The sequence below is a fragment of the Ahaetulla prasina genome, chromosome 1 (genome assembly GCF_028640845.1).
Source record: "Ahaetulla prasina isolate Xishuangbanna chromosome 1, ASM2864084v1, whole genome shotgun sequence".
Lineage (NCBI taxonomy): Eukaryota > Metazoa > Chordata > Lepidosauria > Squamata > Colubridae > Ahaetulla > Ahaetulla prasina.
The window spans coordinates 104,632,305-104,776,483 of record NC_080539.1 but is presented as its reverse complement, the minus strand read 5'-3'; the positions used below and the strand labels follow the sequence as shown (position 1 = coordinate 104,776,483).

General features: G+C 37.9%; 3 protein-coding genes across 5 annotated transcripts; 1 reads left to right on the top strand and 2 right to left on the bottom strand.

Annotated features, from left to right (window-relative positions):
- Nucleotides 1-67,360: 67,360 nt before the first annotated feature.
- Nucleotides 67,361-78,259, bottom strand: ALDH8A1 (aldehyde dehydrogenase 8 family member A1). The gene is made up of 7 exons (XM_058171443.1): nucleotides 77,366-78,259; nucleotides 74,814-74,961; nucleotides 73,496-73,651; nucleotides 72,066-72,215; nucleotides 71,030-71,286; nucleotides 69,439-69,600; nucleotides 67,361-68,503 (listed from the first exon to the last, which is right to left on the bottom strand). Exons 1-7 carry the CDS (start codon nucleotides 77,501-77,503, stop codon nucleotides 68,039-68,041), a joined length of 1,476 nt encoding a protein of 491 aa, XP_058027426.1. The 5' UTR covers nucleotides 77,504-78,259; the 3' UTR covers nucleotides 67,361-68,038.
- A 137-nt stretch (nucleotides 78,260-78,396) lies between these two features.
- HBS1L (HBS1 like translational GTPase) lies at nucleotides 78,397-130,379 on the bottom strand. Of its 3 annotated transcripts, none has more exons than XM_058171412.1 (19): nucleotides 130,176-130,379; nucleotides 127,742-127,807; nucleotides 126,219-126,347; nucleotides 122,211-122,405; nucleotides 121,126-121,563; nucleotides 101,563-101,671; nucleotides 96,866-97,125; nucleotides 96,610-96,775; nucleotides 95,859-95,976; nucleotides 95,348-95,494; nucleotides 94,586-94,660; nucleotides 92,589-92,706; nucleotides 92,403-92,471; nucleotides 89,942-90,046; nucleotides 88,340-88,430; nucleotides 85,735-85,843; nucleotides 80,670-80,770; nucleotides 79,865-80,009; nucleotides 78,397-79,028 (listed from the first exon to the last, which is right to left on the bottom strand). In XM_058171412.1, exons 1-19 carry the CDS (start codon nucleotides 130,216-130,218, stop codon nucleotides 79,017-79,019), a joined length of 2,496 nt encoding a protein of 831 aa, XP_058027395.1. In that variant the 5' UTR covers nucleotides 130,219-130,379; the 3' UTR covers nucleotides 78,397-79,016. The 3 variants fall into 3 exon arrangements, with proteins under 3 accessions (XP_058027395.1, XP_058027403.1, XP_058027413.1); XM_058171420.1 differs by having other exon boundaries at nucleotides 121,126-121,548; XM_058171430.1 differs by lacking the exon at nucleotides 121,126-121,563 and having other exon boundaries at nucleotides 130,176-130,376.
- A 1,204-nt stretch (nucleotides 130,380-131,583) lies between these two features.
- Nucleotides 131,584-136,514, top strand: LOC131193132 (trafficking protein particle complex subunit 2-like). The gene is given in 4 exon segments (XM_058173055.1): nucleotides 131,584-131,643; nucleotides 135,860-135,997; nucleotides 136,330-136,396; nucleotides 136,399-136,514. Coding segments are annotated over 4 exon segments (381 nt in total).
- The last annotated feature ends 7,665 nt before the right edge of the window (nucleotides 136,515-144,179 follow it).

Below are 144,179 nucleotides of genomic sequence, written 5' to 3'. Positions count from 1 at the left end.
TTTTACTGAGGGCCACATCAGGGTTATGTCTGACCTTGGGGGAAGGGCTGGGGGGGGCTTGGCCAGGTCGATGTCACTCGTGTTGGGGCGCTTGTGGTAGCCCAAGCATTCTGCCAGCAAAAACAGGCTCCCAAGCTCCGTTTTCAGATGCAACAGCCTGCTTCAACCCTCTGCCAGTGAAAACTGCCTGTGACCCTTATGAGCTACATTTTCGCTGGCAGAGGCACTGTGGGCCAGTCCTTCACTGTTTCCAGGACAGCCCCACAGACCAGATCTAAGCACCCCGGGTCTTTAGTTTAACACCCCTGTTCTAGTGGAACTGATTACCTAGTCTGGTCTACGTAGTAGGGCTGGCAGATCTGGAATATTCAGCAGACCTACAATCAAAGTCTCTTTAGTGGAGTTTTGGGCCACAAGAACCATGTACAAATTTCATGTTGGCTTACCCGGAGTTAAAAAGTCTCCAGTCTTTTCCAGAATGTCATTATCAGCAATAATATGAAACTAGACTCCATGTTATAATACAGTTAAGGAGAGAAACTGGACCTTTTCAAATTGGATTTATGCTGATGTTATGGAAAGATTTTCTTAAGTGTCCCACTAAGTCCCAGCTGGTGAGAGTCAGAGCCAACAAGTGCAACAAAATCCTTGTGCTGAAATCATTAGAGGGTCAAAAGGACTGCCACAGCAGGAGACCTTCAGGCTGAGCAAAGAGGAAAAGATGTTGATGTAAACAGAGTTACATAAGAATTACATCAGTCCTCCAACAGGTTGACATTTTCTGTGACTTAGCAATACTGTGCAACTGGAAAGGCAATTCTTGTAAAGAGTCTGACTATTCCTTCAGGTAACTTTGGATGGTCTTCTTTGAGTGGCATCATCCTGGCAATTTCAAAAAGTGATTTTCTCAGCTGAGATCATTTTGAGAAAGGAAAAAAGGATGGAAGGCTAGATAGATTATTTGGATAAATAAGGCAAGCAAAATATTTCTTTGTTGTTTAGCCATATATCACTGTCCAATGAGGTATCTTAGCATTTTACAGTTCGTCCTAATTTAACAACAATTGAGACTACCAATACCATTGCTAAGCAATGTGGTCATTAAGGAAGAGATCGCATGACTTGTGATTTTACTGCGAGCTTATCCATTGACTCTCCTTGTTAAAAGGCAGTTGTGAAGTATGCAAATGGCAATCAAATGACTGTGGGATGCTGCAACAGTTGTCAAGTCATAAAGTTATTTTTTCAGTGCTATTGTAATTTTGAAATGTTACTAAACTGGCCAGTCATTAAGGAAAGGTTACCAAAAACTAATATTAAGACCAGTAATATTAAAAGCAGTTGAAACCAACAGTTCAATGTTTGGAAAGGTGTGCTTTTGTGGATCTTGTAGAAGATTTATTTTTTTATTTTTTTATTTATTTGTCACAACAGTATATATAAGCATAAACATGAAATAACTATACGATATATAAGCATATATATAAGCATAAGCATGCAATAACTATACGAATTGGATACAATCAAAGGAAACATTAGGACAGGAACAGTAGGCACGCTGGTGCTCTTATGCATGCCCCTTACAGACCTCTTAGGAATGGGGTGAGGTCAATAGTAGATAGTCTTTGGTTAAAGCTTGGTTAAACCAAGAGGTTAGCTCTCTTCATCTCGGCAGTACGTGCATGTCAAAGATCTGAGCAGCTAGTGAGGTAGATGAATTCTGAGTTGCCACTAGATAACTTTGTGGCCCTTGTTGACAAATCTCAGAAGAACTCAGTGAATCAGGGAAGAGGAACAAATATAGAAAGCTGGTCTTTCGGTATTTTGCCTAGAAACGGCTTTGCAATGTTTTTAGCACAAGTAATTTGGGGTTTCCTTGTGTTCTGAAAGAGCCTAATCTACTTTTTGAGGTCCGTACCAAAGGCAGCTCCATCCAGAATATATGACAATAGTCTGGAAGTTGAGTCATGGCAACTGGACTTCTTTTCCTTTGGTTTGAAATATCTCACTGCTTATCCAAGTAACTTCTTCAGTCTTCCTAGTCAAGATTGCAGTTAACCAACCCCAGGAGTTTTCTTCCAAATGGACCAGACTAATTTGGATGATTTTTTAAAAAATTTAATTAGTTAGTTATTGAGTAGCAAGATAGTGTTAGTAAAATAATGCCCTTGAACATGTGGAGGATAAAATGTTATGAATTAGAAAGAGAATGCATTTTGCCATATTTGTGGATGATGATGGTCAATTATTAATTCCAAAGAACCAGGTAACTATCTAAAGTTTATATCTCAGATCCATATGTAGGCAAGGTGTCAAAAATGGTTTTGATTCTGTACTTATGTGAGTGCTACAAGTAAATATTACCTGCTCTCTGCTATCAACAATACATTTCCCCCTTTTTAAGCATACAACTGATGCTAAACAAATGTGAAGTAAATATGATTCTCTTGTTCTCAAACCCAGGTCAGTATCTTGTGGCACTTTCAAGACAACAAACTGTGCTATGCCATAAGAATTGTGAACCATCCCAGCAGATTTTAACCCATCAAGAAATATGTCATATTGTCATGTTGTGGAAGGATTTTCTGAAGCCACAATCTATGTTTTCAAATTAGAATATTCAGGTTTAATTTTTTTTCTATACTTATCTATCACATATCTTTGAGGATGCTGATTATTTCAGAAGTAACGGGAATCTTTGAGCTGAGCAAAGCTATAAACTTTACAGAGTTAGTGTACTCTGTCTAGTTTGAATAAACAGTTTCAACTAATCTTACCAATGTTGATAAAAGCCTTCCAGACAAACTCCATGTATTTGGTTTGAATGACATGTAAATAAGCATTGCATAAGCTACATACTCCTGTCTAAGTATTATCTGTCTCTTAGCAATTCCTCAACTTCTTTTCTTTAATGTGATAAAGCAAAATGGTTTGGAACTGGGGCTGCTTTTTAAGCACATCTATGGCTTTTACTTAATAAACAATTAATTGGCCTTTTTTGCAGCCTGGATCTAGTGATCTAGAAAGAACCAGACCTGCCTAAGCCAATGCTCACATGATATTTGACATTCCTCTGTAGTTTTTTATTAATCTGATAGTATGTTCCTGTTTTTTCTTCAACCTTCCCTTTCAGATCTAAGTGATAGTTGGTCCCTAATATTCTACTTTTTTGTTTCTTTGTTCCATCTTAGTTTGATCTTATGAATCAAAGAGCTCTGTTTTGATTTAATATGTTTTATTTCCTGCAATTTTATCTTGCTACAGAAAGCTTATTTGGCACTTTGCAGATTATAGGGCAGAGATATTATATTTTACAATAACATTTTGTATTGATTATATTATAATAGTGTATATTCATAAACTGATGACTACATGTGTATTTTCTCTTTTTTAAATCTTTGACGCTTTTTTTTTAATTTTGGTTTTTTAAATTTCCATTATTTTTAAAGGTTTTTTTCTACAAGTTTAAAGCTGGTGTTAATTGTGTGTATTAAAATGTAAAATAATTTTAAAAAATTCTAAATCTTAAAAAGATATTGCAGATTACCTGTGGGTGGATGAAAATAAAATTATTGTTGTTCTGGTTGCCATCATAATAATTACAATGTGACATGGACACATGGAATTGACATGGAATTCTATTTTTAAAAAAGTGACATGGAATTCTATTTCTGTCTAGGATTCTAAACCTTTGGAAATGATTCAGCCAAAGCTTAGATATTCTATATTTGGGACTGTGGAAGCCAGAGGGGAAAAAAACAGAGCCTGCTTTGTAAGCATCTCTTTATTTTCAGAGGTCCAAACAGTACTACCCTTTATGACTTCAGCCTGATTCATTATTGCAAGAGAGTTATACCAATGCAGATACTAGAAAGATGCTGAAATTGACTAGCACCTACTGGCACTAGCCCACCACATGAAGCCTAGAATGGTTTGAGATGTCAGCCTATAAAATGATCCACATTTTTTAAAATTAACTCAGGATATTGTGTTGCTCAGCCATAGTGCCCAACAGCCTCAGTTGGGCAGTTATAAGGAATCTGGAAAGCATCTGTTGAACATTCTAAGGTGGGATCCCCAATCCCTGGGCCGTGAACTGGCATTGATCTGTGGCCCAGCAGGAACTGGGCCACATGGGCAACCAAAGCCCCATCCATGCAGATGCAGGATCCAAGTAGGGAACTAAACCTCACACCACACAGTCCACAAAAAACCCACCTTCTGAGAAATTGGTCCCTGGCATGATTGGGGGCCACTGCCCTAAGGCGATTCACAATTTTGCTATACCTGAACATAAATCAATAACATTATGGTTATGATCAGTGTCTTAAAATTGTGCCAGCCACCAACCAAATCAGTCTAAAAGCAAAAGCATCCAAGAAAGTATATGCAGCAAAGGCTTACATGACTTATTTTTCAACAATCTGTTCCTTGGCATAATATTTTGTTCAATTGGGCTTAGACACTGGAACCAACTGGCCAGAAAAGTTTGTACAGTGATTTCTACCATAGCAGTAAATCTCCATCCTATGTATCTCTCGTCAGGACATACAATCAGGAAACCAGATCAGTACATTTGGGAAACAATTTATGGCTATTTGCTAGAAGACTAACTCTCACCTGCAACAGCTTAGATAATAAAGCAGTTCATCACCTTTCTGCCATAAAATGTCCTGAAGCAAGATAAGCATTCATTTCAGTGAGAGCTTCATCCTAAGAAACTGAACATTATCCTTTCTTGTACTATTTATTTCATCACTTGTTTAAATTTTGGGGGACCATGTGTAATTATTATTTCTGATTAAGTGTAGTTTAATTCTTCCTGCTCGTGCGGGGTAACACAATGGAATTGGATCTGAGACATCTCATTTGGTATCAACTTAAGCACAGTTGCATGTGAGGCTCCAGTGCTGTTTAGCAAATAAATAATCATGTTCCTATTTGCTTTGGCTGGGTTTTGGAAGGAAGTGTTCTAGCAGCCTAGCTTTCGTAACAATCCAAAGCAAATAAAAACCAGAAGATGACAGAAAAGGCTGTGGTGTGAATAAGGAACAAACAATGAGACATGGAAGAAGGTGGCTACAAAAGGTCACTGATATTGATGGTTTTGTTCATCTAGTTGACTATGAAGGGAGGGTCCATAACTGATTAACAGCCAAGGCATACGTCTCCTGAAGGCTGATTTTGGTTCAAACACTGGCAATTTTAAAAAGAAACAGATAGCTATTAAATGCCTTGAAAGTCCCTCTGCCTTAGTCTCTGGAATATCACTGCCATGTGAAGCCCAGCAAACATGTGAGCTAAGTTGGACCAATTGATTGGCTCCACCAGGGACATCTTGTTATATGAAAATCTCTGCTAGAATTTCCTGACAGTACTGTAGTAAACTACTATAGCCACTCTTTGCCTTCAGACGCTACTAAAGTCAGCAAGAAATGTGAAACAAATATGACTAAGTACAGTACATATTTAGTGGGGGTTCCAATTATATGATAGAATAGAATAGAATTTTTTATTGGCCAAGTGTGACTGGACACACAAGGAATTTGTCTTGGTGCATATGCTCTCAGTGTACATAAAAGAAAAGATACGTTCATCAAGGTACAACATTTACAACACAAATGATGGTGAATATGTCAATATAAATCATAAGGATTGCCAGCAACAAAGTTACACAAAGGCCGATTTCCAAAGGTTACTGAATGACAGCTAAGCTTCAGCAGAGATGCAGATAAGAATAAATGTGAGAGAGGGCAAAATATGATGAAATATGAGAAACCCTGCTCAAATTTCCAATCCTTTACCAGACTCTATATAGATAATAATCATGAAAAATTATAACCTCTCTCTCATTTTTCTTTCCATTCTGTTTTCTTCTTTAAAACTTCTGAGTTCTAATTGTCAGGTCACCCAGTTCTTTGCTGGTCCCTAAATGCCATTCTCATGTAATCAGCCTGTGAAGGAATGGAACATCAAACCAAAATTTCATGCAAAGACAGGGTAAACACAATACCTGTACTTGCTTATTCAGAAATAAATCTCCTAGTTCTTTCTGGACCAAACTCTAGGTCAATATGCTTGTAATTGCAGTGTGGATTAAAATCTGTGCACGAGGAAATATCTTTCGAATAGAATTCAGCAGATGATTCAGAATTTGACATTCAATTTAATCAAATGTCTTTCCTATTTTAAGTCAAGCTTCCAATGTTTTAATGCCAAGAAAGATTTCTCAGTTTATATCTATTGGAATATAAAATGGGGGAAGAACAAGTGAAGGAAACTATGGTAATATGGGCCCAAAATTTTGGTTATAATATTGATAATTGGCAGGATCTATGGGAGAGAAACAGGAAGCCACTGCGTACAAAGAAAAATTTATATAAAATGTTGTACAAATGGCATCTCCCACCCACAAGATTAGTGAAAATGAACAGGAACTTATCGCCACTATGTTGAAAATGCAATTTAGTGTCAGGATCTTTCTACCACATATGGTGGTTATCTAAAAAAGCCAGGGAGTTTTGGTGCCAGATTAAGACCTGAAACCAGAATTATTCCTATTAGGAATCACAAAAGAGAAATATTGCAGAGAATTGATATACCTAATGTGCATGTGATAACAGCAGCAAGGTTGGTTTATGCGCAATACTGAAAAAAGGAACACACACACACCCGGAAGAAGAAATAATAAAGAAAATCTTGACATGTGCAGAAATGGACAGCCTGGCATTAGAACTCAAAAACAAAGATGAGACAGAATACTATAAAATCTGGAATAAAGTGTATCAGTGGTTGGAAAGGAGAAAAGGAATTGGAACAAAAAAGATTTAGGGTTTGTAGAATTAATACTGGATAATATTTAGACAAATATGTAAATGAGGACAAGGGATATGTATATAAGAATAAAGTAGCAATGTATGTTAAATAGTAATTATATTTGTTGTTATGTTAAAATTATGTATGGATATGACAAGACCAGGATGGTCACACTGTGTCCAATGTTGTTAATGTTTATTTAATAAAAAACTTTTTAAATTAAAAAAAAAGAAAAAAAGAAATTTCTCAGCTTAGAGACCACACAGTGATGGTTATCTGTCAGAAGGCCACTTGAAATATAGTTTTGTGCAATTTAAGGAGTAAAATTAAGGGGTGGGAGGTTTTGCAAATCTGAAGACAATGTGCACATTTCCTTTTAAAATTTCCTTAGTGTCTCTGAAACTTTTGAAAAATTCTTGTATACAAGGTGGGGTGAGTGGGAACTTGGGGATCAGAGATGTTTTGCAGAAATAAGGCATTGGACCATAGACTGGAGAAATCCAGGTTCAAGTCTTCTTTCAGCCTGGGTGACTTCTTCTTCTCACTGAGTGACTTTGGGCAGTCACTCACTTTGAGGCCAATCTTCTTCACAGGTTTGTAGTTGTGGCGAAAAATGGAGGAGGGTGTGCTGCAGATACCACTTGGAGTTTTTGAGAACAGAGTATACATCTACCAGCAAATGGAGTCCTGGGAGCCTATGGGGGGATAAGAGAATGGCCTTGAGGAACAGGAGGAAAATCCGCTGCCAAGGGAACAGTCAGATACAAGAGTGCTGATTGCAGGCTAAGAAAGTAACCTGGGAAACATCTGAGACCCTCCCTAGTTCACATACAGATACAGGGAGGGAAGAGAAAGAACTACAAATCTTGCAATATTTTGTTGCTATTACTTTACAATCAAAGCAGTACTGTTCTGTGTAGCATTGGTTTCCTTGTCTAATCTACCTTGAAGGGCTGACAGAGCCCGTATGCAATTTGCAAGCTCACGTTGTCCATTTTGATTTAATGGCTGAAAGCAAAGATAATTAAAAGCAAGGGGTAAAGGGAAATGTTATGTGTTTATTAATGATTGAGAACTTCTCCTTTCTGCACTTATCATCTCCAAAATGCCATTTCTTTACTTTCTAAGTCCTTTCTTAAAATTCTCATTCACCTTCTTTCTAAATACGTCAAACTATATGCCACCACACGTGACAGCTCTTTGTCCTAATTTTAACTCTATAGATTTTATTCATGGCTATTCGTTCGGCAACGTAATGGAAACCATAACAGCATCGATTTCCCCCATTCCTATGCAAGTTTATCCCAGATTTGCTTTAGGGGTTGGGGATTACCCAGAGCCCATTGGATACAGAGAGAAGGAAGGCTTCCTTTAAGACCTGTGAGTAGAGATGTTTACTATGTAACTGTGCAGTGTGGTTCAATATCTATCATACTAACTCTGATGATGAAACAGGAGAGTCAGGGACATTGGAAATGCAAACCCATAGTACAGCAGTGCCTAAGCACAGCACCCCTGACAGATGGCTCTCCAGCTTCTGTTTGAAGGCATCCATTGAAATGGACTTCCAGGACTTCCCTAGGTAACTCTAGGGCAGCCCTTAATCTGACAAGGCAATGTGTGTTTGTCTTATGGCATTCACATAGGGACAATGAGTTTGCTTACAGAATATTAAGTGAATGGGAGGAATCTAAAGGCTTCTCTGTCATTTGCAAATCAATTTTTTTTTTCACCGTAGGGCTCTAAGAATACAAATTACCACAACAGGGTGAAAACAGCAGGGTACAGCATTTACATAGGAGAATCGGTATGGTGTAAATATAAATTGCATCGCTCACATCCATCGTATATCTCTCTTACTTACACCCATTCATTTACGCATGTGTAAGAACATACTGTACACTTGCAGTTTAAAAGTACAACAAACATAGAAGCATGTCCCATCTCTCACTGTACATTTATATTTTATTTTATAAGCTTATATTACCTCTGGTTCCCACAAAGAAACCCGAAAGCAAGAGTCACTATCTACCCTCATTTAATTTAATAGAATCGTATTTACATTTTACATTTCTGTCACTTCTTAGCAGGGAAGATCTCATTTCCAGAAGGGAAAGTATATTTTCAAGAATACTGTGAAATGAAATCAAAAGCAAAAACCCAATCAAATCAATCTTAAATTGAGTCATAATGGGATATGTATAATATACTCTATGTAGAGATGGATGAATGGTTGAGATAGATAGATAGATAGATAGATAGATAGATAGATAGATAGATAGATAGATAGATAGATAGATATACAGAATGATTCCTGCTTTTGTCATGTCAGAATAGTGGAATAGTTCAGTAGTGGGTTTCACTTACCTTTACTACCGGTTCGCTTGCACATGCACAGAGCATATTTCATGATGTATGGGTGGGGTGGGCGGAGCCTTCCACCACTGCTGCTACTGGTTCCCCCGAACCGGGGTGAACCGGTAGCAACCCACCACGAGAATAGTTGGTTTTCAATAAACCCATTTACACAGTTAGAATATTAAGTGAACAGAGTGATGGAAGATAATCTGTAAGCAACTACAGGACCTATTGTTCAGCCTAATGACAATAGTTTCATTCAAATGTTGGAATTTGCTTAGGAGCTGTTCACATAGTAATTTATAGCAACCCCCTTTTGAGAAACAGATGGAGAAAGATCAATAGCAGCAATTTCTGGTGACCTCTTCCTTTGCAGCTGGGTTGTAATCTTCTTCAATTGTTAGTAAAATCCAGGAATAAATTAATGTATCCATCATCAGAAGAGAGAAAAGGAAATAACCTGCATATCCAGGAACAACAAATGGAAGTATAACTTATGAGCACCTAGGTATAATGGTAGGAGCCATTGACTTGGTTATGAATTCATATGCTTTGTTGGCTGAGGGACTCTGGGAGTTGAAGTCCACAAGTCTTAAAGGGACCAAGGTTGGAGACCCCTGCTCCAAAGGGAAATGCTCACCCTTTGGGGGATTTTATATGAATAGTGATCCCAAGGGGCAAAAAGGGAAGGAAGTAACCACATTGTGGCATCTTCAACCAGATGATAGAAAATACATACATGCAATCAGATCACATGACCCAATTACATTATTAAGCCATTTGTGCCATGAAATCTTGAGGTCCATATCATCATTTTACACCACTGAGGCTTGATGTAGATAGCTATGTTTATGTGCTGAGGGCTACTTTTTTGAAACTGAGGAAGATGAGTGAAATGGGAGAGATTGGGACCAAATTAGAATGTTATTCCATGTTATGTATATGATAAAAAATCCATTAAATGAAAATTCTATTAATACGACCCTTCTTTCACATTAGTGAGTGGCAGCATCTAACTAGCATTGGCTGATATAGGAAAATTTAGCAGTTTACCTTAGCAGTTAGATGAGAGACTTTCAGGAAACCTCAGGGCTGCCATTCTGAGGTACTGAAGATTGAGAAGTTTTTAAAAAAAAAAAAAATAAGTAGGAGAAGCTGGTGGTAAACAATTCCTGTGCCTGGAGGTGTCACCAGGAGTTTAACTCCATTTGAGAGTGATATTATCTCTACTTCTGCCATGTTAAACATTACAGCACATTTTTTGAAATAGTTCTAAGAGCCACAGGTTGAGCTTTAATGAAAAAGTCTGAAGTACATCAGCAACATCTCTCTCTTTTTCTAAAAACGAAAAACAAAACAATCAAGGTCTTTCATGGAATAGATTAGAATCTTCCAAGTATGTACCAGAAAGATTAAGTGGGGGCCTATAGAGGAGTCCGATGGAATCCAGGAAAGTACCAGACAATGCACAGCTTTTGAAAACTTTTGAAATGAAGCACATATTTCAATATTATTTTCTCAGAGTTCAAGAGATCTCATCATGCATAAAACTTGCTAGATCGTGCCTAGTGAGATATAGGGATCGTGTTGTTTTGTCATCAAAGGTGTTCAGTAGTTTAAAATTAGCTGGTTTGGAATGTCTGGTTATGCACGTTCGGGTTGTGCTAAAAAGGAAGTGTTGTTTACTCTGCTTATTCCATGATCATAAAGAAAGGAAGGAAGGAAGAAAGGAGGGAGGGAGGGAAGGAGGGATGGAGGAAGGAAGGAAGGAAGGAAAATTATGATAACATATAACTCTTCTGCAGCTTCCTAACATGTTCTACGAAAATGGGGAAAGGCCAGAAACTATTCTCAAGTATTTCCAAGAATGTATGTTTCCCTTCCAAATGTGCTATTGATGCAAATAACCAATATTGTTCTTTGCTTCCAGGCATTGATGAAAATGTAGAAACATACCTTGAATACATTTTCAGATCATGCATTATGTAAAAGCAAAATAAACATTAAAGCTACACAAGCCACTTGTTAGCATATAGGTCAGCCTGAATTAATGTAGTGGAACAGAATTGAATGAAAGTATAGAATATAACATAGGTAAGTAGGAAGAATATAGTAAATAACATAACAAATATTTCCAGCCCCTCATCTTTCTAGTGGGAAAAGATAATTCCTGTAATTCCTGGAGAGAAGAAAATGATGAATATCATTCAGGCAGATTATCCATCATTCCCTTTTTGCAGCCTTTAGAGTCCTTTAGGAACCCTGATTCTTAAAAACTGAAGACATATTTTCTCACCATTTTAAAACAGGAACAAAGAAAAATTCTAAAATACTGTAGGTATGTCACAAGATAAAAAGAACAAGCTCTCAAGTTTTAAATGCACAAGTAGTACCCACCTACCCAATTTATAGTCCTCACCTTTCCCACACCCCATAACCCTTGACGAAAACATAGCCTGTTTTATTCCCATTATAAATTCCATTTCTTTTCAGAGACGATAAACAAAGTCTTTTTCCCTAGTACAATATTTCTGCAAACATCCCATATTTTCCGAAGGGTAATTAATTTGTGCCATACGGTTTTTAAACAGAAAACTGATTCACATCTTTGTTATGTTTAGATTTAATTAAAGTACTAGCACTGCATGTGGGCTTGCCCTCAGAATGTGCTGCTGCTGTTTTGCTATCCATCTCTGTGGCTTCTTACAAAGTACCTTAAGGAGGGGGAGAAAATGAAGGCTGACCTTTCTCTTCTGGCAACTTTCTTCACAAGAAACAAAGCTGTAATAGGAGGTGGGGGGGGAAGGTGACTACAATATATTGGGAGACAAAGATTAAAGGTATTGGGCTAAGCCAAAGACAAGCAAATTTCAAGTTCCACAGTGTCAACTCTGCTGAAATGTCAGGCGGTTTCATTATGTTCACTTTGTATGATTTTAATATTTAAAAAAACTGCAGTTGGGGGATTCTGCCAGAGGTGGGATTCACTTACCTTCCCTACAAGTTCGCAAAAATGAGCACCATCTCTGCACAGGTGCACGGCTTTCTGTGCAGGTGCAGTACTTGTGCATTACATCCGGGTGGATGGGCGGAGCCTCCTATAATCACCGCTACCAGTTCGTGTGATCCGGAGAAAACCGGCTGAATCCCACCACTGGATTCTACAGGTGACATGAGGCAAAAGCTATCTTGTCACCTATGTAGATTTTGTGTCTAGCTCCTTGTGTGAAAGTCAGATGAGCAGTCAGACAAGGAGACTTGAACTCACTGCAATGAACAAGGCCACACAATCAATTTTGCAGCTATTAAGATTGTTGGACGAACAGGCACAAAAAACAGCCAGGGAAGTGATTGAAGGCCTGGGAAACAGGCCCCTCGTAATTCAGGGGTGCTGCATTACAGCCAGTCTATCAAGTACTTAGAAGACAAGGGCTGGGCAGCACAAGCAAATGACAGCTAATGACTTAAAAGCCAGCCATCAACACACTCCAATCAACATCTAAAAAGCCACTTACAATAGGCACTATAAATACCATACACAGAGCAGCACACACTTTGCTAGAGAGAAGATTCCTGAAGATGGGCTCCAGCACAAGACTGAAAGCTTGGAAGACAAAACTTCTGGTCCCAGTGACTGAGCCAGATTGGATCCTGCAACATTATCCTGGGACATGTATATTCACCTCTATCTGTAAAGTGGGAGATCCAAGAAAGATCATGGATAGAAATAGTCATTCTTGTAGAGAATGAATAGCCCAAATTATAATTGGCCTTGATGAAAGTCTTCTTTTATAGACAACTCTTTGATAGAGTCTTCTATCTCCTGAAAAGTTAGGAATGATACAACCAAGACCCAAGGCCCATGTGCAGTGCCCCCCCCCACACTGCAGTTTTCTGGGAAAAGTTACGTTCTCTGAGAAATACAGAAGTTTCTAACAGATCACTTCTCAAAGGTTATGTTCTATAAGAAACTTCTTTTACGAGAGTTCTTTCTTTTAATTTTTTTTAAACAAAACAAATATAAAATGTTAAGTTCGGGAAGTAACGAGGCTGGAGACCAGGGTAGTGACAACAGCTCTTTAATATATGGTGAACCCAGCAACAGGCTGGGGGAAAAACCTCTCCTTTTATACAGTTCTGCTGGAGGCTTCGTCCAATCAGCAACGTGCTGATTTCCCGCTCAAATATTTAAAGGCACAACTGTTAATACATAACACTCCTCCCCTCCCAGAAAACACTTGGTCTTATTTACATATTTATTTACATGTTATTTTTCGACGTAGTCACGCAAATAACCTGGGCGTCTCCTAGTTCTTTCTGACCTGCGCGGTTCAGTTCTGGGTGGTGTTTCGAGCTGGTCGGAGGGGCTGTTTTCTCCTCCCAGCTCTTTCTCTGGGCCATCGGGCTCTGGATTATTGGCCGACTCTTTTTCTTGGCCATCCGGCCTTGGATTAATTTTGGAATTTTCCTTGCTGCTTCCCTCGGGGACCTGATGGCGTCGCTGGAACTCTGGGACCTCAGCTAAGTCTTGCGCCTCCCCCGGGTCATTGTCAGCTGTGGATTCAAAGTGGTCTTGGTCATTACCTGTCTCTGTTGGTTTGGTTTGGCCAGTTATTCGTTTCCTTAACTGATCTATGTGGCGCCGCCACATTCGGTTGTCTGGTAGCTCTACCACGTACGATTTTGGCCCTGTTACTTTTGTTACTTGTCCGGCGACCCAACTCGGGCCGTCCCCATAGTTTCGGGCCCACCCTCGGTCGCCTATGCTCATTTCCCTTGTTTTTTCTAGCTCCCCCTTGTAACCCTCGGGTGTGTAATGGGGGTTCAAACGGTCAAGTGGGCACCGGAGTTTTCGTCCCATTAGCAATTCGGCTGGGCTTTTCCCAGTGGCTGTGCTTGGGGTTCTGTGCTGGACGGCTAGGAAAAGTCTATTTTGTTTGCCAGTCACCTGGCTTGAGCCTGGACAATGCCTCCTTAGCGCCCGGACGGAACGCTCTGCAAGGCCATTCGACGCAGGGTGGAAAGGTGCAGAGAGGGCATGTCGGATGCCTTCCTCTGCCAGGTACTCTTCAAACTGGGCTGCCGTGAATTGGGGCCCATTGTCGGACACCAGAGTGTCCGGCAACCCGTGGGTTGCGAATAGGTGGCGGAGGGTTGCGATTACTGCTTCGGCTGTGGTGGACTTCATAAGTATGATCTCTAACCATTTGGAAAATGCGTCCACCACCACTAGGAACGTTTGGCCGTGAAAGGGGCCAGCAAAGTCAATGTGGATTCTTGACCAAGGCCCTTGGGGCTTTTCCCATTCTCTGACTGGGGCTGTTGGGGGTAGCGGTCTGGACTCTTGGCAAGCTTGGCATTTCCCTACCCTCTCAGCAATCTCTGCGTCCATGAGTGGCCACCATACATAGCTTCTAGCTAACCCTTCATCCTTACGATGCCTGGGTGACCTCGTGGAGGAGGTCCAATACCTTGCCCTTAACTTAACAGGAATTATTACACGATCACCCCATAACAGGCACCCCTTGAGCCGAGAGCTCATCACGTTTCTTAACAAATTCTTTGAACCGTTCGCCCGGCGCAGCGGCCACCCTCTGTACCCAACCGAGTACAGTCCTTAACACAATGTCGGTATGATGCCGAGCCACTTCCTTTGATGTGACTGGGCCAGAGTCCAACGAGTCAATAAGGAGGATGGGTGTCCCGGAGTGGGGTCTTCGGTCGCCCCTGGCAGTGGGCATCGGCTCAATGCGTCTGCATGCCCCACTTCTTTCCTGGTCGATGCTGCAGCTTGTATGAGTAAGCGGCTAAAAATATAGTCCATCGAGTCAAGCGTGGCGAAAGTGCCACAGGCGTTGGCGGTCGCCAGCCAGTAATCCCAGTAACGGTCTGTGGTCAGTCACGATTTCAAAATTCCGCCCAAAGACATACTCATGGAATTTTTGACCCTGATACAATGGCTAATGCTTCTTTGTCTAATTGGCTGTAGTTCCTCTCTGGGAGGACATCGTTCTAGAGTAGAACGCTATAGGGGCTTCTGTGCCGCTTTGAAGTCTATGGCTGAGTACAGCCCCACCCCATAAGGGGACGATCGCAAACCAGCACTAGGGGTAGTGAGTCGTGATATTGGATGAGCAGGCTATCACTTGAGAGCAGGTTCTTTACTGCTTCAAAAGCCCTATTTTCTGACTTTCCCAAGACCAAACAGTATTTTTCCCTAAGAGCCTATGCAGCGGTTCCAAGAACGGTTGCTTTGTTCTTCAAAAGACCGCGTAAAATTAACCAATCCCAGGAATGCCTGCAGCTCTGCTTTGTTTTTGGGCGCTGGAGCCTTCCTAATTGCCTTAACTTTGCTCTCAGTAGGGTGAATTCCTTTCTTGTCTATCCGTAGCCCAAGAAATCGACCGATTCGACCCCTATCTGACATTTATTTGTCTTGACTTTTAATCCGCTGTCCGGAAAATGCTCAAGACCTTTCTTAACCGCCTCCCCAATTCCTCCATGTTTTCCCTGAAATTAGGACATCATCAAGTAGGAACTACCCTGGGAGCCCTTGCAGTAGTCGTTCCATCAGGTTTTGGAACAGCCCTGGTGCCACACTAACCCCAAATTGCAATCGGTGCACTTGAATGCCCCCTGTGCGTCACAATCGTTTGGGCTTCGCTGTGCGGGCGTCTACTGGCAGTTGTTGGTAGGCTTGGGCCAAGTCTAACTTTGCAAAGACTTGCCCTTGCCCCAAGGAGTGCAATAAATGTTGCACCACGGAACCGGCACGCTTTTCTGTAAGGCTTTGTTAAGCGTCGCCTTGTAGTCAGCGCAAATTCTAATTGACCCGTCCGATTTGATGGGGTGACGATTGGCGTCTCCCACTTTGCGTGATCGACTGGCACCAAAACCCCTGATTTATGAGCTTGTCCAGCTCCTTATCAATTTTGGTTTTAGGGCAAAGGACTCTCCTCGCCTTAAGCCTAATGGGGGCTACCTGGGGTCTAAGTTGAAGGAAATAGGGGTCCCTTGTACTTGCCCAGGCAGTCCTTGAAGACATCTTGAACTCGTTAAAGAGAATGTCTTTCAAATTGCAGTCACTTCTGTAGATGCCAGTCACTCCCATGCCCAGGGCACGAAACCAGTCTAGTCCCAACAGACTGGGCAGAGTTCCTTCGACGATCGTGATGGGCAGGGTCTTTTGTGAGGGCCGACTCGACTCGGACGGAGGTGGTCCTCGAACAGGGATGCGATTCCCTGGTAGTCGTGGCACTCGTAGCCGCTGTGCTTGCAGATGGCGCCGCGACGGACGGCAGCGACTTCGCCAGGGTGTCCCAGGACATGATGGTGATCGCTGATCCCGTGTCCACTTCAAGCCTGCACCGTACTCCCTCGATCTTGGGCTTTGTGAAAATCTTCTTTTCCACTTTGGTTGAGGCGCGCCTATAATGACAGTCGTTTGGTTAGACTTCGCCTTTCTTGTTTGAACCAATCGCGGGCCGCCTTTCCGGTTCCGCTTTGATTGGCCGATTTGAATTTTCGGCGGAAGGTTGGGCCGCTCTGCAAACCTGAGCTAAGTGTCCTTTCTTCCCACACCGCCGGCATGTTGCGTCTTTAAACCTGCAGCGTTGGCGCTGATGCTGCCCTCCGCAGCTTCCGCACTCGTCACGGTCCTCAGTGTCGCGTTTCTCGGTCCGGCAGACCCTTCCTCATCCTCGCCTCACCTTCGGATTCGGACTGAATCTCCTCCTGGTGTACTGGCGTTGGCTTTGCGCCGCCTTGGATTGAAGAGGCTTTTGCAGAGTCTCTGCTGCTTTAGTAGACATTTCGTGTGCTCTGGCCTCGTCCAGAGCGGTGGCTAGTGTCAGGTTGCTCCTGGCTAGCAGTCGTCGCCGTAGGCGGATGTCCTTGACCCCTCGGATGAGTTGCTCGAGTAGCACTTCGTCTAAGTCTCGGTATCCGCAGTCCTTGGACGCCCTTCTTAAAGCGGCCATGTAGTCACCGATGGACTCGCCCTCCATCTGTCTACGTTCTCCGAATTCAAACCGCTGCACGTATTTGGACGGCGTCGGTGCGAAATGGTTCTTCAGCAAAGTCTGCAGAGTCGGCCACGATACCGATTGTATCGGCGTTGGCTCTGCCAGGGCTTCCGCAATCTCGATTACCTCCGGCCCGCAATGGCTTAGGAAGTAAGCCCGCTTGCGGTTATCAGGGATCCCCTGTAGTTCGTTGGCTTCTAGAAAGCTTTCGAAACGGGTCATATATGTTCCCCATTTCTCCTTGCCCGGGTTGTACGGTGCGGGTGGCGTGTTTGCCATTTCCGCGTTTCTGCCCTGAGTTTGCTGGGTTCGGGACTAGCGTGCTTCAGCTCGGTTCTGGTTCTCCTTAGCCTCGAGATCCCATCCTCGTCGCCAATGTTAAGTTCGGGAAGTAACGAGGCTGGAGACCAGGGTAGTGACAACAGCTCTTTAATATAGGGTGAACCCAGCAACAGGCTGGGGCAAAAACCTCTCCTTTTATACAGTTCTGCTGGAGGCTTCGTCCAATCAGCAACGTGCTGATTTCCCGCTCAAATATTTAAAGGCACAACTGTTAATACATAACATAAAACATTCCATCTTTCCTTGTGCAGTGTGTCGTCTGGGTACATACATCTCTGTGCTACATCGTTCATCATTTATCACATCTTTTACGTTCACATTAACATTACGTTTATAATATGTTATAATACGTTAATTTAACATATTATAATTTTATATTTTTTATAATATATTTTATAATATGTAATGTTATAATATATGTTATAATATGTAATGTTTAAATACAACATTTAAATAATGTTCAATAATAATACCCTGTTAACATCAACTATCATTATTCTCTTCATACATATATTAACACTTTTCATCTTATCTATAACTCTTTCTTAATACATTTTCTGCTTATTTTTGGTCTCCTTCATTTCCAAACTCCATTTTTATTCTCCAACCATTGATGAAATATTTCCCATATCATATAATATTCAGCTTGCTCTTTCTCTTTAATTGCTGACGTTAATCTATTCATTTCTGCACATTCTAATATTTTCCTTATCACCTTCTCTTCAATAGAAATCTCTCCACTTTTCCAATGTTGTGCAAATACAATTCATGTATTAACTTTTATGAGAGTTCTGTGAGACAGAAGAAAAATTTTCTACCTTTCTGTACAGTTATTCATAGATGACATAGTAGCTTCCTTTCTTAGAAATGGTTAGCTTTTAACTGCACTTAGCCAAGGGTTATCAGATCTGAGCCACAGAACTCTATCCGAGTACCAGATTTCTTTGTCATCTAACGGTTGTTCAGATTTTTGCAAGCCAGAAATTATTGCCTTATTTCTGACAGAAAGGATACCCATTTATTTGTCCAGATCTTATGAGATTTTCAAAAGCCAGTCGAAACTGTAGGCTAGAAAGCAGAATTGGCAACTTTCTGACAAGAACTGAAAGAATAAGCATGGGAAGTTCAATTCAGAGGTACTATTCGGCAGGTTCTGACCAGTTCTGGAGAACCGGTAGCAGAAATTTTGAGTAGTTTGGAGAACTGGTAAATACCACCTCTGACTGACCCTGCCCCATCTATTCTCTACCTCCCGAGTCCCAGCTGATCGGGAGGAAATGAGGATTTTGCAGTAGCCTTCCCCTGGAATGGGGAGGGAATGGAGATTTTACAGTATCCTTCCCCTACCATGCCCACCAAGACACACCCACCAAGTCACGCCCACAGAACCAGTAGTAAACAATTTTGAAACCCACCACTGGTTCAATTCTTATATCTACCAAGAGGCAGCATTTTAGATCTTCACCCTATCCCCATAGTCAGAGCTCTGTACCACATACATAGCAATAGCACTTAAGACTTATATGCCGCTTCATAATGCTTTACAGCCCTCTCTAAGCAGTTTACAAAGTCAGCATATTGCACCCAACAATCTGGGTCCTCATTTTACCGGCCTTCAAAGAATGGAAGCTTGAGTCAACCTTGAGTCAGTCAGGATCGAACTGCTGGCAGTCAGCAGAGTTAGCCTGCAATACTGCATTCTAACCACTGCACCACCAGAGCAAAAGTAGAGGGAGTTGTGATGCCAGCTCAGACCTTTTCTCTTTTCATTCATTACTGGCTATTACATACAGTATAGCAATATCAAGATTCTAGAATCTCAAGAAAAATTTCCATAGAAAGAATTCTCCTCTGCAGGCAGAGGAAAAGAGAAAAAAAGGAAAGGAAAAAGAAGGTTGGTAGGTCCACAAACTCATCCAACCCTGTTCTTCCTCCTTGGAAGTGAAGCTTATCTACAAAAAGATAGATAGAGCTTTTGCCTTGTGGTCTCTTCTACATCTGAAAGCACAAGACCTCTCCTTCCTTAACTTCTTCCATTTTTAAAGAAAGAGACTAAGCATAGTGAGGATTCCAAAAACAATTTGCTTCATTGCTAATATAAAGAAGGCTTTTAAAATAACAACAACAAAACTATTGGTAGTAGTTCGGGCAGCTCTAATTCAAGAGGAATTTCACAGCTGAAATCTTACAGAATGCCCCTATTCATTTATTTTCAATAAGCATACAACACATACAGCTGGAAAATAATTTAAATTACAGCATTCTTTGTTCAAAGGAAACAAGCTTTAGAATGACAATTTTCCTAAAGCTATTTGTGTAGCATGTGGAGTCCATCATAGACTGTGTACAGACTACAGGGTTGTTGTTGTTTTCAGAGACTTCAAGGCCCGCTCTTTCTTTCTTTCTTTCTTTCTTTCTTTCTTTCTTTCTTTCTTTCTTTCTTTCTCTCTCCCATTAAACCTCCAGTTAAATATGTTATCTCTGGTTAACTAGATTGTGGAAACTAATGAAAGTGGGGAGAACACATTTTATCCCTTTCCTGTGGGGTTCTTTCCTATAGCTTTTCTCTTAGAGATCTTTTCCATTACTGTGATTCCAATATTTCTATGTCTGAGTTCAAAATGTTTGGAGAAGAAGATTGTAGGAAAATAAACTTGGCAGAAGAAAATGTTGAGCAATATTGGTGTGCCCATTTTGTTTTCAAATTTTGAAATTTTCACCTTCTCCCTTTACTTTCAAAATGATTAGGATAATCACTATGTTTGAAAACAATTCTGGTAATCATTGCATATGTTTTTCTTTCATGATTAACCTAACCTTAGCAACCAACTACGTATCAGCAACTTTATCTCTTAAAGACAATTGAAACAATCTGTTTGCTTGGGGTTGTATAAATAAAGTACATATGTTATGAAATGTTTTAATGCTCATTAGAAGAGGGTGAGTTTCTCTGCCTGTCTGCTTCTTTCTTTCTTTCTTTCTTTCTTTCTTTCCTTTCTTTCCTTTCTTCCTTCCTTCTCTCTCTCTCTCTCTCAGAGAGAAGAGGGAGGGGGAGAGAATGAGTGAGTGAGAGAGAGAGAGAGAGAGAGAGAAAGAAGAATTGCAAAAGGATTCTGTAGCATTCCTACAGTGCAATATCCTACATGGCATATGCTTGATATCAAACAGCATCAGTAGGCTGCTGGATTATATTTATTTATTTTATTTATTTCATTAAGCATGTATTTTATGACAAATACAAGTGTAAACATAATTATAAATACATGTAAAAGATATGAATAAAAGAAAACATTAGGAAAGGGATGGTAGACACACTGGTGCTCTTATGCAGGCCCCTTACAGACCTCTTAGGAATTGGGTGAGGTCTATAGTAGACAGTCTAAGATTAAAGTTTTGGGGATTTGGGGAAGAAACCATAGAGTCAGGTAGGGCATTCCAGGCGTTGACAACTCTGTTACTGAAGTCGTATTTTCTGCAGTCTAGTTTGGATCAGTTTACCATGAGCTTGTAACTATTATGTGTACTTGTATTGTTTTGGTTGAAGCTGAAGTATTCATTGGCTGGTAGGACATTGTAGCAGATGATTTTATGTAATATGCTTAGGTCAGACTGAAGACGGCAAAGTTCTAAGTTGTCTAAGCCCAAAATTTCAAGTCTGGAGGCTGTATGTACTGTATGAGTGTAAGAGAATATATGTTGTGGCTCCAGCCCCACCGGGCCTGGCCCCCTGCCAGAGAGTGACACAGCGAGTGAGGTGGAAGGGCCATCAGGGCTCCCCTCCTCAGCTCCAGGAGCCAGAGGCAGGCCAGGGGGAGGAGGTGATGAGGCCTCTGTCTCCTGTATCTTCCCCCGCCCAGGCAATGCTTCCAGACCCAGCTGTGGACAATCAGTCCTGGTTAGATCCCAGGTTTCGTAGACAAGAGAGGCGGAAACAACAAAAGAGGGAGTGGGGCAGGCCTAGAGAGTGCTGAGTCACGGAGCCACACCCCACAGGGTATAAAAGCAGGAGGGACTGCTCTACTACTTCGTGACGGACAAAACAAACTGACTGGTGGAAACTTGAACTGAACTATTTGACTGAGCATTTGGCCTGAATTGCTGTTTCTTCCTGACTTCCTGATTGGTCCAGAAACGAGCTTCTGTGACGCCGGCATCAGGGGAGATACAGAAAACCTTGGCAGACGATCGCTGGTTTTCTGCCAGAGCTGATAGCTGCCGTCGACTACATTGCTGGCTAATTGAGTCAGTTCGTGTGTTTCCTGGACTGAGGTGGGGGTGGGGACAGAACAATATGCCTTAGAAGGAATTGGGTGTTGAAAATTTAGTTTTTAACCAGTGCCCCATCCACTTCAGTGGTGGGTTGCTCCCGGTTCGGTTCGGTTCGGTTCTATAGAACCGTAATAAAACTGGTGGGAGGCTCCGCCCACCTGCCATGATGTCATCATGGGTGACCTGCACATGTGCAGAAGCTTCCCATTGTGAAGCTTCTGTAGTAGTAAAGGTTTTACTTTACTTTAGTAAAGGTAAGTAGAACCCACCCCTGATCCACTTCACTTCTTTTGAACCTCTCTGCAAGACTGTAGGCTGAGAAATCCAGGTTGAAATCAATAATTCTGAAATCTGTTCCAAGTGGATCAGTTGTGTAAGGATGTTCTCTGTCTAAAGCTCCTTTGCTTTTTTCCTCCTCCCACTCTTGGTGATATTTTTCCACTGACCCACTTCTTTTCATTCAGTAAATCTACTTGCTCCATCATGTGAATGAGAAGGCTTAGTGTATATAAATCCAGTAACAGATCTGGGGACAGCATAGGAAAAGGTGTCTTGCATAGAGTGCGTTTGTATGGCTTAACCTTCCAGAAAAGGAAACTGGAATACAAAGCCATATTGGATATTTTTATCTCTAAGGTAGTAGTAAAGGACACTTAGAGCTCACAGACAGCCTGTTCTATGTTCATGACTCCACTTCTGTTGCACCCAGCAGCTTCAGCAGGGGGAAATAGAGGGGAGGTGCATAGATTGATGACAACAGCATTGTAGCAGCGTAATGGATGCCTCACCCTTCCTGCTCATGTGCTGTGACATCAAATGCATGCATAAAAGGGTGCAGAATTTGCAGGACAGCACCCCAATGCTGCTTTTTGTCATTCTGAGAAAAGCACAATCTGTTACAGACAACATTGCTTGTGTCCTGAATTCATAAAACAAGCACATACATTATCCTCCCCATGTATGTTTGCCACCTTGATTTACCTGTAAAGTAAGGTGGGATAAAAATCAAATAAAGAAAAATAAATGTTCCTGTCTCACACATCCACTACTACAGTACATTTGTAAACTAAGAGCTTAAACGATATTGAGCTTTCCTAGGGACTCCAAATAAATATTCCCCATTGCTTTCATTCATCTATTCCTGTTCTGTCCAGAAAGGTATGGTGAGCCTGTTCTTTCTACTTCCCTTGTCCCAAAGGGGGCTTTTTAGAATAGAATAGAATAGAATAGAATAGAATAGAATAGAATAGAATAGAATAGAATAGAATAGAATAGAATAGAAGAATTGAATAGAATTTTTTATTGGCCAAGTGTGATTGGACACACAAGGAATTTTTCTTGGTACATATGCTCTCAGTGTACATAAAAGAAAAGATAAGTTCATCAAGAATTCTAAGGTACAACACTTAATGATAGCCATAGGGTACAAAAAAGCAATTTTCAAGAGGCAACTGGACTTTCTGGTTTTTCTTTGAAGATGTTTCACTTCTCACAACATCATCTATCCCTAGTCTACGACACAGTCCTTTCAACAGTTCCAAGAAGGCTCCACACCCATTTGCACCACTCAGGTAACCCTGATGACACAGATAAGCCCCCTGGGTGGCCTAAATGAATTGTTAAAACAATGCAAATGACCAGCTGTCTGCAAGGAGTATAAATCCTTCCATTCTCCACCATTCAACCGGAGCTGAAGAAGCTTCTTGGATGAGAAGCGAAACGTCTTCAAAGAAAAAATAGAAAGTCCAGTTGCCTCTTGAAAAAGCACCTTTGGGACAACCATGACCTGGATGACTGAGAATCTCATAAACATTCTACTTCCCTTGATGAACATCAGGCTGCTCCCCCCCCCTTGACTTTAATTTCTTTCATTAAAAAATAATGAAATGGAAAGAAGATGTGCTATTAGAAAGCTGAATAGCTGCCTCTAGTGCCTTCAAGAACACCTCTAGGTCCCCAGGGATTCTTTTGTGACAGTGGGTAGCTGCCCAGTGATTTGTTTGAAGCTGCCTAGGAAAAGCTAATTGAATTGGAGGGGGGACGTGAGTGCTTTGGGAAGTAGTCGAACCACCTATCATTGTAAAAATTTAGAATGAAGATCCTACATATTTAGGAAACCTGGAAAATTCACAGAGAATGGAGTATATATGTATATATAGGCAGTGGGTGAGGAACTGGTACAAGAAGAATCAAAATCTGTTCCATTGTAGCTGCCATAGTTATGAAAAAAGTTAGGAATGAAGCAAGTTGCTTTCTGTCTTAACAGTATTTTGTTGTGCTAAATACATGATCATAATCTCTGGGAGGTGGGGGGAGAAACCTGGCTGCCTGAGAAAAGGTGTGGAGATCACCTGACTTATTACAAACCCGGTAATGAATCAAAGTAATGGGTTATAACAGACTGCCAACATTTAGAGCTACATTTTGTCTTGTAATTGAAGCTCCAGATGTTACACATGGGTATGCTAGTGTGCTTTTGGCTTCTGTCTTTGGTGCCCATAAGATATTGTGGCCTGTTTGATTTCTTTAAAAAAAATATTTCATCTTTTTAAAATGAGAAAATGCAAAGCAAAGTTCCATCCCCAACATCAACTGTATTGCTATGGATGTTTCTAAGCCCCAAATAGGCCCCATATGCTTTTTTAGCAAATCAAAAAAGGGTATCAGAGGACTGCTTCAAAGTGTTCTAACCTACCCATGAAAAGGACAACTATAAGCATGGTTAGCACACATGCCACAGGTGGCACGCAGAGCTCTCTCTGCGGGGACGCGAGCCGTCGCTCCAGCTCAGCTCTGCCACACATGCGTGTGCACCTCCCGCTGGCCAGCTGGTTTTCGGGTCTCCGCTGCACATGCATGGGGGGTCATGCGTGTATGCGTGAGGGGGTGGGCCGCACACAGTGGTCACGCACGCATGCATGGAGGGCGGGGCACACGCAGGGGGGCATACATGCATGCACAGGAGGGGGCGTGGGGAGGTGTCGCACACACTTTCAGCACTTGGTGCCAAAAAGGTTAGCCATCACTGGCATAGAGCCTTCAGTGGGGACAAAGGGGCATAAATATGCGAGCAGAGACTTCATTTCTAATTCCCAGCTAGTAACCATTATGTGAATGATTAAGCCCTTGTCAATCATTTCATAAGCACATAGACAACATGTCTTCTGCACCCCAAATGAACCACTAGCCGTTCCTTACAAAATTATTATCCTCAAATTTAGTTTGTAAATGAAGATGCTTTTCAAAGGGTACAGGGAATAATGGATTATGTAGTGAACCAAATATTAGTTTGTTTGATATCTGTGGGATGTTACCGTAGATTAGAACCTCACTGTATGCCCCCCTGCGTGTGTCCCGCCCTCCATGCATGCGTGCGTGACCACTGTGTGCGGCCCACCCCCTCACGTATACACGCGTGACCCCCCATGCGTGTGCACCTCCCGCTGGCCAGCTGGTTTTCAGGTCTCCGCTGCACATGCATGGGGGGTCACGCGTGTATGCGTGAGGGGGAGGGCCACACACAGTGGTCATGCACGCATGCATGGAGGGCGGGGCGCACGCAGGGGGGCATACATGCATGCACGGGAGGGGGCGCGGGGGGGTGTCGCACACACTTTCAGCACTTGGTGCCAAAAAGGTTAGCCATCACTGGCATAGAGCCTTCAGTGGGGACAAAGGGGCATAAATATGCGAGCAGAGACTTCATTTCTAATTCCCAGTTAGTAACCATTATGTGAATGATTAAGCCCTTGTCAATCATTTCACAAGCACATAGACAACATGTTTTCTGCACCCCAAATGAACCACTAGCCGTTCCTTACAAAATTATTATCCTCAAATTTAATTTTTAAATGAAGATGCTTTTCAAAGGGTACAGGGAATAATGGATTATGTAGTGAACCAAATATTAGTTTGTTTGATATCTGTGGGATGTTACCGTAGATTAGAACCTCACTGTATGCCCCCCTGCGTGTGTCCCGCCCTCCATGCATGCGTGCATGACCACTGTGTGCGGCCCACCCCCTCACGCATACACGCGTGACCCCCCATGCATGTGCAGCGGAGACCCAAAAACCAGCTGGCCAGTGGGAGGTGCACACGCATGCGTTGCAGAGCTGAGCTGGAGCGACGGCTCGCGTCCCCGCAGAGAGAGCTCTGCGTGCCACCTGTGGCATGTGTGCTAACCATGCTTATAGTTGTCCTTTTCATGGGTAGGTTAGAACACTTTGAAGCAGTCCTCTGATACCCATTTTTGATTTGCTAAGAAAGCCTATGAGGCCTATCTGGGGCTTAGAAACATCCATACCAATACAGTTGATGTTGGGGATGGAACTTTGCTTTGCATTTTCTCATTTTAAAAAGATGAAATATTTTTTTAAAGAAATCAAACAGGCCACAATATCTTATGGGCACCAAAGACAGAAGCCAAAAGCACACTAGCATACCCATGTGTAACATCTGGAGCTTCAATTATAAGACAAAATGTAGCTCTAAATGTTGGCAGTCTGTTATAACCCATTTGAAAGGAAGAATTCTGGTTTCATCTTTATCTCTGTTTTCAAAATTTTCTGTATTAAAATATAAAGCATATTCCAATTTTTTTCTTTTGCTTTATCACATGATCAACTAGATAGTAAAAAGTCCCTTCTTTACTTTTACACTTCCAACATTCATTTGACATGCTTTTATACATCTTAGATAGCTTATCCGGTGTTAAATACCAATGATACATCATCTTCCTTTTGCGTCTAATGGAAAAAGACCTGGAGAAAAAATTTGGAACTTTGTTATCATATATGTTGACAGCAGCAAGACTACTGTATGCACAAAAATGGAAGGACACTCGATTCGTAACATAGACAAATAGTTGCAGAAGCTGATGGAGTTGGCTGAAATGGCAAAATTGACTGTTTTGATAAAAGAATATAAGTACTTTTATTTCCACATGGAGACCGCTTCTGAACTTTGTGCTTGAAGTGGAAAAGAATGAAACTTTGAGTTTGGGTTTTACCGAGTAGATGGATAGATCTATACTATCAATGGCTGGTTCATATTATTATGAAAAAGCAAAAAGTTGTGATTTGATGTTAATGCCTTATTTTACTGCAACAGAGAGAGTCGAAGTCAATGTTTCTTTTTCTTTTTTTTCTTATCCTCCCTCACTTCCCCCTCTTTCTCCCCACTGTTTTCTTATTTACTTTCATATTTTGTATCGTATTTTATTTTATAACCCAATAAAAAATGTTAAACATAGAACCTCACTGTTTTAACGAGAGCTATATGTAGCCAATGAATATAGCACTTTTAAATGTGTAGCCATGCTCATAACACTACGAAAGGAGTTTATTCTAAACAGATGAATGGAAAATGGTGATGGATAAAACTTTGGTTCAAATTAGATATAATAATTCATCCCAAAATGTTTTTTCAATTATTTTACTTGACAAACGTTACAGATTTGCCTTGTTTGAGCTGTGGATAAAAGTGGGATGAGGACAACGGAAAATTAACATCAGTAATTGTTTTAAAATGTGCTGAATAATGTAGAAGTGTTCCTTTTTTTTAAAGTGACTTTTGTTTCCTTCAGTTTTCCACTTGGTTTCAGTGTTATTCATTAGAAGGCATGCAGTTTTCCACTTTAATACTTAGTAACATTAGGACAAACATTTATGGTTACCAAATAGCCCAGATTATTTTTAAGGATGATATTGCATATCCTTTCCAGGACATATGCTGGAAACCAGAAAATGTACTCACCCACATAACATATTTCCAGATGCAATTAAATGAGGATAACTTCTAATCCATATTAGATCAGATTCCTGTTTGCTCACTGGTCTGCATTTCCTTTCTGCCAATTGGTAGTCTGCCCACATGAATGGCTCTACAGAAGAATGTGAGACGGCTGATGGCATAGTCATCCATATTTGGTTTCAAGTTAACTCCGACATGGTGCTATGAATTGAAAAGGGAAAGTCAGTGGTGAAATTCTATTTTTTTTACTACCGGTTCTATCAGCGTGGTGTGGCTTGGTGGGCATGGCAGGGGAAGGATACTGCAAAATCTCCATTCCCACCCCATTCCAGGGGAAGGATATTGCAAAATCCCCATTCCCTCCCAACTCCTGGGGGAAGGATATTGCAAAATCTCCATTCCTACTCCAATCTGGGGCCAGCTAGAGGTGGTATTTGCCAGTTCTCTGAACTACTCAAAATTTCTGCTACCGGTTTTCCAGAACCTGTCAGAACCTGCTGGATTTCAGCCCTGGTTAAAGTAGCTGTGCTTCTTCCCCCACTTCCTTTTATAGAAGTGAGGTTCAGTGATGGGATTCAAAATTTTTATATTATCAGTTCTGTGGACGTGGCTAGGTGGACATGGCAGGGGAAGGTTACTGCAAAATCTCCATTTCCTCCCAATCAGCTGGAACTCAGGAGGCAGAGAATAGATGGGGGCGGGGTCAGTCAGAGGTGGTATTTACCTGTTCTCTGAACTACTCAAAATTTCCACTACAGGTTCTTCAGAACTGGTCAGAACCTGTTGCATTCCACCTCTGGTGAGATTTGTGTGTTCCTCTTGGAGGGGAAGAAACCACAAAAGAATATGTGAAGTCTACCAGGGATTAAATAAATAATTCGCACAGTTTATTCTCAAAATTCAGAAGCAAATCGAAGCCATCAGCAACCATAGAGCCTAAAGCAAAATGGCACATTCTTACTTGGAGTGTAGCAAAAATATGCTAGCTGAAACTTATCTTGGTATTTTGTTCGATGGTTGCCCCCCTGTGCTCTGTCCTTATTGGAAACAACAGGCCGTGTGTCAGCTTTCTACCTTGCTGAATAAGAATGTGTCTCTGTGTGTGAAGGGCTGGTTTCCTGGGTATATTGACATCTATGATGACCATTTTTTTTCAGCTGTTATAATATTTATTTTTGTATTATATTGTAATCATTTTTAATTAATTTTGTGGCTATTCACTGTCCAGAGCCACTTGCTTGAAGATGGGCGGCTATACAAAGTAAATAAATAAATATGCTATAATATAGTTCTATGCTTTTATCGCCTAAAGAAATGTATAAATGGGGCACAGAGAGCTACTTTTATTTATCTTATCTTATCTTTATTTATTTATTTATAAATAAATAATTTTATTTATTAAATTTATATGCTACCCATCTCGCTTTTCCAAGAGATTCTCATCCCACTTTTTTACACGCATAAAAGTATGTCAGGGTCCTATTAATTACTTCTTACATCACAGATGCAAAGCCCGCAGGCTCCAAATGGCCCCTCTCCAACTTTTGAACCCTTCCCCAAAGCAGATCCATACCTGTCTTGCAATGTAAGAGTGGAGAGGGAGAGTGGAGAAAAATGGGTGCCTTATATCTTGCAGAGGCTTTAGGCATCCATTTCATCCTTTGAAACCTTCTTCCCTCAGGCAGGACCAACGTTTCTTATCCAGCAATCTATGGGTGCCTTGATTCTCTGAAATATTTTCCATATAATAAATATTAGTCTCACCTATACTAATGATATCATAGCATCACTAGCTACATCTCCCTCCTAGGAGATTTTATTTTTTAAAAAAGTTTAGTCTCAACTGCAAGAAAGTTGCATCCTAAGGATGACGTTTTCCACAACTCTAATAAAAGGCAAATACAAATCATATAATTTTATAGAAGCCAAATTTGATGCATTGATCATTTGATTCAGTAAGCCCATCTTATAGAGAGAAGAAGATCCATTTTTCAGATATCCTTACAGGCCAAGCACATCACTGAGCAACTGCTCCTATGTCTACATCATATAAACTTCCCCTCTGGAGTAAACTTTTTTTTTCCGACTTTAAGTCCAGTATTTTCATCATGCAACTTCCAACCTTCCCTATCTTGGCATCTTCAAGATGCATAGGCTCTGCCCTCTTGGAGAGGAGCAGGCTGACAAAAACATGACACAAAACAGGGTGCAGACGGAAGCAAAACTGATATTAATAATGTTGATGAAAGATAGAAGAATCACACACTGTTTAGTGATGTGTGCTGAACTTCCATTATTCCGCCAGTTCGGGGACAGCTTTTCTCATAATAGTTGCCAAACCCCATTTACATCAAATTCTCTATATTTCAGAGACCTGTTAAGTTAGGTATCCTCAGCTATCCTTAGGTTCACTTTGACAAGAATAGGCAACTTTTAGAGCAAAAAAAAAAGTTATTAATATATACACTCTTCCAAAATGGCCATCATAAAGACAGTTTGCTCATTCACAATTCTGTGGTAGGTGGATCAGTAATAAAATACACATTTGCTAAAAAGAAAACTGATAACATTATCACCATCCAAAAATGTTCTCTCTTACTCTGTCTTTTCTTTGCCTTCTTTTTGGGCATATTTTCAAGTAATGCATCAAAAATGTAGTAACCCTTTTAAAAAAAAAATTATTCATTTTTAATAAAATGACATAAAAAATATCATTGGAAATGAGAAAAAAGACATGATTACAAAATCATCAGTGTCACTGACAAGCCTTTATTTATCTGAAAGAACATCTAAGGGGTTTTTTTCTACACTCTAAAAGCTGAAATCAAGATTAGTGTGAGAATTGGCTTTACAATCGAAAGTAATAAAATGAAACTTTATGTTCACAAATAAACTTGTATTGATTTGCCTTTTGGTTATTTGTATTTTGTCATCTACATGCCAGTTTTTATACTTGTACAGAAGCTCATTCCATATCTATCCATTTTTGAATTATCAGTGCATTGGCCACTTTCCAGTTTCTCACTCTCTCCAACCTTGTACTACCAATAAAAAAAACCTTCATTATTATGAAAATACATTTAACTTTTTTAATGACAGAGAGAAATAATAAAACTCTACCAAAGGAACCATCTAATGAGTGATTTCTGGTTTCAGAAGATGATACATTTCACCCAGAATTCTTGAATTGTAGGACAACCAAATCATATAGGAAAAATCATTCCTAAGAGGACCATAGGGGGCGTGCATAAGAGCACAAACGTGCCTACCGTTCCTGTCCTATTGTTTTTTTTTCTTTTTTTCTTTTTTCTTCTTCTTATATATATATATGCTTATACCTCCTCATATTTCTTCATATATATGTTTATATACTATATAATCTTTTTTTGTGTGATGCTTATGTATATTGTTATGACAAAATCAATCAATCAATCAATCAATCTTTAAGATGCTTTCTTTAATATGGCATGATAACTGGAAAAACAGGTAATGGTTCAGTATAATTTTATATGCAGATTTCCTTTCCAGACCCATAGTTCATAGTTACAGCATATCCGGTAACATCAACTATAAATATATTTTTGAGACCCAGACTTTAGTGAACTCACATGTCCCTACAAAGACTTTCATAAGTCTTTGTAGGGACATTTCATCTGCAAGAACTTGGTATGCCTAGTTTAATGAAAAGAAGGACTAAGGGAGACATGAAGGCAGTGTTCCAATATCTGAGGGGTTGCCACAAAGAAGAGGGAGTCAAACTATTCTCCAAACCACCTGAGGGTAGAACAAGAAGCAATGGGTGGAAACTAATCAAGGAGAGAAGCAACTTAGAACTAAGGAGAAATTTCCTGACAGTTAGAACAATTAATCAGTGGAACAACTTCCCTCCAGAAGTTGTGAATGCTCCAACACTGGAAATTTTTAAGAAAATGTTGGATAACCATTTGTCTGAAATGGTGTAGGGTTTCCTGCCTGGGCAGGGGGTTGGACTAGAAGTCCTCCAAGGTCCCTTCCAACTCTGTTGTTATTATTATTATAAGTTATTATGGAGTTTGGCATTTCCTTTGGAAGTCTTATCATATTAGGATTAGCCCCCAAATCTATACAATTTTGGAATAAAAGTATAAAATAGGTACAGTTCAGGATTTTCTATGCTATAGGCTGAAAGAGGCTTAACAAGTAACACCCCAAATGAACACCAGGGTGATTCAGGCTAAGAATCTCTAAAAGGGGATCATGCTAAACGACATTTCTCAAGATTCTTAGAAGTGTAGGTGTATTTTGCAAAACTGAAAAGGAACATGGAGCAGTGGTTAGAGTGTAGCACTGCAGGCTACTTGTGCTGACTGCTGATTGCCAGCAGTTTGGCAGTTCAAGTCCCACCGGCTCAAGGTTGACTCATCCTTCTGAGGTCGGTAAAATGGGGATCCAAATTGTTGGGGGCAATATGCTGAGTCTGAAAACCGCTTAGAGAGGACTGTAAAGCACTGTGAAGCGGCATATAAGTCTATGTGCTACTGCTATTGATATTAGTGTTTACTAAAATATCTAAAATAAACTTACTTCCATAGAAACACATAGGAGGTCATTAAGGACACTACGTCTAATCTCTTTGCTCAATTATGCAGGCAGAAGGTTTCTGGTGCTAACAACTGTGTTATACAACAGATGGGCTTGGAGCAATTTCTTCATTCCCTTCCCAACCCTGACAACCAGCCTCCTAATTTTGTTTTCAGGATCCGTTTACATGATGTATGTCCATGCCTTGGGCTGTATGTGAAAAGTTCTCATATTTTTCAGTAAATGTCATACCATGTTTTGGAAATACAAACTGAGTTCAGCAACCAACCAGAACTCTAAAGCACATTTTCATATTATGATATCTGTCCTGAAAGCAATGGTGTCATCAAGGCAGAAGTCCAGGGCCTAACTCACTGAATGAATGGGTGATTCATCAAACCTAAGAAGGCTAGTTTATCACCTTTTGGAAAAATGAACTCACATTTTCTGGAGCGCCCCCTCCCTATAAACCCAAAGCGTAATGTTGTTGAACTGTTCCACTGACTAAAAGTATTTTGCCACTTACTATATGGACAATTTTAAACAACTCCTATATTATGTAGTACAATACATTTAAGAATTATGCCATGCAGTTAATGGAGTTAAATGTTCTGTAAATACAGCCATCAGCTTGCACATTGGATCTAATCTGGGTCCTCTCTTTCTCCACAATAGCCTTAATTCTGCTGAAAGTGTGACTTCAATACCACAACTCTACAATCTACTGGCCACAAAAGCGTAGAAAGAGAATGAGGTATTTATTCTGTGCCCCCTCTTTGTTTTCCAGTCTACTTACTCTTTCACAAGCTCCTTAGCATCTGCTTAAAACCAGAAGTAATTATTTTCTAAGCATGATTCTCCCAGAGTTTCTTTAGCAAGATTTACAAAGAAGGAAAAGGTGGGATTATCAGAATTCAAGCAACTGACTCATTTCCCATCTATAACTAATATATAAAGGTAAAGGTAAAGGTTCCCCTTGCACATATGTGCTAGTCGTTCCCGACTCTAGGGGGCGGTGCTCATCTCTGTTTCAAAGCCGAAGAGCCAGCGCTGTCCAAAGATGTTTCCATGGTCATGTGGCAGGCATGACTAAACATCAAAGGTGCATGGAATGCTGTTACGTTCCCACCAAAAGTGGTCCCTATTTTTCTACTTGCCTTTTTTACATGCTTTCGAACTGTTTGGTTGGCAGAAGCTGGGGCAAGTAACGGGAACTCACTCCGTTATGTGGCACTGGGGATTCGAACCGCTGAACTGCTGACCTTTCAATTAACGAGCTCAGCATTTTAGCCCCTGAGCCACCACATCTCTTTTAACTAATATATACCAAAGTACATGAGGTTAGAGGTTTTTCTCATTTTTTATTGCTTTTCTGTGAGCTGAGGAACTGGCAAGTCTCTTCATTGATAAGGAAGGCAAGTGGTTATTTATTTATAAAACTGTGTCCTGAATCCTTATCAGTCTGAGGACTGACCATTACCCTGTTTGTCCATGAGACTGCTAATTGTAATGTCTACTTTCTGTCTTTGTACAATAAGCATGGGCTTGTTGCTTGCTGATTCATCTCATGATAAGATGTAGCTAGTTAGCTCTGCATTTGCCTATTTGTTCCACGTATCTTTTTTTTTAAATCCTTTATGTAAATGTTTTAAGTTGAAACCTTTTTGACTAATCCTTGTCCAGGCTATATATTTCCATTCTCGGAAACATTACTATAGAAACACAGATAGTTCTCTCTCTCAAAAAAAACAAAAAAAACAAAACCCCACAACCCTGAATTTACACAGAGTGCAACAACAAATTCACAATTTCACAAAATCCATTTGGCTCTTGAAAAAAAAAGTGTTTCCTCCCTAAACCCCCAAAACTTTAACCTTAGCCTGTTCACCACCCTGAGTCCTTCGGGAGAAGGGCGGTATACAAATTAAATTATTATTATTATTATTATTATTATTATTATTATTATTATTATTATTATTATTATTGTTATTATTGTTATTATTAGACTTTCTACTGTTGACCTCACCCCATTCCTAAGGGGTTTGTAAGGAGAATGTATCAGCGCACCAGCGCCTACCGTCCCTGTCCTAATGTCCCTTTTTATTCATATCCATTTCATGTATTCAAAATCATGTTTATACTTTTATCTGTTATCTTATATATGCTTGAAAAATAAAATAAATAAATAAAATAAATGACTGAGAATCTCGATAGACAAATTCACAATGTCTAATTTGATCTAGGATATTGCATCTCATGGAGGTGCAAAATCAACATATAAGTATTCAATTCAACACAATGCAGGCATTGCTTGACTCAAAAACAGACTCTGGATGGCTCAGAATAAAAGCAAACAAGATTTTTTAAAAGTACAATAAAAATAAACAGGGCACAATATGACAACTCTGGCCAAAAGCATCCACGTATGCAACATGGAACATAGTCAATTAAAAGAACATGAGTTGGACTATTTGTTAAGGGAAGAGGACACCTTAAGACATATACGCAATCAAGCTCTTCAAATTGACATTTCTAGCCTATTATTTTCAAATCTCGGAATATTTCTCTATTCTGTAACTTTTTCTCTTCTATACTCAGGGACATTTGCAAGAAATGGCAATGAAGCCAAAATGACAATATGTACACAATGGATATCAACATGCAAATATCACCCAGGCCCCAATTTAACAAAATATGCAAATGACAGTATTTGCAAGATGATATCACATTCATATTTCCCTATTAGAGATTCTTTTGACTCCCGTTGGTGCTCAAGCAGGCCCCACCATCATGTTCTGTTCTCCAAAGGACAGCTGAGTACATTATAGCTGAAATAAATAAATAAATGGATCTCGTGGCACCATAAATGTTAACTAATTACTTATGGTATAAATGTTAACAGACTACAATCCAATTCCATCATGCTCGGAATAATAGTGGAAAGAACATTATGTATGACATTTCTCCTTCATATTTTCTTCTTGCTTTGGCTGCAATTACCTCAGTCTGAAAGCTGTTTATGACAAAGAATGAAGCTTTTTTGGAGAGCAAGGAGGAGCATCACTTAATAAAAGTTTCTATTTTAGGCTGGCAACAAAAAGAATGTTCCAATAATAAATTAATTCAGCTGTGTTTCATAAGTACGTAAGTGCTGCCTACAGGGATAATGAATCACTTTTTAATAAGTTGCATTATAATCAATTTGAAGGCAGTCGATTAAACAATAAGAAAAAATCTTTACAGTATAACATTTATACTATATAGTAATCTAACAAAAACTATAGTCACTAAAGCAGCCCCAATCATTAAATATGTTCTGATGCTAACAAAATGGCCAGCAAGATAATCCAATTATAATACTAAATCCAAAAAATCAACAATAAGGATTGTTTTATGAACTTAGCATATGAATTGAATCTTGTGTGCCTTGCTAAAGGACCTGAGTTTGCCATATGGCTCAAGTGTTAGATGGCTTCTTCTATTCCATTTGGGATTGAAATAAACATGCTTTCAAACCACATCAAGAAGTTAAGGGAGAAGATACGGTATCTGTGCAGCAGGTCAAATCCACCAAGGATGAGGATGCCAAAAATAAAGAGAACATGAGATAAAAGATTGCCAGTCTATGAACCATTGTTGCTGAAACCGGGATACAATTATTCAGGCTGGTGGGGGGGAGGGGCATAGAGAATGGAAGAAAGGTGTTAAAGGCCGTAAACCATATCATGAGTAAACTGGACCACAGATATAACCTGTTTCACTTTTGCAAATGCTATAAATAAGAAGCTTACTGAAGCCCCATGTCAACTTAGAAAAAGTCACTCTGAGAATGACTAACTTGTGCCATTGAGGCAACATACTATTTCGGAGATCTACTGATAATAGGCGGACTATGATATACTTGATATTCAATTTAGAGTGTCTTTCCTGAGTCATTTATGAAATAATACACCATCTACCTCTTAAACAAGAAGAAACAAAAGGGTTTGCAGTTGTCAGGCTACGATCAAATCGTTTGCAATTAAATATTGAATGGCCAATCTGCAGCTGATTCTGAGCCAATAAGATAATTACAAGAGGAGATTTTAAAAATAGATGAGAGAGAGAGAGAGAGATTCATCCAAGCTAGAAAGATTCCACAGGATGGGGGGAAAACTATTGTGTTTTAGGACTGCAGTAAAATGGACTCATCTCACCTATAACTTGGCTCTTCCACTCAAATATAAAACCAGTTTTATCTAATGGTTAAGCGCCAGGCTAAAAAAACAGGAGGCCATGAGTTCAAGTACGGTTTTTGCCATGAAAGGCAGCTGGGTAACTTAGGCCAGTCACGCTATCTCAGCCCAATCTACCTCACAGGGTTGTTGTTGTGAGGAAAATAGGAGGAGGAAGGTGTGTTGAGTTCACTGCCTTGAGTTACTTGCAAAAATAATAAAGGTGGGATACAAACAAAGAAACAAACAAACAAACAAATACTGTGGGAGAGACTTCTGTGATAAATCCAGTATTGCAAATTGAAATTCTTCACATACCTTGCCCCTCCCATATTATTTGTTCATTTCATGCTACACAGCTCTGCTAGATACAACCAGTGGTGAGATTTAGCCACTTCGCACTATTTCGGGAGAACCGGTTGTTAACTTTCTGAGCAGTTGGCAAACTGGTTGTTGGAAGAAATCATTAGGGCAGAGAACTGGTTTTTAAATTACTTGAATCCCACCACTGGATATAACCACATTGAGGAACTAATCCTGCTAGTCCAATAATTCTAATAAAAATGAACTTCAGAAATTAAGCCAGGAATAGTGGCTCTCATTGGTCACACTAGTTATTTTCATCTTCTTCAGTCTGGGGTCCTCTGATTTAGCAACTCATATGAGGGGTCCTCGATGCACTCTGAATTTGGTTGTTTTCTTGCAGACATTTCATTACCCAAACTAGATAACATCGAATGAAACACCTGCCTTTTGTTCTGGTCTAAAACTATAATTAATTGTTGTTGTTGTTGAAATACCTGCCAGAAAACAACCAAGTTCGGGGGCACACAGGACCCCTCATTTCAAACCTCAAGCTACAAATATTCTCCTTTACTGATTGACTATCTGGAACAGGGTTCACCAACCTTTTGGAACTTAGGGACCACTAAATTCATAATTTAAAATCCCACGGACCACTAATAGGACCTGCCTAATGACCAGCTGGGTGGGCGTGGCTAGGTGGTCATGTGACTGGGTGGGCATGGCCAACTCAAAATCACTCATGTTGAGGGGCGCCTCGTCTGCCTCTACTCACCCCTCCCCTCCCAGCCACTCCTCGCCTGCCCGCTCGGGCTCCTTAGGGTCCCAACAGGAAGTAGTTGTTGGAACTAACCAGCCACTATGTGAAAGAGTTGGCAAACAGCTTGCTCAGTTCAAATTGGATCTGATTGAGAAGGAGGCTCAGCAGAAGCACCTCACTAAGGACTACAAGCAGAGGTTTTCCAAGCAGAGGAAAGACCTGCAGAAGTGCAATACCAGGTACCGGCGCCTGGAGGCTCAGCAGGCTGAGATGGTCAGCCAGTTCCAGGCCATGATGCAGTCTCATTGGAACAAGGCCCTCCAGCTCTTTGCCACCAGCAGCGCTTCCCTCCAGCCTTCACCCAAAGCCCCACATCAAGAGGCTGAAGCAGATCCCAAGCCGGAATTTCTGCCCCAGTCTGACCCGCACAAAAAGACCCCAAAGGGGGAGACTCTCTGCAGCAACACAAACATCAATTGCATGTATCTGTCCCAGGGGCTGTAGTTTGAGGATCCCTAATTTAGTGCAATATAAAAAATGCAAACAATTTTTCTGCAGACCACCAAAATTTTCTCACGGGCCACCAGTGGTCCATGGGCCACCAGTTGGTGACCACTGATCTAGAAGACAGCAGATTGGGGAAGGATGGCATCACCACTGATCAAAAAAATGGATGAAAAGGCACACTTGATTTTTGTTTGCAGGATAAGATTTGACCATTTGTTCAATGTATCTAAAACAATGAGGTTCCTTCTTTCATAATGTGGAAGTGGTCAAGGAAGAAAAAAATTAACATAAAAATAGGGGGGGAAATCACAAGTGTAATGAAATGGCAAAAAGATTTAAATGCAAAAGCAGGAAATAATATAGGGAATGAAATTAACTTAACTGCCAAATAAAATAATATATAGAGAGATTAATAACTCATTCAAACCAACTGAATGATTGCAGCAGATTCTCACAAAATATTGATTTGATAAACTATCACTTTCCTACACTTTCATGCCAGTTGTGAATTGCTGGAACCTAGTTTACTGGAGACCTTGCTTTTTTAATATCAGTAGTGAAAAAATCAATAGAGACCAGTTATACATTAGCGAAGAAAGGACAAGACATGTAAATATTCTACAGAAATGTCCTTGTGATTTTAAATGATTTCTTTCCATTATTCTTTATATCACATTGATCAGAAATCATAATTTTCCCTGCTCTGCTTTACATGTGCCGTTCGGTTTTCACATTTTCTTTAAAACTGTTGAGATAAAAGAGGGATTTCTTTTCGCTAAATATAGATTTGATAGACACTGAGCTTTTAATTGCAACTAGCAAATGTGAGGCTTAGATTGACAGTTTAAATGTGTGTGTGTGTGTGTGTGTGTGTGTGTGTGTGAGAGAGAGAGAGAGAGAGAGAGAGAGAGAGAGAGAGAGAGAGAAATTAAAGAGTATTTATTTATATTCAAAACACACTGAAATCTCATCCACTTAAATTATGGGGAGGGGAAAATGTTTTATTCTGATTGGATGATGTTAAGGGATGGAACAATCATTTGTACTGATAGGCAAGTTGTGGTATGGTTTGATTTTAATATGCCCCACATTAAACTAGCTTTCTGGTTTCATTCTGAACCGATGCTTACCTAACTGTACTGTATTTTAACATTGCATGATTTTTGCTCATTTCATTTCAGCTTGTTTTTCTTGGTGAACAAACTCAGTTATTTCCCAGAATTAAGTTTTACTTTGAAGAATGGCTGACTCAGAAGCAATTTCATAGAAATAGTACTTTGTTAACAGCGTAACCTGTTTTTCTTTCATTCCACCCAGGAGCAAGTGGTTCAACCACTGCTTAACATGGACCAGCACATACCTTGTTATTTTTTTACTTTGTTAACTAAAGTCTGGAAATAATTGTTCCCACACACACATGTAAAATTTGTTTTGCTAAAAAAGAAGAAGAAGAAGAAGAAGCAGCAACCAGTCTGAAGGATAAGGTGTTCTGAGGAGTTAGTCATTTAGTACTTTAAAACATATGTCATAATGCTAATACCAGTAAAGATCATATTGCAGGATCATTGACTGGAAATGGTTATCTGTATTATTCACCCTCTAATGGTGATAACATAAAGGCTGTTTGTGCAACTGAGTCAAAAGGAGACTCTCTCTCTCTCTCTCTCTCTCTCATGTTTGTGTGTTGTCAGAATACTAACTGAGTAATTATGCTTGAATAGACCCTAGTTTTCCTCTGCTACAAGGAAATTTTGTTCCGATTTCACATGTGCAAATGTATTAAACAAAGCAGAATTTTGGAAAAAAAAATGTAAATATTCATTCTGCTAAACAGGAAATGGCATGTCTAGCCTTTCAAATTTGGCCAATTCTGTACAGGCCTTCTAAGCAGCTGTTCAGGCTTGTTGTAGTGGCAGCCTTTAGAAGAAGGCTAAACTTTCGTTCTTTGGCAAGGCAAAACAAGAGAACATGAGTCAGGCTGCCCTTCAGAGCTAAGAGAAGTCAACCTCTAGGCATGATATATATGGTTTGGTGATTCAGCTTCCTTCAGGATTCCATTTAGTCCCATTCAGTTCTCTTCCTGATGGGGCAAACCTTCACCTATCAAGAGGAAGGGTGCACCACAAAACACCAGACTTCAAATGTCAAACCCCACTCCTTACATGTTGCAATCCTGTGATTAGTAGATGATTTCCTTCCAGCTAAGGATGTCCAGAGACAGGAAGACAAGCAAAATTAGACAATTTATCCAACTGGTTTAACACATCTTGACATAAGGCCTGATGGACCCTGAGAGGTTCCAGACGGAGCTTGGGCCGTTTCCTGAGGATCTTGCCCACGGCACGACCGAAGAACTAGTTGCGGCCTGGGAACAGGCCGTGGCTGGGGCTTTGGACCGTGTCGTGCCTTTGTGGCCTCTGACCCGGCGCAGATCTCAATTAGCTCCTTGGTTCTCTGAGGAGCTGAGAGAGATGAAACGCCGGAGAAGACGCCTAGAGAGCGTTTGGAGGTCCAGCCGTTCCAAAGCTGTCAGACACTAGTTAGGTCGTTTTCAAAGACCTACCTAGTGGCACTGAGGGTGGCGAGGCGCTCCTACGCTTCCTCCCCCATTGCGTCGGCAGATAACCGCCCGGCCGCCCTGTTTCGGGTAACCCGTTCCCTCCTTCACCAGGGGGAGCGGGATGACCCCTTACAGGGACGTGCCGAGGAGTTTAACGGTTATCTATATGATAAAATCGCTCAGCTCCGGGATAGCTTGGACCAAGATTGCGATGATCCGGATGAGATGACTGAGGCGCGTCTTGTTGATACCGTTTGGGATGAGTTCGATTCTGTGACTCCCGAGGACGTGGACAGGCTGCTGGGGAGGCTGCATGCCACTACATGTTTACTGGACCCCTGCCCCTCCTGGCTGGTGCTGGCCACTCAGGAGGTGACACAAGGCTGGCTCCAGGGGATTATAAATGCTTCTTTGATGGAGGGGATCTTCCCCGCCACCTTGAAAGAGGCGGTGGTGAGACCCCTCCTCAAGAAGCCTTCCCTGGACCCAGCTATTTTGGGTAATTACCGTCCAGTCTCCAACCTTCGCTTTATCGCGAAGGTTGTAGAGAGTGTGGTGGTGTGGCAGTTTCCTCAGTACCTGGAGGAAGCTGTCTATCTAGACCTGTTCCAGTCCGGCTTCCGGCCCGAGCATAGCATGGAGACAGCTTTGGTCGCGTTGGTGGATGACCTCTGGAGGGCCAGGGACAGGGGTTGCTCCTCTGCCTTGGTCCTGTTAGATCTCTCATCGGCTTTTGATACCATCAACCATGGTATCTTGCTGCGCCGGTTGGAGGGGTTGGGAGTGGGAGGCACCATTTATCGGTGGTTCTCCTCCTACCTCTCTGACCGGTCGCAGACGGTGTTGACAGGAGGGCAGAGATCGACCGCAAGGCACCTCACTTGTGGGGTGCCGCAGGGGTCGATTCTCTCGCCTCTCCTGTTCAACATCTATATGAAGCCGTTGGGCGAGGTCATCAGTGGCTTTGGGGTGAGCTATCATCTGTACGCTGATGATACTCAGCTGTACTTCTCCACCCCAGGCCACCCCAGCGAAGCTGTCGAAGTGCTGTCCCGTTGTCTGGAGGCCGTACGGGTCTGGATGGGGAGAAACAGACTCAGACTCAATCCATCCAAGACGGAGTGGCTGTGGATGCCGGCATCTCGGTACAGTCAGCTGCAACCGCAGCTGACTGTTGGGGGTGAGTCATTGGCCCCGACGGAAAGGGTGCGCAACTTGGGCGTTCTCCTGGATGGACGGCTGTCGTTTGAAGACCATGTGGCGGCCGTCTCCAGGAGAGCTTTTTACCAGGTCCGCCTGGTTTGCCAGTTGCGCCCCTTTCTGGACCGGGATGCCTTATGCACGGCCACTCATGCTGTCGTCACTTCGCCTGGATTATTGCAATGCTCTCTACATGGGGCTACCCTGAGGTGCACCGGAGACTTCAGCTAGTCCAGAATGCAGCTGCGGGTGATTGAGGAGCACCACGTTGCTCCCGGTAACACCACTCCTGCGCAGTCTGCACTGGCTACCTGTGGTCTTCGGTGCGCTTCAAGGTTCTGGTTACCACCTTTAAAGCGCTCCATGGCTTAGGGCCCGGGTACTTACGGGACCGCCTGCTGTTACCTTATGCCTCCCATCGACCCGTACGCTCTCACAGAGAGGGTCTTCTCAGGGTGCCGTCCACCAAGCAATGCCGGCTGGCGGCCCCCAGGGGAAGGGCCTTCTCTGTTGGAGCACCTACTCTCTGGAACGACCTTCCCCCCGGTTTGCGCCAAATATCTGACCTTTGGACCTTTCGTCGGGAATTAAAAACTCATTTATTCATTCAAGTGGGACTGGACTGATTTTTTAGATTTTTTAAATTTCTAAATTTTAAATGTTAAATTTTTAAATCTTCTGTAATTTTATATGGGGTATTTTAGGTTGGTCAATTTGACGGTTTTAATTCGGCCACTATTGAATAGGTATTTTAAATTGATTTTTAACTTTGTATACTTATTGCTTTTTATCTTGGCTGTACACCGCCCTGAGTCCTTCGGGAGAAGGGCGGTATAAAAGTTTAATTAAAAAATAAATAAAATAATAAGGAAAATCGAAACACGATCGATTGATAGTAAACCAAAACTGTAGAAATAAAGGTAGGATGGAGACCAGTAATGGGAGTCAATTGTGCTTCCTTGTTGCCAGATATATATAGAACTGAACTTTTAGTCTCTCCATCCAGCCATGGGAATTGCAGTCTAATTTTGTTGGGAAACAAACAAGGCATATAATCCACATTTCTCTTTCTGCTAATTTTTCCTTAATTTATTGGGGCAAAATAATTACAATACTGTTTCAGTTTTCATAACTTCACATGCTATTTCTGCTGCTACTTATTTTGGAAGAACTTTTTTTTTAAAAAAAGAGTTGATACGTTATAAATATTGATTTGAGGTTTTGAGTTATACTGCCCAATATGGTTTTGATTTGACGCACAAACATTTTTTGTAGTCCTAGACATTGTGCAGCTTTGCAATCTTCCCTACACATGGGTCCTTCCTGAGTTCCCTCCTTTTGTGAGAAGGCTCTGCTTCTCACCTTGCTTTAATTTTTGACTCATTGTGGTTTTGGGGGGAACTGAACCAAGCATGAGCTTAGTAGCCTTATCCCAGCTGGAGGCTAGCCACATATTTTGGGAGCGCAGGAAGAATTATTGAGATATTTGGCTAGCAGCAAGCTGGTCCAGACTGCTTTACAGTGGGGATTAGACTCAACAGAGAAAAACAGGCAGCACTGCCAAACCACCATGGCTGTCCTTGACTTTTTTAACAGACTTTCTTTTCTAGCTTTCCTTTTAAGACAACCTTTAATGAGGAAGCTGCTCCTACAAGCAGAGAATGTAACACCACCACAGCCGTCTTTTTTTTTTTTAATTTGCATTTATATCCCGCCCTTCTCCGAAGACTCAGGGTGGCTTACACTATGTCAAGCAATAGTCTTCATCCATTTGTATATTATATACAAAGTCAACTTATTGCCCCCAACAATCTGGGTCCTCTTTTTACCTACCTTATAAAGGATGGAAGGCTGAGTCAACCTTGGGCCTGGTGGGACTTGAACCTGCAGTAATTGCAAGCAGCTGCTGTTAATAACAGACTGTCTTCAGTTTTCCAACAGTTTCTAATCACGGGTGGGCTTCAAAAATGTTAGCAAGGGGTTCTATGCCTGGTTGCTAAGTGGGCGTGGCCATGGTGGGCATGGCCTAGTTGGCCTCGTGCACCATGGCGGGGGGGAGGCGTTTTTGCCCCCCTCGGGCTCCAGAAGCTTTCCTTGAGCCTACGGGAGGGCAAAAACTGCCTCCCCAGGCTCTGGAGGCCCTCTGGAGGCCTTACCGAACTTCTGGTAGGCTCGTTTTTTGCCCTCCCCGAGCCTCCGTGCGCACCCTGCACTTACCTGCATCCAAAACGGGCCATGTGGGGACTCCTGGAGGGGAGGGGAGGGGTGGGCAGGGCCAGCCAGGAGTGGGATTTGGGAGTTCTCCGAACTGCACAGAATCTTAGCTAGAGGTTCTCCCGAACTCCTGCAAACCCCCAGCAGCCCACCCCTGTTTCTAATGATGCTGTATTTCTTCAATCCTTCGTTTTCTTCTTGCTTTCTGAACTCTAGAAAAGGAAGAGGTTGATTCCTTGCAGTTTTAGCCTGTGGTGTTAGAGCAAATTGAATTTAAACCTGTCATATTACTCAGCTGCCTCTTCTCAATTACCGAGGAGAGGGGAAACTAATTTTCCTTGTGCCACTACTGTGGGAGCTGCAAGATAAGCTTCATAACACTCTATCATTCTTTTCAGCATATCTCTATTTAAAAACCAGGGAGGTGTATTATTGCAGCATTCAACTGATAGGACATATTTTTAGTATTTCCTTCAGGTGACAGAGATACCATTCCTATTGACAAAATTAAAATGGCACCTCCCCACAGTTCACAAGAAAACTCAGTGCAGGTTGTACTGCTTCTGGCTAGATAAAGAGAAATAGCAATAAATCCATTCTAACAACTAGCTTGCTCTTCAGTCCTTTATTTCTTTCCTACACTGAAATGTCTTGAAGGGTACATGGTATACAGATAAGCAATAACTATTCATTCTCTCTGGAGCTAACATAAATCCTTGTGCTTCCTGTGTAGATAGAATTTTCTGATCCAAACCCAAAGCAGTCCTGAGCCCACCTTTCCCTTTGAATTATGACATATCAAGATAAAGGAAGAAGGAGAAAAAGGGAGAGTTTTCATATAGACAATGTTTAGCATTTTCTTCGTGGCCCTCATAGGGCACTAATATTCTTTGCCTGTCAATCTCTTATCTGAGTTATATAAAGATGCAAACAATCCAACTGGAAGCTTTTATGCCTGTCCATGATGGCTAACAAATCAGAGATCGTATCGTTACATCAGGGTGGTCTTCCAGAAGTGACTGGGTTATACCTTCCTTTATTCTTGATCACTATCTACTGCGCTGTTTCTCAATCTTGGCAACTTTAAGATGTGTGGATTTCAACACCCAAAATTCCCCAACCAGCCATGCTTAGTCCAGACACCAAAGGTAGTAGAGATCACCACTGCTTCCAAAACTAAAGGTAACTATGGTACGCTTCCACTACTACCAGTATTAAACTACCCAGTGTCATTTACAGAAACCATAAAACTCCTGGTGGAACCTTAATATTTTGATGCTGGCAATGAAGCAGCATTCTCTGCTGCATCTGAAGAGAGTTAGCAATAAGGAGTATGTACCTCTATCCTCCACTGTAGGGAAATATATCTCTATATCCCCATTGGAAAAAGTTGGCTCATTTTGTTTAATAGTGTTATGGTTTCTGCTGATCTCTAGATTGACAGCTTATATTTTCTGAAGCTAGATATTGAAGGTGCCTATGGATCATTTTCCTACTTAAATGTTCAGACAGGTATCAACTAGTTCAAAACAAACAAAATAAAAATGAGCATACCTGATTTGGAGTTTTGATTTTGTTCCTGCTAGATATATTTTGTTATCTTTTAACAGCAATTAATAGAACACTAACCATTTTGCGCACCTCATGTGATTTCTTCCAAGGCTATTGTAACTAACAGAAACGCAGGCTTTATGTCTACAAACCAGCAAGCCGAAGATGAAAAACAAGTGTAAATAAATATTCTCTAAGCAATGAATGAGGTTGCAAAAATGCTTCATTTGATCTGGGCTTCAGCCATTAGTACTGAATGACTGCCAATATCCCATTTGTAATCGCCTTACACAATAATGCAAACTCATGAAGATTATTTGCCTTGCAGGAGCTAATCTCTGAGCAGATGACATGTGAAGGAGAAAAAAGCATCTGGAAACTGAAAGTCTGCCAGCTCTGGGGATTACCGCAGCTGGACTACTAAATAAACTTATCTGTGGTTGTTCCAAATTCATCAGGGCAGGACAATATGTTGCTGACAAAGGTTTAATTGACCTGCAGCAATTTGTTCCTTTCCTTGGTTTGTTCAAAACAACCCTACAAATATCTTTGGAATGCCATCTCAGCAAGGTCTAAGTAAGGCTTAAGATTTTTCTACTGCAAAGATCCAGCTCTAGAATTTACAAAACAATAATAAAGATTAAGTGTCTCTGGTTCAACGTTATCATGAATTCTTTTTTCAACAACATTATTTCCTCTCATTTAGATGAAGAAATCTTACTGTATATAACCAATACCACCATAGGTCAGATTTCAACTTTCACTACTTTATTCTCATTAATATACTCAGTTTTTATTTGACTGTTTGACTAGATGATTGTTGACTGCCACAGATTTGTCCACTTTTTCCCTCAATTTTTTTTTTATATTCCTGCAAATATATTTTTTTTTGTAAACATCCTTTCTACTTCAGTACGAATAATACCATTTTAGCTACATAAATACTAGGAAATTGGTTAACTGGAGTCTTTATATGTATCTGGGTAAAATTCTTTCATTTCTGTAATGATATTTTATTTTTTAAAAAAATTAATTACATTTTATATACTTTCTAGCAGATACCGTAGTTTTCTTTTTCCTCCCTATGCTTTCATTGTCAGAAAAAAGATTCTACAAGTATGTGGAGGTGAACTTTTGGTTACTCCACCAAGGCTTATATTATGATATATATGAAACAAATGGAGCCATTCGCCCAGTGGTGGGATTCAGCCAGTTCGCACCACTTCGGAGAACCAGTTGTTAACGTTCTGAGCAGTTTGATGAACTGGTGGTTGGAAGAAATCATTAGGGCAGAGAACCAGTTGTTAAATTATTTGAATCCCACCACTGCACTCGCCTCCTTTTTATTATATAAATGTATGCAATACCACTCAGGCCATCTATAAGTAAATCCCCAAAAATCAAAACGGTGACATGATTGGCTGATCAAAGCCTTGCTTCTTTTTTTACAGAAGGGTCTCTATTCAAGTTACAGATTCATAGAAATTTTAGAAGGGTCAGTTCAGGCCCTTGATTCCAACCTGCTTTTTTACCCAGAAATCCAAATCCAACATTCCAGTGAGGAGAAACCCACCAGCTCCCCAAGTAATCAGTTCCATTATCAAATTACTCTTATTTATGACTATACTACGTATTACTATACCATGTACTTCTTAGTGTCTATCGGAAATCTGCTTTCCTGTAATTTAAGACTTTTAATGGATAATGCCAACCTCTATGGTGATAATCATCATTGCCTGATTAAATCCTGCTGGATGGTAAGTGAGAAATGGGATGTATAATCAGGGGTCAATATCTTTAAACTAGAGAAAGAATAAAATAGAATAGAATTTTTATTGGCCAAGTGTGATTGGACACACAAGGAATTTGTCTTGGTGCATATGCTCTCAGTGTACATAAAAGAAAAGATACGTTCATCAAGGTACAACATTTACAACACAATTGGTGGTCAGTATATCAATATAAATCATAAGGATTGCCAGCAACAAAGTTACAGTCATAAGTGGAAAGAGATTGGTGATGGGAACTATGAGAAAATTAATAGTAGTGCAGATTTAGTAAATAGTTTGTCAGTGTTGAGGGAATTATTTGTTTAGCAGAGTGATGGCCTTCGGGAAAAAACTGTTCTTGTGTCTAGTTGTTCTGGTGTACAGTGCTCTATAGCGTCGTTTTGAGGGTAGGAGTTGAAACAGTTTATGTCCTGAATGTGAGGATCTGTAAATATTTTCACGGCCCTCTTCTTGATTCGTGCAGTATACAGGTCCTCAATGGAAGGCAGGTTGGTAGCAATTATTTTTTCTGCAGTTCTAATTATTCTCTGAAGTCTGTGTCTTTCTTGTTGGGTTGCAGAACCGAACCAGACAGTTATAGAGGTGCAAATGATAGTTATAGAGGTGCAAAGAAGACCCCAAGTGGATCTCACACTGGATTTATACTCTGCTTTGGCCTATGTTCACTTTGATTTACCACTGGCAAGCTGTTCAGAAAAAGATGCATGGAAAAGAGTCTCTCATCGTAGTCATGAACCTAAGCAGGCCCAATGCCAGGCTACTGTTAAGAGCTCTTCTGAATTTCATCCAACTCTTTTTCATCATGCAACCAGTGGGAGTTTCAAGGGGTGTGCTGGGCATAAGCCAATCTGATGCAGAAGGTTGCTGATAAAACCGAAGGACATGACCAAGCTAATATCAGGCCAAGGTTCTATTATGATAATGATGGCAGTTCAGTAAATCAGGTCAATGCACTTAAAGGTAGTACTACCACCACTCGAGCCAAAACCAATAGCATCGCTTTGTTAAAATCCAAAAGCAATGTAAATTTCAATTTCTACTTTAATGCAAATTAGATTGAAAATTCTGAATCACTGAGGCTATAGACCATAATGGCTTGCACTGAGGGGCTTCAACACTGCCGACATTGACAGTGTGTTTGAGTGGAGACAACCTAAATAACATCTAGTAGAATAAGCATAGTAGGGGTGATAGAGTTGAAGGAGTTCTATGAGTTCAAGGAAGCTAAATATAGTCTTTGCCGCAGGCTATGGGCAGAGATCTCTCAGAAAAAAAAGAAGAGAAGGAATCTCAAAGTTACGAAGTCAGCATAACTCTCCAAAAACAATCAACATAAAGATGTAACTTTAGAAAAGAACAAGTAGGCTTGTTCTGCGGCTCGGGGGGGGGGGGGGCGCAGACACAACATAGGCCATGTAGCCAAAATTTCCAGTATGGACTGGAATGTACTCCTTTTGATATTTTCAGCCAACCAGCTAGCTACGCTCCTTTTCACAATAATCAAAGGGAATTTTCATGCCGACATCACCCATCTCCAATCCCAACAATGCAGATTGAAGTTGATCTGCATTCACTGCGTGTAGGCAGCAATATAGATTTTCTAAAAAAAAAAAATATGTCAAATTCTCCAAATCCCAAAAGGCTAAAAAAAAAAAACATGCAAGAATACAATGAGCCAATCAATGTGCATATCCAGCTGTATCAGGAGGAAATGGCACCCAATTACTCTTGCACCTACTAAGTTACTGCAAATCCTGGAGCAACAGAAACCACCTTACTTCTGCTCTACACAAAACATAAATAAAGTGAATTGATAGTGGTTCTCCATCTACATTTTAGTTCCCATTAAGTGCATACAGCTGCCAAAAGTAGCAATCTGAGTGCTTAAGAGAAAAAACACCTTTCAAACTTCATAGCTGGCTTCCCCCACCCCACCCCACATATCCCATCCTCCTTCATGCTCTGAAAGTGAAAGGAAACTACTTTGTGCAGTCAAGTGCTTTTCCTATACTTATAAACATTTCTACCTGCTACTATAGCTCTGAAGCAAGGAAAGGGATGCATTCTAATACCACTAATAGGAAGCAGAAACAAAATCCTGCAGCTCAGAGGGAGGATGTGGTGTATAGAGGAAAAGGGAATTTTTTCAAGGGTTCTTTCGTAAATTCTACATTTCAAATCCTACTCATTCCAGCTCTTCTGGAAAGGACATTAGCATAGTCAAGAGCACTACGGTCACTGCCAAAGCCTCTGGCTGTTTTCCAAAGCTTAAAGGAAAATGGAAAGTCATATTTATAAAGAGCTTCTTTCCTGAAATATGCCAAATGATTTGCATGTCCCCTTCACTCACTTCATTTCAATACCCTGCCCCAAATGTTTATCTTGAAAGCTTGTGAATTGGAGAATGGGGAAGAAGTAGTACTAATTATTTGTATACAGTTTACCGTTCAGTTATCTGAGTTCTTTCATGAATGCACAGTTTGACATAATGCTAGGGTGGACTCTTTAAGACCCAAGCCTCTATATAGCTTCAGGTTTTCTTTTTGAGGCCTCTAACCACATGTGTAAAATTGAGATTGTATGGATTCCTAACATTCTGAATCAGGAAACATCTGAATGGTGTTAAGATGTAAGTTGTTCTCAGAAAGGCAGAAAATCTAAGGTACTCCTTAAATCTCTGGCAGAAATAAATAAAAACCCACAATTCCATTTCTGGCAATCCTTGACTCCTGAGAAGTGTTGTTGATTATGGCACCCATAATTCAAAAGATTGTTTGCCATTTGTGTAAAAGATGGGCTGATTGCATAGATTCTCTCTGCCTTTCCATAATTAATAACTATCTAGTCCAACCTTCATTCGTCCATTCTGTTGGAAGAAAAATCCATCTGGTTCAGTTCCAAGTGGGGAGAAAGACATTGGAAACATAGAGGTTGATTGGAAAGAAGGTTTATTGGTAAACAGGACCACTTAGGTTTTAGGTCCTGGGCAGCTGAGCATATGGAGTAGAGAGAACAGGTTATTTATACCCTCTCTTGGGCCTTGCCCTTGAGCTTCCTGTTCCTGTGCAGGAAATGTATTTTATTGGCTGCTGTCAGACTCCCATGGGGCTATGCAGAGGTCATAGCTAACTTTGTAGGCATTCTTGAGTCCCAGGCTTGGTTGAAGCTTGCTGATACAATAGCTATTGTGGCTGAGTGGCTTTGCCCTGAAGGATAATCCAATCATCCTGGAGCTGAAGGTCTTTTGTCTTGTAGATAGGCTGGCCCAGTCTTTTGCCTTGTAGATAGGCTGGCACCAAAATATCTGCTCGGGGCAGTGAGCTGGGGCTGAGTTTCTGTTTCTCTTAAGATTTCTATTTCTCCTTTTAGGGGAAATTTTCTGTCTTTTTAATATTTCCTAAAATATTTCATTCTTCTAGGAGAGGGGTGAGCGCTAACTTTCTACAATTCACTATAGGCATTTCTCAATTCTTATGTCATTTTACTGAGTTGACAACACAGTTCAATGGGCAAAATCTCATCTATAAAAATACACCTATCACAACTAAGTATACACCTATCACATTGTGTATACACCTATCACAAAGCCTAAGTATTTCACTATGGAAAATACTGGGTTGGGGCCATTGAATTGGCTTAAGACAATTTGTGGAACTGGTACACAGCCCTAATATTTCTTCTGATGTTCAATCAAGCCAACATGTTATATAATAAACAGACTTATAAAAAGAAAATTAGAAGCAAGGGAGACAATTTAGTACCGTTTAATAAGATTCCCAATCTCTGATCTCGGTTTTTCAGTTCCTTTCATCTTGCTTCACTTTTTTTCCTTGAAGGAAAAGAGATGCCTAAAATAGCGAAAAAGATGCCTTTAGGATTTCCTGCCACTGCTGCTGCCAAGAGATAGTATGAAAAAAATATGCATTACATAATATTTTATAAGCATCTTAGCTATTCAGGAAATTTAATCTGTAAAGACACGCTGTACTTTGGGACTTCCTTAATGCCAAGGTTATCTATTAAAGGAATAAAGCCTATTGATTTCACTTCCAAAAAATTTCACTTCAATTTTTTTTTAGTACAAATGTGACTAAAAGTAATGAACAGCAAGATTTTTGAAGTTCTCAAAGGCAGCATAACTAATCTACTCCAGTTTTTATATAGCTTTATTGTACAGTATATATTGTATACTGTATAGTATTATAAACAGGTGGTTTTAAGCAAACCTTAAGCAAATCTTATTTTAGAGCAACTGTGTTTGGGACTGCATTGTAAACTCGGCCAATAAAGAATTCTATTCTATTCTATTCTATTCTATTCTATTCTATTCTATTCTATTCTATTCTAAGAAGCCAAATGGCAAGACTTTTGGGACATAACAAAAAAAATGGCTAAATGATCAAAATAATCCCAAATTTATGCACAGATATATTTGGATTAAATTTAACAAAGAGTCAATCCATTTCTATATTTAGCATGGAATCTGCTAGCATAAGCTCCCACAATTAAAGTTTTTTTTGTTTTTTGTAATATTTCTTTAATTTAAAATAAAAGTGGAAGCTGATATATTGTAAAGCAAAGAATCCAAAAGTAATATCATTTTTATTTACAGGAATGTTTCAAACCCAAACCAAGGTCCCAAAGTGTTCTTAGAAAATAGAAAATGTCAATATAAATGTATTCAAATGCTTTGTTTGGATGCGTACCCACCTACCCTGAAAAATAAGACAAAATAACTGAGACTATAGATAACATCCAAGGATAACAAAACAAAACATGATCTATTTTTCTCTGGGAATTGGCTGATATGTAACTGGCCATACCTACCATGAAAAATGTAGGTATTTTGTAAGAGGAGACATGAAAAATGTAGGTATTTTGTAAGAGGAGACACGTTATACTCTACATATTCCAAATGTGTTAATTCCACCCCCAAAATATATTCTACAGATGGATTAACTGAATATTAGGATCTATGATTTTGAAGTAGACCAGGAATTTAATATATTTGTTTGCTGCCTAGGCTTTTGACACTGAGTTAATTTACCCCATATGCCAACCACTTTTTTAAAAAATATTCTCTCTCTGGACCTAGATATGGGCAAAATGGCAGGCAAAGAGTTTACTCATTCCACCTAAATCTATCTAAGCTGATGGGAATGGTAGCAGGCGCCGCCCTTAGAAGAGACTGAATTCCAGTTTGCAAAACATCAAGTGGGCAGATAGGACTTTTCTCTCAGCCTCAGTTCTATTTCTAAAGACTAGCACAGAAATAACATTAAAGACTTAGTTAACATTAATGTGCTCAAGTTATTTGAACAGATGGTGTATTAATAACATGGTTATTTATTGCCTGTTTGGTTACTTCTCTCCCGACTAAATCTTTCAAACGATTGAGAATTGTGGTTAATCTATTACACTTTATTTGGATATATTGTTGAGGAAAGTACTGCAAACCAAAGCAAGCAGGTCTGATGCTTCTGTCATTCCAGTTCAGAGAGCGGCCTCTTTGCTGACAGCTTTTCATAGTCCAACCTGCAATTAGTCCATTAAAAAAGGAACTGCAGGCTCTCTAATACTGCAGAGCCATCTAGTGTCTTTTTCCAGCAAGTAGATAATTACACTTTAGCCATTTCTGCTGAAACGTGTTAATTAAAGTAATCAGACACTGATTTATTTATTTATTTATTTATTTATTTATCAAACTTCTATACCGCCCTTCTCCCGAAGGACTCAGGGCGGTGTACAGCCTTCATTTAAAACAATAAATATACATATTAAAATAACCATTAAAAAGCTTATTCAATGAAAGGCCAGATTAAAACCGTCGATTGACCATAAAAATACCCAATAAAATTCTATTCTATTCTATTCTATTCTATTCTATTCTATTCTATTCTATTCTATTCTAAGAAGCCAAATGGCAAGACTTTTGGGACATAACAAAAAAAATGGCTAAATGATCAAAATAATCCCAAATTTATGCACAGATATATTTGGATTAAATTTAACAAAGAGTCAATCCATTTCTATATTTAGCATGGAATCTGCTAGCATAAGCTCCCACAATTAAAGTTTTTTGTTTTTTGTAATATTTCTTTAATTTAAAATAAAAGTGGAAGCTGATATATTGTAAAGCAAAGAATCCAAAAGTAATATCATTTTTATTTACAGGAATGTTTCAAACCCAAACCAAGGTCCCAAAGTGTTCTTAGAAAATAGAAAATGTCAATATAAATGTATTCAAATGCTTTGTTTGGATGCGTACCCACCTACCCTGAAAAATAAGACAAAATAACTGAGACTATAGATAACATCCAAGGATAACAAAACAAAACATGATCTATTTTTCTCTGGGAATTGGCTGATATGTAACTGGCCATACCTACCATGAAAAATGTAGGTATTTTGTAAGAGGAGACATGAAAAATGTAGGTATTTTGTAAGAGGAGACACGTTATACTCTACATATTCCAAATGTTTTAATTCCCACCCCCCAAAATATATTCTACAGATGGATTAACTGAATATTAGGATCTATGATTTTGAAGTAGACCAGGAATTTAATATATTTGTTTGCTGCCTAGGCTTTTGACACTGAGTTAATTTACCCCATATGCCAACCACTTTTTTAAAAAATATTCTCTCTCTGGACCTAGATATGGGCAAAATGGCAGGCAAAGAGTTTACTCATTCCACCTAAATCTATCTAAGCTGGTGGGAATGGTAGCAGGCGCCGCCCTTAGAAGAGACTGAATTCCAGTTTGCAAAACATCAAGTGGGCAGATAGGACTTTTCTCTCAGCCTCAGTTCTATTTCTAAAGACTAGCACAGAAATAACATTAAAGACTTAGTTAACATTAATGTGCTCAAGTTATTTGAACAGATGGTGTATTAATAACATGGTTATTTATTGCCTGTTTGGTTACTTCTCTCCCGACTAAATCTTTCAAACGATTGAGAATTGTGGTTAATCTATTACACTTTATTTGGATATATTGTTGAGGAAAGTACTGCAAACCAAAGCAAGCAGATCTGATGCTTCTGTCATTCCAGTTCAGAGAGCGGCCTCTTTGCTGACAGCTTTTCATAGTCCAACCTGCAATTAGTCCATTAAAAAAGGAACTGCAGGCTCTCTAATACTGCAGAGCCATCTAGTGACTTTTTCCAGCAAGTAGATAATTACACTTTAGCCATTTCTGCTGAAACGTGTTGATTAAAGTAATCAGACACTGATATTGTCTTTCTGATTACATAGTGTTCTTTCCTAAATTATTGGAAGTGCCAGGATTGAAAGTAAAAATTAGGTGGACCAACCTTTTTACTAGAGTACTTGAAGCCAGGCAAACACTGGATAGCCATCAGTTGGAGATGATCTAATTCTTCTGAACCAAACAGATTGCAGGCTAGACTAGTTATCATTCCTCTTCCTCCAACTAAATGATTCAATTTATTTATCAACATCAAAGACCACGTTTTGTGACTATGATTCACAGCCATTTGGAAATCATGAAAACAATCAGTGAGCTAATAATCCATTTTGTACAATAGGCCTGATTTTTCCTGCCTGATATTAGAGGGTAGAATAGAGAACATGCAATACACATAAAAAGTGGGGTTTTAATCATACAGTCATGGCTGCCACTGACCACATCCTGGAGACACCTTTGGCCAAATGGGAAAAAACAGAGTCCAGTCCTACTTTTGAACCCTCCCACTCTTGGCAGATGTAGCAGAAATCCTATCCTGGTTTAATAACATTCTTTTTTAGTGCTACCATATTTGGGGGAAATTATGTGCCTGATAATATGAGATATATATTTTACTCCTAATTATTTATATACTGTATATAAAGAATTTTAAAGTATGAGTATCTATTAAATCAAGATATATTTGTGACCAAAAAAGTATTACACTAATGTCAGTGGAAATTTTTATTTATTTTATTTTTATTTATTTATTAAATTTGTTTGCCACCCATCTTGCCACATGCAGAAATACTCATATGTGGTGAAAAACAAACAGCTGAAGAGAGTATCTTCTATCTAAATATTTCTATTCAGGTATTATATAGGAAGTAAAACAAGTGTATGAGGTCCCAAAGCTGCAGTTGCCCTTCAAAAGTCTTAGATGCAACCCCACTGTCTACTACGTGTTGATATCAAGGTATCATTCTTTTTGTGTGAGAAGATTGGAAAGGGTGGCCCACAGCACAAGATGCAAAGCTGAAATGAGTCCTCAGCCCCCCCCCCCCATCAAGTTGTGTATTCCCACCTAGGAGGATATGTTGAGTACCCCTTCTTCATGATATGACAGCGAGAATACAGAAATCTAAGGGAGAAAGAAGCTCACTGTTACAGGTACACACACACACCATCACAATATGATGTGATTTTGCCTTTTTTCTAATGTGTATGCTTCTTGCAGTATTATTTTAAAGTGGGATGAGATAAAGAATGCTTTAGTACATGCCTCCAGTTTTCTCCTTGCCCCTGTAGTGTTAATAAAGTATAGTATGATTTAGCAAAGTGTGCTAAACTGAAGTATATTGTTGTTCATTTAATTACTGGGAAACAAGCTTGAGCCCGAGGACTGAATTAAGAGATCTGAGTTCAAATACCAATTCAGCTTTGCAGCTTCTGAGTGTATTTGATATCTTGTTTCATGTACAGAAGGTAATAACGCTGGGGAATAAATATACTACAAAATGAAGTCCTAGGCTTACATCTAGGTCATCGGTATCAAACTTGCAGTGCACGGACCAAATGCACCACGCGCTGGCTAAGCCCACCCCTAGTTTAGCAAAGGGGGGAAAAGTTGCGATACATCACATGATGACAACATGTCATCGTAAGTTTGACACCCCTGCTCTAGGTAGAAATGATAATTTGAATAACTGCAGTCTGATGAATAGAATAGAATAGAATAGAATAGAATTCTTTATTGGTCAAGTGTGATTGGACACACAAGGAATTTGTCTTGGTGCATACGCTCTCGGTGTACATAAAAGAAAAGATACGTTCATCAAGAATCATAAGGTAACTTCCGGTGGCACTGTAGGCGTTGAAGACGGTCCTTTGGATCATCAACCCCGTGATCGCGTTAAAAGCCATCTAGACAGCGTAAATCAGCTGTCTGGTGGTTTGGAAACCTCTCCCTCGGGAGAAGAGAGAAAGGCGAGCAGTCGGGTGTAGGTAGAGCTCCCCGAAAGCTCCAGGAAAAAAGAATCATAAGGTGAGCTAAAAACACACTTATTTATTCAAGCGGGACTGGCATAATAGTTTTACTATTTTAAATTGGGTTTTTACTATTTTACTATTTTAGGGTTTTTAAATTTTTAAACTTTTAATGTCGGCCTTTTTTCTGTAATTTGCTTTGTTTTAACTTCTGGTTTTAATTGTATATATATTGAGTTTTATTCTTGGCTGTACACCGCCCTGAGTCCTTCGGGAGAAGGGCGGTATAAAAATCTAATAAATAATAATAATAATAATAATAATAATAATAATAATAATAATAATAATAATAATAATAATAATAATAATAATAATAATAATAATAGTCGTCATAGGGAACAAATAAGCAATCAAATCATATTAGGAAACAGTCAATATAAATCTTAAGGATACCAACACCAAGGTTACAGTCATACAGTCATAAGTGGGAGGAGATGGGTGATAGGAACGATGAGAAGATTAATGGTAATGCAGATTTACTAACTTGTTTAGTTATGTCTATCCAACCCATCCAAACTTCCAAAGTGAGCTAATAGCAATACATAAGCACTTAGACTTCTACACCGCTTCAAAGTCCTCTACAGCCCTCTCTAAGCAGTTAACAGAGTCAGCATATTGCCCCCAACAATCTGGGTCCTCATTTGACCAAGCTCGAAAAGATGGAAGGCTGAGTCAACCTTGAGCCTGCACCACCATGGCTCTAATGTAGTAAGCAACTGGGATGGAGAGGGGTCTAAAGGGAAAAAAGACAGGGATCAGTCTCATTGCTTGCCTTTTTAGAAATGGATGTTTTAGGACTGCTTCTCTTATGGTGGGCATTTGTGAATGGACAGGTCCTCTCCATGGCAGCCTTTTTGTGAGAAATGTGACAGAAAGTCAGATTACAGGGGGAAATTGGAATGGAATAATTTGAATTAGGGATTGATTGGTAAATCCTTGCACTGGAACAATTCTGAACTTTTAACATTTTCTTCTCTTTCAGTCAACACTTTTTATGTGCTATGCAAAAATTCCACTGGTGGAGGTTAAAAAGCTATATCTAGAGTGTCAAAAAAGAAATGCAGTTAAAAAAAATACTGTGCTGTGTGCACTACTGTTTATCATAAAGCAAAGGATGGACACGAAATTCCACAGCTTGTCTTTGCCCTCTACTGATCAATCATCAGTGAAATTTAAGCCACCCTTCTGAAGTGCTATATTTAGAGCCTCATAAAGAATTCCTAAAATAGCCAATTTCACACCTGATAATTTTCAAGGAAACCAATGTGCTATTCAGAGGATGATATAAATAATCCTGCAGTTGTACAATACAATTCCACATCCGGTTGTTTAAAATAGGGGAAGCAAAGATCTGATGAATTTGAGAGCAGCTAATTTTCCCTGGGAAGTCATCTTTACTTGAGTCATTCTTTTTCTGACTTCCAAGTTCAACCCTATATTCTCTCCTATTGCAAACCTAGTTTTTTCAAAATATTGCATACATTCACTCAACAGTAGACTTTGGAACCATTTAGCAATGAAGAAATTGAGGGCTCATCCACCTGCTTTTTTTTTTTTTTTGCCATTTCCTCCATCTCAAAACAATCCTAAACTTTAATGCGCATCTTATCTACCTTCAAGGCACATCTGGGGGGGAGGTGTCATTCTATGCTGCTGATCCTACACAACAGCTGTATTCCACAACATCAGGGCATTGATTTTCTGCACAGAATGTTTTCTATACCAGGGATCAGCCACCACTGCTTTTGAATAACATCAAATCATAGAGCTGGAAGGGATCTTGGGAGGTCTTCTAGTCTAACCCCTGCCCAAGTTAGGAGTCCTTATAACAACCTGACAAATGGTTGTCCAATCTTTTCTTGAACATTTCCAGTGATGGAGCACACAGAACTCTAGGAGGTAAGCTATTCCATTAATTAAACGTTCTTACTGTCAGGAAATTCCTCATTTCTAGATTGAATTTCTCTCTGACAAGCTTCCATCCATTGCTTCTTGTCCTGCCCCCAGGTGCTATGGAGAAGAAATAAATACCCTCCTCTCTGTGACAGCCCTTCAAGTATTGGAAGACCGCTATCTTGTCTCTCCTGAACCTTCTCTTCATTAGGCTGAACATACCCAGTTACTTTAGCCATTCATCATAGGGTTTAGCCTCCAGACTCCTTATCATCTTTGTCGCTCTTTTCTGCACTCAGCATCTTTTTTGAATATGATGACTAGAACTGAATGCAGAATTCCAAGTGTGGTCTCACCAGTGCAGTGTAAAGCGGTATTATCACTTCCTGTGATTTTGATGCTATTCTTCTATTCATGCAGCCTAGAACTGTATTGGCTTTTCTGGCAGCTGCAGCACATTGCTAACTCATACTTAAGTGGTGATCCACCAGGACGCCTAGACTTCTCTCACAGTTACTATTGTTGAACCATGTACCTCTTATTCTATACCTGTGTATTTGGTTTTTCTTGCCTAAGTGTAAAACCTTACTTTTACCTTTTGCCACCTTCTGACAAGCAATGGGAAGCAAAGATCTGATGAATTTGAGAGCAGCTAATTTTCCCTGGGAAGTCATCTTTACTTGAATCATTCTTTTTCTGACTTCCAAGTTCAACCCTATATTCTCTCCTATTGCAAACCTAGTTTTTTCAAAATATTGCATACATTCACTCAACAGTAGACTTTGGAACCATTTAGCAATGAAGAAATTGAGGGCTCATCCACCTGCTTTTTTTTCCTTTTTTTTTTTGCTATTTCCTCCATCTCAAAGCAATCCTAAACTTTGATGCACATCTTATCTACCTTCAAGGCACATCTGGGGGAGGGGGGAGGTGTCATTCTATGCTGCTGATCCTACACAACAGCTGTATTCCACAATATCAGGGCATTGATTTTCTGCACAGAATGTTTTCTACACCAGGGATCAGCCACCACTGCTTTTGAATAACATCGAATCATAGAGCTGGAAGGGATCTTGGGAGGTCCCTGCCCAAGTTAGAAGTCCTTATAACAACCTGACAAATGATTGTCCAATCTTTTCTTGAACATGTCCAGTGATGGAGCACACAGAACTCTAGGAGGTAAGCTATTCCATTAATTAAACGTTCTTACTGTCAGGAAATTCCTCATTTCTAGATTGAATTTCTCTCTGACAAGCTTCCATCCATTGCTTCTTGTCCTGCCCCCAGGTGCTATGGAGAAGAAATAAATAAAATAAATAAAATAAATAAAATAAATAAAATAAATAAAATAATATATAAATATGAAGCACGACGAAGGACCAGAAGCCAGACCGCAGCTGCTACATTAGCCATTTCAAACCCCTCCAATCCATTCATGCAGCAGACTGACACCCACTATGAAGATGTAGCACGACCACAAAGCCAAACAACAGCTATGCAGCTCACCAGCTCAAATCCCCTGCAGCACAGACTAGAACTGAATGCAGAATTCCAAGTGTGGTCTCACCAGTGCAGTGTAAAGTGGTATTATCACTTCCTGTGATTTTGATGCTATTCTTCTATTCATGCAGCCTAGAACTGTATTGGCTTTTCTGGCAGCTGCAGCACATTGCTAACTCATACTTAAGTGGTGATCCACCAGGACGCCTAGACTTCTCTCATAATTACTATTGTTGAACCATGTACCTCTTATTCTATACTTGTGTATTTGGTTTTTCTTGCCTAAGTGTAAAACCTTACTTTTACCTTTTGCCACCTTCTGACAAGCAATGGGGAAGCCAGATTCACTTAACAACTATGTTGCTAATTTAACAACTGCAGCGATTCACTTAACAACTGTGGCAAAAGTCATAAAATGCAGCAAAACTCACTTAACAATTGTCTCACTTAGCAACAGAAATTTTGGGCTCAATTGTAGTCATAAGTCAAGGACTCCCCCAAAATGAATTCACTTTAAAACAACACCCTTAACAACATTCTCAAAGGACACACACCTGGCTCCAAAATGACCTCACCCCATTCCTAAGAGGACTAAGCGCACAAACGTGCCTACCGTTCCTGTCCTATTGTTTTTCTTTTCTTCTTCCTATATATATATATATATATATATTTATAAAAATATATATATATATATATATATATATATATATATATATATATATATATATATATATATATATATATATGTTTTCTGAGGTTTTCACGGGTGTTTGTATATAGGTCTTTGGTTGTTCGGGTTTTCTCCCGTGTAAAATTGGAAGTGTCTTGGCGACGTTTCGACGAAGTCTCATTCGTCATCTTCAGGCTTCAGCTTCGTGCTTCTGGGAGCAATGTGTGATCGCAGCTGTTTCTTCCTTTTAACTGCTAGTGGGGGTTTGAACTGATTGGGTGGGAGCTTGGCTGTGCTCTGATTGGATGGGGTTTTTTCTGTGCTCTGATTGGCTGGGGGTGTGTCCTGTGTTGGTGGGGGCTTGGTTGTGCTCAGTCTAGTCTGTGCTGCAGGGGGATTTGTTTGGCTGTTGTTTGGCTTTGTGGTCGTGCTACATCTTCATAGTGGGTGTCAGTCTGCTGCATGAATGGATTGGAGGGGTTTGAAATGGCTAATGTTGCAGCTGCGGTCTGGCTTCTGGTCCTTGGTCGTGCTTCATGATCAGTGTGGGTTTGGGTCTGCTTTCTGGGTGGATGTGCGGTGGTGACATCCTGTGTGGACCTTGTGGGTGTGGGTCTGGTGTCATTCCTCGTGTTAGGGGCTCGTTTGTCAATAAGGGCGGGTTTCCAAATGGCTGGTCACTGATCATGAAGGGCCTCTGGTGGCGCAACAGGCTAATGCAGTCTGTTATTAACAGCAACTGCTTGCAATATTGCAGGTTCAAGTCCCACCAGGCCCAAGGTTGACTCAGCCTTCCATCCTTTATAAGGTAGGTAAAATGAGGACCCAGATTGTTGGGGGCAATAAAAGTTGACTTTGTATATAATATACAAATGGATGAAGACTATTGCTTGACATAGTGTAAGCCGCCCTGAGTCTTCGGAGAAGGGCGGGATATAAATGCAAAAAAATATATAAAATATAATATAAATAATATATAAATATGAAGCACGACCAAGGACCAGAAGCCAGACCGCAGCTGCAACATTAGCCATTTCAAACCCCTCCAATCCATTCATGCAGCAGACTGACACCCACTATGAAGATGTAGCACGACCACAAAGCCAAACAACAGCTATGCAGCTCACCAGCTCAAATCCCCCTGCAGCACAGACTAGATTGAGCACAACCAAGCCCCCACCAACACAGGACACACCCCCAGCCAATCAGAGCACAGAAAAAAACCCCATCCAATCAGAGCACAGCCAAGCTCCCACCCAATCAGTTCAAACCCCCACTAGCAGTTAAAAGGAAGAAACAGCTGAGATCACACATTGCTCCCAGAAGCATGAAGCTGAAGCCTGAAGATGACGAATGAGACTTCGTCGAAACGTCGCCAAGACACTTCCAATTTTACACGGGAGAAAACCCGAACAACCAAAGACCTATTATATATATATATATATATATATATATATATATATATATATATATATGCTTATACCTCCTAATATTTACTCATATATACATTTATATACTATATAATCTTTTTGTATGATACTTATATATATTGTTGTGACAAATAAAATAAATAAAATAAAATAAATAAAATAGATGTGAATCATTCCCATAAATGTCCATAATTTGAACTGCATTTCCTTTCTCACTATATCACACGGCTGATTTCACTCCACCCCATCTCGGATCACTTTTTCCTGGCAACTGCAGTTCAGTGGAGCACAGTACAAGTTAAGAGGAAAAGGCTGCCAAGAGTCAGGACCGTTTTTTAAAAAAAACCTCACACATCATTTCCACTGGAATGATAGCGTTCATGGACAATTGGAAGGTTCTTTTATTTTAAGAACATTTGCTCAGGCTCATAGGATTTATAAAAAGGGTAACAAAAATAAAGCAGGGAAGGTCTTTATTTTTTCCAAATGTTTCAGCAAGACCATGAACCTGAACTGGTCTTTCTAGAGTGGGAATGACACAAGGGAAGGGGACACATCCTCAGGAAAGGGTGCAGCTCTTCTTATCTGACAGCTGCCCCAAAATCACAATTGATGTTAACCTCTGTGAGACTGTTCTGGGAAAGAGAGGACAGAGAGGGCACAAGATGAGAGAGCTTCTCCTGACAACATAAACAAAAGGGAACATAATTTATTGTCCCAATATGATAATGTTACACTCCAAAACAACTTGCAAATCAAAAAGACAAAATCAAAAGAATAAAACAATAAGTAAAAATAGCAACCTTCTGTGTAAGGGATAGAACAATCTCCAACGATATTTTTTAAAAAAATCACACAAAAGACACATGATCAGAAAATTCTACAATTCCCAACCCCTGCCTAGGTGAGATCTCAACTAGATCAAGGTTCTCCATGAAAGAATCGCCACCCACCCCAATCCTACCTGAATAGCCAGTAATATAGGTATGACATTTCCAATGAAATTAATTTATCAATGTCTCCATATAGTACATTTAGTCAACTCTATATAGTTGACTAAGGGACACAGTGGCTCAGGGGCTAGGATGTTGAACTTGTCGATCGAAAGGTCGGCAGCTCAGCGGTTCGAATCCCTAGTGCTGCCGTGTAGCGGGGTGAGCTCCCGTTACTTGTCCCAGCTTCTGCCAACCTAGCAGTTTCGAAAGCACGTAAAAATGCAAGTAGAAAAAATAGGGACCACCTTTGGTGGGAAGGTAAGAGCGTTCTGTGCGCCTTTGGCATTGAGTCATGCTGGCCACATGACCATGGAGACGTCCTTGGACAGCGCTGGCTCTTCAGCTTTGAAACAGAGATGAGCATCGCCCCTTAGAGTCGGCAACGACTAGCACGTATGTGCGAGGGGAACCTTTACCTTTACCTTACATAGTTGACCAAAACCTTCCTATTAAAAAAAGTTCAACTTTTCTCTGTAGGGAGCATATGCCTGTGATCAGAAGCAGTGCAGAGAAGGCCCAATTGGCTTAGTATTAGCTTAGTTACTAAAAAGAGAAAAAAAATCTTAATTAGATGGGCTAAAAGATGCACTTCATTTTCAGCTTTGAAGAATAGGTTTAGCTGTGTCAAAGTATTTAAGATGTGGAAGAGAAAAAAGGAAACCAGAATCAAGTCATTAAGTTTCAACTGCACAACTGCAATTATATAATATTTAATACCCAACACAATTTCATTGACACCCAAATTGCTTGCCAACTCAGAGCAGATAATTTCCTTTTTCTTTCTCCTCTCCCAAGGTTGGGTTAGAGAGGTATGTAACACAAAAGTCATCACTACTAAACAGATGGGAATGAACAGACACATTTCTCAAGATTGTGACTCTAATCGAATTTCTTTTGGTCAAACAGCATATAGTCTGTGATTGACCTGCATTGTTAAATTAACTCCTGGAAGAGAGGCTGTTTAGATAAGCTAGTTCTTCCTATTTACCTTTGCAAACTGTGAGATAACAGCTTTAATACTAATAAGACAATTTGTTCCCTGTTTGTGATAGCAGGCACCCAGTGCCTGAGACACTTAATCCTCATAAATATTTAACCTTCCTTTGCTGATGCCCAAACTGAACAACTCTGCGAATGAAGAAGGAAAGAAGCTGCAGGGCTACAAAACCTGTCCAGTTAAAGTAATCCTTTTTTGAGTTGCATTCTGGAGACCAGAAGGGAGGAAGAGCATCTGATGCTATAAGTATTTAATGGGGACAATTTAAATTAACATGATGCTGCTTGGTTTGATCCTGGCACCTCTTTTATTGTCCTCTTTCTTCGGCATCCATCCTGCATATTCCATATTAGCTAGCAATAGAAAACCTCAGAAAATAGCATATGAATTCAGAAAGCATTCCGTCATTCCAAAGATAATCAGAACTTTGCTTTCTGATTATCCCTGTATAAGCCTGTCCCTTGTGTCCAGTCGGCTTGACTGGATGAGGGCAGATGAAGAAGGCAATGTTAGGGAGGCCCCAAGTCCACTTCCATTGGAGATCTGTGAGGGAGCCAGTGGAGGTGTTGTGGTTGGTGTGTTGGACTGCAACAGTAGGAAATCCAGGTTCAAATCTTTCCTCAGCCATGAAACTCTGAGAATGACTTTGGGCCAGTCACTATCTCTCAGTTTGCTACAACATTTAGGATTGGGGAAGAAAACCATGGTTATTGCTTTCAGTTCCTGACAGAAAACTATGTCACAAATATATAGTGTAAGATCGTTCTCTTACACTATGCATTATCATTGATAAGACAAATTTAGAGAGAGGTAAGTAGAACCTAGATAGCTCTCTGTCTGGAAAATTGAAGCAAAACGGAGTCATATCTTGCAAAACTCTCCAGTCACTGGATGGCAGGAAATAGAAATAGGTGCCCTCTAGTGGTCTAGATTTTTTTTGCACCCCAGATACTCGTGAATAGTTTTTATTAATATTAACAATTAATATTAAATTTATTTCCTCCATCTCGCCTCAGGATGACTCTTAGTTATCTCTAGATGTGGTACATGATCTTTAGAAGTTCATCCAACTCTATGATGTTATGAAGAGAGAAACTTCCATTCCCAGAATGGATCCAGACTGGATGATACTATTCTGTAGTATAGATCAGGGGTCTCCAACCTTAGTCCCTTTAAGACTTGTGGACTTCAGCTCCTAGAGTTGAAGTCCACAAGTCTTAAAGGGATCAAAGTTGGAGACCCCTGTTATAGATAACATATCCATTTTGCTTTCTATAAATTTATTTATTTTTTTAAAAAAAGTTATGTTCATTAGTTCAAATAATTTATTAGTTCAAATAATATACTATAATATACTAGTTTTTTCAGTATGTGAATTGTGTGTAAACATTTAAAAATATGCAATTGGCAATGTCAGTTCTAGTTCATATCTTACCTCAGGAAGTATAAATTAGATCAGTTTGTATTAAAATGCAGTCCAAGTATTTCCTCCCTTAGTCCGTAGGAATTTTGTAGGAAATTCAATTCTCCTTTTAATTTCTCCTCATGCGCATGCCAATAATTTACTGGATGTAATTGTCCAACTCCACCAGCTTCCCATATAGTTCATTTAAAGATTCTCTTGTTTAAAACAATTTTACTTCTGAAAACAATGAACTTGAGCCAAAACATGAGTATTAACAATGCTGGCATTGTTTTGAGTGAAGACCTAGATATATTCATTTCACATCTTTGCATGATTGTGTACATGTCTAAATTCAGGACATACGGACTCAACTGGCAATAACTGAATAATCAGACTGGCATTAATTTCCATCTGTAGGAATTAAGAGATGAATTGGCTCATCAGCTTGACATAAAACTATTAAACCAAATCCTATGATGGTTATGCAATTTTGTTGGATAAGGCAGCAGTTGAAAAAGCTGCTAAAAATTCAAGATTTTTGCAATTATTAAGCTGCATCTCATAAGAAGGTATGTTGTAACAAATCACTTCACCCTCCACTATTTAGTTCTAAGCTTTTCCCAAGCGTAAAGCAAATTTATTTTTATCTTGTCAAAACAGAAGGTTGCTTTAACCAAATCTCTGTGTTCCTGTGCATATGTCATTAATGCACTTTGCTGCTCCCAATGGGCGTAGGGAGCATGTTCAATTGACACTAGATTCATTATGGGTCTTTTCTATTTCAACATGCTTCCATTCCCTTTTTCTCCCTTCATCCCTTATCATCCCTACAAATGGCCCTACAAATGGTTTTTCCTTATTGGTTAGAAGAGAGATCTCAAGGCTGTACAAGACAGCCCTGTGAAAATTTCATTCCTGTGGGTGGCTGCTGTAGAAAATGTTATGCAGTCTGTTCTCAATTTACGACAGTTTGTTTAGTGACCGTTCACAGTCACAACAGCACTGAAAAAAGTGACTTATGACAGTTTTGCACACGCACAACCATTACAGCATCCCCATGGTTACGTGATTAAAATTTGGACACTTTGCAACTGGTTCATATTTATGATGGTTGCAGTGTCCCGGGGGTCATATGATCATCTTTTGCGACCTTCTGACAAGCAAAGTCAATGGGGAAGCAGATTCACATAACAACTGTGGCAAGAATGCTTGTAAAATGGAATAAAACTCACTTAGCAACTGTTTCACTTAGCAACAGAAATTTGATAACCCTTAAGATTTACAATTATGAAAGGAATGACAGACTTGGAGTATTATGTATCATGGGAGAAATGGTACAAATGAATTGAAAACAGAAAAATAAAACAGACTCAGACATAGTAGAATTTGATGAAATAAAATGCATAGAGTATAAGAACTTTGTAGTGATATGTCGTGTAAATGGTTTTGCACAAAAATTTTCATTTTTGTATTTATGTTTTTGTTTTTCATTTGTTCAAAAATTAATAAAATATGCTTTAAAGAAAAGATTTACAGTTATGCCATAAATATAAATATTAGCAAGCTCTTATATAGTTTGTTGTTAGTATCCATTTTTGCAAGGAGCATTTGGGTGGAGAGGAACTACTGTTGAGTAGGACATTTTACTCCTTCTATGGCTACTGCTTTCATACCCAACAGGCAAGAGGAGAAATCATATTTTATCTTGGTATTTACAAGGAAGAGTAGGCAGGCAACAGAAAGACTGTCTACCCTCCTAGTGCCCAGTCTAGGATGTGAGGAGTCCCAAGACACAGTAACAAAAGACACGGGCAACCCATCCAAGGGAAGTAAGTCAGTGGAGAATTCTATTATACTGGATCTGATATGCTGAATCTTTTGGGATGTTCTGTGTAGAACAGTAGCAGAAATTTGGGACTCAATTGTAGTCGCAAGTTGAGAACTATCCGTATTTCGCATTACAGATATTTACGAAAGAGAGAATATTAAAGAATCAATTATATACAGCACTTTATATAAATTTTAATGCACAATACTTTACAAGACAGTGATCAGTCTAGACACTGTCTCAAAATTGAGATTATAGATTTATAGTCTCTAGAAAGGTCTACTAAAATTATCCAAGTTAAACGAGATAAGGCAGATAGTGGGGAAGCTGGATGCTACAGTTTGAATTATGCAGTGACGATGAATATTCAATTTAAGACTGCTAAAAGGAAGTCCTTCATACTTAAGCAGATAGCTTGTCCATGGAATTCCTCACCACAAGTTGTAATGGTAGCTGCCAACTTGAAAAAGTTTAAAAAATTTAAACATGGTGAACAATCATGTTTATGGCACCATATTTTAGCTTTATTTTCAAAGAGAGCATGGTTCCCAAAGCAGTTATTGAAGAATCCAAGTCTGAAGGGGGATGTCTTGCTTGAGTTCCCATCAGCATCTAGTTGGTTGTTGTGGAAACAGCACGCTAAGCCAGATAAAACTCATCAGCTCTTTTGAAGTTAAAACAAAGCTAATGACAAACTCCGCCACATATTTTCCAGCTGTAAAGTCTCATATAGTTATTTTCATATGCCCCTTTCTCCAGTACACTTAGCAGACATACAAGTGTAAGCCATGACCATCGTTTTCTCAATATATTAAGAGAGACAAAACAACACATAGAGACTTATGGCACAAATTACTTCCTATCAGTTCTCATCAGTATATTTTATGGTAACTGTTTTTACCTCAGTGAAAAATTCATATGAATCCTTAGCTCCCTCTCTACCTATCCCAGAAGCTTTCATTCCCCCAAAGGGCAAATTCAGATCTCTGATCAGCCAGCAATTGGTCCACACCAAACCAGACTGGAGTTTTTTAGCAACACGATGAATCCGGCCCACATTGTTTGACCAGACTGTGGCTGCCAGGCCATATTTGACTCCATTGGCTCTCCTAATCACTTCCTCTTCTGTGTCAAACACCATTACACAAGCTACAGGACCAAAGATCTCATCCTGAATGCAGCAAGAATCATCATCAATTTCTGTGATAACTGTGGGAGGCAAGAAATAGCCTTTTTGGTTTCTTGGAGGAAGATTCAATGAATCTATTCCCTCTCCACAAAGGATCTTGGCCCCTTCTGCCTGAGCCTGCTGGATATATTTCTTCACCTAAAAGGAGCAGCGAAAAAACAAGAAGCATATTTAGAGAAGACAGTAATTTCTAATTGTTAATAACAATAAGGAAGTAAAAGACCAATACATATCAATATATTCTCTCACACCTACATATTTACTATATAAAGCCTATATAGACATATTGTAGGAGTTGGTTAAGCTCTTGTGTTTTACATGCAATTTTAAATAACACTCATCATTTTAAGGTTGATTTACTTTAATTCGTTTATTTAAGCACACATTCCATCTTATACCAGGAAAATGCTAATGCAATTTTATCATTGGAACATTGTGTGACTGTTGTAGCATTATTAATTAAACTTTAAATACTGTATTACATTAAGAAAGACAGAAAAATCTTAGACACATTTGAAGCTATGGAAGAAGAATCTGAAAGGTCTTCTTCAGTTCTGCTGACAATATACAGTATTTGAGAAGTGAGTTGGTAAGAGGAAATATCAGATTGATTCCAACTGTGTACACCCAACAGTGAATCTGACATCACTAAGGAGATGTTTCAGCTACTCATATTGTTATGTATTGTTGTTGTTAGTTGCGAAGTTGTGTCTGACCCATCGCGACCCCATGGACAATGTTCCTCCAGGCCTTCCTGTCCTCTACAATCCTCTGGAGTCTATTTAAGTTGACGTGTTACTTATTAAGTGCACAAAATAAAAAAATAGGCAAACTTGACAGCTGGCAAAATTACTTGATGATAAACAATTTTGAAGGGGAAGCTTTAGGAAAAACTCTGAGCCTGAAACAACTTAAAGCAATTATTTAAAACAAGATCTGTTCTTTGTCTAAAAATCATTACCAAGATATAAGAAAATCTTTATCATCATATATTGCAATACTTTCTCAAATGAGGAAGAAAACTTATTTGCAGCTAATTTAGCAAATTTAAAAATATTTTCAACATTGTTTACCTTTGCTAAATGATCTTTACTTATCAATGCTCCCATATCAGTTGTGGGATCTGAAGGATTTCCAACTTTCCATTTTCTAACAGCTTCCACAAACCTTTTCAAGAATTCTTTAGAAATGCTCTTCTGAACAAAGATTCTGCTGGTAGATAAGCATATTTCACCCTGGCAAGATCAAACAATGTATAGAAAAGGGAGAAATTCAATAAGGAGTCATTATTTCACTGAAGCATGAGTTTTTAAGTTCTTTACAAGACATATTAGTATCGGAGCGAAGCTCTGTTTAGTTCACCGAAGGAAGAATTTGTTTTCTAGATTTCAGTAAGAGCAATACATTGATAACCCTTAAGATTTACAATTATGCCATAAATATAAATATCAGCAAGCTCTTATATAGTTTGTTGTTAGTATCCCTATCCATTTTTACAAGGAACATTTGGGTGGAGAGGAACTACTGTTGAGTACGATTACTGCTTTCATATCCAACAGGCAAGAGGAGAAATCGTATTTTATCTTAGTATTTCCAAGGAAGAGTAGGCAGGCTACAGAAAGACTAATTATCTACCCTCCTAGTGCCCAGTCCAGGATGTGAGGAGTCCCAAGTCACAGTAATGGACAACCCATCCAAGGGAAGTAAGTCAGTGGAGAATTCTCTTATACTGGATCTGATATCTGATATCTGCCTTCCATTGAGGACCTGTATACTGCACGAATCAAGAAGAGGGCCGTGAAAATATTTACAGATCCCTCACATCCAGGACATAAACTGTTTCAACTCCTACCCTCAAAACGACGCTAGAGCACTGCACACCAGAACAACTAGACACAAGAACAGTTTTTTCCCGAAGGCCATGACTCTGCTAAACAATTAATTCCCTCAACACTGTCAAACTATTTACTAAATCTGCACTACTATTAATCTTCTCATCGTTCCCATCACCAATCTCTTTCCACTTATGACTGTATGACTGTAACTTTGTTGCTGGCAATCCTTATGATTTATATTGATATATTGACCATCATTTGTGTTGTAAATGTTGTACCTTGATGAACATGTCTTTTCTTTTATGTACACTGAGAGCATATGCACCAAGACAAATTCCTTGTGTGTCCAATCACACTTGGCCAATAAAAAAATTCTATTCTATTCTATTCTATATGCTGAATCTTTTGGGGTGTTCTGTGTAGAACAATAGCAGGGGGACTCTTTGGAGTGGCAAACTGTGAGGATATGAACCAGAAAGAGTTATTCCAAAATGAATTCTGATAGAAAAAGGCAGCTTACTCGTCCATCATTATCAAGGAATATCACAATATTCACTTGCCACACACTAAATAAATAAACAAGATTTCCTGAGAGAGGATACCATGTAAAGTCAGATTTTTTTTAAAAAAAAATCTTTTAAAATGTTCTCATTATTTACTGGAATTTATTAGCTGCCCAATTCCAATAAGTAAAAAAATGAATCTTCTGATTCGGAATAATATGCTCAGTCTTTATATTAAAATCTGTCATGGGGACCCACAGTTTCTCAAACTTCAGAAGTAAAACTTGCGTAAGCGAAGGGATAAGCAAGCGACTACCTGTTTATACCTGGTTAGCAAAACTGGATTTTACAGTAGCAGGAATACATTGATCCAAGTTGGCATCCTCAAAAATGATAGCTGGATTTTTGCCTCCTAGCTCCAAGGAAAGCTTCTTACAGTACAAAGCAGACCTTTGCATGATTTGCTGGCCAGTGAGTGTGCTCCCAGTGAAGGAAATCAGAGATACCGCCGGATGGGAAACAAGAGCATCTCCAGCTTTGGGCCCACTTCCGAACACGACATTTATCACACCCGGAGGAAAACCTCATAGGCAGCAGAGGAGGAAAATCACATAAACAGAACAAACACCATGCTTATGTAGTACATTCCATTTAAGTGGCAACTCAGAAACATACTGTATATTTGTAATACAATACTATGAACCTAACTAGAGTGGTGCGATAGCCTCGAGGTGGAGCTCTCGCCTCACAATAAGGAGGCTGTGAGTTCAATCTTAGGTAGAGGCAGATATTTCTCTCTCTGAACACACTGTGAATATATCTGCAGAACAAAACTCCACATTGGCAACAGGAAGGGCATCCGGCCATTACAACACTCTGCTAGCTCTATTCGGTTGCCCAGACTCTACCCCGTAAGGGATTTTGGGGTCATTAAAAGATGATAATGACTAACTCCTTTTAGAACAGGGGTCTCCAACCTTGGTCCCTTTAAGATTTGTGGACTTGTGGACTTCAACTCCTTGTGGACTTGTGGACTTGGACTTGTGGATTTGTGGACTTCAACTCCCAGAGTTGCTGGCTGAGGGACTCTGGGAGTTGAAGTCCACAAGTCTTAAAGGGACCAAGGTTGGAGACCCCTGTTTTAGAATATACAGAGGTTATATATGATGGAGCTTCCTTGCCTATTATACGTTATCTTTTCAATCTATTGTCATATTTCATTACAATCGGGTTCTAAATCATTCTATCACTACAATACATTGAACACGTATTTATTAATAAGTAGTATTATCTACTTGTATCGTGAATCACTAATATGTATACTGCTTTAATTATTTCAGTGGAGCTACTTTTCAGATATACCTGCTTTATTCAGAAGTTTGCACATCATCCAGGCTGTGACAGATGTCATTTCGCTCGGTTTGGCAATTACAGTATTTCCACACATGACAGCGGGGGCAATTTTCCAGGTCAGTAAGTAAAGTGGCAAATTCCAAGGACTAATTAATCCAGCTTTCAAAAAAATAGGAAAAAAGGAACAAATTTGTTTAAACAAGACGTTTGATACTTTAGGAATCTATGGCCCTCTTTTGATTCCCAGTTAGATAGTAGAGCATGATAGATCTATGTAAGCTTTAGCTCCATTCTATGTACTAAACTGTCTGCAAAGGAAATAGTTAAATGGAAATGTTAAATAACAACTAGTGTTCAGGTTCTATAATAAGCTATTGAATCATGAGGCAGAGCAAGGCAGGCCATCCCGCAATATCAGGTTTGTTTGTTTTTTTGTTTACATTTATACCCCGCCCTTCTCCGAAAACTCAGGGCGGCTTACAGTGTATAGGGCAAGCTGGTTTGGCTCATTATTAAAAGTATAGCATCTTGCCAATTAATTATATTCTAACTGAGTGAGCTAATTATAATGGATTTACCTATGTTAGAAAAAGGCATGGAAAATTTCAAGCTGTGCTTTATATTAGAAGAGAACTACCAGATTTGAGATATAAAAGTCCAGATGATCACTAAACTGCAGGAAAAAAAAGACACTGAAAAGTGAGTGATGACATCTAGTGGTCATCTGGATGCTTGCAGCTCAGAACCACTTACACCAAGGGTGTCAAACTTGATCACGTCACATGACATCACGTGATGTATTGGGACATTTTTTGTCTTTGTGGAACCAGAGTATACGTGGCCTGCGTGTGATGCATCCAGCCCGCAAATGGCCAGTTTGACACCCCTGACTTACACTACAGGTAGTCCTAGGGTCATGACTATTAGTCAGTGATCATTCAAAGTTAGACCAATATTGGACAAGGGATTTACAACAGTTCCTTGGCGTTCTGGCCATTGTAGCATCTCTATAGTCACATGACCATGATCTGGGTGCTTTGGCACTTGGCTCATGATTACAACATTGGAACGAGATGCTGTCACAAGATTGCAATTTCTCATATTCCCTTCTGGCTTCCCACAAGCAAACTCAATGGGGAAGCCAGCAGGAAGTTGGAACTGGGATCACATGAGGTCCTCACTACGGATTACATAAGCCTTTAAATGACATGCCAAAGCCTATATTCCTCAAACTAGTGAATAAAGCTAGAACACAATCTAATTTAATTTCATTCATTGAAGATAATAAGATTATGTACCAGTAAAAATAATAATTTGGTAACAACTCTGGGGAACGATGCCCGTATTTTGTGGGCCAAATGCAACTGAGTACAGTATCTCTACTTTATAGTTCAAAACATTTTTGAAAAAACACCTGCAGTTCTTTTACAAAGACTTACCAATCCCCACTGGTGACCTTTCAGTATAGTGCATACAGCCCATGTGATCCATCTGTGTACATTCTGTTGTCTTATGAAGGATAGATGATGAAAAAAAGCGAAAATTGTATACTGCTCGGGGTATGTCCACTGTTCTGGCAAAAGAAATGGTTTTTCCTGGAACAGAAGGATGTTTACCAAATAATTTTATACTTGCAGATGTTGTTGTAATGCTTTTGAAATGTACGAATCGTTTCAATAGGTTTCCTGTTCTAAATAGTTTTTGTAAGAACTATTTTTAAGCAAAGAATGAAAGTTGTCTGGTTATTAAGGAGGAGTGAAGACAATCCAAATGTTCAAAAATAAAACTTCAAAACATAAAAAAGCAAGAGGATATTAAAGGATTATGGGCAAATCCATATAAGTCTCTCTGGCCACATTTGACCATGAGAAATACATCTTCAGATTTTAAGTTTCTCTGCTATCACATAGAAGACGAACAAAAATCCTGCATCAATACAGACAAGGAGAGCCATCCCTAAAATAACTTTTGTCCATGCAGAAATTTTTATTATTTCCAACATGCTGTATCTGTCTGCAGTTGCATTAAATACAAGGAGCCCATCAAAAAGAAACGACAACTGTCATTCATCACCCCAAAACATAGCTAAAGACACAATTATTCAAATCCAGATAAATTAATAAATAAAGGAAGTATTTCTGTTTTTAATCTTTAAATGTGAACGTGAGAAAAAGCCAAATTCCAATTTGTCCATTGAGACAAGAAATTAGACAAATTGATTGTGTTGTTCATGTAGGGTCAATGGAAACTAGATGGAATTCAACAGATCTAAATGGTCACATATCTTAAAGGGTTCTTGTAAATCTGGAATGGGCTTTATGTGACTACCTAGATTTGTTGAACTCCATCTAAATTTCATTGGCCCTAGATGATCAAATCAACTTGCCTAATCCTTGGTTGAATGGAAAAATTGGCTTTTTTTCACATTCACATTTAAAGATAAAAACAAAGTCACTTTCCTTCTTATTTACAAGCCAGTTAAGAATTTTGGTTATATTCTTATAGAAAAAAACAATTGGACAAAATGGCTGTAACTTTATAGACAGCACTGGGGTTTGGGTGTATGTCACTATTTTTAATATATATCCTTAGTTTCTTAAAGCATTGCCTTTGTCTTAAACCTAAATGTGGATTTAATTTGGGGTGTGCCTCAGTATAATGGACTCTTGAGCCTATTAGATATTGATGCTGAGAGCTGCTATTATTTTCTTAACCAGTTATCACTAGGAGCAGAAGTCAACAGGTTTTCTCTTTTACCTTGATCTTTTGATTCTGCTTGCGCAAATGACTCCAGATTTTCTTCCATAAGGTCTGCTAACTTGCTCATTATTTTTGACCTTTCCTGTGAACTTTTGGCAGACCATCCTGGGAAAGCATTTTGGGCCGCTTTGACAGCAGCTTCCACCTTAAAAATGCAATTGGTAAACACAGATGTTTGCATGAGCAAAAGCCTGTATGATGCTAGATGTTAACAGAAACTACAGAAAAGCAGAAAAGAAATGCCGCTTCCTTGGAGGCCCGAGTTCAGATCCACTGCTATGTCTTCCTGGGTTAGGTAAAAATCAATAATCATCCTTATTTATAAGCTGAGAGGATTTTTTGTCATCCTGATCAGTTGCAATACAGAATGACGTCTGTCTCCTGGGCAAGCTTGATCAAGACCAGTGATGGCGAAACTTTTGGCCTCGGTTTGTCAAAAATTAAAAAATACCTAACTGGACCCTGATGGCATCGCACGCTCGTCTCCAAACAAGAGAAACAAATTTCTATCTTCCTCCCCCACCCATTTAAGGCACACTGAACAACAACACTCAGTGACGGTACACTGGCTGAGCCTGAAGTAAAGGCCTGAGCTTCAATTTTAGCCTTAGCGCCACTGCTGCCATTCGAAAAAGCCCTTTCGTTCCATTCCCCAAGTTGTGATTGCCTCCATAGTCCAGTGCTGCCATGCATCCCTTACCTTCAGGGGGTGTTCTCTTTTTGTTGATAGGTCCCTACCACCTACCTGAGGTTGCTCCAGGTCGCAAAAGGCCTTTATTCTTGAAGCAGCTTTGGAGAATGCTCTTCCACAGCCTTGGAAGCCTCCAAAAACCACACTAAATCATGCCTGTTCTTACATGATTTTTGGAGATTCAAAGGTCACCAAAGAGCACGACCCTCTCACATAACTTCCAGAGGACCAGGAGGCCATGAGAGAGACACCCCATTCCATGTGGCCTCCACAACCTCCAAAACTGAGAGTGGGGTATGCTTTCAAGAATAGCTGTGTTGGGTATTGGTTAACACTGGTGTGTCAGCCAAAATGTGTTGATGCGTCACCTTTGACATACGTCATAGGTTTGCCATCACTGACATAGACATACGACTGTTAAAAGGTAGAAACTGAACAGCTCTGTTCAAGTTATGCTAAATGTATTTGAATTAGAAGGGTAAGACATACCAATTGATATATAGAGACATATAGATATATGTGTTTTTATGTGTTTTTATCATCCCTTCAAGGGACATTTTGTTTGCTTACTTTTTTACTTGCTTACTTTCCAATTTAACATTCAGAACGTTAAATTCAGAACTACAGCCACTAGGCAGCACTATGGAGCTGTTATTCCTGCAGAATTCTGCAGAATTATCACAACGTCTTTCATTTTAAGCAAGGCCATAGTATTATGGACTTGCATTTTCAAACTAATCAGTAACTGAAATTCTCTGTGCAGGGTATAGTAGCATTCAACGAGCTACACCTACTTGCATTCATGCCTCTTCCCCAAAGCTGATCTAAAATTTGCTATCAAAGACTATCTAAGATAAGTAATATATATATTACATACATACATACATACATACATACATACATACATACATACATATATATATGTATTTATATATATATAAATAACACAATACCATGAATTTAATTACAATAAATCAATTTAATTCAAAATTTAACTGAATTCAAATCCATGCAAATTTTATGCTTCAACTGGTCTTGCTGCTTTCTTTGTCCTGATCCTGCCTTTGATATATGGTTCAAAGAGTAAATACAATGCTGTGGGTGAAATGTATCGGAAACCCCAAGAAGCCTAAAATCAAAATGCCCACTTTCTTGTCCTGCTGACCACAATATTAAATGAACAATCAAGATTATTCTTTAAACATATTTTTTCTATGTTTCTAATGTACAATCCATTTTCTGTTTGCATAGGAAAATAAGTTATAAGACGGCAAAGCTCCACAGGGTAAGTTTAGGGGGGGGGAATATGCTAGTTATACTTCAACCACTATTTATGTATACTTAAGTAAATATTTGATTGACTGGAATTGAATGCTAAAGGTCGAAGTTAAGGTTGTAAAAGTGTAGAATAGTATTTTATTTCCAACCTCAGTCATTACCGTAGATCATACAATTATTATTTTGGTTGGGCCTTTTAAAGGAATTAAGCAGCCAATAAGGAAAGCTATATTTTTTTCTTCATTTTGCCTTGAAGTTTGACACAATTCCTACTCTGCCACTTAAAAGAGACATTTCAAAGGAAATGGCGTTGAACTTTGAGCTGCTGATCTAGGGCTATTGCTGCTGACACGACACCATGTTATTATACTTATCATCTCCCTTATCATCCTTATAAGGGATCATCGAATACAGCCTTATCATCTTCCACAGGCAAAAATATAATTCAATATGACATTAAAACTAGACAATATTTCAGGACAATTTGTGTTCACAATTATTACAAACACCTCATGCAATCTTTTTGTACAACTCTACAAAATCATGAAAAAGTTGAATATAAATTTCTGTAGGAACTCACCTCTTCCCTGCCGCTATCAGGTACTTTGCAATATACTTCACCAATAGATGGGTCATAAGAATCTAGATATGAGGAACATGGCACAAATTGGCCACCAATATAGTTCTCCAAAATCAAGTGAGTCTGTGAGGTGGTCATTGCAACTCAGTTTGCACTGTCCAAGCACTGTTACTGAGTTTGTGATTTATAGAGCATGCTTCTTTATTTGCCAGCTTCAACTCCTCCTCTTTTGGCAATAATTCATTGACTAGATCAAAAACTGACATGAGTCCACAGCCTAAGCCAAATGAACTAGAACTATAAACATTGTGGAAATAATTTCATCCATCAGTATAGTATTATTTGCCTCATAAAAATGACATTACAGATATAATCATTCATCATTTGTGATGTTCTGGGAGGATTCCACTTCAACCTCAATGCTAGAGTAATTTTGAGGATTTATTTCATTTTTAATATGCTTGTTTATTGTACTGTAACACAAGATGTGGAGTGGGTAAAACTATACTGTACCCAGAAAAAAATAGGTTAGATTGTTATTGTTTTTTTAATTCCTTCCAAGCATTTCTAGGAGAAAATGCAATTTATCGATGTGTGGAAAAAAATTAAAAATAAAAGTGAGGTGTCAGTGGTAATCTAGTTCAAGGCAGACAAAGTATACTTAGATTATAGTAGATGTAAAATGATTTCCAATTTCCAGTGTTTGTTATTTAATTATTCCTGTTTTCTCCCTCCCTCAGATGTACATACACACACTACTGAAATGAAGAAAGTTTTACGTAACGATGAACTTTTTTATGCAGAAGGACTACATACTTCAATTCTCATACTCATATAAAATTATACTTTCAATTCTCATACTCATATAAAATTATACTTTATGAAGTTATTTGTTTTGACCGGGTTTGGGGAGTTGCAATAGCAGCTTTATTTTTAGATACAACAATCAGATAATTGTATGTTTTGTTCCATCAGAACCAATTCTTTTTGTCAGGATTTTAATTTATAAAAGACCATGGAAAAAGTCAAAATTATGCTCAGATGACTACTTTATTATACTTCTACAATTTAAAAAATAAAATTAATCATTATTGGACAAGCTATATCTACTCAATTTTTTAAATAAAATTAGGATGGAAAGAAATTAAGTTGTAGGTGCAGCGTTACATAATGTTTTCTGAACAGAAGGAAACAGGATTCTTTGAAAACATAGTTATATAAAACTTCGAATATTTTAGCTCAATTAATGTGTAATTTATAAAATACCATGCAGCAAAGTATCAGCTCTCCCTATAAATTGTAAACAAACTTTAAGGCTGGAAGTAACATTTTTTTTCCATGATGAATCACCATTCTTTAATACATCATTCCAATCAGTTTTTGAAAACAATGCACTAGAACTATTGATGGGACGACATTTTAGTTTGGGAATATGCTGAAACTTGTGCAGTGAGAAAGTGCAATGAGTATTTTCTTGCTGGCAAATTGTTCTACAGCAACAATGGCCTTGAAATGTTTGCAGAGTACCCAATACATAATTGCCAATACATAATTGTCTTTGTTCCTTCAACAGATACAAATGGATTCCTCAGAGAAGTATATTTGAGCGTATGATTTCATTTGGCTGGATTGCAGATGTCCTGGCACACTATCATTCCTTAATCTAAAATAAAACAGAAGTATCATTGAACATTTAAAAAAAACAACCCTCTGTTATACTTAGAGAACAGCTCCTCTCACCCCCCACAACAAATATACAAGCCTGCAGTGTTGATCTATAATGTTGTATTAAGTGCAGAGAGATACTGGTCATTACAGCTAGTCAGGCATATAGAAATGCATTATTAGACTTCTTGGATTCCAGTTTTGTCTCACCAAGCTTATCAATCAATTAAAGTTCAATATTTTAAAATTAAATATCAATGCATATATAGCCATTGGTAAAATCTAGGCCCCAGTCCAGAATGACAATCAGAAATATACTGTGTCAGGGTTCCGACAGAAGTGAGTGCACCCTCTCACATTTTGTAAATATGTAAGTATATCTTTTCATGTGACAACGCTGAAGAAGCTATAATGTAAAGTAGTGAGTGTACAGCTTGTATAACAGTGTAAATGTGCGTCCCCTCAAAATAACACAACGCAAAGCCATTAATGTCTAAACTGGTGGCAACAAAAGTGAGTACACCCCTAAGCAATAATGTCCCTAATAACAATTTACAAGATAAATTTTGGGAACTAAAAATGTAACTATTTCTAGAGTGCTTATATTTTATTAAAAAGAAATGTATATTTCAGTAAAAAATTTGAACAAAATATTTTTACACTAACTATATTAGCATTGTCAGATCTGGTTACTCAAATGTTAATTGTGCATATATGTTTATTTATATTATTTTATTATTATTATTATTTATTATTTATTTAATGGTTACCAAGAGGTACAGCCTATGATTTCATAATTAGCACTTATAAAAAGCATTCACAAAAACATTGTACCTCCACAACTACTCCTGCTGCTATAGTGGATCCTCCATAGCGCAACATAAATCTCCCAAGTTCTTTAAAGTCTTTATAAAGCTCCAAAGCAACAGGCCTTTGGGTCTGTAGTTCTATTAAAGCATTCTGCCCTTTTGTCAGACACCTACAAGGATAAGAAAACTTGTTAGTACTTGTTAAGAATTATATTACTATGAAAGGCAATCCGATTGGGTATGCTTGTGTTTTCAGATATATAGAATGGAAGATTTAGTATAGTTTCCACCTAAAACGGTGCAAAGTGCATTGTGTCCCTCTCCTAAACAGCAAGGAATTGCAAAATCTGATGGTATTTTGATGATTCTCTCATTTCAAGCTTATTTTTCCCAGAAATACACACACACTAAGGAATTCATAAGCTGGAAGCAGCCAAAGGTGTCAGGGTTCCAGTTAACACCCCCAACAATCATGGTTTATATTAATCATAATATACCATCTATAAATCTTAACAAATCACATCTCACTTTGAAATTGGAATCTGTGACAATGTACAATTTATAATTTACTTATACAGCAACACCCTTTCAATAACTCAGAAAAGGCAGTCTGCCAATATAACGTTCTTCAGCATTACACTTGTCAATACGAATAAAACACTCTGTAGGCACTAATGTTAACAGTAATTATTAAAAATATATCATGGTCACTGATTTTACATTCAATTTCTACCAATTTTAATTAATTCATAATTTCAATTTTCAAAAGATTTTAAACTATAGTAATTACATTGATACTTTATATTAACAAGTTGCCTTAACATACTTACTTAGGTTTTTTCTTGGCAACTTCACCAGTACTCTTATGAAGCACACTCAGCAATTTTCTGATAGTAGCAGGCTCACTTACAGTTTGAAAATGTAAGAGCACCTAAAATAAAATTTCACTTTAATGGACATTGTCAGCAATTGACAAAATACAGGTTTACTTGGAAAAAAATTGTTCTATGAATATAATGTAAAAAGACAAGGGGAGATTTTGATCAATTCTACATTTTAATTTTATTCTACAATATAAAGTTACACTTTCCTATTTTCTCTCTTATCAGTACTTTGAAACTCTTCTGAATTATTACAACCATTCCATCAGCGAATACAGTTAAGATGGACAGGTTACTGGGGAGGTTGAATGCCACCACATGTTTACTGGACCCGTGCCCCTCCTGGTTGGTACTGGCCACGCAGGAGGTGACACGAGGCTGGCTCCATGGGATTACGAATGCTTCTTTGTTGGAGGGGATCTTTCCGGCCACCTTGAAAGAGGCGGCGGTGAGACCTCTCCTCAAGAAGCCTTCCCTGGACCCAACTGTAATAGGTAATTATCGTCCGGTCTCCAATCTTCACTTTGTGGCGAAGGTTGTAGAGACTGTGGTGGCATGTCAATTACCCCGGTACCTGGATGAAACTGTCTATCTAGACCTGTTCCAGTCCGGCTTTCGGCCCGGATACAGCACTGAGACGGCTTTGGTCGCCTTGGTTGATGATCTCTGGAGAGCCAGGGATAGGGGTTATTCCTCTGCCTTCGTGCTATTAGACCTCTCAGCGGCTTTTGATACCATCGACCATGGTATCTTGCTGCACCGGTTGGAGGGATTGGGAGTGGGAGGCACTGTTTATCGGTGGTTCTCCTCCTATCTCTCTGATCGGCCACAGACGGTGTTGACGGGAGGGCAGAGGTCGACCCCGAGGCGCCTCACTTGTGGGGTACCGCAGGGGTTGATTCTCTCGCCCCTCCTGTTCAACATCTATATGAAGCCGCTGGGTGAGATCATCAGTGGTTTTGGTGTGAGGTACCAACTGTACGCTGATGATACTCAGCTGTACTTTTCCACACCGGGCCACCCCAACGAAGCTATCGAAGTGCTGTCCCGGTGTCTGGAGGCCGTACGGGTCTGGATGGGGAGAAACAGGCTCAAGCTCAATCCCTCCAAGACAGAGTGGCTGTGGATGCCGCATCCCGGTACAGTCAGCTGCAGCCGCGGCTGACTGTTGGGGGCGAGTCATTGGCCCCAATGGAGAGGGTGCACAACTTGGGTGTTCTCCTGGATGGGCTGCTGTCTTTTGAAGACCATTTGACGGCCGTCTCCAGGAGAGTTTTTTACCAGGTTCGCCTGGTTCGCCAGTTGCGCCCCTTTCTAGACCGGGATGCCCTATGCACGGTCTGTTCTGTTTCCCTTCCCCCAATACTCCCAGCAAAGAGTCAGTCAGAGGCCTCCTTTTCTGATTTATTTACATATATATAAATGTCCTGGCTACGTCTACCCACGGGCCTGCCAAGTTTCTGGAGATAACAAGGAAATTACAGATAAGGCCAGAATTACTCACGAATATATTCTTCCCTCCATTGATACAGATTGCCCGCGCAAATTCATTACTTTGTCCAAGACAAAAAACCAGGAAGTCCCGCCTCCTATTTATAGTCTCTGCAGATGTCACTGCATGACAATTATGACTTGGCTTTGTCCCAACTCTTCCGCTGCTGCACACGCCGGTCACGCCTGCGTAATCTTGCATCACTCCAAAACTGTTCTTGGGGCGTTGCCAAATCAGAAGGAGGCTCCAGGGAATCAGGCTTTGCCGGCCCCTCCTCCTCCCTTTGAGTGGGTGCCAGGGAGGGAAAGGGCTCAAGAGAAGCAGGGCTGGCCAGGTCTTCTCCCTCACTTTCTGAATCATCCGAGTCCAGGAGTCCGGGTCCAGGAACCTGGGTCACAACACGGTCACTCATGCTCTCGTGACATCTCGTCTGGATTACTGCAATGCTCTCTACATGGGGCTCCCCTTGAGGAGCACCCGCAGGCTCCAGTTGGTCCAGAATGCGGCTGCGCGGGTGATAGAGGGAGCCCCTCGTGGCTCCCATGTGACACCTCTCCTGCGCAGACTGCACTGGCTACCTGTGGCCTTTCGGGTGCGCTTCAAGGTTTTGGTAACTATCTTCAAAGCGCCCCATGGCATAGGGCCGTGTTACCTACGGGACCGTCTGCTGCCACCGATTGCCTCCCACCGACCCGTGCGCTCTCACAAGGAGGGACTCCTCAGGGTGCCATCAGCCAGGCAGTGCCGACTGGCGACACCCAGGGGAAGGGCCTTTTCTGTGGGGGCTCCTACCCTTTGGAACGAACTTCCCCCAGGACTTCGCCAACTTCCTGACCTTCGAACCTTTCGCCGTGAGCTTAAGACACATCTATTTATTTGCACAGGACTGGACTAGAATTTTAAATTTTAAATTTGGTTTTAACGGGGTTTTATTATTTTTATCGCAATTTTTTAATATTCGGCCTTATTTAATAAGTTTTTTAATTGGTGTTTTATTTTGTATTTATATGTATGTTTTTATTAGGCTGTAAACCGCCCTGAGTCCCCCAGGAGATAGGGCGGTATAAAAATGCGATTAAATAAATAAATAAATAAATAATAAGATGGGACTGAACAAATGATGGTCATCACCAGTCATTAGAATTCTGGCAATGCTAGCACGCCTGCAGTCACATGATTGCTATCTGGGTGTTTGGCAACCAGCTTGCATTTACGACCAGCTGCAGAACCTGCCATCATGTGATCGCCATTTGTGACCTTCCTTGCAAGCTTCCTCTGAAAGTCAATTAGAAAGCTGGCAGTGATTGTCGCAAGTCACTGAGGTAAGTCTCCCCATCCATCTCCTCCCAACCCTTCTAGCCTCATGTCACACCATCCACTGCACATCCACCCTGCGCCTTGCCATGGCTACCCCACTATTCGTATACCTGTGTGTACCTCCAAGCCTCACTGTGCCTCGTATACATATCCATGCCCCCTTGTGTACTCTTCCCAAGCCTCATTGTGCCTCTCACACACCCTTCCTGAGCCTCAAATCTCCCTCATATCCTTGGGCACATTCTTGTACCCTCCCTGAGTCTTGCTTCACCTCCCTCGTACTTTCATGCATCCCCTTGCACCTTTGTACATCCTTCCTAAGCCTGCACATTCTCCTTGATGCTGTTGTGACCCAGGTTCCTGGACCCGGACTCCTGGACTCGGATGATTCAGAAAGTGAGGGAGAAGACCTGACAAGCCCTGCTTCTCTTGAGCCCTCTCCCTCCCTGGCACCCACTCAAAGGGAGGAGGAGGGGCCGGCAAGGCCTGATTCTCCCGAGCCTTCTTCTGATTTGGCAACGCCCCAAGAACAGTTTTGGAGTGATGCAAGACTGCGCAGACGTGACCGGCGCGCGCAGCAGAAACAGCGTTGGGATAAGGCCAAGGAATGATGGACATCTGCAGAGACTATAAATAGGAGGCGGGACTTCCTGGTTTTTTGTCTTGGACAAAGCAATGAATTTGCGCGGGCAATTAAAGTATGGTGGATCATGCAGAATATTTTGAAAAAGAAGATTAAGTTTACCCCGCAGTTCTTTTTACTAGGAATAATTATGGATTGTACAGCTATAGAGACTAAATTGATTTTGAACTTAATAACAGCCGCAAGACTTTTGATTGCTCAATATTGGAAGAAAGAAGAATTACCTACAATTGAAGAATGGACACTTAAAGTATCAAATCTGGCAGAAATGGCAAAAATCTCTGCTTACTTGAAAGACTATACACAAGAAAAATATATTTTAGAATGGAAAATGTGGATTGATTATATTCAAAATAAGTATCAGATAAAAAAATATCGAATAGCATATGAGTAAATTTAGGAAATATTTTGTATTAGATATATTTCTGAAGGAGAGGGGAATTGAGAGTGTGATTAAGTGTGGAGAGACTAGAGATTATAATTTAGGAATTATTTTAGATTATGATTGTTAGTTTTGATACCCTGCATTTTGTTCTGGGAAGTCGGGGTGGGGGGTAAGGGGGAGGGGAATTGGGGGGTTGAGGCTAGAGATAGAGTGATGGTTAATGTACAGGGATTATTGAAGATGTATAAATATAATTAATGTAGGGTCGGGTCTGCCCAGTTACCATTTTAGAACGGTGGAGAGGGAGAAAAGAGAGAGTAGAAGGTAGGAAAGAGAAAAGGAAGAGGGGTAGAAGAGGGAGAAGGAAGGTGGAGGGTGGAGGGAGGAAAGGATGTAGATAAGAGAAGGAGAGGAAGGTCTGGAAAATAAAAGAAGGTAGAAGAGGGAAGAGTGTTAAAAAGTGGGGTGGTGACTGGGCAGGCCCGACTAACTGTATATAACTGTACATTGAATGAGTTGTTCGACATGATTGTAAAAATAAAACTTTTTTATGAAAAAAAAAAGAATTTGCGCGGGCAAACTGTATCAATGGAGGGAAAAATATATTCGTGAGTAATTCTGGCCTTATCTATAATGTCCTCGTTATCTCCAGAAACTTGGCAGGCCCGTGGGTAGACGTGGCCAGGACATCTATCTATGTAAATAAAAGGAGAAAAGGAGGCCTCTAACTGACTCTTTGCTGGGAGTATTGGGGGGAGGGAAACAGAACAGATGCCTTCCCACCTGCCTTGATGCACCTCCACATCCTCCCAAACCTCACTGTACCTCACTCTCATCCTCACACCCATTCCCCTCCCTCCCTCGCACCCTCACTCTCATTGTGCCTCCCTCACACGAAACCTCCCCAAATCTCCTTCACAACCGAGTCAAAAACTGGAGCCCAGGAGGAAGAGGCAGGGCTTAAACAGTTGCAGACTCGGTCCTTCAAGCTTGACGGACAGGTCAACCCCATCATCCTGACTGCCGTTTCTCACCCGAGTGGAGAATGCAATAATCTCTCTACTTTGTGCTGAGAATGGCAACAAAACATCGGCATGTAAAATTCTTTTGGCACCGGAGTGCCAAAAAAGGCTCAGGAAAATAATACTTTAAATCCCTTTAAAAATGCTATACTCACAGGAAATCCTTTGGTGATCGGTATTTCAATATTAAAGATAAGAACACGAGCTCTGAAACGTGTGCAGGTTTTAATTGGCTCCTTGGGACAGCAAAATATATAACCAACACTGCAAGAGACAACAGAGTAACGTATGAAATATATACTGATAAAGACACTCTCTATATTTTAATGATACCATGACATGCCATAACATAAATCAGCTAGCCCAGGTTTATGGGCCATGACAAAAAACAAGGTTGGAAGAATCTTCCCTTCCTACTGCCCTCTGTCAACATTAGCATTTGCTTTAGAATAATTAATTTCAAAGTGCTCCCTGAGCAATAAAATAACAAGGTTTAAAGACATCAGCACACGTGTTAGAGATAGAATGGCCACATTATCAGTATACAGAAGAGCGGGGATAGATTGTTGAGCAAGAAAGGGAGGATAAAATTTTGCCTTAGCAAAATTGTCAATCATTAATATATAAATTAAATAACAATGGGGCAAGAATATATTCTTGTTTTACTCTTTTGAAAAAGGATAGGTTCAGTTATTTTGCCTTTGCAATTGCACTTTCAGGTAGTTCTCGCTTGGTAGTCATAATTGGGACATATTGCTAAGTGCCATGGTCACTAAACATATATATTGTTCTTCAGAATAAAAAAATTGGAAGGGACCTTGGAGGTCTTCTAGTTCAACTCCCTGCTCAGGAAACCTGCTATCCCACTGTTCAGGAAATCCTTTTACCATTTTAGTAAATGGTTGCCCCATCCCTTCTTAAAAACTTCCAGTGTAGAAGCATTTACAACTTCTGGAGGCAAGTTGTTCCACTGATTAATTGTTCTGTCCAGGGGTGAAATGCTCCCAGTTCAGACCGGATCGTCCGATCTGGTAGTGATAGCGGCGGGTGGTTCAGAGAACCAGTAGCAAAAATCCCTGCACCCCCTCATGCCCAGCTGAGCCGTGCAATCTTCAGAGGTGTTTTTTTTTAACTTTTAAAAGCATTTTTTCTTCGGTGGAAAAAATGCTTTTAAAAGTTAAAAAAAAAAAGCCTCTGACGATTGCACAGCTCATCTGGGATCGTCAGAGCCTTTTAAAAGCATTTTTAATGCTTTTAAAAGCATTAAAGAAGTCGAAGAGATTGTAGAAAAAATGCTTTTAAAAGTAAAAAAAAAAGTTGGCCACGCCCACCCAGTCACAGAACCGGTAGTAACAAATTTTAGATTTCACCACTGGTTCTGTCAGGAAATTTCTCCTTAGTTCTAGATTGCTTCTCTCCTTGATTAGTTTCCATCCAAACAAAAAATGACAACTGCAACAAACTGTTGTAATTTTGAATATTTGCTAAATAAGGAGGTGTATAAGAAAGGACTACCTGTATTTGAGTGGTGGTGCCATGACACAATGCTATTAAAGAGGTCACATGATCACATCAATTGATGTGGCAGCTAGTTTCCTCTGAAGTTTATCACACTGAACCAAAGCTCCTTAAGTTTATAATTATTACAGAAAACACACATTCACCAAGAGAAAGAATGCAGGTAAAAATGAATATGTGCAGCTGCACAAAATGTGTTTTACTTATAAAAATGGATTACAAACCATACTGCCTATTCTAGAATGCAAAATTACTATTAAACTCTTTAAAATGATGGATTGAATTTTGATGAAGAGATTCCCACTGCAGAAACAATGAGAATCTCTTTGTCGAAGCAAAGTAGCAATGTCATTTATTTCAACTAAGCATTTTGCATTATTTTTAAGCCCGACTCTTTCCTACCAGGTGGTCAGAGGAAGCTTCACGTGTATACTGACTGCATGACGTGTGGACACAGTATGGCAGGAAGAGAAACATTCTCTATCATGGTTTACTACGTATCAAGTTGTGCCAGATATGGAGCTCAGCACATCCCCCATACCACTTGTCAAAATAGCTCACCTCTTCCAGATCAGTCTCCCAAACTTTTTGGCAAGAAGTCTGCAGGAGGCAGAGTAGGATATCAACTCCTGCACTTGTCCAATGTTTTGAAAGAATGAGTGGTACCTCTTCTACAAAGCTTGCCAAAATGTAGTGGGTCCTACACAGCTTGTCTTCTGTTTCTTAGAAGCAAGGTGGCCCTGCTGCATCACAAAGCACCTCTGAGGGAGTGTTTCACTCAAAACTTTTTTGAAATAAAACACCTCATCCCAGATACATACAGTTCTCCTACTTATTTCAGTCAGTAGCAGTGTCGTGTTTCTATTCCTTACCTGCCTGTAATTTCAAATTAACTGTTATTCAGCAGCAAAGAATTTAAACACCAGTGTTACTTAAGTACTTTTGAGTACTTTATATACTCAAATTGTCTGCAGATTAAGATGAATACTGTAGGGAATTGTGAAGTATCCCTCATTTGGTTTTTCAGCCAAACAACTGACAAAATCTAATTAGAACACTGCCAAGTTCAAACTGCATTTTGCAGGAGTTAGTGAATCTGCACCATTATGGGTGGAAAGACGCAGGTAAACTTCCCACATGCTTCTTCTGCATCTGGTAAACCATTCATGATCAGGGACGACGGTTATAAGAGGTTATGTTAAATATAAACGGTTGCTTAGTCAAACTCTATTGTGGACTCACTTGATTTTGATGATATCCATGCCAGTCAAAGTGAGACTAATGTGATCTCCAGCTGCAGCCCAATCCACTGGCTGCTCATGTAGAGCAATTCCTAGAAATGAGTAAAATCAGTACTAAATAGTGAACAACTTTGGTTTAACAGCTACAAAGAACTGTTTCTGCAATTCTGCTGCATCAACTGCTATTCCTCAGTTTTCAGTATGAATGAAGTGATAGTAAGCCTGTTGACTAAAATCAGAGAAACATTTTATTTTCAGGCACCTCTATTATCTATAAATATTTTGCTAATTCATGGTTTTCTGCAAGTCACAGCATTAGGCTTTTATGGGTGTCGCATAACAAATATACTGTCCACAGCTTTTTAGACTGAGTTATCTGCTTTCATTTTTTCAAAAATAAGTGAAAACATTTCTGTGTATCTTTTCACATGGACATGTGCATAATGCAGGCCACAAAATTGTATTCTAAAAACCCCTACATTATTTGAAAGAATCATTGAAGAGTTTCTGTGATATACAGATAATCAAATGCAAATATAAAATTTCATATAGAAATCTTTAGATCCTTTTTTCTTTCTTTCTGATATTTCTTTCTAGATATTTAAATTAGACACTAAAAATCAAGCAGATCTAACTCTATATCAGGGGTCTGCAACCTTGGCAACTTTAAGACTTGTGGACTTCAACTCCCAGAATGTCTTAGATCCCTGCTCCATGTCTTCTGAATTTTAACTGATTAGCCTGCATACCGGTAATTCAGTATACAAATCTTTTTTACTGATTTTATTAATGGATAACTGAATTATAACATGTTATGCTTCATTCAAGGAAACGATACATGTGTATCGTTTAAATATTCCTATCCAAAACATTTCTGTCCAAGAATTAGGATAGAATCTTATAATTTTAAGAAATGCTAAGTATATAATGTAAAAAATACAAAAAAATACAAATGCAAAACCTATGTATCTCAGAAGAAAAAAAGAAAATGAAAACAAAACAAAACAATTGAAGGACTAGCAAGCATAATATATACTTTGAATACATATAACCCTAAAAATATTTATTTCCTTTATATGTCATTATAAAATTTCTAGACCAATCTAAAAAGACTTTAAATATTAAGCCAATTGTGCATCAACAGCAATAGGATCAAGAACACAGAAAGGGCCAGTTGGGGCAGTGAAGCACAGGGCAGCAGGGGTCTCCAAGTGCAGGAGAACAAGTATTGGGGCAGTTGTGGCTTCCTGGACCCCAGTGTTGTATGGCTCTGGAGATGCCTGCCAGCCAACAAGGCAAAGTGCAGAGCTGGAGGGACCAAGCCCAGGATGGCTTGGCTTGGGGTGCATATTCACTTAACGACCCTAGTTCCCTGTTAATGATGGCAACTGGGACTGCCAGAATTGCTGTCAGTAAGCAATGTGGTCACATGATGTCTTGCTTTATGACCACATTGCTTAGTGACAGAAATTCAAATCCCAATTGTGGATGTAAGTCAAGGATTATCTATAAGGTTTTGCTTTTGATAATTTTAGTTACCAATTTCTGAAACTCTTTATTGTGTAATCCAAGAAAAAAAAAACCTTAGATCCATATACTGTACCTTTTACTGTACAAGTTTCATTAGGAGGCATGACAAGGAGTCGTTCCCCAACTTGGACATATCCTGCTTCAATTTTACCTGTCACACAGAATCCTGATCCTTGATCTACAACAAAAAATATTAGTTTTAAGAAAATTAACTGAAGATCAAATAACACTATTGATTTAAATTCAGACTAGTGAAGGTCTAGTTTTCAAAAGAATAAAACTTCAAATTTAATCAGATTGGCTTTATAATGAAAACTGAACACCAATTACAGAAATCTTTTCCCTGTATTCTTAGTTATCCATGTTTCTCTCCCTTCCTTCCTTCCATTGTTTCCATTTATGTTTACTGGCTCTGAAGGGGATGAAGTTCATTGTAGGTTGTTCTGTTGTGTTTTATTTTTTATCTAAAACTTTCAATAATAAAAAATAAAATAATAAAACTTTCTCTTTGCCTTCTGAGAGGCAATTTGATATAATGGTTAAGGCATCATTCAGGCAACACAGAAACAGAAGACTGGGAGTTCCAATTCCACCCTAGACATGAAGCCAGCTGGGTAAACTTGGGCCAATCATTCTTTTTCAGGAATGGAAAGCAGGCAATGGCAAACCACTGCCAAAATCTTGCCAAGAAAAATGCAAGGTCCTGTATCCAGGCACTCACAGAAGTCAATGCTGACTCAAAGGCACACACATACATTTAGCTATTTGAAATACGCTTTTAGTCCCCAATATTACACAGACACCCAAATTATTTACTTTCAGACAGGATCACACAATTTGCTTTAACAATTCATAAACAATTTGACACACTGTAAACCATTTTAAAATAAAGTTACTATGCTGGAATTTCTGCTTCCGGTCTACTCACAGATTTATTCATTTCTTCAAGTTTGGTTTAGCATGTTCATAGAAGCACTTCTTGGGTTATGACCATTTGTTTAGCAACCACTCAAAGTTACAATGGTGCGGAACGAACGGTACTTATGACCACTTCTTAAGAGTTCCAGCCATTACAGCTCCCTGCAGTCACATGATCATAATCCAGTTCATGCAGAGTTCATGATTAGGGTTTGCCTGTTGGCTTCCCACTCACAAAGTAAATGGGGAAGCCTGCAGGAAGACAGAAGTCATGATCACATGAGATCCTCACTTAAATGACCCACAGTCCTCAGGTTACAACGGCAACGATGGTAAGCTAAGTGATGCAGTTATGTGATGGTGCATTTTGGAATTGCATTGTTTAGCAACAGAAATTCTGGTCCCAACTGCCATCATAACCCAAAGACTACCTGAATTAATCTTGCTGAATTAAGACAAAACAATCCAAATTACTTTTACATGTGTTTGTTTTCTATGCATAGTGAAGTTGTTTGGGGAAAATGTTTTATTTCAAAGGAGTATCATTCCAAAAATTGCTAATAGGTACATGGCACTTTTATGGTGTGCAAATAATGTTGTGCTGCTATCACAAACACCAAAATAAGCTCTGAATCTCCCAGCCAACTTATTGTTCTTAGAAAGTTTTAGGGATTAGCTATACAAAAAGAAAAACTTAAGTTCTATAAAGAGAGCTGGGTTGCATGCCTGCTGGCTAAATGATCAGTCAAGGATTAAAAAAATTACGTCCTTTGTAAAGCGTGACAGCTGATTTGAAAGTTATCCCCAGATGTCTCTAAGGATGTGCAAAATATATCTCTGTATGAATAGAACATTCCAGGGAACACTCTGTGCTTCCATGAACAGATAATCAGGGACAGATTTTGAAATAGCTGCACAAATCTTGCAAAGAATGTTGTTGTTTAAATGGTTTAAAGAGAAGCACTTTCTAACATGCTTTTTGTGAAACACTTCTTTCAGATAATTTACACAATTCCAGTAAACTGTTTACAAAAAATATTTAGTGAGAATTCTAAAAATATTTTTACTGAAGATTACAACTGCAATAGTAAAATCTAATATAAATTGGAAGGAAGGAAGGAAGGAAGGAAGGAAGGAAGGAAGGAAGGAAGGAAGGAAGGAAGGAAGGAAGGAAGGAAGGAAGGAAGGAAGGAAGGAAGGAAGGAAGGAAGGAAGGAAGGAAGGAAGGAAATATATAAAGAAGTTACTTCCAACTTTCGTACAGCAAGTATAAAGAATAAAGAATTTTGATAATGTTTCACCTCCTCTTAATTTACAACCAATGGTCTCTCCATCCATTTCCCATCTCTTATCTATAAAGAAATCCATAAAGCTCCATTGCAGTTCAGGTGTCAGTTGAAGTCCATTAAGGGTTGCCACAACTAACAACGTATCTATTTTAACCTTCATCAAACAAACCAATTTTATATTTCTTCCTTTTACTTCTAACAATTTTAGGCCATTCAAGTAATATACAGCTTGTTTTTTCATTCCTTTTCCCCCCTTCATACAATATTTATCCAAACTTTAACAAACCTCTTTTGTAAATCCAGGGGAGGGAAGACTTTACTACATACCTTTAAAAACATCTGATACACATAATCTGAATGGTTTATCAACTGATCTTTGAGGTGGCTTGAAAGAATCTGTAAATAAATCAATATATATTGTGTTAACAGACATAGATTTTACTTGAATGTAATATGGCTTATTGGTACTGTGTTTGCAACAATTTTCAAATCTTCAAAGATGTATATACTTACCAATTTGTTCCAGCAAACATTTTCCTGTGTACCATTTTGCCAATTCACTTGTTTGACTTTTCGTAACAAGATTTTCACCGCCAAGTCCACTGGTAGGGATGTAAGCTACATCTGATTCCTGGTTGAATTAAGTGTTTATTTTAATAATTAACTCTATATTATTAAATGCAAGCATCTGAAATTCAAATTAAGCACAATTGCTTTTTCAGGAAAGTGTTTTTAAAATTTCATATAATAAAGTTAACTGATAACAGTTTTAAATTCAAAGGCAACTAAGACCATTTTAAAAAGCAATCGAGCTGTAGAAATCATTCAAATCACTGTCCCTTGCACTGTTGATTGCTAAAGTTTCAGGATTATCATTTGTGCACTTGTACAAAGGCATTTTTGTCCTGACTGATTCAATTTCTGAAAGGTGATCTGGAGCAATTTTTGAAAGCAAATACAATTTTCTTTGGATCATGCAGCCATCATAGATCATAATCATAAGGCACAATCCATGCTGGAAAGTGAATTAGAGGAGTATAGCCCACCCAGTTCTCAAAAACATCATGGCAACTTTCAGTAGCCTCAATCATTACACCTTTTACAACGATCTGATTTTGAAGGCACTGATTTGTACTTGCTCTGGTTTTTCATATTAGGACATGACCAGAAGATGAATTGGGAATACCAATCCTTGCACCAACAACTGTTTATTATCTACACAGAACCACTGGGAGAAGTTAATACAGTAGTGATACATAATTCTACTACTCCTTGCCATCGAACCTCAACAAAGTAAATGATACTCTTGAAATTGTTTAAGTCACTTTGGAGACTAGAAGGGAAATAATGAGATGAAATTAAATCCAGATAATATGGTAGCACTCTGGGTAAATAGTGCAGTTAAGTCTGTTTTGGATGAGCTTGTATTCCCTCTAGAACAGGAAGTCAGTAGTTTGGGAGTGTTCCTTGATCCTGTGGAACATCTCCCTGAGATGTGATTAGCACCAACCCTCTTGATATTTAGGAAATCCCTCAAACCCTGGCTGTTTCAACTAACTTGAAGATCTCAGGAATTAGCAAGCCCACAAGTCGGATGTACTGGATGTAGAATGCTGATCCCTTCTTCCACAGTCTTACTTATATCTGGGTTTGAAACTGTTTTAAAATTTTAACTGTTCTGTTATATTCTTGTTCTACCGTTGTTTTATCTGATTGTTTTATTGTACTCTGCCTAGAGTCATATAGGTGAGATGGGTGGCTATATTAATTATTTAATTAATTAAATCCTCGGCAGTCATTAAATTCCAAGTGCTTGCTGTGATGAAAAGTAATTTTTAACAATTATAGCTGAGAAGCAACTACAACCATTTCTGATTTGGTTATCCAATCCATGCCTTGGCTATATATGCCATTTTGTCTACCCACAAGATATTTTGCACCCTTTAAAGGGATGCATGTTTCAAATCATACAAAATGTGACAGCTACTGCTACCCACTGCAAAATACCAGGATTGTGATTCCTCCACTTGTTTACCAGACACAATCTAAGGTGCTGGCCCTGACTTTTAAAGACCTGATGAATCAGACCTGTCTATCTAAGGAGTCACTTTTCCCATTAAGAACCTCCTTAGGCATTTATTTATTTATTTATTTGTTTATATTTGTTTCCCACCTTTATTATTTTTACAAATAACTCAAGGCACTGAACATACTTTCCTCCTCTATTTTCCTCATAACAACTCTGTGAGGCGGTTTGGGATGGGACAGAGTAAGTGGCCCAAAGTCACCCAGCTGGCTTTCATGCCTAAAGCAGGATTAGAACTCATAATCTCCACATTTCTGGCCTGGTGCCTTAACCACTAGACCAAACTGCCTCTTTTTTAACAGGTTCTTAATTGTCAGCTAAGAATTCTTAACATGATATTGCATGTATTTACATTTTTATTTTTTGTACTTATGTTTTACTGAATGCATTTATTTTTTATTTTCTTTTATAAACTTTTGTTTACCTTAAAGCCGGCTTGCTTAAGGAATTGTCCAAGTTTATTAACAATTTCCTGAAATCGTTCTTGTTGCCAATTGACCTATAATATAAACAAGATACTTTACTGAGGAATAGGAACATATTTGGACATTACTCTAGTACAAATGAAAATTATCTTTTATCAACCAAGAAATATCATTATCATTAAGAACCTCTCCCTTGCTGCTTTCCTTTTTCAAATTAATATGGTAATATAGTAGAAAATGTGATGTATGAACATTTTAAAATGTATTCAAGTAGCAGTTCAATTAAAAATGCATGTGAAGTGGACTTAACATTTCTTAAGGAATACTATTAATTGCAACTATATAACAACACAGTATGATTACAGTATTTTAGGAGGTTAATTATATCAAGCAATATCTCATAACAAAGCAAAATTTAAGAATTAAATTTTAATTGTTAATTTTAAAATATTGGCTTAATAATAGTATAACGAGGCAAAAAAACTAAGCACACTGAAGAAATTAACAGGCTAGCATCGGTGTGGCTAATCTATCATTTAACAGGAAACGCAAGCAGATACTTTATTAATATATCCTGCTTACACCATTTTCTTCTATTTTAGGTTTTAGCTATCTTTTTTCAAAAGATACTAGAGATTAACTTCAAAGTGAATATTATCTAAAATCTTCCTTTTCCTCTCTCTGTTCTCTTCATGCATATTGATAAAAATAAGCCTATATTTATAAAAGAAGTTTTGAAAAAAAAAAAATCAAGGCAATACCTGATCCATTTTATTGACTGCAACTGCTAGTTGTGTTACTCCCAATGATCGAACTAAAAGACCATGTTCTCGTGTCTGTCCACCAGTCTCAAAACCAGCTTCAAATTCCCCTCTGCTGGCATCCACCACTAATACAGCCACATCAGCCTAAGGAAAACCACTTGATTAGTTGTATTTCTTGGATATAGGTTAATCATACAAAATCTAGATACATCTAAAATGCTTTTGCCTTTTTCTCATTGTTGCCTTATCATAAAGATAGGCTTACTTAAATCGCTTCAAATGAAACACCACAACATTTCTCATTTTGTTGATAGAATTATAATGTGCAAAAATAACATTACCCAGCAAAGTAACGTTTTAAGAATAATTTCTTTCCTCTGATTGTCACAAAATAATTTGCATCCATGATGTAGTATGTATAATATGGGGAAATCAAACTGCCAGGGAATACTACAATTCAATCTAAAAATGCTTTATGTATGAGAGATGATACTAGGAAAGGCTTTACCTGGGCAGCTCCTGTGATCATATTTGGAATGAAGTCTTTATGGCCAGGAGCATCCATTAGTGTAATAATTTTTGTTTTTGTCTCAAATTTGGTCATACCTACATCCATTGTCACTCCCCTACAAATAATGAACAGGCAAACAATGGATCATTTATAATAACATTCAAAATCAACCTGTATACCCTATCTTCTTTTTCTATATATAAATTTTATTATAGATTTTCACAGAAAATGAAATGATATAATCTGCCATTTTAGCCTACATGTTACATTATATGAACAAGTTACCACCACCCAAGGGCGTTTTAACCTATGTATCACTTCCTACAGTATATTTCTAATTCTGCAATGAAGATTCAAATATTTTCAGAAGCAATCTGGTACCAATAGCCAAATAATAATATTTTTTCTAATTGTATCTGGATCTACTCTGGGGTCTCTCCGTAAAATAAAATTTCCTGGAGGCAGAAATACTACCCTAAAATTATGTGTAATGAGTTTCTTGTAAAAACCATAGCTTTATATCAGAATTAGACAGTTTAATCATATATGATTATATATATATACATACATACATACATACATACATACATACATACATACATATATATATATATATATATATATATATATATATATATATATATATATATATATTCTGAGTACACAGTACACAGAAACCTCAAAAACAACTTTACTGTTACCACTGCTACCACAGCCAATTTTCATGTAAATGGGTAGTTCTTCTCACCTTTCTCTCTCTTCCCCTGTTTCATCTAAAACCCATGCATAAGCAAATGATGCTTTTCCAGCTTTCTTTGATTCTTGCTCATATTTGTGCATTGTTCGCTTGTTCACATTACCCAGAAGATACAACAAATGACCCATTAAAGTACTTTTTCCTGCATCAACATGTCCTAAAAAGAAACACCACATTATTACTGATTAATTTATTTTACAAGACATTCTATGCCTGTAACTGAAAAGAGGAAGCAAAATAAATATACCTATTACTACAAGGTTAAGCAAATGTTTTCCTCCTTGTCTCTTCTCCAACTCAGCTTTTATATCCAATTGTTGTTTGGATTTTCCAGACTTTTTCACAGGAGTTGGTACTACTGATGAGTCTTCTGATGCTTGAATGGTCTGGGAGGGAAAAGTTGATTTAGGTAGTGTCTCAGCTATCCCCATATTTGCAATGGTATCTCCAGCAGAGAATCCTTTTTGTGGCATAAAGGTATTATGTCCATTCTCTTCTACATTTGCACTACAAAAAGCAGAGAATGAATGTGAGAATGCACATTTCAAAAGACTACAGATCAAAATAAAATTATTTATATATGTATTTACAATCTCAGAAGAAAAAATGATGAATCAATTAACTACTGTGCAAATATTTGGTAAATTCTATATATGGGATTATAGCGAAAAAGTATATCACTCTATTACTTTACTGAGCTTCAAATAAGATGCAGAATTATGTGGGCGTTTTTCCCCTTACCGCTACAAAAAGCATTCAGATAGCATACAAAATTATTCTAACCATGCTAAATTATTATTTGACAATCATCTTCCTCCATTTACCCTCTACCTTTCTTGTCTTGAGATGCAATCTTAGGAAAGATAAACAACATGTTATGCATTAATTATGTTGCTGTAACAAGTTATAAAGAGCTTCTTCTGAAGGGACAAGCCCCATGGGGACAGCCCACATGGAGTTCTCATTCATCTCAATCAGACATTTCTTATATTCCAAGGTGTGGAGCAAGGGGCAATTCTAAAATGTATCATTGTTTGAAATTTGAAATAGTGTACTTCATTTCAGTATATATGGTGGGACGCTTCGGAAAATATGTGCGCTATAGTGGAATTATAATAAGGTAGCACACTTATAGTTGTTGTAAATACCAATGATAGATAGAAATATAAAAAAACTTATATCATGCTTTAAAACTAAAAATCTGCCTCGTTGGGAATAGTTTTACTTTTGTTTTACATTGTTATTAAAGTCCCTTAATCCAGGTTTTAAATTTAGAAAACAAGAAAACATATTCAGGATCTCTTAATCTTAACCTCTATGGCACAAATTCTCTGTGTTAAATTAGTCTGGTCATATATTCTGATCTAAGAATATGAATTTTAAATACCTCTAGAATAACTAAGCTTCACTTAAGTCTTGTATTTTTTCCAAGAATGTAGGAAACCAACACAGAAGGTAAGTTTCCAACAGGGGAAAATGTGCAACTGTGTCACAGCTTCAGCTAGCTACGTAGTCTAAATACGAAATAGTGCTGCTTTTTGTGAAACAGGAACCCAATGATATTCAGACCTACAGTAAGAATTAGCGCTTGATAGCATTTTGTTCACATATGATATATTAAGAAATCCTGGAGCTTTTTTCCGTTATTTTCATTTTTTTATTCTGGAACAAATTAATGTTTCTATCCAGTTGTTTCTGCAAGTGAGGCCTTTAAAATACACTCAGTTTTCCTTCCTTCTATACTACTTGCTGGTATCAAATCTAAGGAAATTTTTATTGGTGTATGAATTAGAACTTTCTCTTCACTAAACATTTTGTCTTTCTGTCATGATGACTTTTAATTTAAAGTTACATTTAACTATAATACGTAACTCTCTATTTTACTATCCAAATAGTAAAAACTGGATTATGTGCAGAACAGAACAGGCAGATTGTGGACAGGCCATGTCCAGTCTAAGCCCAGATTGGTCTGAAAGGAAGAGGTGGGAAGATAGTGAGGCCAACAAGTAAGGTTTGGTTGAGCAGAAGCACAGCTGAAGCAATGGCAGCATGAAACTAAAGGAAAGAAAGGGGGAGAAAGAAGAAAAAAGATCAAAAAAGCAGATGTACAGGCCACGTAGAGGTGAGAAGAAAGGGGTGAGGTGCACCAGCCCTGCCCTACTCATTCGATTAGACTCTTTCATGTTCATTTTATCTAACCTTTGCAACAACCAAAATGTTCCAGGATTCTGTTAAACTACACTACAACCTTGCCTGAAACTATTCAGCTGAACTTCAAGCCACAAAATGTTTCTCCCATGCCAAGAACAATACATATTTCTCCATTTGTAAACACAGCGCCACTAGAGACTCAGAATGCACAGGTTATCTATCAAATTCTTAAGCAACTTAACTGCATGTAAACGGAATAGTCATTTCTATAAGAAAACAGAATAGAATAGAATAGAATAGAATAGAATAGAATAGAATAGAATAGAATAGAATAGAATAGAATAGAATAGATTTTTTATTGGCCAAGTGTGATTGGACACACAAGGAATTTGTCTTGGTGTATATGTTCCCAGTGTACATAAAAGAAAAGATACATTCGTCAAGAATCGTAAGGTACAACACTTAATGATAGTCATAGGGTACAAATAAGCAATCAGGAAACAATCAATATCAGTATAAATCGTAAGGATACAAGCAACAAATAAATAAATATAATAAATAAGATGTAGTAAAATAGATACTGGTCCATCTGTCAAGAGATCAGTCAGTAGGAAGGCATACAGAGAACATATATTATACAATGTGGTATAGAAAATGGGCATCTGAAGAATGACCCAAATGTCTTCCCTCTTTTTTCTGAATTGATTGCATTTCACATAAATTATCTGGTCAAGAATTTAATTTACAATGGTCTAATCTGAATTCACCTCAGAATAATCTGGCAATCTACGGAAAGATATTTTAAAATGACATTGTTGTTCTACATACAATATGCAGTGGAAGGTTTTGTGTGTGTGTTGTTTTTTTTAATTCACAAATGCAAGATGCCTTTTATGTCAATTTAAACAAATTAAACAAGAAGCCATGCTATTTATATATGCATATATAATAGTAAATCTTTACCAAAAAGTAGAACAAAACAAAAGTCAAGAAGTTCACTATTCGGGAAAAAAGAGCTAGCAGAAATGTATTTTGTGGGGAATAAGGGCTTACCATGGGACTTCAAAGCCAGTAGTTTGCTTCTTTCCTGATACAGTCATTTTGGTAACTTTTGGCACAATGTCAGAATCTGTTCTGATAACTTGAGAATCTCTCACTTTTCCTAACAGAATGAGAAAAAAAATAAAACCATAACAATAGAGCAAACTGAGTAGATATCTAGATTGGCCTGCACAATATTACAACTGGTAATACAAAATAACTTCTTAAAAATTTAGAACAAGAATATGAATCATTAGAGTGGACGTAAAATATTGTGAGTACATGCTTTCTAATTTGAGATCTGGCAAAGATCTACAGAATCCTAGGTCTTGAATGAAATTTAGTAATGGTGAAATGAATTATCATGCTAATCTTCTCCACTATGACTTTTCTCTTTCTCTCTTTATTTTACAACCCTTTCTACCAGTTCCTTATACAGATTCTGCTTGGAGGATCTGATCCATCAACAGGAATTGGGTATCAAAAATGGCATTTTTCCCATTTTTTTTATTTTTAACTTCAAATTTGTTACGTTGTATAGTAAAATTTGCAATACCCTTACAAAAGATCCCTCTCATCCTCAATTTCACATTATATTTCAGATAATTGCATTGTCTTGCTTCTCCCTTTGACTCAATAGTGTCCAAAATAGATTGTTTAGATCAGGGGTGTCAAACTCGATTTCACTGAGGGCCACATCAGGGTTGTGTTTGACCTCGGGGGATGGAGTGGGTGTGGCTAGGGTGGGTGTGGCCAGCTCGACGTCACTCATGTCGGGGCGCCTGTAGTCGCCTAAGCGCTCTGCCACCAGAAAAGGGCTCCAGAGCTCTGTTTTCAGCTGAGACGGCCTCCTGCTATCCTCAGACAGCAAAAACTGAGCTTGGGATGGCTGCGTGCAAGCTCCGTTTTGGGCTGCAATGGCACCTGCAACCCTCTGCCAGTGAAAACGGAGCTCCGTGGGCCAGTCCTTTGCTGTTTACAGGGTGGCCCCACGGGCTGGATCTAAGCATCCCATGGGCCGGATTCGACCCCTGGGGCTTGAATTTGACACGCCTGGTTTAGATCATATACATCCCTTTAAATCATATTAATATTGTATTAGCTTTTTTGTGGACTTTTGGCTCTGTTTATTTCCTTTAAAATAAACTACATCTTACATGCTTACTATTGATCATGTTGACGTTTATTCTAGTTTTGATTATAATTTTTGAAATGCAAATACCATGATAGTTATTATTATAAGGGGAAGAACCATCTTGTTCAAGTCAATTGGAAATGGGCAATTTTTTTGTGGGAATACACTGAAGTATATTTTCTAGTGGGAATATACTGAAGTTAAATAGTTAGCTCAGAATGGGAATGCAGTTCCGTACAACTTTCAGATTTCAGCCTATATATTTTTCCAGTTTAAAAAACAAATCCCTAAATTCTGAGGTTTTGGAAATAATGGTCTAATCTGAATTCACCTCAGAATAATCTGGCAATCTACGGAAAGATATTTTAAAATGACATTGTTGTTCTACATACAATATGCAGTGGAAAGTTTTGTGTGTGTTTTTTTTTTTTTAATTCACAAATGCAAGATGCCTTTTATGTCAATTTAAACAAATTAAACAAGAAGCCATGCTATTTATATATGCATATATAATAGTAAATCTTTACCAAAAAGTAGAACAAAACAAAAGTCAAGAAGTTCACTATTCGAAAAAAAAGAGCTAGCAGAAATGTATTTTGATGGGAATAAGGGCTTACCATGGGACTTCAAAGCCAGTAGCTTGCTTCTTTCCTGATACAGTCATTTTGGTAACTTTTGGCACAATGTCAGAATCTGTTCTGATAACTTGAGAATCTCTCACTTTTCCTAACAGAATGAGAAAAAGAATAAAACCATAACAATAGAGCAAACTGAGTAGATATCTAGATTGGCCTGCACAATAGGTTAACAACTGGTAATACAAAATAACTTCTTAAAAATTTAGAACAAGAATATTAAACATTAGAGTGGACGTAAAATATTGTGAGTACATGCTTTCTAATTTGAGATCTGGCAAAGATCTACAGAATCCTAGGTCTTGAATGAAATTTAGTAATGGTGAAATGAATTATCATGCTAATCTATCTCCACTATGACTTTTCTCTTTCTCTCTTTATTTTACAAACCTTTCTACCAGTTCCTTATACAGATTCTGCTTGGAGGATCTGATCTATCAACAGGAATTGAGTATCAAAAATGTCATTTTTCCCATTTTTTTTATTTTTAACTTCAAATTTGTTACGTTGTATAGTAAAATTTGCAATACCCTTACAAAAGATCCCTCTCATCCTCAATTTCACATTATATTTCAGATAATTGCATTGTCTTGCTTCTCCCTTTGACTCAATAGTGTCCAAAATAGATTGTTTAGATCAGGGGTGTCAAACTCGATTTCACTGAGGGCCACATCAGGGTTGTGTTTGACCTCGGGGGATGGAGTGGGTGTGGCTAGGGTGGGTGTGGCCAGCTCGACGTCACTCATGTCGGGGCACCTGTGGTCGCCTAAGCGCTCTGCCACCGGAAAAGGGCTCCAGAGCTCTGTTTTCAGCTGAGACGGCCTCCTGCTATCCTCAGACAGCAAAAACAGAGCTTGGGATGACTGCACGCAGCCATCCCAAGCTCCGTTTTGCGCTGCAATGGCACCTGCAACCCTCTGCCAGCAAAAACGGAGCTCCGTGGGCCAGTCCTTTGCTGTTTCCAGGGTGGCCCCACGAGCTGGATCTAAGCATCCCATGGGCCGGATTCGACCCCTGCGGCTTGAATTTGACACGCCTGGTTTAGATCATATACATCCCTTTAAATCATATTAATATTGTATTAGCCTTTTTGTGGACTTTTGGCTCTGTTTATTTCCTTTAAAATAAACTACATCTTACATGCTTACTATTGATCATGTTGATGTTTATTCTAGTTTTGATTATAATTTTTGAAATGCAAATACCATGATAGTTATTATTATAAGGGGAAGAACCATCTTTGTCAATTGGAAATGGGCAATTTTTTGTGGGAATACACTGAAGTATATTTTCTAGTGGAATATACTGAAGTTAAATAGTTAGCTCAGAATGGGAATGCAGTTCCGTACAACTTTCAGATTTCAGCCTATATATTTTTCCAGTTTAAAAAACAAATCCCTAAATTCTGAGGTTTTGGAAATAATGTTCAAAACAAATATTTAACAAATTTGTGAAATTTATTCTAGGCGCAGAATGTGGATCTCCTTAATTCAATTTGTGTTTGCCATTACAATTACATCTACATGGAAGGAAGCTTTCAGTGGGGTATCTCAAGGTTCTGTCTTGGGCTCAGTGTTCTTCAACATCTTTATAAATGACCTAGATGAGGGGATTGAAGGGACACTTTTGTAGATGACCCAAGATAGGGGGAATTGATAATGTTTTAGAAGATAGACTCAAGATTCATAGAGAAAAGTAAGGTCCTAAATACACACAGGAAAATCTAAATGCACAGGTACAGTACTATAGGCAGTACCTGGTTCAACAATAGTGTCTGTGAGAGGGATTTAAGTGTCCTGCTGGACCATCACTCAAGTATGAGACAGCAGTGTGCTGCAGCTGCCAAAAAAGTCAACACAATCCTAGGCTGTATGGACAGAGGGATAGAATCAAGATTATGTGAAGTGATAGAACCACTCTATACTGCACTGGAAAGGCCACACTTGGAATACCATGTCCAGTTCTGGTCACCAAGTATAAAAAAAGATGCTGAGGTTCTAGAAAGAGTGCAGAGGAAAGCAACAAAAACAATAAGGGATCTGCAGGTTAAACCATACGATGAATAGCTAAAGGAACCAGGTATGTTTAGCTTAACACAGAGAAGGCTTTAGGGGTGACAGGATAGTTTGAAGGGCTGTGCCAAGAAAGAAGGGGTTAATTTATTCTCCATAGAACCTGTGGGCAGGACAAGCAGCAATGAGTAGAAGCTCAATTCAGCATGGAAATGAGGAATTTCCTGACAGTGAGAATAATTAATCAATGGAATAGCTTGCCTCCATGATTTGTTGGTGTTCCATCACTGGAGGTTTTCAAGAAAAGATTGGATAACCATATGTCTAGGATAGTATAAGGACACTTGCCTTGAGCAGAGGGTTAGACCAGAAAATCTCCAAGCTCCCTCCCAGCCCTATGATTCTAAGAATGTTTTTAAAATATTATCATCCATCCACATTTTTTTCATTTTCCTATTTAACTTTTGCTGATGTAATTATAGCGTATTGCAGAATTTCAAAAGAGTTAGCATTGCACAAGATGGGATCTTTCCCGCCTATTTACCTCAACTCCCTTCTAAATTATGTTTGCTAACAGTGAACTGAGCTCAGAATCACTGTGTCTGAATAGAAAAGACTCAGTCAGCATTATACTAACCACTCAAAAATGTTCAGCTCTTTGCAAATCATTTCTAAATAACTTTCCAAGCAAGAACAATGAGTTATTTAGAAAAAGGTTATTTCCTAAACAGAAAGGGGGTTTCCAAGTAAAAGCCCTGTTTGCTTTCAATTACTGTTTTTTACAAAGCTTATATATTGTTCTATATTGTTTGTTTAAAATGATCTGTTCAGTGCCCTAAACATTTACAACTCTATAGTAACTATCCAGGCACTCACCCAGCACTAATTAACAGCTAAAAAGATTAAAAGCCCTCTGGAACTGATAACAGACAAGGGGACATCTTTACATTTTATATAGGCTCTAAATAGCAAGAATTTAAAATATTTTAAAATGATTTAAAATAGAATTGATCTTCTAGTTTAGCATAAATGTCAAGAAAAACATTTTAACAGGAAATATCCCATGGACCATGCCCAAGAATAAAAAAATTATTCTAGAAATAATTACTTGAAATGTTTCCATTTTATCAGTAAACTTACTAACTGGAAATAAAACACTCCATAAAAGATATGAAAAAGCACTTACTACAAAACATAGTTAGAAGAGACAACACTGTCCTGCTCACATAATAAAAAAGAGGAACAGCAATGAAATGACATGTTCGTAGAATCATAGAGGTAGAGGACAACTAGTCTGATCACTGTAAACCATTGTTAAAAGTATTTTGGATAGATAACTATTTAACATCTGTTTGAAGACTTCTAGTGCAGTGAAAAATACCACTACTTGAGGCAAATTACTCCACTGGTTAACTGCTCTTACCATTAGGAAATTCATCATACAGTAGCATCTAACTGAATCTACTTCCCAGCAGTTTTAAGCAATTAGATTTTGTCATGTGCAACAGAGAACTAGTACCTCTATTCCCTATGTAATAACACTTAGATATCTAAAGATTGGTATATCTCTACCCCCACCCCGTCTTCTCTTCTACAAAATAAACAAGTTCCTTTAATCATCCCTCATATTTCGTCCTCACCATCTTAACAGCCTTCCCTGAACTAATGTCAGTTTATCAATTTGGTGCCCAAACTGGTCACAATATAATTCCAACTGGGACAAATACCCCCAGTGACCTGGACACTATGCTCCTTTTAATATATCCCAAAGTAGCACTGCCTTTTTAACAACTGCATAATACTCCTGGTTCATATTTAATTTTTATTCAACAAGATCATTCAAATCCTTTTCATATGTAGTACTGCCAAATTAGTTTTTTCTTGCGCAATACCTATGACTCAAATTTTTCGTACCTAAACGTAGACACCTACATTTCTCCCTGTTAATTTTTATTCTATTTAGGACCATTTTTAAAATCTTTTTTTAGAACTGTTTAGATCTTTTAAAATATTTTTCTTCTCTTCTAAAATATCAGCCACTTATCCTACTTGTGCATCATTTATCAAATTCAGAATCATCCCCTTAACCCTTTCATTCATTAATAATTCATTATTAATGAATTAATAATTTAATTCATTAATGTTGAAGAGTACAGGGTCCTGTATGGAATTCTGTGACATTCCATCATGTAGTCAAAAAGAGATAAAGTTAGCGTGGCATGACTTGTTTGTGGAAAACTATGATGGTTTTTGTTAGTTGGTGCATTTAATCCAAGTATTCACACAAATAATTCAGTTTAATAAATGTGTTCAGAGACTTGCTCAGTAAATATAAGGTAACAGCTCTGTAATTTTTTGGGTCCTCCTACTTCCTTTTTTGAAGAAAGGAACATGCTTTCCTCCAGTTTGGAGAATCTTTCACCAGTTCTATTATTGCCTATAGCTAAATTCAAGGGTTTTCTGATCTAGTTTATGAGATTTTTCTTCTTCTTAAATGTATATTTTACTAATCAAATTAATAAGTAATAAATCAAAAATCAAATAAAATTGGACAAGAAAGTAAACAGCTAAATATTTTCCAAGCTATCAGCTGTTGATTAATATGAAGATTACTAGGGAAAAGAAAGCATTACAGGAATTTTCAAAATGTCTTAAAAAGAATTAAAGCTTTATAGTGTGTAAAATGGGTTCAGTTCAAGTTAACTTAAAGTATTTTGAAAAGCAATTATTTGTGCACTAAATGTATTTGTTCTGTACACTTCCACAATATATAAAGATCGCCTTCCAAAAATAACCTCAAGTGTCTATGTCTTCTTACACACCAAATTTTGCTAAATGATTGTAATGTTGTTTCTTTAGCAATTACAGAAAATATTCTAGAATAATATGTACAGGTTTGTAACCATAAATACATATTATAATAAATACTAAATACTGAGTAGACCTAATATTTCTCCAACACCTAAATTGAGAGCTTATATAGTCCACGTTTATATTCTTCAGTAGAATTTCTGTTGCGCATCTGGTTCATTATGAGTATGTAAAACTGAAAGTATAACGAACAGATACTTTTACTACAATTTATTCATGTTTCCAGAAATGACGTATTATCTAGCCCTAAAACTAACATTATGATACCAGAGGATGGTGCTATTGTTTTAAGTTTCATTATCTTACAAGTAAATTGTAAAGTTCTAAGATAACAACTGTATAGTATTTAGTACTTTGTAAAATTAGACTTTAGGTATTTGATACTAAGCATTAATAAATAAATACTACTTATCTGATACTATTATACTGGATGTGACTTGTCTACACATACAAATGAATATACTGTAGTTAAATAGTTTAGACAAACCTATTTAAAGTAAAATTTACTCAGAATACACACACATGTGTACAAATACAAAGAGATGATCAATTGCACCTACTGAAATATAAAATAGCAAAATAACTGTTTAATTAAAAAAAAACCATCCAGAAGGGGCATGCATGACTGTAGTTGGGAATGAAGGAATGAGCCAGCCATTTGAACTGTTCAAATAAAAAAATACTTTCAGTAGTAGCAAAACCTGGAAGGTAACACTTCTATTTTGCAAATATATTATGGATATGAAACGTCATAATCCTTTCTTATACCAAATATGACACAAGTGATAAACTTTTCTCAAGATCAATAAACACATGCATAAACATATGCCCTTTAGAATAGTCAACATTATGTAATGTGTACAAAAAAACAGTAAGTCATAGTAAACCAGAAATTAAAGGTTTCCACCTTTCATTATATATAAAAAAGGAAATCTAAGTGCAATTTAAACCAATATTATTCAATATATCACTTTCTTCAGCATATTATTTCTGTCCTTGCTTCCAGTATAACCATATGAGCAGGACTATTAAACTTGATTGTCAAAATAACAATTATCATTGAGTGATAGAAAGAGATCAAGGAGACACTAATTCTTGATTGCCATTTATCAGTTGTCTGGATTTTTGCACCTCAGATCTGGTAGTCCTATTTTTGAGACTCTCAAAAAGTTCCATCCAGCCACAAATTTCTTCATCTTCTCCTTTCAGCCCATTCATTCTGTTATATTCATTTTGTAATTACAACCTTATTCATTCTCTACAACCAAATCATTCCAACATATGTTTATTATATTGACACTAATTTTGTTAATTCAAATCACATTCATTCATTATTTATTTCTGGCTCTATCTGTTGCTTTACTGCACAAGTTACTGAAATAATTCATTTCCACTGCATTCATTTAGCTTTTTCCTAACATATTCATCTCTCACTTCATAAAATGAAGTGGGTGGTAACATGATCTAAGTGATTTTTGCTTCTCCCAAAAACATACACTCTTTGCAAATGACAACATACTACCATCCAACCTTTTAGCAATGTTTATTAATCCAAAAATTTCTTACTGCGTGTTCACATCTTTAGAAAATATTATAGAAAATATAATTCATGTATCTGCTCTAGATATTTTGCAACACAGGTATAATATTCACTCGCTTTCTTTTTCAACCATGGATACCTTGATCTTTTAAAGTATTTTCAGATCTAAACTGTTACATCATATAATCTAATATTTGTTACAAATGATTTAAAATCTCAGTTAAAACAGAGCATCACTTGAATACAAATGAATTCACATCTCAAACTAACATATTTCTAATGCTGTACAGTTGTTTATTATGTTTGCATAAATATATAAAACAGCCAAAGAAACATCACACGTTATTGTTTTATTTCTTTTTAGGTGTTGAAATATTTGCTAAGCATTCTAGTTGTTTCCATTGACTGGACATCCATCCATTCAGTATGCTCAACAATCAATCTTTAATTCCACATATTTCAATATATTCAATTCAACATTTAAAACATTCAAGAATTCAAGCTTATTCATTTTCTTATATATTTTTCCTAATTCAAATAAAATTCATTAACTTTTCATATATTCATGCATTTCTCACTTAATTTCTAAGAGCAAAACTGGCCTATAGACCACTTTCCAACATGAAAAAGCATTATACTTCTCAAATTTTGCTCATTAGTGGCACACTCATATACTTTCACATAAACAGATTTTTTTTTCCACATACACATAAAAAAACTAAATTGTACACAGGTTTTGCAATCAACTTGGTTACATTTTCCTCTATTTACATTTTCCTCTATTCCATTTGTCGGGCACTAATACACTTCTCACACAGATGTTAAACAAGTTACAGTGCTACTCCGTAAGTAAAAATCATCCAATATTTCTCCAGTTACTGTATACATTTGCTATCATATTATTTTCAACAATATGATTCAACATAATTTCTTTTTGTTTTGACATGTTAGTATTAAAAAAAATCAATAGCCTTCATTGTATCATTCTATTTCTTTGTTAATTGTTTCTTTTTAAACTAGGTATATAAATAATACCTATAAGCAGACAAAGGAATTACTAAGATTGTAGAGTTAGTGCTCAGTGTAGCTTTAATTTGAAACTACCATAGAAAACATTAAGTTGCATTTAGGTAAACTAACTCCTTTTAACAATATAATAATTTAAACGAGCTAAGTACTAAATTCTATACTGTTTAAAACAGAGAGGGAAAAAAAACTATGAAAACATGTGGTTTATAGACCGATTGCCTTCCAGTCAGTATTGACTGTAGTTTTTTTCAAAAGGCAACTGGACTTTCTAGTTTTTCTTTGAAGATATTTCACTTCTCATCCAAGAAGTTTCTTCAGTTCTGTCTCGATGGTGGTGAATAGAGGGATTTAAATTCAAATCCTTCCATTCCCCACCATCCAGTCCGGGGCGGGTTTCAAAACCCATCACTACCAATTTGCTCGTTGGTGCGCGTGCACTCACATGTGCAGAAGCATCTGGATGGGTGGGTGGAGCCTCCTGCCACCACCACTGATTTGCCAGATCCGGGGTGAACAGGTAGCAACCTACCACTGATCCAGTCAGAGCTGAAGAAGCTTCTTGGATGAGAAACAAAATGTCTTCAAAGAAAAATCAGAAAGTCTAGTTGCCTCTTGAAAAAAGCACCTTTGGGATAAGCAAGACCTGGATGACTGAGAATCTCAGTCAAGCCAAATATTGCAGTCACGTGACACTGGGATGCTGCAAAAGCTAGCCAGTTGCCAAGCACCTGAAAAACAATTAGGGGGCTGCCGGGGTGTGATGGTGCCACCATCAGGACTTCAAAAATGAGTCATGGATAGCTCTGGGGAGGTCCAACATAACTTCAAGCAGCCAATAAGCAACCAGTCATTGACGAGGACTATTTGTAGATTGCCTATTTAAGACCTTGAATATGTTTTTGGCAAGATTTCAAAAGTAGTATGCCCATTGTGGTTATTATAAACAACTGTCTGATTTCAACTCCTTAGCGTCTTTTGTACTTAAAAGCCATACTCTAGATATTTAAATTTGCCTTGTTGTGTAACATGTAAGGAAGCCATTCTTGCTCAAAAGTTTTTTTTGTAAATGTATGCCATTAATTTTGCCATTACTGCATATTCTCCAAGTTTAAAGTGTCATTATTTTCAAGAATTTATCTCTTTCCCAATTTTGTGCTAAATTTATCTTTGCTGCCATAAACATACAAATCTTTGAAATAGTTCTTCCATTATTCACTCGCTTTAGTTTCATTGCAAAGCATGTTATCATTTTTCTTTTGAGTTACTCATTCTGTTTGAGTCTATTGATGCAATGGAAGTACAAAACAATATTACATCTGGACAAAGTTTTAATTTGTTGTTTAATTGAGTTGTATTATTTTTTAATAATATATTAAGTGTTTGGTGCATTTATATGGCTATTATAGTTTTTCATTATTTTACTTTGTATATTTTGTTACATTTTTGTTGCATTATAATAATAAAGAAAAAAACTAAAACCTTCCCACTTTTATGGCATTTTTTCAGGGAAATTACTAAAACTCAGCTCTCTTATTTATTCTTGACTCAAATCTCTGAACCACTGAATGAAAATTTTGAAAGCTCCTAGAAAAGTTGCCCAAGGCCTGGAAAAGAACTGAGATGGCTCCAAACTTTTAAAAAATGCTGTGGGTATAGTATATTTAGATGGTAGTAAGGCATTTAATAAAGTAGACCAAAGCCTACTTCTGGGAAAGATAGAACAATGGGGGATAGACAGTACCACTACCAGATGGATTTGCAGTTGGCTGACCAATTTAACTCAGTGGGTGACAGTTAATGGAACTGCATTTCCAAGGAAGAAAGTATGCAGTGGGCCTACTCAAGGTTCTGTCTTGGGCCAAGTGCTCTTCATTATCTTCATAAATGACCTAGATGAGGGGACAGAAGGGGGACTCAAAAAAATTGCGGATGACAAAAACTGGAGTGAATTCCTAACACTTCAGAAGATAGACTCAAGATTCAGAAGAATCTTGACATACTTGAGTATTGAGCTCTATCCAACAAGATGCAGTTCAATGTTGAAAAAAATAAGGTCCTGCATTTAGGCAGGAAAACCAGATCCACAGATACAGAACAGATAGTATGTAGCCCAACAGTAGTGCTATGAGAGGGATCAAGATGACCTGGTGGACCACCCCTCAAGTATGAGTCAGCAGTCTGCTGCACTACCAAAAAAGCCAATGCAGTCCTGGGCTGCATGGACAGAGGGGTACTATCAAGATCAAGGAAAATGTTAGTACTGTTCTATACCACACTGGTGAGCCACATTTGGAACAGGGTGCCCAGTTCTGATTACCACAATATTTTTTTTAAAAATGCTGAGGCCCTAGAACCGTGATGGTGAACCTATGGCACGCGTGCCACACATGGCACGAGAAGCCATATTGGCGGGCACGCGAGCTCAGCTCTGGCCAGCTGATTTTTGGGCCTTCTGGGCTCACCGGAAGTCAGGAAACCCACTGTTTCCAGCCTCTGGAGAGCCTCCAAGGGGGGTGGGGAAGGCTGTTTTCGTCCTCCCCAGGAGAAAGGCTCTGGAACCTGGGGATAGTGAAAAACAGGCCTACCAGGTCCACCGTGCCATCATGTGCCAAAAGTGGGGGGAGCGTGGGGGGTCATGCGGGCATGCGTGGGGGAGGGCGCATAGAATTATGGATGTGGGCACGTGTGCACACAACCCCCCAGCACTCCCCCCGTTTTTGGCATGCAATGGCAAAAAGGTTAGCCATCACTGCCCTAGAAAGAGTACAGAGAAGAGCAACAAGGTAAGGGGCCTGGGGTGTAAGCCCTATGAAGAACAGCTAAAGGAACTACAGATAGTCTTCAATTTACAAGAGTTTGTTTAGTAACCACTCAAAGTTACAATGGCACTGAAAAAGGTGACTTATCACTGTTTTTCTCATTTACGACCATTGTAGCATTTGGCAACTGACTCATATTTATGACAGTTATAGTGTCCCACGATCATATAATCACCTTTTGCAACTTTTTGACAAGCAAAGTCAATGGGAAAGCAAGATTCACTTAACAACCATGTTAAGTGACTTAACAACTGCAGTGATTCACTTAACTGTGGCAAGAAAGGGTGTAAAATGGAGCAAAATTCACTTAACAAATGTCTCACTTAGCAACAGAAATTTTGGGTTGTAAGCTCAATTGTGGTTGTAAGTTGAGGACTACCAGTTGATATGTTTGCTAAGAAAGAGAAGATTGAAAGGAGACATAATAGTGGTCTTCTAATACTTAAAGGGTTGCCACAGGAAGAAGGTATTGATTTATTCTCCATAGCACCTGGGGGTAGGATAAGAAGCTCATCAGAGGATTAACTTGGAAATATTGATAACATTCCTATCAGTGAGAACTATTAAACAGTGAAACAGCCTACCTCTTGAAATTATGGGTGCTCCATTGCTAGAGGGTTTCAAGAAAAGATAAGAAATCATTTCTCCTAGATATTCTAAAGATTTAGGCCTTGGGTAGGAGGTTGGACTAGAAGACCTCCAAGGTCTTCTTCAACCCTAGTATTCTATGATTTTAAGATTGTGTAGCTGTGAGGATTCATTATAATTCATTCTAAATGGTATATCTTTGAAGATGGTATGTCTTTAAAGATGGTATATCTTTGAAGATCATCCAGAACCTTCAACTATACAGAATTAAGATGCTAAAGTGATGGAGTTCCAAATCTTTCCATTTAACATCCTCCTTTCAATGCTGCATATTTTGTTAATCAGCTTCTGCATGCAATTCAAGGTACTGGTTATCGTTCTTAAAGCTCTTAATGGCTCAAGACCTGAGCATCTTCAGAACACCTGCCCCTAGTGATGTGTGTATGTTCAATAACTGCTCCAAATCCATTCTCTAAGAGACTGGCATCCACATAGACCAAGGAGTTGAGGTTTTTTTTTTTCATATTTGCAAGTGCCTCTTTAGAACAATTTACCTCTAAACTTCACATTAACCTCAATACAGTTGAGTTTTAGGAAAGCCATAAAAACTTGGCTTTTAAAAAGAATGAAGAGAAATAAACTAATATGAGTTGGAACCTTCATCATGGGCTGAGTCTGTTTATTGATATTTGGTTATCATAGATTTTTTAATAATTGTTTGTTTCTGATCATTGTTCTTTTGTTATATGCTTTTACATTTTTAGTCTTTAACAAGGAAATATAAACTGCTTAGACTCTGATTGGAGCAGCATATAAACTTCAGTAAGTAAATACATGTATTAGTAAAGCAAGTATTCTGAATAACTTGGCATTTTTTTGAAAAAAATTACATATGACAAATTGTAAAGCTGTTTCTAGAGCTGTTAAGAAATATAGAAAGCTATCAATGCTTGCCTGGAGTGAAACAGTAATAATCTAGGATGGACATAAAACCTTATAAAACTAAGTTTTCTATGTAATCTTATTACGGAAATATGAGTTATAACTCACAAGATTGTTATTATTTGTGGGATTCCCTTATCAGATAGATATTTATCTGCAATGGGACTTCCAAATACCAAAACAAGCATTAGATGGAATAACCATCAAAAAATAAATTTTGTTTCAGTTAAATCATCTTACTTTGAACCTACTGGTTGTTGTTTTTTTAAAGTTCTAAATTATTGGTTGATATACATATCAAAGAAATCCACTATCAGTTTTCTAAGCAATATTCTTCCAAAACACTGCATGCTGGCTTTAACACTGCAAACCAACATCTTAGGGAAAAGATCTTGGAGTGTCATTGTTTCCAGTGTAGGTGTATATAAACTGAATTTCATTTTTTAAAAACGTTTCTCACTGCTTCTGACATAAGCCACTTCCTTTCAGAAGCCCACACACAGCTGTATCAGACAGATTCTGTGACTTGCAAATGTCCCAAGAGACACTTTTGCACAGACATTCTGTTTTATACTTCACATTTTATTGCTCTGAATAATGAAAAAATAAATAAGCTATTTCAATATTTACATGTTTTTAATTACATTATTTTGAATGACTTTTTATTTGCAACTATTTTTGTGATCCATAAGACAGGGAAAAAAAGATTTCTGAATACTAAGATGTTAACACCACATGTTCATGCTAAGTAGAATTGTATTTTCTCTTAACCCTACATTAATAAGGAATAATAAAATAATCCACTGCAAGGCAATCCAAATTCTTCACCCAAAAAGTTACGTACAGATTTACATAACTTCTCTTACTCTGAATTATTATTATTTTGCATAGTCAGGGTTTGCTAGTCATATTAGTATAGATCTAAGAAATCGAAACCTAACGTTCAATTATATTTTCAATTCCTACAGTTTCAATAGATTTTGTACACGCTTGTTCAAGCATACTTTTGTACTAATTAGTTTGCCAAGAAACCTAGGAAATATGCAATTGTAAGCAGAATGTTCATAATTGTATATGATTGTAACAATATAAGACTTATATGTCTGTCCATCTTATGTAACATAATCCAAGAACTCATAACAGTAATAAAAGAATAAAAAAGAAAAAAGCATAAAACAACAAAACAGAATGTACCGTGCACCCAAATCCAGCACATACATATATATATATTTATAGAGGTACCCCAGAAATCTGCAATCAGATGTAGCTTAGGAAGAGGTTTTTCTCTACATTTTACCACATAAATAATGGAGGTTTAAAAGATGGGCCAAGACAAGCTAGAGTTCACTGTTAAGAAAGCATATCTGTTCTCCAAATGTATATAAACTGAATTTCATTTTTAAAACGTTTCTCACTGCTTCTGACATAAGCCACTTCCTTTCAGAAGCCCACACACAGCTGTATCAGACAGATTCTGTGACTTGCAAATGTCCCAAGAGACACTTTTGCACAGACATTCTGTTTTATACTTCACATTTTATTGCTCTGAATAATGAAAAAATAAATAAGCTATTTCAATATTTACATGTTTTTAATTACATTATTTTGAATGACTTTTTATTTGCAACTATTTTTGTGATCCATAAGACAGGGAAAAAAAGATTTCTGAATACTAAGATGTTAACACCACATGTTCATGCTAAGTAGAATTGTATTTTCTCTTAACCCTACATTAATAAGGAATAATAAAATAATCCACTGCAAGCCAATCCAAATTCTTCACCCAAAAAGTTACGTACATATTTACATAACTTCTCTTACTCTGAATTATTATTATTTTGCATAGTCAGGGTTTGCTAGTCATATTAGTATAGATCTAAGAAATCTAAACCTAACGTTCAATTATATTTTCAATTCCTACAGTTTCAATAGATTTTGTACACGCTTGTTCAAGCATACTTTTGTACTAATTAGTTTGCCAAGAAACCTAGGAAATATGCAATTGTAAGCAGAATGTTCATAATTGTATATGATTGTAACAATATAAGACTTATATGTCTGTCCATCTTATGTAACATAATCCAAGAACTCATAACAGTAATAAAAGAATAAAAAAGAAAAAAGCATAAAACAACAAAAACAGAATGTACCGTGCACCCAAATCCAGCACATACATATATATATATTTATAGAGGTACCCCAGAAATCTGCAATCAGATGTAGCTTAGGAAGAGGTTTTTCTCTACATTTTACCACATAAATAATGGAGGTTTAAAAGATGGGCCAAGACAAGCTAGAGTTCACTGTTAAGAAAGCATATCTGTTCTCCAAATGTATATAAAATATATTTTTAAATATTATGAATGTAATTATTAAAGGCACTTGGGCATGATAGTTTAGGATTAGAAATACACTTTCATATATCACATTCAAAATTCCATTAAGCTTTTAGGTGTGTTGGCGTGCTACAAGTATATTATTTAACTTTGTAAAAGTAAGGAATGTAAAATGTTATTCAGAATTAAATATTATGATTTCCCACCATTATCCCTGATTCAAAGAAAAACATATTGAGGATATATTTGAACTATAAACAGAAAGAAAAACATTTCATCAGAGGTTTCTTATTTTCTGAGTGTATGCATATCTTTCTGAATGTCATGAGTATCTTTGCCATTCATCTGTCTTTTTCTGCTTTTTGTACATTCAAATTCTACATACTTTTCCTTCTCAAAAAGCGTAGTAATCTGAGCACATTTATAAGGACTGAATCTAAGATTTTCAAAAATCAGGTCTTTAGTAGTAACATTCAGTTCTGTCAGGATGATTTAATCAAGAATTAAGGAATTACATAATAATTTAACTACTTGTGAAAAAAATAATTTAATTTCTATTTTCTGGAATTCTGCATTCTTAGTTACTCCTATATAAAAAAAATAGTTTGCCACTGGTTGGAATATTGAATAATTTATCTAAAGAAATAATCACCAAGAGTTACCTCTAGATGGAATGGACAGCACACAAATATAATAAAATAAATTAATAATTGCTAGGAAATGAGTAGAAATTGATCAGAATCTTGTATATAATCCTCAACAAATTCATATTTCAGACTGTCCTTTGTCCCCAACTAAATAACAAAATTAAACATAACATAGGATACATGAGACAAATATCAAATTATACATATCAAATGTCTACTAAATACCTTCCAAAGAGATCAACAATTTCCCATTCTACCATACTCACTCCTAAGGATCCTCCTCCTAAAAATGACAGGATGCTAGCTTATTCCCAGTATCCATTACATATAATAAACTGCATTAATTAATGGAAGTTCAATCAAACAGCTACTCTGGGTGTCCAAAAAATACACAAAAGAATGTGAGCCAACTGATTAAACCTTAATTTTATTATGAATATAATTCATGAAGAAAATTACAAGCCAATTTTACTTTAAAACACTGAATGCATAAAACTGTGATGGTGGCTTCAGAAACTCTGAATATCTTTAGCCTATTTTATATTCCCCAAATAAGCATAAAAGTTTCAGTTAAAGGATTATTTAAACAGTTTTATTCTTCAAAAATACACAAAAGTAAAATTGTACTATATTTATCCACATAAAGAAGGGTATAGCTTTAAAACATTAAAATATTAATAAAATGTGAATGTAAAATTCACAGTTGATTCCTCTAAAAATGCAACTTTATCCCCCACTTTTTAAACACAATTTACAGCTTGATTTACAACTATCTACAATATGAGGCCAGTAATCCACCATACATACAACGATCTACCTATCTTTCAGTTCTATAGAATGCTGATCTTATGCATCAGTATAACTCTTGGCTACCTTTAAATTGCAGGTTTAAGTAGTGTAGAATAAGTGGATAAATAGCTCACTTAACAGAGATATGGCACAGTAAACTCATAGCCAGTGTGTATATTAAGTTTCTGTATCTGAATGTTGGGCAGGAAAAAGAAAATTTATTAAAAAGCAACAAATGCCACAAAAAGATTATACTCACAACATGTAAAGAATATTTAACATCAGAAATATTTTCAAAACTTAATGTAGATTAAAACATTCTAGGAAACAAGTAACAATCATAAAATTAAGAAAATAAAATGTCATCTTTGGACAGATTTGTTTTTATCTAAATATATACATCAATACCATATTTAAAAATCTATCCAATAATGTTTTTCTATATACAATATAGATGTTCTACATTTGGATAAATCCACAACATTAAAACAATTGTGCAGTTTATCCCTCATTTGAATTAATAAGTGTGTACAGCTGCCTATCAATATCTCTCATAGAGATCTTTTCGTTACTTTCTCATCTATTCAAGTTTCTCTATGGGAAACAGAAAAAAATCCTACATTTAAAAAGATTGGGAAACCTGAATTTTATAAGAATACATGGCAGAATTGTAAGAATATTTATCAAAAGTGAAAAAAGGAAAAACATTTCATGGAGCAGAAAGTTATGGAAAAGACGTTTTTCTTACTCTCTTAAAAATTTATAAACACTGATATTTAACAAATTCCCTGAATTGCAACAAATAATTTGTTTTGGCATGCAATGGAATGAAATTTGTATTTTCGCATGCCTAAAAAGTATGTAGTACATCATCTCTCTCATATATATTATGCACTCACACATGCACACATATATATAATTGCCAGTTACATTAATGCAATATTATTCCACTAAGGTATCTACTAAATATAAAGAAATATATATTTTATATTAATGGCAGGTAAGAAGCCTTTGAACAAAAATGTATTTTTCCCTCCTGTCTTTCTACCACATTCTACAACCTCTTCTGAAGAATCTCAATTGTTCTAATAAAGCTGATGACCTGAGTTTCCTTTGTTAAAATGGCATGGGGAATTATGGGTAGAAGTTCTATAATTCTTTTGCCAACTGCACAAAGGAAGAAATGAAGGCGCTGTCTGCAACAATAACATTTTTTTTTTTTAAATTATCCTATCAAAATTCAAGTGTCCAAATATGGCCATATTAAGCAAAATTAAGTATTTAGTCATTTACTAAGTTTTACTAAATGGAGAATAAGTATCTTTATTAATCGAAACAGAGTGCTTTTATTAGTTTCAAATCTTTTTAAAGAACCACTTTATATATGTAAGAAGCCTGTTATTAAAACACAGCTGCCTGCAATTACTGCAGGTTCTAGTCCCACCAGGTCCAAGGTTGACTCAGCCTTCCATTCTTTATAAGGTAGGTAAAATGAGGACCCAGATTGTTGGGGGGGCAATAAGTTGACTTTTTAAATATACAAATAGAATGAGACTATTGCCTTACACACTTGTAAGCCGCCCTGAGTCTTCGGAGAAGGGCGGGATATAAATGTAAACAAAACAAAAAACAAAAAACAAAAAAAATGTTATTTTTTAACAATGCATCTAAAATGTTTTTAGCATGCACCTTTAATATATTTCAATATATGCATATATACAGGTAAGAAATATATAGTCCAGAAAAAAAGATTGGCAACAGTTCCTACCATGTATACCTATTGCGCAAAAAAAAAAAAAGTTACTTCATTAAATGAAAAAAGGAATTTTTTTTTTTTAAAAAAACTGTAATGCCCAATGATACATATACAACCAGCAACTTAATATCACAGATCTGGTTTTGTTTTGTTTTGTTTTGCCCTTCCCCTCAAGGCTCTCCTTCCCCACCAAAAATGGCTGGGTGACCTATCATATACTATAAGCTTTATCTTATGGAATAAGAGAATTTTCAGATAGGGTCACTTCATTCAAACAGTGCAATATTTCTCCAATCACGTTCAGGCAAGTCCATCGTCCTTCTGTAATCCTTATAAAACTCTATCAATAATCTTCAATTGGCCCCATTGAATCGGATTCTCAGTGGGAAGTAGATTAATCACATAACCTTCCCTTCTATTCTTACATCGTTGGCTATACAATATTCTAGATGAAAAAGGGGGTTACATGATAAATTACAATACCATTTATCTAAAAATTTAGATAAATTTTAGAATTTATCTAAAAGCGGGGTGGCTTTCAAATAAGTAAAACTGCTTCCATTAAAGTTTAAAAATTGTTTACATGTCCAACAGTGTTTATACACTATTACAGAATCTTCATTACTTAATTTTCAAGATGTATGACAGAAAGATGGAAGAAAAGTCCAGTTCATAATATGATTTGTTTTTCATTTACTTATGTACAGATCCTTGAAAAACAACACAAAAATGATAAACTGCAATGGACAGATTTGCATTTTACGCTAAATCCAAAATAAATAAACCATACTGTAACTCAGATTTATGAATTATTAGGTAAAAGGTAGGAAAAGAAAAATACATGTCTCAAAGCATTTAAGTGACATATCAAATATTAAAAACAAAATTGGTAAATTACTTGTAATAATATTTTTTTTCAAGAATTTGTTCCACAATGTAATTTTTAAATCTGAAATCATAGTTAATATTGTTCTTTTTTAGAACTACTGCATACAATTTTCTCCAAACAACCAAAATAATTCAGTAGCAATAAAACAATAACAAGACTTGAATCCAGTGCAAAATCTTTACTAAAAATTGAGCTACCCAATATAACCTGAAATTTACTTTGTTTTTACAAATCTATTCCAATTTGGAATCCAAAATAATATTATATAAAACAGTTTAAACTTCAGAAATAATCAAAATTAACATTGGTTCATTGCGCTACCTAGTGAATGCCTTCTTTTGACCTGATTTTACAATATCATCAGGAGATGGCGATTTGAAATCAAATGGAGTGATTGCCATTAAGGGTCCAATTTCATCAACTTTTGCTTCTTGTATTTGCCTGCTATACAAAAAAGCCTTATGAATATTTACACTTTGATGTTTACATCTCTTTGAAGGGTAATGAAGACATAAAGTTATAGCAAAAGTGGAGGGTTTTGCACACAAAGCTTTTGCCCATGAAACAGTGCCTTTTAAAATAGGTGACCTCACTTTTTTTTTGCTTTTCTTGCTTACTTTAGTTAAAAACATTTGCTGCCCCTGCTTTGAAAATAAAGCTTTAGTTTCTGGAAGCATTGTATTTAACTGCATTTCCTCAGGCTCTGGTGATAATACTGATTTTCTAATAAGTACACTTAGATCAATATCTGAATTTACAACTGAAGGTTGCACCATTTTAGCTAAATGAAATTCTGAATGGCTGTTTATTATTTCAGGGCTGTCCACTGCAATAGATTTTGCAATTAAATCTGAAAGTGATAAACTCTCAAGCTCTTTTACTGGAGATGACTTAGAATGTGTCAAGGAAGATAAGGATCCTGAGAGTTCTGTCATGCCAGATGATACTGGAAGATGGTTTGCTAGCTGAGACAATGGTGAATGTTCTAATTCCATATCTGTGGGGTCTGCTGAGGGTAAATTGCAAAGATTATGCAATGAGCAAGGCTTGCTTGAATTGCTTTCTTGGTGTTCCTGCAGGAGATCAGCCAGGGATGGACTTTCAGACACTGAAAATGATAAGCTGCTAACCTTCAAAGAATTGCTGCTGCACCCTTGAAAGCAACCCTTGTTTTTGCTTTCAAAAGATTCAGGCATTTTATTAGATGTATCATTTATATTATCTAGTCTTAAATTATCAAAGTAACTATCCAAGCAGCTTTTGGGTCCACAATAATTTTTTTTCTGTCGCATGATTAATGAACCAGCTTGTGCATCTGATGAATCACCTGTTTCATTAAGTATGTCTTTTAAGTCCTTAAGGTCTTTAAACTCAGACCAACTCCAAGAAGTTTTTTCTGATAGGTTTTCTTTAAGTAATTCAGCCCCCGAATTATAGCAAATGTCATATTCAGTGCAAGATTCCCTGGTTGTAGTGCTATTGCTCTTAGCTTGTGGGAGAGTGTCACACTTGATGGATTGTTCATTGCCATCACTTAATGATAAAGGAATAATTTCCAAGGATTTGCATGAAGATGTGAAAGTCTTCTTTTTAGCAGGGGTTTTCCAACATTTGGATCTGAAGAGAATTTTATCACTTGGAACTGTGGATTCAGCATTGACAATTGGACCATTAAAACTAAAGGAGGAACCAGTGGAATCAGAAATGTTTTCAACCAAATTAGTCAAGTGATTAATATTAGAAAATATTTCTGAACAAAATAAGCCTTACCTTACAACAGCCAACAATTCCAAGACAGATGCAAGGTCACAGTAATGATAGTTTCAATTTGCAAGCAGGAAAGGCAACAGCAAAATCAAGAAAAAAGAACATGAAAGGCATTTAATTAACAAACATTCTTGAAACTATATTTAAAGAAATACATTATATGTTCATGAATTCAACTTCACATGTGTTCAATTTAATTAAAATTGCTATTAAAGTAATTAATACAGCACACAGTTTGTCTCCAAATTATATTTACAGGATGCACTATTTATCTTTGTGAGACTAAGATTTAATTGTATGCCAAGTAGCACTTTTGCGTTACATTTAGATGTATTATTTAGTTACTCAATTTATAGAAAGAAAAGTGCTTTTTTCTTTTTCAGTTTGGGGTACTGGTTAAAGAAACTAGGAGACGGTGAGTTCAAGCCCAGCTTTAGGCACAAAGCCAATCAAATGACCTTGAACCAGGCATTCTTTCTTAGCACTAGGAAGAAAGTAATAGCAAAGTGCTTCTGAAAATGTTGCCAAAACAACAGCATGAACTTGCTCATGTAATGACCAGGAGTCAAGACTGACTCCCACACATAAAAAGTGTTCTTTTTAAAATTTTACCTGTTAATTCTGCAAATATAAATATAAACGTACCTTTAGTTGGCTTTCCTACAATTACATTATCCCCATTCTTTGTCTTCCCATTTTGCTTATTGTCTTGTGCAAGGATAGAGTCCAAAGCTTGCTGTATATCAAAGTTTTTGCTGAGTACTGCTTCCACCAGCATTTTTTCTGGCACTGAATCTCCAAGAACTTCTTTCATATGACCAAGGCATGAATTTAGCTGAGCTAAATAATGGGATAAAAAAATGAATTGTTAGGGGGAAATCTTGCAGAAAAAAAATATCATGCAAACAGCTGAAAATATATATTTTAATTTCTTTTAAATAATCACCACGATTTTCATCCAGGAAGAAAAAATACAGATTTCAAGCACTTTTAAGATATACCATAGTCCATTTCAGATTGGAAGCATTTCAGATTGGAAGGCAATAAGATGTTTTGGAGCAAGCATGGACATACATGTAGCTCCAATACTGAACTTATTATTCAATATTTTTAATACATTTAATACTAATATAAAATACATTATAGAAATAGATTAAGATGACTGCAAATTTGAAGATCAATGTATTAATTAAAGTATTTAAAAGAAAGACACAAAGCAGAGTAATCAAATTTCAAGCTGCAGTCAGATTTGGTACCATAGTTAGGATATTTCGCTTACTCCCAGTTTGGTGTAGTGGTTAAGGTGCTGCCCTAGCACCAGGAGACTAAGTTTTAGATACTCCTTAGCCTGAAAGCTGGCTGGATAACTTTGGCCCAATCATTCGTGTTATATAATGTGATCTGATGTGGAAATTAGGAGGCAGGCATATTAACTATGTTCATTGCCTTGAGATGATAAAGACACATATATTAAAAAGTATATTTAAAAGGTGGGCTAAAACTATAATAATCAACTTCTTAGTGGCTCTGGGTTTTGGGACCTCCTAGTTCTGGGGACCATCCATCCCTTGTTCTGTTCCAATATAAGATATAATGTAACATAGCATAATATAACATAACATAATTCAGCATAATAATATAATATTAGACTATTATTTCTGCACCAGAGACTAATTCCTTGTCTGTCTAACCACACTTGACCAAATAAAGTATTCTATTCTTATTCTTTTCTATACATACCATATTAAATATTATATTAAAAACCAAAAGTAAATGATGTTATCAAACAAGAAAAAAGTATTGGAAAAAAAGGTAGTCAGGAGGAAACCAAGATAAAAGTGCAAACAGAAAAAAAGTATAGAAAATAGAAATAGAATGACTTCTGGCTTTCTTTGATACAGATATCGATTAAAAAATAGATTAAACCTCAAAACCAAATTTTCATTTCTTTCAGCTTCTCACAAATACTCTAAGAGTAGTTTTTCAATTGAAAACAAATTCGGATTGAAAAATCTTTTGAAACTGTTTTCACATATGATAATAGTATCAAGACTTTTATATATACAAAGTTAAAAGGACTTACAAATACCTAAAAAGAAAAAAAATGGATGGTAAAGTTGATAGAATTTGAAGAGATGGCAAAATTGGCAGCTTTGATGAAAGATTGTTCAGTTATCCTGGGCAAAACCTGTGTTCAACTTGAGGACTTCCTGTTCAAAGAACAAATGGCAGCCATGGCAGGAGCATCTTTGTATAGCTGCATTTGTGTGCCAATTGCACCTGTTCCTGGCCTGGGAGCCCTGATCACATGTTTTGGTCTTCTTCCAAAAGGATTCCTGCAATATGGTCTTCATGGGGCTGCCTTTGAAAGTATTTGGAAGCTTCAGCTTGTAAAAAATGCAGCAGTGTGGAGTTATAAGTGCATATCATTGGCATATGCAGCACCTAGTGCATAATTTTATTCATTTTAAATATAAGTTTCTACAGACAAAAACACGGCCATAGGCTTACTTGTTCAATTTTGACCCAAGTATCGTCCACATACCTATACCAGTGAGTGGGTGGAAATCCTGTGAAAGTGTTTAGGGCTTTGGTTTCTATTTCTTCCATGTAGAGATTGGCCACAATGTGACATGGAATCTACATGGAAAAAATAGAAATAGAAACCAAAGCCCTAAACACTTTCACAGGATTTCCACCCACTCACTGGTATAGGTATGTGGACGATACTTGGGTCCAAATTAAAACACGGGAAGTGGAAGCCTTCATAAAACACATCAACTCGGTGGACAAATACATTAAGGTCACAGAGGAAGATGTTAAGGAAAACAGTCTGGCTTTCCTGGACTGGACTGTGCAGTGCACATTAAGGAACACAGAAACCTTAACACTGAAGTTTACAGAAAACCTACACACAGAGATCAGTATTTGTATTTTGATTCTCACCACTCTCTGGAACACAAAATAGGAATGATCAGAACCTTACCTTACCACTGGGCTGAAAGTTTACCTACCAGTAAAAGGGGGGGGGAGGGGGAGAACTAAAACACATCAAGGAATCCCTTAGAACTTGTGGTTATCCTAACTGGGCCTTCATCAAATAAAAAGAAGACCCAGCAAAAACTGGAGGATTTTCAACCAACACAATGTACATGTACACTTTAAACCCAAGAATAATAAAGCAGAAGTTTGTTCACCCCAAGGATAAAATATCCAGGCACAAACTGAGCAATATGATATGCAAAACAATGCAGTGAAACATATGCACATCTGTACATTGGTGAAACAAAACAAGCGCATGGCACAACATGGAAGATCAAACCATCAGAACAAAATTCAGCTGTCCATCTGCATTTGACAAAGTTCACTCTTTTGAAGACAGCAAAGTTCACATTTTGGATAGAAAGGACCATTGGTTTGAAAGAGGGGTAAAAGAATCCATCTATGTTAGAATTGAACACCCCTCCCTCAACAGATGGGAAGGAATAAAACATCCCCTGTCTTCAATTTACAACACAGCCCTTGCAGCAGTTCCAAGAAGATTCCGCAACCAATTGCATCCTGATTCAGGTGTCCTTGAGAGCCCCAAGTGGCCTCAGCAGCTCTCAGAGTGCTAGCAACCAGATGACTGCAAAGAAGTACAATTCTTTCATCCCTCCCACCATCCTATCAGAACCTATCCTTCCATCCTCCCATCCAGTCTCAGCTGTTAGTACCCATCCTTCCATCCCTGTCATCAGAACTGATGAAGCTTCTTGGATGCAAAGCAAAACAATTTCTTCTTCATCAAGGAAAAATCAGTCCAGTTGTCTTTTGAAGAAAAAAAGCAGAGATACAATCATCCATGACCTGGATGACTGTGAATCTTCACATGCACTCTGCTCCATAAACTCCACCAGCTGCCAATCCACTTCTGATTTTAATTCAAAGTGCTGGTAGTCAACTTTGAAGATGGATTACTTGTGGGACTATCTCTCCACAATTGTAGGTATCCATTCTGTAAGATCCACTAGGAGAGGCATGCTCCAGGTTCCATCCATCAGAAGTGTCTTCAAACTGGATCCATGAAAATATTTTTTTCTGTCACCATACTCAACCAGTGAAATATCAGTCACCTTGTGATCAAACTTATCCCAACCCACTGACCTTTAGCAAGGCTTTGAAGACCTGGTTTTGACATCAAGCTTGAGGCCATGGAGGTATGGGATACCCATTGGATGGCTATATTAATTCTTGTGATGGGTTGGTTTCTGGCTGGTATAAAGTACAAATTACAGATACTCTAGTGGCAGTGGAACTATTAGCCCCTTTATAGAAACTGTAAAATTCTTAAAATCATACATTTACATCAGACTAGCTTCTGAGTAATTTCTGAGTATTTTTCACTGGGAATTATTGAAATGATATGACCTAACAAGGTAGATTAAAGGGGTGTGATATCAAGTCTCCTTGCCCCATCTGTCTGTCTGTCCACCTTCTACCATAGTTTGCTTAGTGTTAGAAGTTTTACACAGATTTTAAGTTGTTGCATCGGTTCTTTCAAATGCAGATGTCACCAAGTATACTGAAAAGCAAGTATTTCTTAAACCAATAAACAGAGAACACAATGTACATACATTAAATAAAGGAAAGTAGTTATTATTTGTATAATACCTTTTTCAAGTCCAGTCAGCTGGTGACTGGAGATAAAATTGCTATGTTCAGAGTCTTCATAATCATGTTCCTCTAAAGGTTCTGCAGAGATTGAAGTATTATCTCGTTTTGAATAAATAAACTGAGCAGCTACAATAAAATAAGAACAGAGCAAGGATCATCTAGGTGAAATGTCCATAATTAATTTGCCTTTCTAGTCTTAAACTTTTGATATCTACAAATATTTATTATCAGTTCACAATAGATATTTTTGCAAATCTGATTCTAATTTCTATAGTTTTATTCTTGGCCAGTTGTTTAATTATGAGGCTGCAACAGTTTGCCTTTTAAATGTTTCATAGAATTAAATTTTTTCATTACAGATGATGAAAGAGTATTTGTTCTTAGCATAAACATGTGGTATTAATAATCCCTAAAGTCATTTTAAATACATCCTTTAATTATATATGAAGTCTCATTATTTCTATTCCTTTTGCTCTGACTGAGTGGGTATAAGAAGATATATACGTGATATTAGACTTTAGATATAGATGGGAAATTCAGACTTGAGCAGTAGTATTCTTCAAGTAAGCTGATTTTACCAGATAACAACTCCAAACCAATTCCTAAAGTACTCATAAGTAAATAAGCTGTACTAGGATTTTTGCCTCCATTCATTATTCCATTCTTATCAGACTGTATGCCAAGTTATTTTTTATACATCTATCCATCTTTATCCTACTAAAACTCTACCACTCTAAAATGTCTGTTTAACTGGGCAAAAATAGTACATCATTGGGAAAACTTTTTCAATCAAGATACTTCCAATGAATTAATTTATAGAAAGAGTTCAAAATCCAGGATTCGGGACTTTTATGAAATTGTAATTTGGAAAATTTTATAAACATTTTATGTCATAAAAATTACAATAAAGCATTTTATGACATAATGAAAAATGCCATAACATTTCCTGTGAAACTTCTAATATTTGATGCGTTATACAGTTCAACATGGACTAGTTTCAAGGCAGATACATCTTTAAGTACTTGCCTGAATTTTTAAGAACTTTTCAAATATATTATAAGTTCTGCCATGTTGAAGATATTGAGCAACCTAATAAGGAATTATCTCTGAAACAATGACCCAACAGGTCACTCTAGTTCAGAGTTCCCCAATCTTTCTGGGTTAGTGGCCTGGAGGGGGGATGGGGCAGGTGCCTTTATGCAAGCATGTGCACGTACAAATGGGGCTGCAAGTGTGCACAGGACACAAAAGGTTATATAAGCACACACAATGCTTGCAGTGCTAGCGCCTGCGCAACGCTCGTAATGCTAGCGCAAGTGGAGGGTGCACGTGTGCACTGTCCAGCCACTCACACGACCAGATGGCCAATAGGCCGTGGCCCGGTAGTGGGCTGTGGCCCACAGGTTGGGGACTCCTGCTCTAGTTCATTCCAGTTCCCACACTACATAGAGGTAGCCTAAAGCTACATCAACTGTGCAAACCTACACCATAAAACAATAATGGCAAAATGTAATGCAAACCTGTTGATGGTGAGATGCAGTAATCATCTTCTACAGACTGCCCATAAAGGTCATCATCTTCAAAATCTGAAGTGCAAAAACAAAACCAACTTTCTCATAACTGTAATTATGAATAATAGTCTTATTTTATTCTAGCAAGCATCAGGATACATTGTAATTAAATAGCATTTCTATTTGAGTCATTTTAAATATATGCATTAAAGACAATTTAATTCCTGAAACTTCTTTTATTTACATCTTCTTCAGAAATATCTGAAAAAACCTAATAGATTAGTTTTTTTCAGATATTTCCTATTCCAATACATTTAGAACTTATAACACGCCCATAGAAAACAATAAAAAATAAGTACCAAATTCTGCAAGAAATGTTTCAGATATTTTTAGCATTTTTCATTTTTCCAATATAGTTTCACTCTGTTTAAAACAACAGATCAGGTCAATTCAAGTGCTTTATTTCACAAGCAAAAACCTTTTTCTCTACCTGATAGTTGCAACTAGGAAACAGACATAGTGGCAGAGGGTACCTGTTTTATCTAGGCATCCATGCTGCATGTACAGAAGATATTCCTTCTGTTGTATCTGGTATACCAAAAGTTCTCCTTAATTTCAGAGGGCATTCAAGGAGAAATTAAATTCAAGTAAGCAATTTCTTGATAGCAATCTTTAAAGCCAATGTAATACCATCACTTGTAATAATCTAATAGGAGCATAATACTTCAGTTTAAAAAATTATTACTTATTTTCTCAGTCTGTATGGAACTATTACATTCCTGAACTTGGGATCAGGATTTAAAATATTGTTCTCTTACATTTATGTTGAAATAAAATAGTGTAGATAAAAGAATCATAATAGAATAACACCAGGGATGAAATAACAATGATGTCAAAAATAAGATCTGTGGGTGGACCAAATCCTTTTTGTTGGTGACATGATTTTAACCCAGTATTAAGTACATATTTAATACAGGCGGCCTGCACTGGCTGCCGGTAGCTTTCCGGGTGCAATTCAAGGTGCTGGTTATCACCTTTAAAGCGCTCCATGGCTTAACAGGGGTATTTGCGAGACCGCCTTCTGCCACCGATTGCCTCCCAACGACCTGTGCGCTCCCACAGAGCGGGCCTCCTCAGGGTGCCATCGACCAAACAATGAAGGTTGGCGGCCCCCAGGGGAAGGGCCTTCTCTGTGGCGGCACCAGCCCTATGGAACGAGTTACCTCCGGGGTTACGCCAACTCCCTGACCTCCGGGCCTTCAAGCATGAACTAAAGACTTTATTATTTCACCGAGCGGGACTAGCCTAAGAATGTATTTTAGCGAAATTTTAATGGGTTTTTAATCGGTCTTCAACCGTTTTAGTGATTCGGCCACTAAATATTTGTTTTTAAATTGTTTTTTAAATAGTGTTTATTTATTATATTTATATCATAGTGTTATGTGTATTTTAATATTGGCTGTACACCGCCCTGAGTCCTTCGGGAGATGGTGCGGTATAAAAATGTAATTATAAATTATAAATATTTAAAAATCTGAAAAGGCACACGTGCAATTCACTGGACAAGATTTAGAAAAAAAGTTTAACATTCTGATTTAAATCTCCAATTCAATATACGCTTGCCTATGAATCCAAAACCTGCTTTAGATGCAGGCATATGAAGTTTCTTAAATGTATCATAAGGTGTGACCAATTTGAACGAGCTAAATGTTTAACAGGGGACACTCAAACAGAAGCAAAACCTTATTATTACATCAGGTTTGCTCACTCCAGTGTTGCCTTTTCAAGATGTTATCTCCGCTTCCTTTCCAACACAGGCAACCAAAGTCCTCCCCCTACGCTGTGAGATAACACAATCACATCCACACACGACCCTCCGCCCCCATCCTTTTCTTTTCTTTTTTTTGGTTGCTTCTAGCATTCATGCATCAAAGGCATCCCACGGGGAAACTCCGGGGAAATGTCGAGTTGTTTTTAAACACCGTACTTTGTTGACGTCCATTATCACACGGAAAGGAAGCAGCTGTCAGATTGAGCAACGGAGGGGACCATTCCGTCGGGCTTCAAAATCACCGGGCCTTTCCGTGCACAAGACGGTCTTTTGGGGACAAGTAAAAACGGGAGGAAAGCCACCTTTTTTCCGAATTAGCACTTATCCACGTAAGCCGGCCTAGTTGATAACAAGCAGCCCCTCCCTTCGGGTTCAAGAGCCGGACCTGCTTTGGCTCCTGGCCGTTTCCCGCTCTCTCTTCCCCCCCATACACGCGCTGTCTCCCCCCCACACACACACACACACCGGGAGAAGCCAGGCTGACCGTTAGTGATGTCACTAACGCTCCTCGCACCGGCTTTGGAAGGCAGGTCGGAGTCCTCTCGGGAGGAAAAGGGGCGCTTCGAAAGGAGGGCAAAAAGAAGTTCTCACAAAGACAGCAACTCGCTCTACCTTCGTCGTAGTTGTAGCCACGGACGTTTCTGTGCCGGGCCATGGCGGGCGAGGTGAGGAAGATCTGAGGTAGAAAACAAGAGAGGCGAAGCCTCCGAAACCCCTCCTCAAACTTGGGTACCGTAGCAACCCCGGGCCGCCATATTGTTGACTTGGGCCTACTACCACCGCGCCCCGCCTTCAGCTCCGTCGGCCTTTCTGCGCCTGCGCTGACCCCTCCCTTGCCTTCCCCGACTGCGCATGTGTGACCTCGTTCCTTTTTTTTTTTTTTTCCCTCCTGCCCCCCTCCCCTTAACGATTGTCAACTCACTGACTAGCCGCTAGGGGAAGCCGGGTGTTGTAGTGCCCCCTTTCGGCCAGGCGTCGTTCTCTAGTTTGCCTCGGGTCACTGGCGTTGTGTGGTGGTGTTGCGACCACGATTCTCGAGCGCCATACTACGCAATTGCTTTGTTCGTCGGAGGGTTTGGATGTTTTTTGGGGTGCCCCCCCCAAAGAAAATCATTAGGTTTTCAGCTGGATAGCTGCCAATTCTGCCTTCATGCATCTGAGAGTCCAGATTAAAGAGTGCTGCTGTGCCCAATTTAAGATTCAGCTTGGGAAAAAAAGTGTGTTGTAAGCTTCAAAGGTTCAGGAGCACCATTTTCTACAGGGGTAGCCTTCTCTCCAATTTTTTTTTCTGGTAGGAATTGCTTGTGAGCGTGTGCCTTCGATACAGGTAGTCCTTGACTTACAATAGTTGATCATTCAAGGGTGCGAGGGCACTGAAAAAAATGACTTACTACCGTTTTTCATACTTATGACCATTGTGGCATCTTCGTGATCACATGATCAAGAGTCAGATAGTAAGAGCGACAACATTTAGATATATACTGCTTCACATCCCTCACATCCAGGACATAAACTGTTTCAACTCCTACCCTCAAAACGATGCTACAGAGCACTGCACACCAGAACAACTAGACAGAAGAACAGTTTTTTCCCCGAAGGCCATCACTCTGCTAAACAAAATAATTCCCTCAACACTGTCAAACTATTTACTAAATCTGCACTACTATTAATCTTCTCATCGTTCCCATCACCAATCTCTTTCCACTTATGACTGTATGACTGTAACTTTGTTGCTGGCAATCCTTATGATTTATATTGATATATTGACCATCAATTGTGTTGTAAATGTTGTACCTTGATGAACGTATCTTTTCTTTTATGTACACTGAGAGCATCTGCACCAAGACAAATTCCTTGTGTGTCCAATCACACTTGGCCAATCAAAAAAAAATTCTATTCTATTCACAGTGTTTCACAGCCCTCTCTAAGCGGTTTACAGAGTCAGCATATTACCCCCTCCCAACAATCTTTAAGTCCTCATTTTAGCAACCTCAGAAAGATGGAAGGTGTCAACGCTAGTATGGCTTCCAAAGCTGACAGAAGGCTTGAACCAGTTGAGAATCGACTGCAGGCAGCAGAAGTAGTCTGCAGTACTGCATTCTAACCACTGTGCCACAGTGGCTCCTATGCTTGGCAACTGACTCATATTTATGACGGTTGCAATGTCCCAGGGTCATGTGGTCACCTTTTGAGACCTTCTGATAAGCAAAGTCAATGGGGAAGCCAGATTCACTTAACAACTGTTACAGGTACTCCTCGATTTACAACAGTTCATTTAGTGAAGCTACAACGTCACAACAACCATTTTTCATACTTATGACCATTGCAGCATCCCCACGGTCATGCAACCAAGATTCAGATACTTGGCAACTGCTTCATATATATGACGGTTGCAGTATCCCCAGATCATGGGATCCCTTTTTGCAACCTTCTGACAAACAAAGTCAAGGGGGAACCCAGATTCACTTAACAACCTTCTTACTAACTTAATGACTGCAGTGATTCACTTAACAACTGTGACAATAAAAGTAAAAATGGGACAAAACTTAACAAATGTCTCACTTAGCAACATAAATTTTCAGTTCAATTAGAATAGAATAGAATAGAATAGAATAGAATAGAATAGAATAGAATAGAATAGAATAGAATAGAATAGAATATTTATTGGCCAAGTGTGATTGGACACACAAGGAATTTGTCTTGGTGCATATGCTCTCAGTGTACATTATGGTCATAAGTCGAGGACTACCTGTACTAAACAACTGCAGTGATTCACCTAACTGTGGCAAGAAAGGTCATAAAATGAGGCAAAATTCACTTAACAACTGTCTCGCCAAGAGAAATGGGCTCAATTATGGTCGTAAGTCGAGAACTACCTGTATCTAATTTCACAAGTTTTTCTATTCCTGCCAAGTATTTCTGATCACAGTTTAACAATTGTCTCATTGCATAGCACTGGGTATATCATTATTATCTAGCATCGTATTTCTGGCTATAGAATGGGATAATATATGATATAGTTCTTGGAAGGGAAAAAGAAGATGGTAAGATATCATGACTGTCATGCTAGAGACAATGTTAAGAACACAGTACTTTAATAAACTATTTCAGAGTTATAATTAAGGATTTCTTTCATTCACCACATCAAGTTACAAAGGACAATAGAACAAATCATATTATTTAAATTTATCTGTAATAAAAGTTTAATTGCTCATTATAAAACAAATATACCACCATTTAAAAACTAATCTGCTACCATACGTCAGATACATTCTTCATTTTATAAATCAACTTGAAACCCTATCTGATTGAAGGTCATGCCTGCAGTATGATGATTCTTTTATATCAACATCTTTGTCATTCTGACCTTTTCAAAATTATAATAATACCACAGAGTTGGGTGGATATTGAAAATATGCAAGCTCTTGATAATGAGGCACATTATCACAAACTTTAAGAGGAACTGTTTACCCCATGTTCTTCAAAAGACTTTTCAGGCATTTATGAAAATAGTACTCCTTTAGGAATCACCATACTTAATGTTTAGTATATGTGACAAAATAAACAGCCATGCTGTTATACATTATAAATGTTAGAATATATTTCACTACATTGTTTTTTGTGTAAAAAAAAAGTAAATTGTGAAATAGTTTCAGCTGGACAGCTTGCATAAGTCATTACATCTTATCCTTCTTCCTTGTCTCAGAGAAAAAGAATAATAATAGTCATTTGATGTAATCGCAGATTTTATGTTCCACATGAAGTTTCTCCAATGTTGGTTATGTTGCACCATTCCACTTTTAAGCTGTTTCTAAAATCTTGGAAATGAACTAGGATTGCGAATCAAAAAGTGAGGAAAGGAAAATACTATGCGTTCTTGTTTGTTTAAAATCTTGTTATTTCTGTACTGACTTTCTGGGCAAAATATTCTTCCTTGGGTTAATTTCACTCTAAAACCAAAATAACTGAAAGTTTTAATGTCACAGCAAAGTAAAAATAGTTGCTGCTACATTCTTATTCATTTAAAATATTTAGATAGGAAACTTTATTTTGATGAACAATTATGTATTTGAGATCTTTTTATATCAGTTTTATAGTGATATGCAGGTAGTCCTCAACTTACAACCATTTGTTCAGCGACTGAAGTTACAAAGGTACTGAACGAAGGGACTTACGACCTCTGTCCAAAGTTATAGCCATTGCAGGGCTATTCTGTCACATGATCAAAATGTGGGTATTTGATAGCCCCCCCTCCCACTTTTGACTGCAGAAGCACTGCAACTGCCCAACTGGCCTATGTCCCCTCAACCGTGCCCTTTGGCCTTGGGATGAGTCCTCAGCTAATAATTGGTAAAATTTGCTTAATGACAGTAACAGGGATTGCCAGGATTGCAGTTGCAGTCATGTGACATCTTGCTTTACGACTTCATCACTTAGCAGCTGAAATTCTAGGCCCAATTTTGGTTGTTAGAACCACCTATAGGCATTGACTGACATTTTTCCTGTGAATTTGGACACAAGAACTCTAATTTTGCAGGTGGGATACCACCTTATATAACGGTACTCACATTCATTCTATTGTCTCTGTCCATTTGTGGTTCTTGAAAAATCTTGACTGAGTGGCATCATACTATATACGAAAATAATGGACAAAAAATGTTTTCTGCCTGTATCAGCTGAAAGCAAAATCTATGGTAACAACTATGTACTCCAAAACTGTACTGTTGAAGGGATTCTATTCATAATGCAAAGAAATTGTGTTCAAAATTACACAGTCTTTTTTAACGATGTAGTATACATGTAGACCATTTGCTCATTTCTAGACTGCTGCTTCCTTTTTCCAGCTGTCATAATACATGAATGCAAACTCTCTATAATATATGTATATCTTAGTTTAAATCAGTCTACATTTCCATATGTTCCACTATCGTTGTGGGACATGACAACTATGTATACTTAAGAGTATATAGACGGATTTGGATGAACCTTAATTTCCTGCTGAGATGTGCTTTACTCATAGATAGATCAGATTGGAAATATGCTAGTTTGTAGAGTGAAATAACTATAAGAAAACAAAACAATAATAAATGTTAACTAATGATGCCTAAATTTACTTTCTCCTTTTTCTCTGCTAATCCCTTTTCTTTTTATGTTGTATCTTTTAGATTATAAATCCGTAGGCATGAACTGACTTCTTATAAGCTACTCTAGAAAGTTTTTTGGCCACAGGCCAGGGTAAAATACTTCAGACAATAATATATAAAAAAATGTTCACTATCCAGTAATGAAGAGACCAGGTACATTTTCTTAATTTGCACAATAAGATTACTTCACACAGATTAATATTAAAGCACTATGTTGCTTTATAATAAAGGCATAATGCATTTAAACATGTATTTCAGGATATGAAGATGAAATAAACTTTCATTCTGCAAATGGTTTTTTAGCTAAGTTTTTGTTGAAAGTGTTTTAAATCTTCTATTTACTAAAGTCAAAGTATGAAGGATTGTATCTCATCAGTCACACATAACCCACCATGTCTTACGTTGGCAGCGAAGAATAAAGAAACAATAGAGCTGTCTTTGTTTAAATATTTAATTGAGACACCTGGATGTAACCTAAAAAAAGGGAACTATATAGCTTTAAGTTGTCAGATATAGATGGATGAAGTAAAAGAACCATAAATAGGAAGCACTTTCAGTATTTTTTCATCAAAAACACATATATTGACAAAATACCCCTTAGCTGGGCAGCTACTATTAGATAAATGCTTATATTTAGGCTATATTATAATGCCATTGTGACCAAAGAGGTAAGAACTCCCCTTGTCTCCAGTATATTACATACATAAATAATTATTGTGGCAATTAGGCAAGCTTATCCTTCAATGTTTTTGGAATGAAAATGAGAAGCGATAATCATATATGTTGTACATAATAGCTAAAGAAAATCATACATTATTCTTAGTGTTACCCAAATGACTAACTCTCTTCATTGTGACATTTACTTCTGAATAAACATGAGTATAGCCAAGCTCCACTAAGGGTCCAATGCATTAAAGCTTTAGAATTTACTTTTTACATTAAACCTGTGGCTTTAGTTGTATTTTTGCCACAATTTCTCCAACAAATTCCTTGGATGTTGCTGGGTGGAAATGCACTTTATTGAATCCTGTCTTTGCTATCACACTTTTCTGGCATCAGTGGAGCCAGGTGACAGTAGAGCTTTGGAAAAGGATGGATTTTAAACATGTTGGGAAGCAAATACTCTGTAGGTCATCATGTGATTGAAAACAGAATTTCTCCCTGGTGGGTAAGTACACTCTATATGATGACCATTGCCATCAGTATCAATTTGTGACTCATGCTTGTCTTGATGAAAGTAGTATTGTAGATGAAAGCATGTGGTTAACAAATAATATATACCTGAAAAAAGTGACATTTTTCACACTTATGACCATTGCAGCATACCCATGGTATATGATTTACATTTGGATGCTTGACAACTGACTCACATTTATGATGATTGCAGTGCCCCGGGGTCATGTGATCACCTTTTGCAACTTTCTGACAAGCAAAGTCAATGGGGAAACCAGATTCACTTAACAATGGTGTACTAATTTAACAACAGCAGTGATTCACTTAACAAATGTGACAAGTCGTAAAATGAGGCAAAACTCACTTAACAAATTTCTCACTTAGCTACGTAAATTTTGGCCTCAATTGTTGTCATAAGTTGAGAACTACCTGTAGTTTGTCACTACAAGCATTATGAGATTTACATAATGCTTCATGATGTAAGACAAGAAGATGAAATCAAAAATTTCCTTACTAAATTTATGGTCTGGAGATAAAGTTTTCAATGGAGCACTGTTACGAAACTAATTCTCCAATTTCATCCACTATACTTGATAGAAAAATTTTGTGTCCTGGGAGGAAGCATCTTTGTTAATTATTCTGTCTATAAATAAATAATCAATTGAATGAAAAAAAACCACAAAACAGTTTAACCATGTATAAGAAGCAAGAAAACTTTTTAAAATCCAACAATTTCTTCATGAAAGCTGATCACTATTTTAGTTTAAAATTGTATTAAAAATAAAGGCCTTCAAAAACAGGTCTTTATTACAGGTACAAAAAATATATCAGCAGCAATCTGATATATTAAATAATTACAAAGAACACCTTCTTAGGCTTCCCAAAGAAGTAGGCAGCATTAAGAATTAGTTAACACTCAAATACTATGCTGGGATCTAAAATACTGACTGCATGAACCTGTCTAGTCACTGGATCTTGCTGAAAAGCCTTTCTACAGAGATCACTTCAGAAATGGTGGGGAGTATTCAGAACCAGACCCTGTTACACACAGTGTAATAGTACACTATTTCAGTACTGGAATAATCTATTTTTGTGTACTAGTTTCTTTGTCTTTATAAGGCAGATTACACCCATTTCCTTAATTGTAACAAATCATTACTGATCATTCTGAGGTTTTCTATCTTTCATGATATTACTGTGTGGTTTAGTTGTGCTCCTGTTTATTATAAATACAGGTAATCCTTGATTTATGACCACTTTTGAGCTCAAACTTTATATTGCTAAGTAAGACCGTTGTTGAGTGAATTTGCTTCATTTTATGACCTTTCTTGCTACATTTGTCAAGTGAATCACTGCAGTTGTTAAATTATTAACACGGTTGTTAAGTGAATCTGTCTTCCCCATTGACTTTGCTTGCCAGAAGGTTGCAAAAAGTGATCACGTGACCCTGGGACACTGCAATTATCATAAATGTGAGTCAGTTGTTAAGTGTCTGAATTTTGATCACATGACCACGGGGACGCTGCAATAGTCATAAGTATGAAAAATGGTCATAAGTCACTTTTCTCTGTGCCATTATAACTTCAAACAGTCCTAAATGAATTGTAATTCGAGGACTACCTGTACATTGTGAATCAATGCTTAGGCATATAATATTTTAATTTTCACACAAATAAAATGTCTTTCTTAAAAGTCAAAGAAGAAATAAATGTCAGACATTAAAGAAATAATTATTCTGCCACCAGTTAGATATTTTCAAAGCTGAAATCCTAAGGTGTACTCCCACTGAGCACAGCAAGACAAGATTTTGTATTCACATGTTCAGGACTGAGTCAATTATTCTGCTTAACTGCTGAAACCTTTTGATGTGAGAGTTTTTGTTGTTGTTGTTAAAAGATACGTTAAGTGTCAGCGATGAACAGGTTGACAAGACTCAACATTTTTAAACACTATTTACACACAGTCACCTTAAATCAGCAACACTGGAAGGAAAGTTACCTAATTTGGGGTAATGAATGGATAGAAGAGTAACACATTTGTTGCAGATCAGGATGCTACAGCTGTCAGCCTGCTCAAGGGATATGTACATACTGTATGGTTAGCTATAGTCTGCCACTGACTCACCTTTCAGGCACTTAATATTGTGAATAAAAAGTTTCTTCCTGTTAGAAAACTATGTTTGTAATCATCATCATATGGCAAATTGTACCCATAGGTAAGTATCAGGAACAACAACTTGAGCCCTACTAGAAATGCAGAGCTGTGTTCATTTTTATTTTTTCTCACAACAAAACCCTGGTTCTTTTATGACAGAAAATTTGCATATTTTATAGCACAGCATGCAAAACAGTTGGAAGTTCATGTGTCCTCAGCTGCAAGTGTTAATCCAATTGTCAACCGGGGAATTGCCAAGGAGTTACTGGCGGAACATTTGCTTTAGGTTCAAGAAAACACTGTTCAGTTCCAGATCCTGGTTTTGGAAACAGCCTCATTGATAAAAACTCATCAAAAGCAATGTTGTATTGCCATACACCACTGGCAAAATGTGTGAAAGCCAGCCGATGAGTCGATTTCATTTTGATTTATTGTTTAAAATTAAGCTCTGACCAGGATTCAGTTTTGCTGAGGGATTTCCTGTTGCCATTGTTCGATACATTAAATGCTTTTCTTCTTGAGACGGGAACATATTATGACTTCCAGAAAACAAATGGGAAACTGAAGATAGCTCTGCTAAAAATGTGGCTGAGTCCATGGCAGAATGAAGAGTGAGTGAGTGAATTGGCTCTTCACAGTTCCTCTCCTGAGGTGCAGAGGACTTAAGATCACTCAAAGCTACAGTAGCTACAGACAGTTGCTACTTGAGAGGCGACAGCAAGGCAGTGGTCTCCAGTGACTTTAGAGCTCTGGGAGATAAGAGAATGCCATCTTTGCTCAAACCACAGTTGGTGCCTTTCCACAGGGCACTGGGTTCTCACACTTCCTTTTCTAATCGCTTTCTGAATTTGCTTGTTAATTGCTTTTTAGCTATTACGAACCTTCGGAATGACAAGTTTTTATAGAACTGGGCAAGTCTCCTTCAATCCTTAATGAAAAACGTTTTAAATACAAGTTTAAACACTTTTTAAAGAATCTTTTGGTTTTTGAATAAACAGCAAAAGTGTGATTACAAGGTTGATTCTGAAAAGTTGCAAACAGACTAAATAAAGGTCTAGATCAATTTGAGATAAATTTTGAAATGAATTATAAGAATCCTTCCCACCAGAAAATGTTGTTTTGAATTCTTTTTTTTTTTTTAAAGGATGGGACTAGGTTGGACACTAGAGGAACTAGAAGGGATTAAAGATTACAAGTAAAAGCAAAGAACACTTACATTTGACTTACAAGTAGTCCACAACTTAACAATTGAGCCCAAACTTTATGTTGCTAAGTGAAACGTTTTTGCCCCATTTAATGACTTTTCTTGCAGCTGTTGTTAAGTGAACATTGCAATTGTTAAGTTAGTAACAAGGTTGTTAAGTGAATCTGGTTTTACCATTGACTTTGCTTGTCAAAAGGTTTCAAAACCTGATCACATGACCTCAGGACACTGCAACTGTCATAATATGAATCAGTTGCCAAGTGTCTGAAATTTGATCATGTAACTATGAGGGTACTGCAACAGTCATAAATGTGAAAAATGGTCATAAGTCACTTTTTCAGTGATGTTGTAACTTTGAATGGTCACTAAATGTACTGTTCTAAGTCAAGGACTACCACTACTAACACATGGAAGCAAGATACTTTACCATTGGGTATACAGAAGGATACTTGTCAACTTCGGACCCAGAAGTTAATTTTCAGCCATTAAAGATAAGCTGAATTAAAAGATGTTATGGAAGAGGAATAGATTTTAGCAGACAAGACTAGGAATGATCTGCAAATGGATTTTAAAATAACAGGCTACAAGAAAGAAAAAAAAATTATATTGAATTAAACCAGTTGATATCTTTGTAAAAAATAATAATAAAACCCAGTGAGTGACTTGGATAATTTTCTTATATTGGATTTAAAAAGGAGACTTGGTAAAGAATTTTGTGAGAAGGTCAAAGAAAAAAGAAAAAGAAAAGATCTAGGACATTAATTGTAAGGACTAAAGATCAAAACTTCTACTTTTAATGAAGGAATATGAAGTTGGTTTATGTGATCAAAGTAAAATATATATGCTGCTATTTCCTCAACTTTTAATAGACTTTTACCAGTAGGACTGCTAAAGTTTTAGGGATTTGTTTATAGATAAGAGATGAAATATGTGAAGAGATCAGGGAAGTACTATAAGTTACTCTGTTTATACTTGTTCTGATGAAGGGAAAATCATTTCTTTATATATTTTCTTTTTCTTTAATATTTTGTTATTTTTTCCTTCCTTTTTTATTGCATTTTTTTCTTTTCGGCACATTCTATTTTGCTTCTTATTCAATTTTTAGTTCTTATCTTTCTAATTCTAATATTTAAATTATTATAAAAAGAGAGAGAGAATTGGACCACATTGTGTTCATTCTGTTACAATGAAAGGCACGTATATTAGGATGGTGCTTAAATAAATATCTGCCACCACTTTGCTGTTCCTCCTAATTGAAAGACTGAATACATGATAAATTTTATAAGAATACTACCATTAATTTACAAATTTATGTTTTCTAATGATAAAAAATTCAAATGATTTTATTGTGATCACTAAACAGCAGAAATAAAAAGAAAAAAATTATATTGAATTAAACCAGTTGATATCTTTGTAAAAAATAATAATAAAACCCAGTGAGTGACTTGGATAATTTTCTTATATTGGATTTAAAAAGGAGACTTGGTAAAGAATTTTGTGAGAAGGTCAAAGAAAAAAGAAAAAGAAAAGATCTAGGACATTAATTGTAAGGACTAAAGATCAAAACTTCTACTTTTAATGAAGGAATATGAAGTTGGTTTATGTGATCAAAGTAAAATATATATGCTGCTATTTCCTCAACTTTTAATAGACTTTTACCAGTAGGACTGCTAAAGTTTTAGGGATTTGTTTATAGATAAGAGATGAAATATGTGAAGAGATCAGGGAAGTACTATAAGTTACTCTGTTTATACTTATTCTGATGAAGGGAAAATCATTTCTTTATATATTTTCTTTTTCTTTAATATTTTGTTATTTTTTCCTTCCTTTTTTATTGCATTTTTTTCTTTTCGGCACATTCTATTTTGCTTCTTATTCAATTTTTAGTTCTTATCTTTCTAATTCTAATATTTAAATTATTATAAAAAGAGAGAGAGAATTGGACCACATTGTGTTCATTCTGTTACAATGAAAGGCACGTATATTAGGATGGTGCTTAAATAAATATCTGCCACCACTTTGCTGTTCCTCCTAATTGAAAGACTGAATACATGATAAATTTTATAAGAATACTACCATTAATTTACAAATTTATGTTTTCTAATGATAAAAAATTCAAATGATTTTATTGTGATCACTAAACAGCAGAAATAAAAAAGAGAAAAAATAGTTTTAAAATATCCAGAACATCAAAAATCAATAAGGAGGAGTGACATAAAATTCTTATTGGTTAAAACTTACCTAAAATCTATAATTATAGTGCCCCTGACAAATCTGAGGAAAATACAGTACAGTAGCTAACATAAAATAAAAAAATGACCAGTGGATAATACTGAGATAAAGCCATTCCCTACCCAAACAAGCTTGATTGTTTTTAATTATTCTTTTTCTAAAGAGGTATGATGGCTCACTAGTTTAAAGACATGAGAAGGTCTGTGTTCCAGCAGTTCGAGTCCCAGCACGGTGTGACAGTTTGAGCTCCTCCTGTCACTTGCCTCAGCTTCTGCCAACCTATCAGTTCAAAACCATGCTTCATGCAATTAGATAAATAAGTATCATTTGGGTGGGAAAAATAACAGCGCTTTGTGCAGAACAGTGATGGGATTCAATTTTTTTTACTAGCACTTCTGTGGATGTGGCTTGGTGGGTGTGGCAGGGGAAAGTTACTGCAAAATCCCCATTTTCTCCCGATCAGCTGGGACTCAGGAGGCAGAGAATAGGTGGGGGCAGGGCCAGTCAGGGGTGATATTTACCGGTTCTCCAAACTATTCAAAATTTCCGCTACCGGTTCTCTAGAACTGGTCAGAACCTCTGGTGCAGACGTAGAAACCCAACTGGTGCCAGCATGCCCAAATGTGACACCAAAACACAAGGCAACATCGATGTAGGAAAAAAATCCCGGATGACACTCCAGAACGCTATTAGCCATTCTGATGCAGAGCTAGTTCACCCCTTGTGGTGCACTTTGGTATAGTAAGCAAGCGTGAATCGAACGGACTATCAGTCTTAGGCAGCCAAACAACTATTCGGTACTAACACTGTAATCTTCTGGTTAATGTAATACCATCATACGCTAAATAAATAAATACAGGTAGTCCTCAAGTTGAGCCCAAGATTTACATTGTTAAATTAAAACATTTGTTAAGGGAGTTTTGCTCCATTTTATGACTTTTCTTGCCAGTTTCCAAGTGAATCATTGAATTTGTTAAGTTAGTCACAGGGTTGTTAAGTGAATCTGGCTTCCCCATTGATTGTGCTTGTCAGAGGGTCACAAAAGCTGATTACATGATCCCGGGACACTGCGACCATCATAAATATGAGTCAAATTGCCAAGCATCTGAATTTTGATCACATGACCTTGGGGATACTTCAACAGTTGTGTGACAAACAGTCATAAATCACATTTTTCAGTGCCATTGTAACTTGAATGGTCTCTAAATGAACTTTTGTACATTAAAGACTACCTGTAATTCTTTTTCTAATTTTATATGCCATCTCACAGAACTTGGTAATCTTATATATTATTTTGGGATTAATATAAGAAAGTAAGAATTGCTTGTACTGTTGGGTCATTACCATGTTTCCCCGAAAATAAGACTCTCTCTTATATTTTTTTGAACCCTGAAATAAGTGCTTGGCCTTATTGCCATGCGCTCAAAATCCCGATTGCTTTATTATCAGGGGATGTCTTATTTTGAGGGAAACAGGGTATATCCTGTTTTATTAGTCAGGAGTGGGGCAATTAGGGTATTTTGGGATGCTGTGTAAAACAGTACAAAAGAATTTGTTCTGTAGTTTGTTCTTGTTCTGAGTCATAATGACGTACTCCTAAAGGGTAAGGATCTGTTTGTATCTTCCAACTAGGAGTGTCAAGGGTAGTGTATTACATCAGGCTAAGCTAAAGGCCCTTCTCTGATTTGGAATATTAAGGTGTGTGAGATACTTAGCTAACGGTAAGATGTATCTCTCTGATTGTCCGTTATGGTAACCTGAGTAATATTGCCCACATCCATTTGCCAGTCTCTATCATACAATTGTTGCTTGAGTGTGGTTTTTGCCTACTCATAGTCCAGAGATAATAGATAAGTGGGGGAGAGTCCCGGGGGGGACCTTATTATAAACTTCTTGTTTCCACCCATTTTGAAACTTATCTTCTAATACCAGCGGCGCTAAGCCTGTAGAGAGAAATATCAATTTCACCCAGCAGAATAGCATAGCTTGCCAAATTCTGGCCTCCATGCATAATGAGGTATTAGAGATGCAGTGTGGAAATTAAGAATTTAGACTGGACCTGTTCTAATTGTTCTCCTGTACGCTGCTTAGAGAGTCCAAAGCAATGGGTTGTTAACTTCAGCTGATTGGCCAGAGACTGAGTTGAATTTGTTTAAACATGGCCTCCTCTTCCTGCTTAGTCCCAGTTTATTAACTCAGTCGGCCATAGAGAGACTACCTCCTTTAGCTCCATTGCTTTGACTCTTCAGTCAGCATATTTGTTTTTTTTTTTTTTTAATTTTATTTTTTTATTATTATTTTTTTGCAACAAACAAACAAAAAGAAAATACATTATTACACCCTTGTGCTATACATAAAAGGAAGATTTGGGTCTTCGGATATATCCTCATGATTGCCAAAATCCACGTTCTCGAGGTACAGGTACTGAAGCGTCCAATGTTCCAAGCGCAAAGTCCACAAATGGTTTCCAAGTCTTCCAGAAAATATCTTCTTTATACACACCACTTCTAATTTTAATATCACATGTCATTTTATCATTTAAAGCTAATTTCCACATTTCAGAATTCCACTCTTCTATTCTAAAAATCACATCTAGTTTCCAATATCTAGCTATTATAATTCTACCTATTATAATCATAATTCTAATCAATTCTTTTCATATTTTGTTAATTCTATTTCCTTAATTACCAACAATAATATAGTTTCCAC

Bases quoted from the DNA above. Each gene is read 5' to 3' on its own strand.
- ALDH8A1 (XM_058171443.1), bottom strand. From the start codon at position 77,503: ATGACCACCTCACAGACTCACTTGATTTTGGAGAACTATATTGGTGGC. The intron at 73,652-74,813 runs GTAAAAGAGAAA...CTTCTGTTCCAG, and splicing joins AGCAGAATCAAAAGATCAAG to GAAAAACCATTTCTTTTGCC. The intron at 72,216-73,495 runs GTAAGTCTTTGT...TTTTTTTGAAAG, and splicing joins AAGGTCACCAGTGGGGATTG to CTGGATTAATTAGTCCTTGG.
- HBS1L (XM_058171412.1), bottom strand. From the start codon at position 130,218: ATGGCCCGGCACAGAAACGTCCGTGGCTACAACTACGACGAAG. The intron at 121,564-122,210 runs GTACGTTTATAT...TTGTAAGGTAAG, and splicing joins TGTAGGAAAGCCAACTAAAG to GCTTATTTTGTTCAGAAATA. The intron at 80,010-80,669 runs GTAAGTATGTTA...TTATCCTTGTAG, and splicing joins GTTGCCAAGAAAAAACCTAA to GTGTCTGACAAAAGGGCAGA.